The sequence below is a fragment of the Pipistrellus kuhlii genome, unplaced genomic scaffold (assembly GCF_014108245.1).
Source record: "Pipistrellus kuhlii isolate mPipKuh1 unplaced genomic scaffold, mPipKuh1.p scaffold_m20_p_1, whole genome shotgun sequence".
In the NCBI taxonomy this organism is placed as follows: Eukaryota; Metazoa; Chordata; class Mammalia; order Chiroptera; family Vespertilionidae; genus Pipistrellus; species Pipistrellus kuhlii.
The window spans coordinates 162,654,709-162,798,887 of NW_023425404.1; the positions used below are offsets into that span (position 1 = coordinate 162,654,709).

Sequence of the window (144,179 nt, forward strand, 5' to 3'; positions counted from 1 at the left end):
ATCAGACTAAGAAGCTGAATCAGAAATTGCACTGGCCATGGTTGCTTTGCAATACATCAGATTGGCTATGTGGATCTACATTTCCAAGATTTCCTCTCTCTGAATGTATCTATTTAAGATGGGGTTCTCGTGTGAGATCCGGAGAGTGAGATGAAGCAGCAGCCATGATGCAGTTCACACTCCTGTCACTCATCTGCCAGCTCATATCACAGCTCTCCTCAGAGAGTAATAGTGGAACTCAGATGTCATTTGATCTTTGCTTTAACCACACACTGATGAGAACTTCAAATAGTTTCAATATTGATATGTTTAATTAAATATCATTCTGATCTACTTGCCCCCAAAATAAGGATTACAATATAGGTTTTGATATCTTTTTTTAATAAACTCAAATTTTTCCTCCAAGTATAGAGAATTTATGAACATCATCCATGATGGAACTTCTTAAATGGTGGACACACACACACACACACACACAAACAAGCTCATGTTTCAACTTTCTATGATGTGCATCAAATATTTTACAGCAAGTAAGTACTCGGATAATAATAGATGTCTCTTCAAGAAACAGAAGCACACTTCTGAATTTTAAACTGCGAAACCTATAGTATTGACTTCATCATCTGAAAATGAAAATTACTACAAAAAACAGTTCTACTTTGAAAAAACTGATAGGCGGTCAACTATGGCATATGAGACTCAGAGAGAATTATGAATTTAAGAAGTAGCACAATTTTATACTTTATTTTACAAATTATTTAAAATGTACATAATAAAGTTTCTGCTACATTATGTTTAACTCCTCATATTCTTTTTTTTTTTTAATTTGTTCTTTGTACCAGAAAGGAGACATTTTTTCTTTACCTCTGCCTCCAATCAATGAAAACCATGATTACCTTTCTTATCATGATTACCTAGACATTCTATAAATCATCCTTACCTAGTAAATATTAGTGAAGATCTATTCAATAACAACGTCAGAGTTTAAAAATAGACAATCTTTACATACAATATAAAATAGCGACAAGAAACTCTGGTCCATGTTGTTCAGTGGTTAGAGTGCCAGCCCTAAAACTAAAGAGCTATGGGTTCAATTCCCAGTCAAAGGCAGGTGCATGGGTTGCAGTTTTGAGACTCTCTCTCTCTCTCTCTCTCTCTCTCTCTCTCTCTCTCTCTCTCTCTCTCTCTCTCTCTCTCTCTCTCTCTCTCTCTCTCTCTCTCTTCCCCTTCCATTGCACTTTCTCTAAAAATCAATGGAAAAAATATCCTTGGGTGAGGATTAACAACAACAACAAAATAACTACAAGAAAATGTGTTACGCATTCATTTCTATTAACACTAATAAAATAGAAGGTTTGGAAGATTAAAATTTAGAGACTAAGAAATTGCATCGGCTGTGGTGGCTTTTTAATATGTTGTTTTGGTTTTGCTGATCTACATTTTCCAGATTTCCACTCAGAGTGGTTCAATTGAAGATGCACCACAGAACAAGTACTTGTGTGAGATCTGGAGGGCTGAGAGGAAGCAGCAGCCATGCTGCGGTGCACACGTGCTGTCACTTATCTGCCAGCTCACCTCCTGAGCAAGAGACTGCAGCCAGGACCGCAGTGTTCCATGGTTCCCTGCATCCTCCTCCACTTTGTCAGCTTTTGGGCCAGACATTGAGCTCCATGGGAAAGGTTAATGGCTTCTGCTGGACAGCCATACCACCCATATCAGAGGCAGCAGAAGCTGACACAGAGTCAATACACCTTTACGGGGTCCTGCTTGCTTTTGTTTTCTACCACTTCATATACATATTCTCCTCCTCATTTCCTGCCCTGCACACCCAGGCTCCAGCATCAGGCATGACACAACTCCTCACAGAGAATGCCCGAGCAGCTCCTGCCTTAGGTATGGTCACGTTCCTGAGACCAGTGCCTCCTCGTGGTTCAACAGCTCTGATTGAACCAGGTACACTGGCTCCTGAGAAGAGCCTTCCACATGTCTAGCTACTTTAAAGAATCAGTGATAAAACATGTAAAATTTGTGAGTAATTTCAAATTAAATCATTCAAAATTAATTAATATAAATTGCATGTGTTAGAATGCATTTACTTAATGATGGATTAGAATTTATAGAGGAATAAGTGATAAAACCCACAGTTAAGTCGGGTGTCACAAGTAGAAGTGCATGAAAATAGGTATGCTTGCAATATGTTTATTTAAGGATCCAATTTTCACATGAAATGTGTCATTTGTTTTTGTGTTGATGCTAAGTTCTAGATTTATACTTTCTTGATTATAAAGGGCCTTTAACGTCCTTTAAATTATAGGTACACATTTTCTTTACTGAAGGTGCTGAGCATATAATTTATGAACTGAGTCAAGCACAAAAGTGACATAAATTTGTTTTAAAGAAATATGTATTGGTGAATTATGCTAAAAGGTACAGTCATACACAGAAATTACTTTGATAAAGTTTTGTTTTTATTTCCTCATCAAATACTAAATATATAATTTTTAAAAATACATTTTTTATTGATTTCAGAGAAGGAGGGACAGGGAGAGAGAGATAGAAACATCAGTGATGATAGAGAACCGCTGATTAGCTGCCTACTGCACGCCCCCTACAGGGGACCAAGCGAACAACCCAGGCATGTGCCCTGACTGGGAATCAAACCTTGATCTCCCGGTTCATGGGTAGACAGACACTCAATGACTAAGCCATACTGGCCAGGTTAAATCTATAATTTAAGCTGTTGTCAAGCCTAAATGAGAGAAATCTAAAGAGAATCACATATCTCTTTTGGACCCATTTTAAAGAATGTAGCTTTTCTATTGCAATATAATCAGTGGGTTAAGCTACATGAGTGAATTTGAAAATCCATCAACCTAGTAGAATATTTTATAACAAAATAGCTATAAAAAAGTTTCATGAACTGGAAAGCATTACTTTTTTTATTTTAATTTAAACTTCAGGTTTCAAGTTATAAATAGATCATGTGGGAGAGAAAAATGGTTTTGTTAAGTTGTGATAGTAGTAATTGCTAAGAGGAGCAAATTTATTTTATTTTAAAAATAATAATTAAATATTATTTTTCAATATTGATATTAGAATCATGGACTAGCTGTCCTGGTCAGGTGGCTGGGTTGATTGGAGTGTCCCCCATGCACCAAAGGGTTTAATGCCTGGTCAGGACACCTACCTACGTTGCCAGTTTGATCCCTGATCAATGTGTATATGAGAGGCTACCTGTATCACACATTGATATTTCTCTCTCTTTTTCCTTTTCTCTCTTTCAAAATCAATAAAAACATACCCTCAAATGAGGATTAATTTAAAAAGGGACCATGGACTAGCAATGTAATTATACTATAAAATCAAAAAAAAAAAAAAAGAATTGGGACGAAGTTCAATAATATCAATATAAATACATAATTTATTTCTCTAATGTCCAACTTTGGTAAGGACCAACTTAGCTTCTCTGAGTGCAGTCACTTCCTACTTTACCTCTCAAATTTTATTATATCATCCATCCCTTATAAAAAATAAAAAAGTATTCTATTCCTAGTCATTTTCTTTAATTACCTCAACTCTCTTGTTTTCTTTGCTCTAAGTACACAGAGTCAAGCTTTTTGTGATAACTTGAATTGAAATTTTCGAAAACCACATTTCAAACCATGTTTTTGTTAATAACCCTTATTCTTAAGTAATTGTCTGTGAGTAAAAGACTTTTCATCTTACAAAAGAATTTTCGCATCCTCAGGGTACACTTAGTCTCTGAAATTCTAATTCATAGGCTTAGAGTAGGGGTGTCGAACTCAATCAGAGAAGGGGCCAAAATCTAAAATCCAGCCTAAATCGCGGGCCGAATGGTTTACTGAACAGTCATAGACTGTCATTGTGATGGAAACGCAGTGGAGTGCAGTGATGACAGCGCGGTGCGGGCCACATTGCAAGGCCAGGCAGGACGGATTTGGCCCGCGGGCCTTGTGTTTGACACATGTGGCTTAGAGGAACACTAAGTATAAAGCCACCACTGCTTACTGGAATTTTGTGGAATGAATATGAATATGAGGAGCAGTTTAAAAAATTAAAGAGGTAAAGGACAGGAATGTGTCTTTTACAATGCGTGTATTTTCATGTAAAATATAAACAAAATATATTTTTAAGTGTCATACATGATGAGAACAGCCTACTAAATGTCCCAGTTCATAGAGAAGCAACGTATTTTAGGTAACTTTTTCATCTTTAGCTTTGGTCAGTTTTCACTGCCTAAAAATGATAAGAAGTTTTCACAGAATGCCAATACTTGCTTTAGTATCAACTTATTCTTCTCTTTTATATTATTCTCTTATCAGTAGATGACAACTCGGAATGTTCTCACCTGAACTTAGAACAAAACGTGCTGTTAGTGCTTACTCACTTTCACTATTTTCTCCACTCGGTTGTGTTCTGTATCCTAACTCATTTCTATTCCATTTTATGTTCAGGGCGTGACAAATTGCTCTGGGAAAATGTGCATTATCTTAAGAATTACTAAAACATTTAATCAAATATTATTGAACAAAAAGGAAGATGTTAACAATATTTAATGTGACTGACTAATTTCAGCAGACTTGTTCTAGTATGTACATGTAACATTGAGAGTCACATTTCCATATAGATGTAGAGCTGCTTCAGTGGATCATAACAATCACCAATGTAGTCCCTGAATGCTGTTTAAGATGAATTATAATAAATACTCAAAACCACAACAAAAATCTCATCCAGAGATGCATCGGAAACCCTGTCTGCATTTTAGGGTAGTGCTATTTATTTATTTTTTAGCTTTTATGTGTCTTCCTGAATGAAGTCTTTGAGAACACAGATGTGAACCTCCAGGTGGTCCCTATTTCTGTCTTAAAAGAGAGGGTATAATTGCTTTTCGTGTTTCCCTTCCATCACCTCTTATTTTAGCATTTAATGCTTCACTCACTAAAATAACTGCTTGAAGATGGCGTTTATTATTGGAAAGTTATAGATATGCTAAGTGGAGTGTGACAAATGAATTCTATAATTTGAAAAGCTAGCTATCAGGTGGTAAGCAATGACTCTTGCCAGTTTTATTGACTATTAAAGAGACATTTTATAGGACATGCTGCTGCAAACACACTGCTTCCACGTTAAAGCTTGATGTGCTAAATTCGCATTGGGTCTTTTGATATTGTCATTTTAGAGCCAGCTCTTAAATAGGTGAATAAATTAAAAGTTTTGTCTCCCTGGAGAGAACACATTTCCCATTGTTAAATTACATGCATCAATAGCAAATTTGGGCATTTTAGAGATGCCACTTTTGTTATATATGTATTTTTTAATTGGAGAACATAAAGATAAATGTGTTAAAGTTTATTTTTGTAACTTGGTAAGGTTTTCTTTTTATTCACTCTGTAAACAATGATGCCCTTCAACTTTATTGATGAATTTCTCTTTAAAGCAGCTTTCATATTGCAATACAGTTATTGCATATAGTTATGTGGATCCTCATGACAAACCTTAATGAATTTGATAATTTGAGGATATGTGCTAAATTATACAAAAAGTTTGAAATTAGGAATTAAAAAAAATTGTTATTGACTAATTTTGTGTACATCCCTCTCAAAGTCTCAAGTTCTCACAAGTAAGCTGTATGGTTGGGTGAAGGTTGTGTTAGATAAAATACCTGCTTTAATTGCTACTCTGTATAAAAACTCAATTTATTTTTATTACATGAATTTTACTTTCAGAAGTATCTATCTAAAAATATGTGGAGTTTTAATTGGTCATAAATATCTATATATATCTATATATCTATCTATCTGTCTATCTATCTATCTATCTATCTATATATATATATATATATATATATAATTTGATCTAATTACAGTGATGTCACTCCTAGAAAAACATACATTTTATTTACTATATTAAACTGATTCTAAGACACATTTATAAATACATTTTGATATAAAGATGCATATGAAATTGATGATGCCACGGTTTCATTGGGTTTTGAGATCCATATTAGTAGTCTGTAGAGTAATGGTGCAAAAGCATAGTAGGTAAAATGAAATGAGTTTTAAAATTTTTCTTTTAACTTTCAGAATGCTTTATAATTGTGTTCCTATATTCTACATACTGTTTTTCCCCTCATCTATACTAATAAAAGGATAATATGCATATTGGTCACTGTGCCCTCATAGTAACAACTGAACAGCAGACTGCATCGGGCAACCAGGCCAGCAGGGGAGGGCAGTTGGGGGCAACCAGGCCAGTGGGGAGGGGTAGTTGGGGGTGACCAGGATGGCAGGGGGGGCAGTAAGGGGCAAGCAGGCCAGCGGAAAGATACAGTGAGGGGTAACCAGGCCAACAGGAGGGACATTGGGGGAAACGAGGCCAGCGGGGGGACAGTTAACATTGATCAGGCTGGTGGGGGAGCCGGGCAGTCAGGGGCAATGAGGCAGGCAGGCAGTTGAGCATTTAGGAGCCAATGGTCCCGGATTATGCGAGGGATGTCCGACTTCCTGTTTTAGCCTGATCCCTGGCAGTTGGACATTCTCCAATAGGTCCGGGATTGGAGAGGGTGCAGGCTGGGCTGAGGGGACCCCCACCCCTGTGCACGAATTTGGAGCACCAGGCCTGTAGTATATGTATATTATTATTGTTACTACAAATAGGATCAGAAAATGTGTGTTTGAGTATACATGAATATGTTTGCATGCACGTGTATACACCAGTGGATTCTCTTTAGTTGATTTGGATCCTTCTAACAACATAAATCAGACACTTTAAAATGTTTTATATTATTTTCTAACTTTATTTCAAAGGGCACAGTCTTTTCAATTCTTTATATAATGTTTAAAAAACATTTTAATTGGTTTCAGAGAGTAAGAAACAGGGAGTAAGAGATAGAAACATCAATGATGAGAGGGAATCATTGACCAGCTGCCACCTGGACATCCCACACTGGGAATCGAGCCCACAACCTGGGCATGTGCCCTGACCTGGAATCAAACTGTGACCTCTTTGTTCATAGGTTGATGCTCAACCACTAAGCCATACCATTTGGACTCTTTATATGATTTTCATACAGACTGGGCTCTTTATATGGTTTTTAATGATAGCATTAAAACATCTGTTATTTTATTGCAGTTATTTCAGAGGAGAAAGGAGATATACATGTTCAGATTTTCACCTTGAACCAAGTGTTCAACATGAGAAAGATACATAAACACAGCCATTTCCCCCTTTCTTTCCAGCTGAGAGTTGTCCTTGCCACTCTATAACAGTGAAATATATCTAATATCAAACAAGAAGGTCTCATATTCAGAATCTCAAGACAGAATGATTAGCACGCTGCTATTCCACAATGCTAAGTGTCAAGTGCTCGCTTTTGCAGTGTCTGCTCAGGTAAGGGTTTTGCCCAGGTTCTTTTTGGACATGCTATGCAACTGTCTGTTCCTACTTTTGTGCCCCAGTGCCCACGTTCGTTCATCTCACAGCGCTATCACACAGAGATTAATGTAAGAATGTAATCACTCCATTCTTCCCATTATGTCGGGAGGCAATGAAAAGGAAAAGCAGAAAGCCCCATGAGGATAAATTTGCATTTTCTTGCTGAGTAGGTTATGAAAGTAAGGCTCTTGAAACAGTTTCCATTTATGTTCCTATAAATTTGAAAACAGTATAATAAAATAAAACATTAATAATGAACAATTATGTGGCAATTAAGAGAAACCCCGGGATATCTTCCTTTTAAGATGGAAAATTCATCATTTAGAATAAATTTTCATGTGACTTGTGCTGATGCTGCTATTGGTGATGTTATTTCTGAATTGCATAGTATTAACCCATCCTTTATTAAACACAAATAAAAAATGTTGTATCCAAATTACTTCAAGATACAGTATTTCCAGATGAAGGAAAAGAAAAAAAAAATTAACTGAACTGAAAACAGTAACAGATCCTAGAGGAACTAGCTAGGAACTCCAGTTGCTGATTTACTCTAAAATAAATAAGCTGTATTTTAAGGAATATTAGTTTGATATACAGAAAACAAGGAAAGTTCCACTTGGTTCAATCATTCCAAGCTCTTTAAACATATCTAATCAGGCAAGGAGCATGTTGGGATCTTGTCCTTCTGGTTTTGTTGTGTGAATTTTGATTTTCATGTAGCATGAACCTCTATAGCAGACCTGGTATCCAGTGTGCCTGTGTGACCAAAGTGACGTTATAAGCCTGGAGTCTACTGTATGGTTCTAATCCTTACTGTCACAAATCCACATGGCTCAGTAGTTGAATGTCATCGACCTATGAAGCAAGAGATCATGGTTTGATTCTCCCTCACGACATATGCCTGGGTTGCAGACTGCTCCCAGTGGGGTGTGTGTAGGACTCATTTGATGAATGATTCTCATCTTTGATGGTTCTCTCTCTCCCTATTCCTTTCCTCTCTGAAATCAATTTAATATATATATATATATATATATATATATATATATATATATATCCATAAATAGCAAAATCACAGCCACCAGATCAATGGAATAGAATTTAATAAGCATTTACTATGCATATAAGAATATTTATTGAACTAGGAGTTCTCAAGCCAACCACAGAATGAGATTCACAGGTAAATTGTTATAGGACAACCTGTGCAGTGAAAATGCAGAAGCTGTTTACTCTTTATTACAATGATGAATTATAGCATCAGAGTTTCCCTAGGAACAGGGGATTGTTTAAAAGTGCTTACCTCCTGCCAATTTACCTCATGGAGAAAAAGCTCAAGTTGTGTTTATAATTTTCTGAGCATTCATAAACTAATCTGTTTCACTTATGTTTATGAAATAAGCTAGATTTCATTTGCTTACATGGCTGAAATGGTTTGTCTGCTTGGGTAATTTTCAAGTCTCCATGTTGTATTTAATGTTAATGTGACACTGATGCTGGTCTCACTTTTCTGGTTCCCTTTTTGTTTCTCAGTGATAATAGAGCCTTGCTCTGGACCCAGGCCTTCTTTATTTGATCCTGGAGGCCTGACTGTCTCATGCTATCTTTCATCTTAGGCTGCTGCTTTATCTCCTAGTTATTCTTTGGATCGCCGTGATTAATAATACTGCCACTCATCTTACTTTTAGTCTTGCCTGCCAGCCATAATGTCTATTAATCTATTCTGTATTAAACCTGTTGGATGTAAATCAAGCACACACAAAATCATCAAAGATATAAAATCAAAAAGTGACCAAATGGAATTATGAGTTTTATAGTTTAAAGCCCAAGAATTATTTTAGTTCCTAAAATCTCAGTTACAATATTTATATTTATATTTATGAGTTTTTCTCTCATTTGCTTGTCTAAATAAGAAGTCTCGAAATGCTTCTTAGTCAAGTAGTGGTTAGAACTCTTATTTGTTGTATTTAAACAAATCTACTATGCTTGCTGTTGTATAAAAGTATCGTATATTATATTTTTATTGTATAATATGAAAATATTAATTCCAGAACCCCTTTTCAACAGTACTAATATTTTGTCAGAGACTGATAGGTGATGCCAATTTCTCCTCAAAACTATTTTTACATAGCCCGTATACTAGTGATATAATTCTTATGGTAAATCTGCTGCATATATCAACTTCAGCATGTTATGTAACTTTTGTTTTAAACAAATAATAGAAATAGTTTGTGGATAAAATCTACTTTCCTACATTAACAAATGTATCTCCTATATATTAAATTTGGTCTCACAACTATTAATAGAAAAAAAGTCATAAATATAAGATTCAATGATATTGGAATTTTATTTTACATAAATAGATGAGGAAAAAATCTTCAAGCTTTCATCTATTCACTTCTGCATATTTTTGAAATGCATTTATTTAGGATCTATTATTTGGTAATATGGAGCAAAAGAAATCTATAGTCCCAGTGTTTCATTTTTTAATCTTGAACTCTGACAGCAGAACATCTGCTATTTTATTTGTAGCGATAATTAGTTCTGATCTTTTGACCAAAGGTTATCTTATGATTACTTTTGGCTATAAGTAAATATTCATCCTTTGACACCACCTTTCTTATATTTATGGCCCAAAGTTGTTTTACAATTTCTAAGATACAATTTCTACCCATCCTATATAATAAAGAGGTAAAATGCAAATTGACCATCACACTCTCATAAGATGGCTGCCTACAATCAGGCCAGCAGGGGAGTTAGTGAGGGACAACCAAACAACTGAACAGCAGGCTGTGTGGGGTGACCAGGCCAGCTGAGGAATTAGTGAAGTACAACCAAACAACTGAACAACAGGTATTTTTATGAAGTATTCTTTTTAAATTAAATTAGCAAATAGTCACTGTAATATTTTAACAGAAATTTTCTAACAGCACCTCAAAGATTTCAAAAAATATTTTAGATCAAAATGCTTTATTTCAGCCTATTAAATGAAAGATAGCCGTCAGAATATTTCTATAACATAACATTTCACAATAAATATAACATAAATCAAATTTATTGATCTGCTCTTAGATCTTTGAATTAAAATGGGGGAATATATAACCTCACCTCTATTTTCTCAAAGTTGTAAAAATTACAGTGTTTCTCATCATGAGAAACATACTAAATTCCTGTCTCTTTTGTTATAAAATCTGTTTTGTAGCACTTGGGAGGCTACTCTCATTTACATGTTAATTGAAAAGAAAACTGGAAAATTGTTAGTATGATGATAAAAAAAAAAAAAAAAAGAAGCCTGTTCATCCCACCTAAACTTAGGTCTCATTTGTTTATTCCTGTTAGATAGGAAAATGACAAGACCATCCAATTAATTACTCACATGGATTGCAATTTTGTAGCTATATACTGGCAAAAATGAGAAATTTATTAATCAATGAAGATGAAATGAATCATAAGCTCCCCTGCCTGCTACACACAATTTAAAGTTTTGTCTGATATGGGCTGAGATTTTTTTTTAATAGATTGAAGATGCAGAAGCTCATTTATTTAGTCAGATTTTGTTCATTAAATTGTTTTCATCCATCCCTATTGCTATGAAATCAAACTACTCTGGATATAATTGTGTTCAATTTTTAAGAGAGCAGACTTATTACCCCTAAAGAATGGCTAGAATGCTGAAAACAATTTTTGATATGCCTATAAATCCCTTTTTTCTTAGTATAATTGAGAAAATACTATTTATAAGGTAGAAGGAAGAGTATTCATATATTTAATCATATTGAAAGAAATTCTGGTGAAAAGAATGGTAATATTTTTTATCTAATAAATTTGTGTGACTGTGGGTGAGTAGTCTAGCTAATTGTTTGACTAAACAAAAGTACCTATCAATTACTTTACGGTGGGAAAATATATTTGTAAGAGCATACTTATTTCAGGTTGATTGTCCTCTAAGCTCCTGCACACTCTTTGAGATAGACTGACAATTGTTTTCCATGAAAATATATAGGGTTCTGTGCCTGGTTGTAACAATAATTTCAATATTATATCAAAACTAGAGACCCAATGCATGAATTAGTGCATGGGTGGGGTCTGACTGGCCTGGCAGATTCCACCCATGCACAAATTGGGTGGACTGGGGCTAGGCCTGTGGGGAGGAGGAGACAGCAGAGGATGGCTGGCCAGCCCTCCCTGATCAGGGCCCAATCAGGGCTGGGCAGGCCAGGAGAGAGGTGTCACAGGCTATTAGCAGGTGGGCCCTTACCCCAATTGGGGTGAGAGATCTGATTTTGGGGATGGGGCCGGCTGTGGGGAGGGGCTATGGGCTCAGGGCCGGCTTGTCCTGCCCCCAATTGGTATGTGTGTGTGTGCGGGAGCAATCTAAGGTGGAACTGGCTGGGGGGAGGGTCTGTGGGTTGTTCAGGGTGGTGGGGGTTGGGTGTGGGGAGGGGCGGTGGGTAGTGGGATGGCCAGGCACACCTCCAAATGAGGTGTGGGGCCAATCAGGGCCAGCAGGTAGGGGGAGGGCCTGTGAGTGGTTGGCTGGCTGGTTTCACCCCCAATTGGTGTGGGGGGCTGATTGGATTTGGAGCTGGCTGGGCAGAGGGTCAGCGAGCTGATCAGAGTGATAGGGGCCCATCATGGATGGAACAGACAGGGGAGGGGCCACAGACAGTTGGCCGGTCAGCCCTGCTTCTAATTGGGGTGCAGGAGCTGATCTGGAGTGGGGCCAGGCAGGGTGAGGTGCTGCAGGAAGTTGGCTGGCCAGCCCAGCCTCTATTGGAGTAAGGGGGCCCATCAGGGATGGTACCTGCCTGAAGGAGGGCCTGCAGGAGGTTGGTCACTGGCCCTAACCACTGTTGGGCAGGTTTGCTGGCTGCAGTGGGCATCATAGCAATCGGTTATTCTGGAGGTTACAGTGGCTGGTCACTGGCTTTTATATATATATATATATATATATATATATATATATATATATATATATATATATATATATATATATAATTACCAGGTTTACCAGTTAATAATGCAATTTTTTTTCAATAGATGGAGTTACACATATGTTGATATATATATGATTTGATATGTATGCTATTTTGTTGTATTGAAAACAAGCTTTAAAACTTCATATGTCAAATTTACTGAAGGTGTTAACATCATAGATATTTTTACACTTAAAAATGTCAAATTTCTCCGAAACCGAGTTGGCTCAGTGGATAGAGCGTCGGCCTGCGGACTGAAAGGTCCCAGGTTCAATTCCGGTCAAGGGCATGTTGCGGGCAGATCCCCTGTAGGGAGTGTGCAAGAGGCAGCTGATCGATGTTTCTCTCTCATCGATGTTTCTAACTCTCTATCCCTCTCTCTTCATCTCTGTAAAAAATCAATAAAAATATATTTTTTAAAAATGTCAAATTTCATGCCAAAAACAGAGCATTGGTGGGAAGTTATAACTCATTACTTTATTTTGAAGAAAAGTGCTGATGAAGCTTACAGGAAGCATATGATGAACATATTCCGTCTAGAGACACTTGTCAATGCTTGTTTAAATGCTTTAAAAGTGATGATTTCGATGTGAAAGACAAAGAACATCCAGGTCAATTGAAAAGTTTGAAGACTAAAAATTACAAGCATTATTGGATGAAGATGCATGTTAAACTCAAAAACAACTTGCAGAAAGATTAAACATTACTCAGCAAACAATTTCCAATCATTTAAAAGCACTTAGAAATATTTTAAATAAGGAAGGATGGAGTGATAAATTCTGTCAAATGCTTCTGACACTGCCAGTCCAATGAATGCTAAAGGGTTTACATTGGACTTGACAATATAGAGGACATTGTGACTAGTAGAGATTAAAGCCTGATCAGGAGAGAGATTGAGAGAGAGAAAGGAAGCCACCAGCAGGAGCTACAGATTTGTATCTGGTTTGGAAATGCCCAGATGAGGCCCAGCTGTGAAGCAAGGCAGGCTGATACTGGTGCTAGTCTTGGGCCTTTTATTGATAGGTTTGGGGCTCCCTGACCCAACTGCAGCTTGTTTGACAGGTTTTAGGCTAAGAAAAGACAGGCCATTCATATGTAAAAGCCACTGTGCACAGCTTTGGTGGGGCTGTAAATTGGGTGGGGCAGGATCTCAGGGAATCTCCAGGGTGGAGCAGACAGCAATGGCTGTCAGTCAGCCCTGCACTGGGGAGGTCCCAGCACAGATACAAGCTGCAAGTGCCACCATCTGGAAGAAAGCTTCCCCCTCCCCCCACCCCTGAATTCCTGCTCTGATGCCAGACAGTCCAGTTTCTCCCCATATGTGTCTGGGTCCCCCAGAGCCTTGCCTGGCACTAGAATTTAGAGGAAGTGGGAGTTTGTAAATTTAATTTGCAGTGCCAGCCTTTTAAGAGGAGCAGCTGGGTCTCCAGCAACCTGTGTCACTTACCCCCCCCCCCCCCCCCCCAGTCCACAATGGTTTTTACAGTCCATAGTTCTTATTGCCCATAGAGACTTCTTTCCCCAGCTCTAGAACCCAGGGGTGGGACTGGGGCTCCAGAGAAGTGATCTTTCTCCCGATTAAAAAAGAGGCATACCTGGGTGCTGGACCAGCCCATTCTATGCCTCTGTACCTCCCACCAGTCTCAGTGTGGTTTCTTCTTTACTTCTCTAATTGTAGGACTTTCATTCAGCCAGCTTTCCCGTGGTTTTGGATGATAGTTGTTCTGTATTTTAGTTGTAATTTTGATGTGGTTGTGGGAGGCAGCAAGTACAGGCGTTTACCTATGCCGTCATCTTGGTTTCTCCTCTGCTACCATTCTTATTTTAAGGCTTGACTGAAGCAATAACATTTTCCCCTTGACTGACTTTGCATATATGTAATTTTCCTACTTTAATGGATAGAATTTGAGATTAATCCCACGTCTTTTCTTTCTGGCTTTATACAATAAAATTCTCAAGCACTTCACTTTTAGTTCAAAATAAATTCATTTTAGTGATTAAAACAGTTACCCATGTGTAATAATTAATTATATGGGTTAACTCTGATAGGCCATGATACAACCAATCTAGATGTTTGTTTGTTTGTTTGTTTGTTTGTTTATCTGTGAAGCTATTTTTAAGATTAACATTTAAATCCATGGACTTTGAGTAAAGCAGACTACCTTTGATTATAAGGGTGGGCGTCACACCAATCAGTTGAAGTCTTTAACACAAAAGATGATAGTTCTCTGGAGGAAGAAAAACTGGAACTCTTCCTGGGGTCTCCAGCCTACTGGCTTAGCCTGCAGATTTTGGATTTCTCAGCCCCATGATTGTATGAGGAAATAACTAAAACTCTCTCACTATAGATAGATAGATGATAGATAGATAGATAGATGATAGATAGATAGATAAATAGATAAATAGATAGGTAGATAGATAGATGATAGATAATAAACATAAAGATATAGATATATACTTATACACATGTACATACACACACATCCTATGCCCTGTTTCTCTAAAGCAGTGTTTCCCAAACTTCTCTCATAATGAGAATCACCTGGTGGAGTTGTTAAAATACAGATTCCTGAATCCCAACTAAGCAGTGTGCTAAACTAGAATTTTTGGGAGCAAGGTAAAATTGTATATTTAAGCATATAAACTAGAATTTTTGTATACAATTTTACCCGTATGCTCCCTAAAATTCTAGTTTAACACTTCTTAGTTGGGATTCAGGAATCTGTATTTTAACAACTGCACCAGGTGATTCTCATCATGAGAGAAGTTTGGGAAACACTGCTTTAGAGAAAAGTGGCTACAACATAATGAGCAAACTCTGAATTCCATTTTAAGGGAAATTTGCATTCTCTTTCTTCCCTTGCCTGCTCCATTCTGGACACCTGAAATAGGTATAATTGGTTTTCTCTCTAATTTTCCTCACTCTCATGATTTTTTTTTTCCTCACGAGTTCTCCAGCTCGCTAAGCCTGGTGATACTTTCAGTGTTGGAGCAGTGGCCTGCGGATCCCAGTTGACCAGTTCTGTCATGATCTGTCACTGACGTGCCCTAAATTTAGTAAGTAATCAGACTCTATCTCTTGTGGAAAGCTTTGTGAACTTTCAGAAGCTGTCCTCCACTGGGGATCCCTCACCTGTATTTCACTTAAGGGAAGTTAATTTTTAACCTGATGGCCACTTAAAATTCCTCCCCTGTCTCTTCTGATATGCCTCCTTAAAGAGGCATTTAAAAATAGCTTCCTCAGAAAAATCCTCTTTTTTTTTTCTTCTTACTCTTGAGATACAGCTTAAGCATTCTTTGTCCCAACACACTCCAGGAGCTGTCATCATGAATGTGCCTTTTATGACTCTCTCTTCATGCCTCATGACCCCTCCTGGCTCAGGCAGCAGACGAATAGCAAGTTCTTTTTGGACTTTTCGTAAAGCCCCTTTCACTGGACTTGATGTTAAATTAAAAATAATTCTGTCCCTTTTCCCATCGTGAGAAAAGATAATACATCACAAAGATGTGACATTTACCAAAGAAATTCTAATATACAATTTATTAAGATTTTAATTTACATAATTTCTTATCCACAATATGAATAAGCCACTGGTGTCACAAAACATAATTGTTAAATTAAAATGAAGCAACTTGTTTTCCTTTTATAATGTGTTTCTTCTGTGTACCTCAGAATTGTAAATTCTAATTATAATGCTATACCATCTAATTTTAAATATAAATATTTATTTGATCTTTTGTATTCCAAATAAGAATACTGATTACAGAGTACTATTTGTTTTTTTGGTGTGTATGTGTGTGTTTATTTCCACTTTTAAATTTAGTCATTTCTGGGATAACATTATTCCCCTTTTTTTCTTTAGAGTTTAATTATATAATTCAAATCATCGACCATTTTGAGCAAAAGTACATAAATACATAATGAGAATAAACTTACATAATTTAGCAATTGTGCAAGGACCCTGGCAGTTTATGCAGAGGACCTGAAATAGCAGAATGAATGAACTATGATGAGTGATTTCATGGCTATTCAAACTTAGAGAATGAAAGAGCGACTTGGACATAAGGAAGTTTATAGAAAGAATGAATTTTTTGCCCTAGCCAGCTTGGCTCAGTGGATAGAATGTCAGCCTTCACTAAAGGGTCCCTACTTTGATTTCCATCAGGGGCAGATGCCTGGATTGTGGACTCAGTGGGCGTGCAAGAGACAGCCAATCAATGATTCTCTCTCATCATTAAAGTTTCCATCTCTCCCTCTGCCTTCCTCTCTGAAATCCATAAAAATATATACTTTAAAAATGAATGAATTTTTGAGACATTAGTTAGAAATGCAAAATAAATTTCTGTTGAAAACTAAAAATATATTTTTTCTTTTTGAGTGCTAAAATAGATATTTCCTTTCTAATAAGTTTTCATAAAACATTTTTGAAAGGACTTTGTAAGAGGGTATTGTTGGTACCTGCATTCATTTAATTATATCATCTTTATTTCTGTGCTAAGATTATGATGGAAAAAATTCACAACTGGAAGAAATCACTAATATATGTATTATAAGCATGAGCAATTTTTTAAAAACATGTAATTAATACTTCTCGCAGCCTGTGTTTTCATGTAGTAAGATGCCTTGTCCTCTAAATTTACCCAGAAGATAACCTGTTTGTCAAAGAGTAGAAGGACAAGGAATCAATTTCTTTAGTAAAATTGTACAACATAATATATTCAATGTATCATGAATGTGCCTTTTACGACACTCTTTTCAAGTCCTCATGACCCCTCCTGGTTCAGTAAGCAGACTACAGCAGACGAATAGCAAGTTCTCTTTGGACTTTTCATAAAGCCCCTTTTTTATATATAAATAAAATTTGTGTATTGATTTATTTGGCTTAACTTTAAAGCAAAATGTATTTTTAATCTATGCTACCACTGTTATTGTTAAGACATAAACTGACAGTCTACTTTATTTTTCTTCAAAGTAGTCTGTCCCCCCGCCCTCTCTTTTTCTTCCAGATGCTCTTATTTGGTTCTGAAGTTTTACTAAGATATATCTTGCTGTAATTTCTTTTTAAATTTATCATTCTTGGGAATCTCTTGGTTAACAGATTGTGAGACTTGGTGTCATTCAGGACAGGAATAAATCAAATAGAAACTAGAAAAATAATAAAAAAGCTCAACAAAACTAAGAATTTTTTTTTCTTAAAAAGATAAATGAAAGTGGCAAATCTTTAGTAGGCTAAGACTAAAAATAAAAATAAAAAAGGATACATTACAACTAATACAGAAATATAAAAGATCATAAGAGACTACTATAGGCAATTATACACCAACAAATTTGGTAACATCCCTTCTCCCCCCAAAAAACAACAAACAAAGAACAACAACCTCCTAGACACATACAACCTACTAAGATTTGAACAGACCAATAATGAATAGAAAGACTGAAGCAGGACAAAGAAGTCTCCCCAAAACAAAAATTCAGGAACAGGTGGCTTCCCTGGTGAATTCTACCAATACTAATGCCAACCCTTCACAAACTCTTCAAACAAATTCAATAGGAGGGGGAAAAAAAAATTCAAACTCATTTTACAAAGCCAGTTTTACCTTGATACCAAAACCATATAAGGAACTACAAGAAAAGCAAACTATTGGCCAATGTGCCTGATGAATACAAATGCAAAAATCTTCAGGCTGGCCCAATATTCCGGTGCCTTGTGCTTTTCTAATCCCCTGCCTTTGTTCTTTGTGGGTCCTCAGAAGATTAGGGTGTGCAGAGTCCAGTCAGTGCCCCAGAGGAGGGGAAATCCAACGTGCACATGCAGTGCCCCAGAGGACTAATCCCTGCCCTGTCAGCTCCCAGGCACAGGCTAATGGGAAGCCTGACTGTAAGGCAGCAACTGTGAAAAGTCAGGACATCAGATATGCGGTCTAGCTTCTCTGAGGGAGGAGCCGGGGAGCTGGGTGTTTTTGCCTCCTAGCTCTGTGCTAAGCCTGGGGAATAGCCACTGGAAGTAGAAAACCGCCTCCTGGGGGACTCACAATTACAGAGCTCTGTCAGCCCCCAGAGTTGCCTGATTCGGTAGTCAGTCCCTTGGGTGGCAGCCTTCTGACTTGGGGCTCTTTTCATGTGGGCGTGCTCCTATCAGGGAGAAGCTGAAGACTGCTTTATTGCCAGGGAGCGCTCAGAAGAAAAAGCAGGGGAAGTGTCCACAGCCCTTTCAGGCCCTCAAAGGATTTATGTCAGCTCCCAGCTGAGAGCTGATTCGAACCTGGACGCTGTCAGCAGCTGGGAAAGTTTGCAGGCAAACCCCATCCTGCTTGCTCTTTTTTGCACTGGTGGTGGTGGTGAAGAATGTTGTATAAAACTGCCTCTTGGTTTAATGTGGTCCCGGAGTGTTTTGCAAGTGCAGAACCTCATCAGGATGTTATCATCATAACTAGGCAGTTAATGGTTGAATAGGAAGAAAGCAAAGAGGAAGCCAGACATAAGTATGGTCATCTGGGCAGCTTCGCCAGGAAGTTGCAACTTCACACTCCCCTGGGAATCACAGGCACAATCCCTGCAAACCACTGGGAGAAGGAATATGAAGTTGGGGTGACACAAAGGAGGTGCTTGCCTGGGGAAAAGATAATTGCCTAGAGGGGTGGAGCCACTGCAAGCCCATGAAATCCTGAGAAATTCATTGCTTAAACTCCCAGTGAAAATCCCCAGAAAAGATTCATTTCTGTCTTGTTCCTCTTGCTTGCTTGCTTCTGCTTTCTTGTACTTACTTGCTCTGTGGAAGGAGTGCATGGTCCATAGCTCAGGGCCCATGGCCATGAAAACCCCACATACTATGGATTACAGCTGGGAGCACAAGCTCAGCGAGCCAGAGGCTGGACTGACCTGGGTTTTCATATGGAGCTAACACTCTGAGCAGTGGCTTTAGACCTAGCCCTGCTGAAGATAAGAGGGGGCTTTTTTTAATGGGGAAATGGAGGGAAATGGGACCTTGGAAGGGAACCCCTTTAATGTTACCTATCAATAAAGCTTTCTGCAATGCCTCATCCTCCGTGGGGACCGCAGGAAATTCTTGTGGGCACCCCAACAAGCCCACTTCCATCCGTGACAGGTGGGGACACAGGGGCCACCCCATGAAAACAAGGTGATTGGGGAGCCAGTTCCTTGAGTGGCAGTCATAAATGTTGGGGTGCTCAATGTGCAGTCCAAACACTTTTCTCCTCAGGAAGAAGCTGGTGGTTGGGGGGGGGGGGGGGGGGGGGGGGGGGAGAGAAGGTTGTTCTCCTCTGATTGTGAAGTTCTTCATTGGGGGTGAGGATTATGTTACTAGCCTGCCTCAGCTTTTCCTACTTTTTTCAATGTGGGTATGTGGATGTTTATTTTCTGTGTCTATGAGAGAAAAGAAAGTCAGGAGTCTCCTATTCCACTTATTCCACTTTCTTGCTGGCATATCTCTTACCATTTCTTTTGAAAAATGAGTTATATCCAACTCAGCAAATTAAGAGAGAGAAAAAAAAAGAAGAGCAATGTAAGAATTAAAAACATTATTTGAAAACAATTCAGAAAAAAATATGAATTATAAGAAAATTATTAAAATGAATAAAGTATTTTCTCCAAATTTTAATTTAGAATTTTTCAAAACTGTGATAGCATAATTCAAAAATTAATATAAGAGAGAGAAGCCAAACATATACAGGATACACCTACAGGACAACCAAAGAGGAGGATTTTTCCTAGTTAATATTATGACTAATATAGTTACGATAATAAAAAAGTACTGTTATAATTGTGCAGGAATCGTAATTCTTTAGTTCATAGAATCAGGTCATCATTCATTTCTACAGAAAATTCTTATATACAAAGCTGTTATTACAGTGGAATAGTGGAGTATTAAATAAATGTTTTGGGTCCATTTGTTACCCATTTGGAAAAAATATGAATTTTTTTCATTATAACATAAAAATATCAATATATAATGAATTATTCATGTCTGGAAGGCCAATTTAAAAAATCTTAGAAGAAAAACTTTATTAATTCAGCAAATGGAAATATTTATTAAAGATCCCAATATAATTAGGCAAAGAAAAAAAGATTACTTTGAAATAAAAAATGTATGCCTAATAAACACACTATCAAGAGCAAGATGTGACAAGTCAAAAGACTAATGAAGATATTAACAATATACATAATCAAGAAAGGATTTAAATACAGAAACTATAGTCACTACAAATTATTTGAAGGAGCATTCAAATTAACAGTAAATATTAGTAAAATATTGAGCTTATCCTAACCAGTTTGCTTAGTGGATAGAGCATAGGCCTGCAGACTGAAGGGTCCCAGATTCGATTCTGGTCAAGGGCACGTATCTTGGTTGTGGGCATATCCCCAGTAGGAGGTGTGCAAGAGACAGCAAGTCCATGTTTCTCTCTCATCCATGTTTCTAACTCTCTTTCCCTCTCCCTTCCTCTTTGTAAAAAAAAAAAAAAAAAAAAAAAAAAATCAACAAAATATTTTTAAAAAATATTGAGTTTGTTTTAACAAAAAAGAAAAACACAAAATTTTGTGAGACTATACTTACCCTCATCAATAATCTCAGAAATGAAAACTAAGAAACTAAGATCACAATAAAAATTATTTTACACACACTGTGTTGGAAAAAAAAAAAGTGTATGATAACATTTAGTGCAGAAAAGGCTATGCAACAAAGGCAATTTTTGACACCCCTGCTGAATGTTTAAATTCATGCAACAACTTTGGAAAACAATTTCTACTTCACAGTACAATTGAACATGCCTGAATTTATGACACAGCCATTGTATTTCTGGCTGTTCAATGTAAGAAAATATTTCCTGTGCATACCAAGAGTCATGGACATGCATTTTTATGGCAGAATTGTTTGCAAAAGAAAAGAATTCAAAACAAAAAACAAACCCTGACAAACATGTAATAAAACCAGTGCCACACTTAAGTAAATTTTACTACATACAAGAAATAGAATGATAAGTTCTGACAATGGCAAGGTCTAATAACTGGTGCTTTTTTTTTTCTATTGGAGTCACTGCTGACAACATGAGTGAGAGCATTCAAATCACACAAAAATAAATACTGTTCATATAAATATCAAAAAGTGGCCCCCAAAACTCCACATCCCTGTTGTATAGGGATATAAAATTAAAAATTAAGGAAAGATTAACTGAGGGAGAGAGCAAGATGCTTTTGTGGAATAGCACAAATAGATCTTAAAATGTTCAGGGTGGGGCCAAAACAGGTTTATAGTTGTGAGTACATGAAACACCAAGTTTATTTTTTTAAAAATATATTTTATTGATTTTGTACAGAGAGGAAGGAAGAGAGATAGAGAGCTAGAAACATCGATGAGAGAGTCATCGATCAGCTGCCTCTTGCACACCCCCTACTGGGGATATGCCCGCAACCAAGGTACATGCCCTGACCGGAATCTAACCCGGGTCCCTTCAGTCCCCAAGCCGATGCTCTATCCACTGAGCCAAACCGGTCTCGGCCCAAGTTTATTCTTGATTATTATTTAATTATTGTATCATCTTATCTAATAAAGAGGGAATATGCAAATAACAAGATGTCTGCGGTCACAGAGGAGGCTGAGTTATGAGCCTTTAAGAGCAATCAGCAAGGACCTGAGGCTGCATGGCTGGGCCAGGGCAGGGGACCTGAGGCTGCACCCCCCACCTAGTGGGACTTGACAGGGGCCCTCAGGCTGTGCCCACTGTCCATCAGAGCTAGACAGGGGACCTCAGCCATGCCCCCCACCTGGAAGGGCTTAACAGAGGACCTTAGACTGCATCAATCCTGCCCTAGTGCCAGGGCTGGGGGACCTCAGGCTGCACCTCCCACCCTGGCACTGGGTGAGACAGGGGACCTGAGGCTGCGCTCCTCCACCCCCACCCAGCAGGGCTTGAAGGTGGTGGGGCCGGCCAGGTCTGGATCTAGCCCAATGGGGATAGGGCAGTCAGGTTTGGGTCTCACCTGATTTCGAGACACATGTGGGTGGGTGGGGACTTGACTCTGGTTCCAGTAGTGTGCCCCAGACTCTAACAGGAGGAAGATTTTCATATACATTTTACTAATTTTCTTTCATCTTTGACACTTCTACTGGTATTACAGAGAAAGGGCAAAGAGCAATATTAAAATATTTCCCCTGCCGAAACCGGTTTGGCTCAATGGATGGAGCGTCGGCTTGGGGACTGAAGGGTCCCTGGTTCGATTCCGGTCAAGGGCATGCGCGTTGGTTGTGGGCATATCCCCAGTAGGGGGTGTGCAGGAGGCAGCTGATCCATGAGTCTCTCTCATCGATGTTTCTGACTCTCTGTCTCTCTCCCTTCCTCTCTGTACAGAATCAATAAAATATATTAAAAAAATAAATAAATAAAATAAAATATTTTCCCTAATTAATTCCCTTTTAATGTGCACAAATTTCATGCACTGGGCCACTAGTTTTCTATATAAATAACTATAAACCTAATTCTCCCCAACCCTGTATTTTTAAAAATATTGTGTCATATGCTATGAGATAATGCTTGATTTTTATATAGAAATACAGGAGGATAGCTATGTTCTTGCTTGATTATACTTGAGTTTTTTGTTTTATTAATATACTTTAAACTTTAAAGCAATGTTATACATAGTATTTTGCATTTATAATATATTTCAGAAATAATTGAAAGCCGAATGTACAGATATATAAATATGTATATATATCTACACTATACCTGTATGAATAGATACAAACATAAATCCTTAAAATATATCTCCCATCACATAGGGAAATCTACATTTTGCTTATAACCATTTTTCACTTCTTTGCTTATTTTCTATTGAACAAAGTTTGGAGTTGAAATACATTTTACCAGAAAGTCATTAATTTTTCCCCAGAAAACTTGGGGTACAGCTTAGCTGTGCCCTCTATATGCTTATGAACTTGCTTAACCATCCGGTTTGCAGTCTCTAATTCTATTTAATAAAGATAAACCAATTACACATGATTGCTTTGAGGGGCAATGAACATGATTGTTTGTTTGGGGTGTATATGAAATGGCATTACAAAACCTGTACAGATTCTATTTGCTACTTGTTTTCTCACATTGGGACACCTCAGCAATCTGTATTGCTCAGCAAGCTCTAAACTTTTCTGCAGTGCATTTTGAAATTGTATTAACATATTCTGAAGCAAGAACAAAGCTATTCTCCTTTCTATATTAAAAACAAGCATTATCTCATAGCACATGACTTAGTCATTTGCTAAAGTAATGATGACACAATCAAAATATCTCAATGTGCAGGGAGCATTTCCACACAGTGGAATTTTCAAAGTGCAACATGAGCTGCCACCGACAGTTGAAGATTATGATTAATGATAGTGCCTGAGAACTTATTAAAAATGTCAGTTTATCTGTTTCGTATTGGCAGTGTTTCTTTAATAAAAATGTGTAGTTATAGAGTATAAAATCAGGAGAAGTATGTATTTCAGTTTTTCAAAAATATAATCAGTTATATAGAATGTACATTTAAGTATAATATTTAAACAATATATATGTTTTAATGAGCTTAGTGTTTTCTAATTAAATTTTAACCAGAAGAATAAGATCCTATTTTTGATAGGTCTTTCCTGAAATCTCTTCAGACTTAGAATTTATGAAAAACAATATAAATTAGTATTAATTGTTCTAATAATCTAAAGAATATATGTTAAAGACATTAGCCAGATTTTAAAAGGTAGATTTTAAAAGTACTGTAGAATGAAATGATGATTTTGAACATAATGAATATGTTCTTTTACTGATGTAGAACTTTAACACTTTAAAATAATACCATTATATACCATAATACCACTAGAAATGAGCTCATAGGGGGAAGCAATTTCAAAGAGAAAACTCTGAATCTTCTGAAGCAGTCTTTACTACAGTTTTGACTCTAAAAATACATGGTCACTCTGAAAACCCTAAGCAATCATTTTTTAGTGCTCCGGAATAGCTTCATGTCTCCATGTATCCCTTATTGTGTCAGGTAGTATATTTATTTTTCTATATAGATTCTAAATTTTCATGTCAATATTTTATTCAATAAAGTAACTGGATTGATAGATTATTCAGTTTTGCCAATCCAATAAGTACCAATGTTGAAAATATAAAATACTGAAGAATGACAGGATGAGTTTTATGACAGCAAAATTAATGATTAGAACTGTGGTGAAAGAACTTATATAATTATGATGTGGATTAAGGGAAAACAAGAGGCTGAGAGATGGAACATTAACTAGAATATGGATAATATAATTTTTAAAACTAGTGTGTAATTACTTAAAAATTTTTTAATGAATTGTGACATATAAACTTTAAAAAAATTAAATTTGCATAATGCATTTGTGTTTATTCTTAAAATGAGGAAGGCCTATATTCTTGTTTATCTCCCTTATTTTGGAAGGAAATTCAAGATATCTGCTTAGATTGATAATCAATAAATATTGTTATTCTATATTACTCTCTTGCAGAATATAATCTGCCTGAAAAATCAAGAAAAAATTCTAGAAACTCTTTTAAAAACAGTCAAAGGTATGGGAAAAACAATGGTTTCTGGTCTAACAGTTTTTCTTTTTTGTCCATTCTGATAGTGGCAAAACAACTAAAATTAAGACTATTTTCAGCAATAGTGATTTATAAATCATTTAAACTTGTCTGCTTTGCTTCCTATGTAATTAATTTATGCATTCAATAAATATTCCTCATATGGCTCCTATACCCCTGGCAATTATTCTTGGTATTGAAGAATATACTAATCCCTTGTAGAGCTTACATTTGAGAGAAGGTGGGATGGAGATTTTTAAAATCCATGTTTAATGTTTCAAATGGTGATATGCGATCAGAAGAAATAAAGGAGGACAAGGACTCAGACTTGTAGCCAATAGAGATGGACAGGTTAGGAAATGCTTTCTCTGAAACAGTGGAGAAAGACAGGCAATCAGGACTCAGCAACATAGGACTCTGCAGGGGAGGGTCATTTTCATGTTTCCTCTTCCGGGAAATGAGAAGAGCAATTGGTTTATGCAGGGATTGGCTTTAGAGGAACAGGATTGGATAGAGGGATAGTGGTTTGGAGACTAATGTCACATTTAAAGTGAGAGAATATTTATTGAATGTAAAAATTAATTACAGAGGAAGCAGAGCAGACAAGTTTAAATGATTTATAAATCACTGTGGCTGAAAATAGTCTTAATATTTAAACAGAATCCTAGAAAAACAACAAAATGTTTAAGTAGCCTTGCAATTATCTGAGGACTTTACTCCAAGAAGAGTGAAGACATTCTTGGTGTTTTCTCCAAACAGGTAGGACAGAGAGATGGAGTAGAATGAGCAAAGGGAACAGTGGGGAAAGACAGACGATCGGGACTCAGCAACACAGGACTACTCTGCAGGGGAGGGTCATTTTCATGTTTCCTCTTTCAGGAGATGAGAAAAGCAATTGGTTTATTCAGGGATTGGCTTTAGAGAAACAAGATTAGATTGAGGAATAGTGGTTCAGAGACTAATGTCACATTTAAAGGGAGAGATATTTCCTGAGAAGGTTGTGAAAATCCTGAGTCTCTACAAATCCAACAGCATTTTCATATGGACTAGCAGGTGGCAAAGGAGAGATTAGGTTGATTTGTAAATTTGGGCCAGAAAAAATGAGAATAATTACCATTTTATTAAATTTAAATTACTACAAGGAGAACATTTATTGAAGAAAGTCAAATAAAAATAGTTTTATTTTTAGAATATTGTATTTGACTCGCCTCGCCTCATAGGTTAGCCATCCAGACAAGGTCAGTGACAAAACAGAACCAGGGGAGACGGCTAGAGAACAGGTGCTGGGGATGTGAGTTAACTTGGTTAAAGACGGCAGACTGGCTCAAAAACTGAAGAATGAGGCTTGAAGATTCGATTAGCAAAAATGGACATCAATTATTATCTTCTTAAAAACAATTGGGTATCAGCAAGAGTCATGTTAAATGCTGCCAAACGGAATAAGTGTAAAGGAAATGGGACAAGGATCCCAGATAAAATTTGCAAGAGTTTCTTTATAAAAAAAAAAAAAGAACATAAAACTTAGGAGTAGCTAGCTGAAAGAAGATATGAGGTAAAGGTATATTTTTAACATAAGTGGTATTATGATTATATATATATATATATATATATATATATATATATATATATATATAAATGATTAGGTAAAAATTAAATTGTAATACAGTAAAGAAGGGTTAATTGCTGAAGAATTGTTTTCCAGGCAAGAGGAAATGGGATTCAGTGTACAACTGGGAGGTTTTGGCTTCAGGTGGAAGAATGGTTAGTCTTACAACGTGAGTACAAAGAAGTGGGACTATAGAGGCACAAAGCTGGCTTATTGACAGGGATGGAACTTCTCTTACCACTGTTTTATTTCTTATTGATATGTGAAGAGAAGAGTGGGGTTAAAGAGTTGGAAGAACAAGAAATGAGAAAGCCTCAGATGTGTTCTGCAAAATACTGAGTTGCAGGAAGTCAAGTGTGAAGTGTAAGGATTTACCTCCAAACAAACAAAGGTTTCTTCCTAGCCCTAACTGGTTTGGCTCAGTGGATAGAGTGTCAGTCTTCAGCCTCAAGGGTCCCAGGCTCAATTCTGGTCAAGGGCGTGTACCTTGGTTTTGGGCACATCTCCAGTGGGGGGTGTACAGAAGGCAGCCGATTGATGTTTCTCTCGCATCAATGTTTCTGTCTCTCTCTCTCTCTCCCTTTCCCTCTGTGAAAAATCAATAAAATACATTTTTAAAAAAGTTTCTTCCTATACATATTGGAGAAAATAGAAATTATTTTATAATACATAAGAACTTTCTGTTAACTTTTAAATTAAGAAATAATTTTGTATCTATACTTTGATAAATATGAATATTTTACATATGTATAAATAAAAATATTTTTCTTTTTCATTAGCATTTATCCTTCAAATTTTTCATTGATTTTTTTTCAGTTTGAGTGCTTTTATTCCTTATAGTGTTAAAAATATTCTTCCTTAATTATGTGATTGAAAAGACTAATAAGAAGTACAAACAGAAAGTACTTGAATGATATGTCTTCCTGATACATGATTCTTAATTCATCTATTGTCAGTCCACTTTACCATAGGACAGGCATGACAGAGTTACTTTGACTATTCTTGACTGGATATTTCTTTTCTAATATAATAAAAGGAATATTCTGATCCCACATACATTTTAGCCCAATATTAGTATTCACTGTGCTTATCAACATAAAACTACATTTTATTCATTCTTTCTATACTCTCTGAAGCATAATTACAATATTATATTCCCATTTATTCATTAAACTTAATTGAGTGCCTGACATATTACACACTAGAAATCATGCTGGATTCTTTCAAAAACAGATTAACTAAGATAAATCCTAAGATTTAAGGAAAATATAATTCCTTTGTAAAAATTACATAGTACACCAACTAAATAAAGTTAATATTCAGAACAGGGCAGTTTCTTATATAGAAAACATAATGACTCTATGGTGACATACTTCAGATCTTAAGAGAATTGTGTAACTCTAGGTATGACTGTGGCCCAAGAAATCCCTGAATGACTGGGCTCCCCTATGAATAGCAGGAAAGTGACTAATGCGGGAAAGTTACAGTGAATGATAGAGAAGCATGAACCTATGCATCAGTCAAGGGACACTGTCTTTGTATTTTATTAAAAGCAAGCTCTCCAAAAAGCAACACCCACCACACACACACACACACACACACACACACACACACACACCACACACACACTTGTACACAGAGATATATGCATAGGTGTTGTGTTTGCAGCATTCCTAGGTATTGAACTTTTGCCACTTAAAATGTGTTTGTGTTGTCTATCATTTTGAAGTCACCATTATATTTTGATTGTATATACTTATATCTTGTTGAATAATTTTAACTATGTAATGATGCATACTATACCCCTACATATTAGCTATGTATGTGTATGCCTGACCATAAAAGGTGATGCTGGGAAGGGAGTAAGTTTGTGAGCAATTATGCAATTTTTTGACTATATCATTTCGGGCAAGTTTCTTAAACTCTCTCTGCCTGTTTCCACATCCATAGTATAAACACTCTTACATAGTTGCTATGAGTATAAACATTAAGTCCAGTGACTGGAACATAATACACCTTGGGTGATCATTGGCTATTTTTTGTGAATATCAAGTACTTTAGTTTAAACATAACTTTGTTTTCTAACTAGATTAAATTATGAAAATTGTGGCATACATGTATAAAAATGAAAACAACATAACAATCCCAGAGAATTTTTAAACAAGATGACATTTCAAACACTGAAAGTCAATCTCTCTGCCTCCAGGTTAGCATGTACCTCAAATATCTCAGTTCATCTTACTTCTTAAAAATGTGCATTGAAAATCTGAATAAAATTAATATTACTGAATTTTCAATTATGAGGCTGTACTTTTTCAGTCATACCTATTTAATGCATTTTAAGTTTTCTTAAAGACATATGAAACCAAAGAAATTAGTTGGCCTCAATCCCCAAGCCCCCCAACAAACAAACAAAAATAAAACCCCAAACAAGTACATATAATAAAAAGTAAACAATGTTGCTAATTAACAAATTGATCCTTAACTTTTCATTTGATTATGATTTACCTACAACTTACCAAAATACGGAGAAAACTGCAAAGAAAATGCTTAATTTTGTTTCTAAAAAAATAGGTCCCAAATATTGGCTTTTTTTTTTTTTTTTTTAATTTCTTCTTTCAACTTTGGTAAAGGAGCTCAAGAACCCACATTATTCAAGGAAAGAACTCCCTGCAAGGAGGAGAAATAGGCATGGTCTCATCTCCCAAAATAAAGGGCAGTGTGTGCCAACATGGCATCAGAGAATGACTGTGATCACAAGACAGGCCTTGATGAGGGGCGGGCCTGAAGGATCTGGAAACTCTCCAGGATGATTTAGAGAACACAAGAGTGGGCAGAGCCAAGCGCCCCAATGAAAGCATAGCATACAATTAAGGAAAATGAAGCAGGCAGAGCTGAGTTAAAGATTGAGATTAAATGGTGTTTTTGTGAGTTATAATAACTTTTAAAATTTTCATTACATTTGTTGGCGTGACATAGGTTAATAAAATTATATAGGTTTCAAGTGCTCAATTTTTAACATACCATCTGTATATTGCATTGTGTGTTCACTACACAATAAATTTGTAATTTGTATTCATGATCCAAAGAAAACATTTTAGTAAATATTAAAAAAAAAAAAAGATAAACACAAATGCATGGTTTGCTTGAAACTGAATATTTAGTAAATTCTGTCATTTTAAAACATATTTTCTCTTCCATGGATACTTTAAATTTATAAGAAACTTGAACCTTATACACATACAAAATGTGGCTACGTTTTCTCCATTTTTTTCCAAAATATATTTTTATTGATTTTTTAAAGAGAGAAGGAGAGAGATAGTTAGAAACATTGATGAGAGAGAAACATCGATCAGCTGCACTCTGCACACACCCTACTGGGGATGTGCCGGCAACCAAGGTACATGCCCTTGACCGGAATTGAACCTAGGACCCTTCAGTCCACAGGCTGACACTCTATCCACTGAGCCAAACCAGTTTCGGCTCCAATTTTCTTGAGAAAGATTAAATCTAGATCCAATCCATGTGTTTTTTAGGAAACCCTTTAATTTCACCATAGTCTTGCTGAAGTATAGACTTTTACTTCAGTCTGATTTGCTAATCCTATGTAATAAAAGCCTAATATGCTAAGTGTCTGGTCAACCTGTCAGCTGTTCAACCAATCGAAGCGTATTATGCTAATGATGCTAAGGCCACTCAACAGCTTGCTATGATGGGCACTGACCACCACAGAGCAGATGCTCTGACCAGTAGATTAGCTTGCTGCTGGGATCTGGCCAATTGGGACTGAGCAAGACAGACTGGACACACTCTGGAGTCCTCCTATGTTTCCTCCCTGGCTGGCCAACATCCTGTGTTTCTCCCCAGTCCTGATTATGCACTGGAGGGGTCCCTCAGCCTGGCCTGTGCCTTCTTACAATCTGGGACCTCTCAGGGGATGTTGGAGAAGCAGGCCAGGCCAAGGGTCCCCAATGGTTCATGAGTTCATGTACCAAGCCTTTAGTTAATAATAATATTATAGAATTTCATAATACATATGTACATATATTACTTTAACTGTACAATAACCCTGTGGGGAAGGATTATTGTACAGAAATGACAGGTTTCATTTCTATTTATTTTTTTATTATGGTTGATTTTAAACAGGAAATAAACTTAAATATTATTTGGAAATCATAGATATAGGAATTATTAGATCATGTTAAGAATGTGCTCATTTGCCAAAACCGGTTTGGCTTAGTGAATAGAGCATCGGTCTTTGGACTTAAGGGTCCCAGGTTTGATTTTGGTCAAGAGCATGTCCATTGGTTGCCAGCACATCCCCGGTGGAGGGTGTGCAGGAGGCAGCTGGTTGATGTATCTCTCTCATCGATGTTTCTAGCTCTCTATCCCTCTCTTCTCTGTAAAAAAAAAAAATCAATAAAATATATTAAAAAAAAAGAATGTGCTCATTTCATGAATGATATAGCTAGTATTAAGAGAGGCCACCCGGTTTTGGTAGAGTTAGAACAAAAACTTCTAACTGTGGCTTTAATTTCAGAGCACTTTACCCTACACTTTAGCTGTACTGTCTTTTTTTTAATTTTTATTTTTTTTACTGATTTCAGAGAGAGAAAAGGAGAGGGAGAGAGAGGTAGAAGCATCAATGATGAGAAAGAATCTTCAATCAGTTGTTTCCTGAACATCTCCTACTGGGGATCAAGCCCCCAATCCAGGCATGTGCCCTGACCAGGAATGGAACCATGATCTCAGGTTCATGGGTCGGCGTTCAACAATTGATCAATAGACTGGCCAGGCTGTACTGTCTTTTTAAATACGTAGAGCAGCTATCATCTATAATAATTTATAATAACAAAAGGGTAATATGCTAATTAGACCAGACATCTTCTGGACATCATTCTGGACGTCCTTCCTCACGGAGCTGTGGCTGGGGGAAGCCAGCCCAGGTCCCAGGTGCCTGCTGGCAGCCAGAGGAGGGAAGCCCAGGTCCTGGGTGCCGGAGGGAAGCGGTGCTGGCAGCCTGGGGAAGGAAGGCCTACTCTTGCATGAATTTTCATGCATTGGGCCTCTAATTTATAAATAATGTCAGCTGATTTATTCAGCATTAATTCATATTTATGATTGTTTTAGATCAACTATCTTATCTATTTCCAAAAAAATGTAAAACTGAAACTCTGTCAAAGAACACCCAGTTTTTATTCTTATCTTTTTACAAGTGATTTATTTTATGTAACCAAAATAAATTTTCAATTATTATGTGTTACTTGAAATGTTAAGATTAATGGTTTTAACCACTTTGTAGTTTCAAAAGTTTGAGTAGCAGTTCAGACTATAAAACATTCTTTTGGGAAAGCACATACACTCTGGTGACTCAGAGAATAATTTAAACATAAAAATAAAGAAAATAGATGAAGAGATTAAGATGGGGGAAAAAAGCCCTCAAAGAAACAGATAACAGTATGGTGATTATCAGAGGGAGAGCAGGTTGGAGGCAAGTCGAAGGAGGTAAAGAGAGATGGCATATTCCCTGACTGGGATGCTGATGGCAGACCCCAGGTGGAGGCGCCTGCAGGCTTGCTCAACGATAATGTGATGCTGCCTGCTTGCATCCCTTCCCAGTGCTGAGATGACTCCGCCTGCCTGCATTCCCTGGCCAGGAATGTGACACTGCCTACGTGCATCCCTGTCCAGTTTATTAATAAATTTATATATCATTTTATATACATTTTACTCATTTCCTTTCATCTCTGACACTTCTATTATAGAGAAAGGGCAAATAACATTATTAAAATATTTCCTCTAATTAATTCCCTTTTAATGTGCATGAATTTTGTGAACCGGGCCCCTAGTTCGAATATAATGCAAAAGTAGTTTACACAAGCCATGCAATTAGCATCACATCTTTCTCCCTACACCCTTAATATATGCTTATTAGTGACTGATAGACTTAGTACATGCTTATTGTGCACCTACTGTGTGCCAGAGGTGATTCTAGGCACTGTAGATAGCTTAGGGGATGAGATCAGAGATACAACAAGATGCTGACAAAGCAGATCCTTATGGATCTTTGCAGAGAACTTCATTTTTTGTTACTTAAGATAGAGAGCCCCTGCAGGGTGTTGAGCATATCATCGCATCATTGGCTTTAATATAGACAGATGTTGATCACTGTAGTTGCTGCGTTAAAAAGAGACTACAGATGGGCCAATGTTGATGCAGGAAGACAAGTTTGGAAGAGCAATTATGATGCTTACACTGATTTTGCATATAACTTCAATGATTTTCTAGTGTAGAAATGTTAAAGTCAGGCTTAATTTCTTTTCTCTAAGTTATAAAATTGTTCTCTGCATATTCTAATCTCATAGACAACTTGCCACCTTTCTGATCCCTATATGGAGGGAATAATGTATTCATGTTCTGTCAGATAGATGTACATTAAAAACATGCCACAGGATTTTATCTTAGGCAGCATCTATAAAAATTATTATATAATAATGTACTATGTGTTTCTAAATTTAACGATGAGATTGCACCGAGATAATTTCAAATACTTTTAAATATGAATATGTGCATAATAATATATGTGTTTGAAGATTAGTGCATCCAGAATTCAGAGATAATAAAAAAAATTGTCTATCCCATTCTTGCTTTGGAATTTCAGATACCATATTAAGAAGCAGAGATAAAAGGAGAAAGCAAGGAACAACTTGAATGCTGCTAAAGTAAGCCTCTACATTGCAGCAGTTCACAACGGTGTGTTATATATAGAAAGAAGATCAGCCATTGGTTTTAATCCTGCCAAATAAAACTGAACTATTGGAATGGCATGCCACTTGACCTTTCGGGGTTCAGGAGCAGTATTTAACTGGTGTGAAGGAAACACACTTGCAAAGTGTCTTCTTTGACATGACAGATTCTCCTGGAGGTTTACACAATGTTCAAAAGGCAGAAGTCCCTTGTTTCAGAAAGCAAGAGAGACCTTTCTTCCACAGCAAAGAATGACATGAGAAAATTTCACTCTTTTTCTCAACTTATACTCTCAGCGGGCCCTCTGAAGTCAGCTCCAGCAGTGAAACATTCAAAAGCAGCTCACTTTGAGATTGAAATACTTGATGCGCACACAAGAAAGCAGATATGTATTGTGGATAAGGTAAGTTTATTTATTTAAATTTTCTCTTCTCTGCTACAATGATTATAAATCTCTAAAATGCTGACCAGACTACAGTAAAACACATTCCTGGTTTTTTATTTTTAATGAGTAGAATAGACACTTTATATATTGTTTCAGTAGGAGAAATTTACTGCAGTTCTCATCATCAATTTAAATGGTAGCTAATAAATATTAGGTTGACCATTGTCAGGAGGCAAAATTTCCATTGTTTGCCTTCTTGTTGTACACGAGAAAAAACTGCCTCTACATTTTTCTCCTCATGCAATTGAATATTCATATTATCAGAGAGTTGTAATAGTATTTGTAGAAAATAGCAAGCAAAAATCACTGAAATTACTAAAAATTCTATTTAATATATATGATGAAGTCTCTCCATTAAAAATTATTTAGGATTGATGTAATTATTTGTCTTGAAAAACGAACATCTCACTTTTTATAAAAAATTTACTTATTTCAAAACCACAGTTTCTTGCTTTATGTTGCCCAATTATATTCAAGCATGGATGTTTAATATATAAAGATAAAATGTAAATATAAAAATTTATACTTTCTAGTTTATGTAATCTTGTGTACATTGTAGATAACATATGCATATACAATACTTCAAACACTTTTTAGTCTTTCAGAAGTTTGAAAAGATACTAGTAGTTTATTATGAGGAATATAGATATTTTAAATAAAACATTTACTTATTTGTCTTTACTGATGTTTAGTTTTTGCTTTTGTTCTAAAAATAAAATCAAATCACTGATTCCATTCAACTAATCTCTAGTCCTGTTTCTAGATAAGAAGGGAAGAGAAGTACTTGTTTTCTATTTTAATTGCCAAGAAAATAATATATACTTTCTTGTTCAGTAATTATAACTTATGATCAGTTTATTTTGAGGTAATATTAACTTTTATTTATTGATGGAAATAAAAAATAAAGCACTTTTACAAGTTCATATAGGACATAAGTGCAACACAGTATTAAAACCATTTTTATGCAACTCTAAATCATATTCTCTTTATTTAGTACTATTGGGGCCATATATACATGATGCATATATATGTTATATATAAATAATTATAACTTATTAATTTAATACACAGCATAAGCTATTCTGTCATCTCAGTAAATATTTTATATTTTTGCATTTTACAAAAATAAAAATAATATAATCTGGAAGTTGCTGACATCTTTGATTGCTCACCATTGAAAAAGCTTTAAAATAATACATTTAAGTTAAGGGGAATATGGCATTCAATGGGGTAGATGTCAAATTGGTCAAGGATTTACAAAGATCAAGATGCTAAAATGAAATTAGTTCCTGGGTGCTTTCTGATATGTATTTAAACCTTGACCACAAACCCACATTAAATACTAAAAAGCGGATGTGCTCCTAATTATTTTCCTCACAGTTATATCTCATGTTATTGTGATTTCATTTGAAGCTAAGACATGGCATTTTACATTCTAATAATATTTAAATTGGGGGGGGGGGAGCATCCAGAAATCCAGCATTTTTTGGAGATATGTATTTGGCTCAGGAACCTCATATTTGAAATGTAAGATTTCTGGTATTTGCATTTCCAGTAGCAAACTTTTAGGGGAAACTCACTAAGCTGGACAGGGAGTTAGTTTTGAATGCCTCATCAACCTTTATTGGGCATTCAGCACCATATTATGTACAACTTACTACATACAGATCTTTGTCTTGCCAGTAAAATTGGATTTTATTTCATCTTATTTTAATTTTGTAATTTGGTAAATTATCTCATAATGATGGCATGACTTTTAAAAGAAAAAAATCTTAATTATTTTACTTTTTTGTTGTTTCATGATTCTTACTAGATCAAATTTGTAACTATGGGAAAGATTGATTGTGTTTGCTCTTCTAGATATTGTTTTTCTTAGACAAATTAATAGCTATATTAACAGTAAGGTCATGTTAAGAGTCTTTCATTGCATTTAGCTCTATCTACCATACAAAAGAAGTATTGCTTATGACTTAATCCTTATCTTTCAGTAAGTATTGCCTAATAAAGTTGTGAAAGTTACAGGTCATGCACTTTGGAAGTATGCATAGCTGCACCGAATACTTGTCACATCAATCACATTTATCAAGGCTCAGGAAAGTCACTGAGTTGCTAAACCCAGGACCATTATTTAGAATATAGGTTAATAAAAATCTATTTGTAAGTGTACAGTGAAGAGGAGGAACAGTATATTTAACAGGCTTAGCATAGTGCCTTGCACAGAATTGAGAAAATATTTTTTGTAGTTTTAATAATCATTTAGAGAGATAAATTTAATGTATGTAAAAATCTAAGAAAAAAATAAGTGGCGAACCTTGTGATACTGGCACAGAATTTCCATTTGACTTTTTAATAATTATCCATTAACATGATTAGTTAAGATATACATGTTTAGGTATCTTGAATAGGATGTATGTATCTTAGTAATTTATTCTGAGCTCTGCAGAAATTGTGTCTGTATATAAATACTATAAGATCAACCTCAGAATGGACAAAGAATGTACCAAGGATATTCATGGGACCAAACTATTGAGAGAATTCCTGGAATTAAAGAAAATATATGGAATCCTGTTCTGCACACACACACACACCCCAAACAAAACACTTTCTATTGCCTTAAATATCTTCTTCAGCTTGTGCCCCATTTCCCTCACTATTTTCATTGTGTTCATTTCATCTGCCCATCATTTATCTTCTCATTTTATCCTAAGACACACTCCATTCAGGTACCTTCCTCTATTACTTTCCAGGATATGAACTTGCTGAGGCCACCAGAGACAGTGACAAATACCTTGCTAAATCCAAAGGTCAATTCTCATACTATCATATTCAGTTTATGAGCAACATATGAGCATTTGCCCCTGTTAAGTACAAGTACATCCTCTTTAAAACACTTTCGCTATTTGGGTTCCAGGATAATACTACACAGTTTGTTTGTTTTTTAAACCAATATTATTTGCTCCTTTCTTTTCTCTTGCTTCTTCTACTTTATCTAACCTATCTATAATGTGGACTGTCATCAACTCAGTCATCAGAACTTCTCATATTAAATAATCATCTGTGTATCTATCATCTATCATCTGTCATCTATCTATCTATCTATCATCTATTTATCTAATCTATCTACATATCTATCTCTCTGTTTACTAGAAATCTCATATTTTGCATACCCAAAACTCAAAATTTGATCATCTCAAAAAAATTTTTCCACATTTTTTAGGTCAATAAGTGGAATCTAAGTGTTTTAAACACTTAAAGCTAAGTGTTTTCAAATATCTCAAGGCAAACACTTACAGGCAACACAATTTATCTAATCTCACAACACACATACAATCCATCTTCAGGGTTGTGCCTCCACATATATCCAGACACTGAAACATTTTTTTTAATATATTTTATTGATTTTATACAGAGAGGAAGGGAGAGAGATAGATCGATGAGAGAGAGTCATCGATCAGCTGCCTCTTGCACCCCCCCTACTGGGGATATTCCCGCAACCAAAGTATAATACATGCCCTTGACCGGAATCGAACTCGGGACACTTCAGTGCCCAAGCCGACGCTCTATCCATTGAGCCAAACCGGTCCCGGCAGACACTGAAACATTTTAACCGCCTCTCCTGCTAGAACTCCTGATTTTTTTCCTTCTGTGTCAGTCCTCAGTACCTTCAAATATATCCCCTACACTGCAACAGAACAAGCCTGTTAAGTTGTGTCAGATATCATTCACTGCTCAAAACTAGTCAGTGTCCTCGTTTAGGTCTTGACTCAACTGTCACTTTTTTTCTTATGGAGTTTCCTTACTACTTACTTAAAATTTCAAAATCTGGCAATATATTCCATTACCCTTTCTTGCTCTATTTCTTTAATAGCACTTATTTATTTTTCATTTTGTTTATTATTTTGCCTCTTTTTTTTTTTTTTTTTTTTTTTTAATGCCAGCTTCACAAAACCAGGGATTTGGTTTTTATCACTCCTGTATATCCAACATTTAGAACAGTGTTTGGCACAAAGAAAACATTTAACCAATATTTACTAACTAAAACAACTCCTCTTTAAAAGATATGTGGTTTTTATAATGCACTTTTGTTTAACACTGATAGTTTTAAGGTAGAAATGTATAAAACTTAAAAATAAATTTTCCTATTTTCTAAATCAAACTCTCAATGGAATAAATGTAAATATGTTAATAAAAAAAGCATTTAAATCATCCATTCTACTGAATGCCCAATTTCCTCTTGGTTTGCCACAAACAATGATGTATATAATTTAACTTTAAATTAGTGTATAATCTGCTAAACAGTTACATTATAATTACAAAATCTAACATGATTTTCAAAGATGGGGGTATTTAACTAATTTAATTATTTCCCATGAATGATTAAGATATGACTAAACAAGGATAAGGTAGAGAATAGATTTAAAATATATTTTTAAATGCCATTCTTAAATATTTATTGGAACATCAAAAATATATCATAAATATTGATTTTAAAAATTTAACAATGAATTATTTCTAGATGCTAATTGTCCCTGTCTCACTACTATTTTGTAAAATGTAAGAAGCTTATCTTGTGATGAGTCAATGATCCAAGAGCACGGCTGGAACTCTGAAAGCTTGGGTTGATAAACATTTCCAATATCGTCCCATTCTTTTTTCTCTATTTTTCCCCCCAAGGAGCTTGATCACAAGAGCCCTTTTTCTCCTATTATTTAATTTTTTTGTGTGTCAAAACTCTCAAAAGCTTTTCAAAGACTGTTTCAAATAAAATAAGGCACTCAATAAATCGCCCATCCTTCTTAAAGCAAAATGCCAGTTCTTACCAGAATACAGTAGAGACTACATAAAAATTGCACTTTTAATAGTTAGTTAGAAATTTTGAGAATTTTTAACTTTTGACATTACCATTTTTAATATTTCATCTTGGGCAAGCTACTTAGCATATGGATGCTTCCATTGGTTCATTTGTAAAGTGAGAATGACACCTGTTTTAATAAAAGGCTAATATGCAGGCTGGCCAACCACCCATGTTCTCTCCCCCTGGCCAGACTGGTCAGACCCCACACCAGGACACACTCTCTCTCTCTCTCTCTCTCTCTCTCTCCCTCTCTCTCTCTCTCTCTCTCTCTCTCTCTCTCTCTCTCTCTCTATCTCCACACACACACACACACACACACACATACACACACACACACACTGAGTGCCCAGATTATTATGTGTTCAGAAATCATAATAATCTGGCCACTCATTATATATAAATGACATTATTTTCTGTTTCTTCTGTTCTTCTCCTTCATCATCCTGCTCCTTTTTTTTTTTCTTCCACATATCCTCCTCCACCCTTTCTTCCCATCCCCACCCCTCTTTTTCTCTCCTTTCTCTTTCTTATTATGTAGCTCTAGAGGCCCAGTGCATGAAATTCATGCACAGAGGGTGGGGTTGTCCCTCAGCTCAGCCTGCACCTTCTCTAATCTGAGACACCTTAAGCGATGTTCAACTGCCCGTTTAGGACAAATCCAGGTAGGATTAGGCATAAACAGGCAGTCAGACATCCCTCTCACAATCCAGGACTGCTGGCTCCCAACAGCTCACCTGTATATGTCTTCCTGATTGCCCCTAACTGTTTCTGCCTGCCAGTCTGACCACCCCCTAACCACTCCCTGCCAGCATGATTGATATCTAACTGCTCTCCTGCCAACCTGTTTGCCCCTAACTCCCTACCCCTGCAGGACTTTGTTATCCTAATTGCCCTCCCTATAGGCCTGGTCCCCCCAGCTGTCCTCCCCTGTAGGCCTAGTACTCCCCAACTTCTCTCCCCTGCAGGTGTGGTCACCCCTAACTGCACTCCTCTGCTGGCCATCTTGTGATGAGCGTCTTGTGTCCACATGCGGGCAGCCTTCTTTGACCACATGGGAGAGCCATCTTGTGGTTGGAGTGATAGTCAGTTTGCATATTACTCTTTTATTAGATAGGATTAGATAGGATAGAGGCTTGATGCATGGGTGGAGGCCAGCTGGTTTACCCTGAAGGGTGTCTTGGATCAGGGTGGAGTTCCCTTTGGGCATGGGGTGGCCTGGGCTAGGAGCCTATTTTGCAAGCTGGCCATGCCCCCCAGCAATCCAAGTGAAGGCACTGGTATCAGGGATTTATTTATCTTCTATAATTAAAACTTTGTAGCCTTGAGAGTAGCCAGGGAAGGTAGAAAGCTTTCCTTCTTTCATCGCCAGGGGAACTCAAGATTCCCACTCTCTCCAGATCTGTGGCTGCCCCAATTTTGTTGGGATTTTTGTTCTCTAACTGAAACTTTGTAGCCTTGAGTGGAGGCCTGAGCCCTCCAGGGTGTGTGGAAAGCTTGGCTCCCTCCATCATTGGAGGCAACTCAAGCCTTCTGCTCTCTATCTAGCTGCAGCCACCTTGGATGGGTTATTTTTCAAACTAGCTCCTGATTGGCTGGTGGGTGTGTCTTGTGGATGTAGCAGATATTTGGTCAATTTGCATATTCCTCTTTTATTAGATAGAATAATATAGTTGAAAGCTTATAAACGTTAGATTGAGTCATACCAGAATTTATGTCTGACTGCTGTATCTTTCCCCATGGACGTGATCCAATATCTCTGCACTTTAATATTATTTTCTATAAAATGATTTAAGTATTATTATCATTGTCCTTTATAAGGGAGAAATTGTGGTGCAGAGAATTGAAATGAAGAACTTAATGTGTGCTAGAACCAAGCTATGAACCTGCCCAATGCATGTTTTGTGCCTTGCTCTCAACTATTATACACCCACCAAATCCCCATGCTCAGTTTGATTTCATGACTGAGCAGTCTGACTGATGACACAGACATTGTGTTTCAGTATAAAGAAGATTATATATATCAATTTTACTGATTTTTTTACAGAGAGGAAGAGAGTGGGATAGAGAGTTAGAAATATCAATGAGAGAGAATCATCAATCAGCTACCTCTTGCACACCCCCTACTGGAGATGTGCCCGCAACCAAGGTACATGCCCTTGACCAGAATTGAACCTGGGACCTTTCAGTCAGCAAGCCAACACTCTATCCACTGAGCTAAACCGGTTTCAACTAAAGATTTTTAAGGGATCATCTACTTGCCCTTTTATTTGAGACAAAATAAAGTTTTTAAGCATTCTTTCTATTTTTTATATGTTCACATAAAATAACATTAGTTAATAATCAAACCTAGATAATAAAAATGTATTTAAAGTCCATTTAATAATAAATTAAATATAAAATGTGCTATCGAGATTTATATTATTAAATATTACAAAATTGAGATTTTTTTTTTACTGAAAGAGGTTATAAACATAACTATTTTCTATGAAACCAGAGGAGCTCCAACATCCACCCCTCATTTTGGATGTACTTGGGAATAAATATAATAAAATTACCATTTATAAGATAAATTTAACAGATATATGTCACGAGAGGAAATGTGGTACAGTGGTTTATGTTCTGAGTGCAGATATATTTGTGTCTTAATTAGACACAAATAATTATTTCAAAGTAATATGTAAATTTTCAAATTATTATTTTATTATCTTATATTACCAAACTACTCTGACTCTTGATATTCTTTATAAAAACAGGGCAAATATCTGTCTTCCAGGATTAAGTAAGGATTCTATATTTGTAACTAAAATGTAAAATCATGTGTGCACATGGTTAGTTGTGCATAAATGAATGTAATATTTTAGATAGTGCCAACCTATTAGAAATATGATTATTCCACTGAAGTGAAAGAAATGATGGAATTAATGCATCTAATATGACTATAAGATTTAAGCACTTTTTAAAATGTAGTCATGATTAACATTTTTAAAAATGATTCAGAAGCATTTTAGAATTGGAAAGCATAGTCACAGAGGCTATCTTTGTAGTATCAATTTCTATTTTTTAAATTTCTTTATTGATTAAAGTGTTATATCAATTTCTAGCTTTTTATGTCCAACTCTCTTATCCCAAATAACATCAATTTGTTACCAATATCATGATATATCATGAAAGATGCCAATGAAGATATAGCCATTGCATACAATGTAATAGTAGGAAAAAATAAACTCTAGAAAACTGTGCTGCACCAGCATGGCCAGGATCAGCAAGCCTAAGGGGGGAGGTGAAAGATTAAAGACAGACCAGAGAATACAGCTGGGGCTAGGTGGGATCACTGTGCCTGGATAAGGAAATAGTGACCCAGCCTGCAATCGAAGCTTTCTTTCACAGGCAGAGCACAAAAGCAAAACAAGGGAGTGGTCAACAAGGTTACAAAATTCTTGTCACTTTCACCTTGTTTTGGCAGCACTTGCTGCACCTCTACAGCCCATTGGCTCCCTAGGAAGAAACTAGGGAAGACTTAAGGTTAAGCTTAATGATGTTGAGAGGGCTCTGCCCTCCAAGCTGGAACTTGTTTGTGATCAGCCCTAGGTTTACTCCTATAGCTGCTCCCTACTGAAAACAATGCATGGATAACATTTACAAAATCTTAAAAAGTTATTTTAAAAATATATTTTATTAATTTTTTTACAGAGAAGAAGAGAGAGGGATAGAGTTAGAAACATCGATAAGCCGAAACCGGTTTGGCTCAATGGATAGAGCATCGGCTTGGGGACTGAAGGGACCCAGGTTCGATTCCTGTCAAGGGCATGTACCTTGGTTGCGGGCATATCCCCAGTAGGGGGTGTGCAAGAGGCAACTGATCGATGACTCTCTCTCTCATCGATGTTTCTAACTCTCTATCTCTCTCCCTTCCTCTCTGTACAAAACCAATAAAATATATTAAAAAAAAAGAAAAAAAAAAAGAAACATTGATAAGAGAGAAATATCGATTAGCTACTGGGGATGTGCATGCAACCAAGTTACATGTCCTAGACCGGAGGAATCAAACCTTGGACCTTTCAGTCTGCAGGCCAAGGCTCTATCCACTAAGCCAAACCAGTTTCAGCTTAAAAAGCTATTTTTATTTATGCTTAAACTATATAGAAGATGTAATTTCTATCTACTAATGTTAAAAAAAAAATGAAGAAGAACAAGGCAATACTTAGAGAGATGGAGTTAAATTTATTACTCATAGGTCCAGAGGAAAATGTATCTCAAATTCTGGGCCCAACATGCAGGTATTCTCCCTATTTATATGATCCTACCTTCTTTGTCTCCCAAATATGGAGTGTTTCCAGCCCCCTTTTGCAAGTTCTTAAAGAGTCAGTGTGTACTGGGCCTTGCAACCTCAACCAGAGGCCTGGCCTGGCACCAGCACTGATGACCTTGTCTGGGGAATGTTAAACCCACAGAAACCAAAAAGCAGGGTTAAAATTTCAAACAGCAGTTTTCATGCAAGATAGATGCTTCACTAATACAAGAGATATAATGATATTCCACTTAGAAAGTCTACATATATAAATAAGTTTTAGAGGATGCATCTAGAAGAGTTGGATTTTACCAGATTCAGTGGTTCTCAAACTCTCTATTATGAGACTTTAGAATACCACAAAGAAGTATTTATTAATTCATTAGATATTTGTGGAGATATTTCTCTACTGCTCTATTAGGTGTTTGAGATAATGCATTTACTCATACAAATGCAGTTCAGATCTTCATTGATTTTATTCCCTTCTGTGGAAGTCACACAATGTAGATGTAATTTTAGGTGCAAAGATATCTCTATAGTGAGAAAGAAAACAAGGCAATTTTGAGTGGAAAACATAGACAACTTTTTGGTGAAAGGAATATAATACTGCATTATCATTTTGAGTTAAATTAAGTTTAACTAGGACTTCAGTGTTTGGAAATATAATATATTAATAACTTCTATGTGTGAAACTGTTATGAAATTGTCAAAGTAATAGTTGTTTAATGGAGAACAGGTTGCCAGATGGTGAGCAGAGGTTCAATAATAGACAAGAGAAACTGAAATAGACAAATTCTCACAGGTTCTGGAGGAAGTACACGCCCTACCCTGAGGGCCAAACAGGGAGGTCCTGGCAGAGTGCAGACAGAGAGGAGGCAGGCTCTGGGGCACAGGCCTCTTCCAGGGTCCATGAATGGAATGGTTCATATTCCTGTGCTACAGCTGAATTGATCAATTCAAAGAGCAGGATTTTAGTAAACCCCAAAGGGGTCTTCTCTAAAGTGCACACAAGGACAATGGACTGGGAGGTGGGGGGCTGTTGATTACTGTGCTACTGGGAAATTTATTTCAGAAATGTTCATTTACTTGTGACTCTGAGGGCCACTATCTAGGGTGTGTACTAGCCTGAGGGGCTGGTGTCAGTTTAAAGTCACTGTAGGCTGCTAATATTAAGGCAGCAATAGCATGGAGTAGTTTAGCTAAACTCTTTGATAGAAGATGTGAGTGCTGTATAATTATCAAAAAGTTGACAATGAAGGGATTAGTAGTTCTTTTGAGATCTAACAGCTCAAACAGAAAAGACAAATATGGTGCTTACATAATACATTTCTGGGAAATAGTCTTGTTTTGAACTTTTGTTTGATTTTATTTAGAAATTAAAAGCAAATGATATATTTAGCATCTATCTGTGTTCAGTTTGACATTTTACTGGTACTTTTTGGAAGCCTAACAAATAGCTACCAAAATTATTACTTAATTTGTTTCTGTGACCTTCGTGAGTCCTTAACACACTTTTATTGTTCCTCTCATGTACCTTCGTGCTCAAAGTTATTACTGACAAAGTTGTTACTTCCCTGTAACTATTCCTCATAAAATTAGGAGTTAAAAAAGGAGCATAACTTAAGGCAACATAAAGAAACACAAATTCTACCCCTAGACAGTTTGGATGAGTGGATAGAATGTCGGCTTGCTAACTAAAGGGTCCTGTGTTCAATTCCTATCTGGCCTGGGCATGTGCAGGAGACAATCAATCAATGTATTCCTCTCACATTGATATTTCTCTGTCTTTTCTTTCCTCTTCCACTCTCTCTAAAAATCAATGGGAAAAAATCCTCAGGTAAGGATTAAAAAAAAACACAAATTCCATTTTTTTATATTTTAAACTAGAGGCCCAGTGCTTGAATTCATGCACAGGTGGGGTCCGACCAGCCCACCCTGATCTGGGCCGATAGGGGCCAACCAGCCGGGGGGAGGAGCCACAAGAGGCTGGCTGGCTGCACTGTCCCCGTCAAACTGGCTGGTGGGCCACAGTGCACGTCATTGAGATTGGTCATTCCAGTCATTCCAGTCACTTGGCATTTATAAATATATGAATGAAAGACTGCAGAGAGAGGTTTGAGGGGATAATATTGCAGCAGTTGGATACCAATATTTATATCACATTAAGACTTTTAAAAAAATATATTTTTATTGATTTAGAGAGGAAGGGAGAGGGAAAGAAAGATATAAACATCAATGATGAGAGAGAATCATTGTTTGGCTGCCTCTTTCACATCCCTACCAGGGACCAAGCTCACAACCAGGCATATGCCCTTGACCAGAATTGAACCTGGGACCCTTAGGTCTATAGGCCAACTCTTTAATCACTAAGCCAAAGTAGCCAGAGCACATTAAGACTTTTAATGCCCTCACATCTCATGTTTCTGGACACAAATTAAATGTGTTCACTAAGGTCTTAAGTCTGCATTATCAAGAGTATAGGCATAATGAAATATATTTTTGCTAGAATTTGTATAACTGCATCGAATTTCAACACAGACCTAAATTATACATAAATATAAGTGATCTTTGATTCATGTATATTAACATTGCATCTTACTTTCTGCTGTGAAAATTATGCTATTTGAATGACTACATTTCAAGAGCTCAAAGGTTTAGAGGGCAATCTTTGTTTGAAGTTGTCATCCCTAAAATGTTTTCACAATTGATTATGATTACATACAAACTCCAAAAATAGCTTAGAGGGACATCATCCTAGAACACTGTCAATCCTTCATGCTTCCTTTCCTCTCTCTTTTTCTTCTTTCCTGGTTGTTTTTTTCCTTCCTATCCATTGAAGAATACTAATTTTCCAGTCGTTAGGCACAGACACTGTGAGCACCAGGATGAAAAACAAATCAAACCAAACCAAATACAGGGTGGGGCAAAGTAGGTTTACAGTTGTGAGTACACAGAACACAGACTTCATTTTTGTATTATCATTTACCAAGTATTATATTATTTCCAGATGAACCAGTGTAAACCTACTTTTGCCTCATCCTGTATATTCCTTCCCCTTAGATATTCACAGTATTGTGATTGATAATGAGGTGTAAATAGTCCCACACAAGATAGTGTAACACAAACTAAAACAGGTATGAGCAAAGTGGTGCTGAGCCCAGACAGACAATATTCTTTTCTAGTGAAGTAATTGAGGGTGGCTCTAGAAATCTCTTCCAGTTATAAATAGTCCCAGCACACTGAAGGCCCGTCACGGGGATATGTGTAAGAGTAAAAGGTCATCTCCGAAAGTAAAAGTGATCTCTCCTCAATGCCTAACATCCTTAGCCTCTCAGGCTTTGACGGAAGGCACATTGCTAGCGAGACCTCTCTGGAGAATTGAGGAAGGGATGTGAAGATGAGTTCCCTACCCAGTTCAGTCTTTCAAAGGTGCAAACGCATCAGGCTCCATCCCATTAGTATATTATGTTTTATTAGTGGATTTTTATACTGACAATCATCAAATAATTTTCAATCCCTGTTGATCTACTGGGATTCAGCTGAGTAATCTGAGCACAGCAGTCTATAGCCACAGAAAGCCTATGAAAGTCACACTCGTTTATTTCCCTATGAGAAGTTAATTCTTTTCGAGGCAGATTTATTTTGAACTGCCTGTTTCATCTAGATAACATATACTTTGAGGATTGATCTTAGTCTTATATCAAAGAAGCCTATATCTCTGCCTTATAAACTCATCATTCTAACATTATTTTGTGAAAAGAGCAAATCCATTATTACCTGTCTTTTTTTCTTTTTTTCCTTTTCTTATTGCAGTTTAAGTGTTCTCATTCCACACTTTTACTGCCTCCAAAATAAACATTTAATACTGCTTCATGTTTGGGTATTTCTAACTTTGCCATTGTTGGTTATTTGATTTTAAAAAATCAAAGTGTAATATAATTTGTAATTTATTTTAGAAAAACATTTGATGAGTTACTGGCTGACTAATTGAGTCCTTTCATTGTCAACACCGGTCTCTCTGCCATTGAATATAGATTTATTACCTGCTTCTCATAAACTTCACTTAATAAGATTCTGTTATAATCCAAACTTAATTTAATCAGGAGTTTAACACAGAACCCTGAGGCCTTTATTTAGATGACATGCTCCTCATTTTTATAGATGGGCAATTTCAAAAAGCTCTCACTCTAAAATTTTTGATAAATTACTTTTATTTTAAAAGAGATATTTTATGTAGAAAGAATTTTAACTCTTGACATGGTAAGAAAAACATAAACAACAAAACAGCCACAACTGAGCTGTTGATTGCTGAAATAAAATCTGCTTCATTTTAAAATGGGAAGAAAACAAATACTTTTTTATAGTTAAAAAAAATGATTCTCAAATTTACTTATTTGCTTTTATTTTATTTTTAATTGATTTTTAGAGAGAGAGGAAGGAAAAGGGAGAGACAGAAATATCAATGATGAGAGAGAAGAGAGAATCTTTGATTGGCTGCCTTCTACACACCCCCTACTGGGGATCAAGCCTGCAACTCAGGCTTGTGCCCTGACCAGGAATTGAACCAGCACTTCTTGGGGATTGGGTTGATACTCAACCACTGAGCAACACTGGTAGGCTATTTGATTTTATTTTTCAATCAGCATTTCTTGCATTGAAAAATAAAATCAAATAGCCTACCAGTGTACCATATAATTTATTGGTCCATGTATGTCATAGTTCACAAATATAGGAACAATTTGGCTCAAGTACCTAATTTTCAAGCTAACTCTTCTTGGGGCTATACAGTGCTATCATTAATATATATATATATATATATATATATATATATATATATATATACACACTCACATTTTGCCTTTTCTGCACACAAAGACCCATTTCCCCTTTGCCTGATTATGTCTTTTCTACAATAATTACTCGCATATTTTGAATCAGTCCTAAAATGAGTAGACCATGTGTCCAGCTCTAAAATACATGATGTATATGTGATGGAATGAGCAATGTTTTAAGCTATGTCCATGGTGTAGCCTCATGACTATTTATCTACGAGGTTGAAGAGGCCAAGACATGGCAAGTGATTGCAAGATCAAAGTCTCCCCTCCAACTGATAATCACCAGTGGGACTAATTATTTAACGACCTCTAGATAGAGTCCAACCTTAGTTTATCAAACTGCTGACTGTCTAAAATTTCTTCCTGTTTGTACCATATCCAATTAAGCAATAAATCATTTCATTCTATACCCAATATATCTTCTCACTGAACTGTTACTATCCTAGTCACCATCACTTCTACAATGTGGACTGATCTGAATGAGTCTTCAGGGAACACCCACAGTGCGTGTAGGAACACAAAGACATACACTGTAGTTTCTATCCGATGTAATTACAGCCCATCAGGTTCCACAATATCACCAGGTAAAATACCATTTGGAATTCATGAATGCAGGTGAAATGGTTCTGTCATTGCATGATCGTTTTAATTGTCATCGAGAATCTGATTAATTTACAGAAGCCAGATTAGTTCTTTGTAACCCAAGATATGGCACTCCTCTGAAGAAAACCCTCCAACAAGTACAGTTCACTCATATCTCATATTCTAAAAGGTTAGATCTTTGCACCCTCATCTCTCTGGTCATATCTTTAACTACTCTGTCCGTAAGTCACTCCACGGCAGATCCACTGGCCTGCTTGCTATTTCTCAGACACTCTTGGCATGGTGATTCCTTCGAGAAGTGGAGATGAGGAATACAACAAATATTTGCCAAAATAATTTATTTTGCTATAGAGCTTCAGTTTCCAAGAACTATTTCAATTATTCTTCTCTTGTTAGGGCAAAAAATATATTTTAGAAAGAAGAGTGTTTAAATTAGGAGAATTAATAATATTTGATGTTGCCGAAACCAGTTTGGCTCAGTGGATAGCGCATCAGCTGCAGACTGAAGGGTCCCAGGTTAGATTTTGGTCAAGGGCACTTACCTTGATTGAAGGCACATCTCAATAGGAGGTGTGCAGGAGGCAGCTGATCTATGTTTCTTTCTCACCGATGTTTCTAACTCTCTCTCCCTCTCCTTTCCTCTCTGCAAGAAAATCAATAAAATATATTTAAAAATAATAATATTTGATGTTTAAAGAGGTAGATAAAAGTCCTACTTTTGGAGAAAACTGGCTACCCATATTAACTCACTTCCGAAAATAGACTCTCTTGTCTTAGAATGAGCATTTCCTTGCATCACCAGTGAAACAAACTACACATTTTAATATTTTTTAATACATGATAAGTTTGTGTTTGTTTGCTGAAATTCGGTTTAACTGTATCGTGCATTTTTTCAAAAGCAAATATAAAGTATCTTGAATAATTATATAAATGTCAAATATTTGTGAGTCAGAAGTAGTTATAAAATGAAAAGCATGGCGTGTATGTTTCACAGGGGTGCCATTTTTATACATAAAATTTGAATTTTTAAGGGCATTTTTAAAAGTGAAATTTAATCAACCTGTCTCTTAAAATGCCATCATTAGAACAAAAAATAAACAAATTAAACAACAGTGTTAAACTTTACAAAAGCGACGTAAATTTTTGAAAGATGAAAGTCACTCTCCTGAATCTGTTTGCAGCTTTTACAAGGAAATAACCGAGCTACAGTCATGAGCCACTCAAGTGCAGGCATACCTTCTGAGAAATGCATCTGTAGGTGATTCCATACACTGACACAAACCTGCATGGTGTAGCCGACTACACACCTAGGCTATGTGGTATAGCCTATTGCTTCTAGGCTTCCAGCCTGTTCAGCATATTACTGCCAAAATGTAACATTGAAGCATAGTAACCTCCATCTTTTATTAAAGAAAAATAAAAAAAAACCCTGTTGTTTGAAACTCTCTACTATTGTTAGATAGTCCATAGTCCTATAAACTCTGTCACTATAAGGTCTGTCACTTTATGATAGTCTGTTATTCAATAAAATGACTTTGTTTTTAGTTCAAATAATAGAAAAAGATAAATGTTAAGTCTGACCTTGCAAGCTAGCCATCCAATGTAATAGACTAACATAGACTAAAACTGATAATAATTTCCATATTCTTATGCCAAGTACAAACTCATTATGTATTCAAGGTGACAACTGTCTGTAACAATAACTCACACAGAGCCCTTTGTGATATCTGCAAACAAAGAGGATCGAAAAGTATAAATACGGGAGACTTTCTGTATGTGGTGCTCAGAGATTTGGAAAAGACACCTCCCTGTGGGCCGCATACAATAAACGACTACTAATTAATTGGCTTATTAAGATGTCCTGTATCTCATTTGCTGGTTTATGATACAACCACATGAGATTATATTAGGCAGAAGAGAAAAATTATGCAATCTAGAGACTAGGTGGACACAAGATGTACGAGGCATACCATTTTACAACAAACTTTTTAATATGTAGAGAAAATACACTCTAAAATAATGATAAAAAGTATAGTATAGTAAATACACATACCAGTAACAAAGTCACTTGTCATCAAGTATTATGTACTGGTACACAACTGTATGTGCTATACTTTCATTTGCCTAACAGGCTTGTTTACAGCAGCATGATCACAAACACATGACTAATGTGTTGTGCTGTGTCATTAGGAAGGCTACAATGTCACTGGGCGATATGAATTTTTCAGCTCCATTATAATTTTGTGGAGATCATCATCTTATATGCAGATCATTATCAACTGAAATGTTTCTATACAACATTTTTACTTACGTTGTACTTTTACTTTTCTCCCATAAATCGATGATTTTCGATTAGTGTGCCATAGCTGACTTGCGTACCACAAAAATTTTAAAAGCATGCAATACTGACTATTTAGTCAGGGGCATTGACCTTTTCCCTTAGACTGTCAAGTAAAAACATGACAACAGCCAATACAACAGTAGCCATCTGGTGTGAACAAAGCAAAATTATAACAATTTTTTGTCAAATAGTCAAAAAATATGTATTTTGGTGTTCCACAGAACTGTAGTAATTAGTTTGTGTGCCATGAGATGAAAAAGGTTGAAAATTGCTGCTCTACATAATTAAATTTTTAATAGTTTTTCAGCTTTTGATAGCAAAATACTAAAAAACTTGGTAGCTTAAAACAAAGACCATTTACTTATATCATTATTTTGTCATCTTATGATTTAGTTCTCTGCTGAACTCACTCAAGTATGTGCAGTTGCCAAGTAGCTGGGTGACCTTCATCAGAGTGTTAGCTGGGAAGCTAGCTCTGGCTTCTCCACATGGTGCTGATCAAAGGATGATCTGAAAAAGTAGAAATATATGTATGGCCTCTTAGATTTGCAACTTGGACAGTCTCATTTTAACATGTTTGAAATCAAAATACATCAGAAGTCAAAATAAATTTAAAGTCTGAGTAAAAAAGTTGTACCTCTTGATGGGAGAAGCTGCAAAATTCTGTGGCTATTTTTCCAATCATCACAAAAGTATAGTATATTATAGTATGGTATATAATGTATACTTTTATTACTAATAAATAGTACATATTCATATATGCAAAACAGATTGATAGATAATACTGTAATAATTATTTTACTCTTTCTCCCAAATCCTACTAACACTGAACCAATATTACTTATCACACTCATTATTTCCACTATATCTGTGCTTTTACTCAAAGTATAATTCATGGCAATACAATTAAAGATATATATAAATGCTATATTTTCCTTTTAAAACTGAAGAAAAAGTGACTTAGCAAATGTCCTTGTCATTTTTACTGCAAATCATCAAGTACAAACCAATTGTGCTTTAATCCGTAAGTTTACAACAGACTTATCATTTCTTATTCTACAAAAGCCTTTATATTCTAGTCGTCATTAAGCAATTATATCAGTTAAAATAAACCCTAATTTTACAGATTAGAAGAATTAAGAAAGGTCAAACTAGATTTAAAATTTAACACAGAGATTTTCTCCCTCCAGTTTCATCTGCATTTACATTTTAATGAACTATATTAGATATAGAATTTTTCTGGTTAATAAATATCACTTTTTCAACAAAATAAATATAAATTAGTATGGAGTATGCACTGTTAACGAAAAAAAACATTGAAACCTGTAAAGAATTTTTGTGAGTTTATTTGAGCCAGGAAGCAGAACCTCAAGGGATTGAGATAATGGCCGGTTAGACTTCTATATTTATACACTGCAATCAAAGGAAAGGGACTAAGGTAGTTACATGAAATTCATTGGTGATAGAGGTGGGACAGAGCGAAGCGGGAAACCTCTGGGATAGGGTAAAAGGTTAAATGATGGACTTGAGCTTCTTTTACAGAGATGGATACAGGATATTCTAATGTAATTAACAGTTGACAATTAATTTGATAACAATAACAATGAGGGAATGTCTTGAGGCCATTTGTTGTGCCCTGAGGGGTCAGTGGTAAAAAGGAAGTTACAAGTTACCCAGACATCTCACAGATATGTTATCTTAGATGCAGGAAGGCAGATGGGCTCAGTAAAATAGATCAAAGTTGATCTTTGTCAGGTGAATTATCTGGGACATGACTACCTACTATAACCTGTTAGATATTTAATTTTCAAACCATCTTTTGTGGTTATCTTAGGTCTCTGGGTTTGCAAGACTGCCCTGCAGGCCTTCCCTGAGCTTGTCAGGTTAGCATGTGGCTCTTTTCTTTCACAGCACACATACATTTTGTCCTTTTCCTGTTATCATGATGCTAAATAATAATCCATGGATAATAGATCCAATCATTTGTTACTTTCTTCATACTGCAGTTAACTTTCTTATAATAATACCTATGAACATTTTTTGGGGGGGAAATACTGTCATTTGATTACTAGTTTTTTTTTAAACATATTTTTATGATTATTTCTTATTTTCACAGAGGTAATGCTATTTTATTTGAGATAGTCCTTCAGGGTTTATACAGAAACCATTTAATTTAAATATGACTTGGGTTTACTTATTTATTTCAGTAATATAATGCTGCATGTAAACTTTTCTACAAGCAAGCACTATTTTCTTGGTTTCAGAAGTTGCAATAAAAAAGCATAATAAAAGTCATTTGAGAAGTAATTATAAATTTTAATTCCAGTAGGCTTTTATTTTATTCTTAAACATATACTCTTAATTCTGTGTTCTTTGTAAACTCACCCAGACCTAACGAATTCCAATCTAAGTTTCAAAACATATATTCTAAAAATATTTACAAAGAGAATCCACCATGAAAAACTTTTTGTTCTCTAAATCTGAATTAGTTTCTAATTTATAAAGCATTTCTCCTGCCGAAACCGGTTTGGCTCAGTGGTAGAGCATCAGTCTGCGGACTGAGGGGTCCCAGGTTCGATTCCAGTCAGGGGAATGTACGTTGGTTGCGGGCCCATCCCCAGTGGGGGGTGTACAGGAGGCAGCTGGTCAATGTTTCTCTCTCATCAGCGTTTCTAGCTCTCTGTTCCTCTCCCTTCCTCTCTGTAAAAAGTCAATAAAATATATATTAAAAAAAAACCAAAAAACATTTCTCCTTTCTGTATTTTGTTAGGATCTCAAAATCTAATATCAATAAAAATTTAAAAACATTTTAAATACATTAAAATTTTATATATATATATTTATTACTACATCAATAATGTCTGGCCTATATGTCTAAATAAAAGTTATACATCATTTATTGGAAATAAAAGTATATAACCAAAATTTATTTAGATAATATATATTTTTTAAATATATGGTGAATATTTTAAAGAAATTAATTTATATACTAATGATATTCTTTTTGAACTGAAAGGACAATAACCTAATGGATTATCTATAATAATAAAAGCATAATATACAAATTGACCCAATTGCCAAACAGCAGAACATCCATCCAGATGACCATGCTATGACACCCACTGGCGACAGGCCAGCCAAGGCGGGTGCAATGCCATTGGTCAGGGGACCAGCCATTGCCCCATAATCACCCTGCAGAGGGAGGCCCAAGCCACTAGCTGGTGGGGCAATCAATCAATCAATCAATCAGGGGGCTCCATGATCACCCCAGAGGGGAGGTCTAGGCCACTGACCAGCGGGCTGCAGTGGGTGGATGAGGCCTCCTTCTGCAGAGAATGATCAATCTCTTCAAAGAGGGAAGCCCAGGCTACCCAGAGGTGGTGTGACAGTGGTTATCCATCACAGATTTCCCAGACTGGGAGAGGGCACAGACCATGCTAAGGACCACCCCTTGAGTGCATGAATTTTGTGCACTGATCTGTCTGTCTATCTATCTATCTATCTATCTATCTATCTATCTATCATCTATTTATATATCTATCATCTATCTATCTATCTATCATCTATAAATCATTTATCTATCTATCTCTCTATCATCTATCTAATCTATATGCCTAAGTTACCAGTTGACCAGCTAATTGTTTAACCTGCTGACAAGTAGCTATGACACGCACTGACCACAAGGGAGTAGATGCTTAATGTAGGAGCAGAAACCACATGCATGGGAACATGGGATAGACTGATTAATCTCAGCGGAAAAGGGACAAAGGGAGGGTGGGAGGAGATTAACCAAAGATCTTATATGCATACTAGAGACCTAAATTTGTGTATCAGTGGGGTCCCTGGACATGACCTGCACCCTCTCGCAATCCAGGACCCCTTGGGGGATGTCAGAGAAATGGTTTTGTCCTGACCCTCACAGGCCAGGCCAAGGAACCCCACCATTGTCGAAATCTGTGCAACAGGCCTCTAGTTGCTATAAATATAAAGAAACATTTGCTATGATTAAAAAAATCTATAATCTATATCTGAGTGTGTATATGTTTATATGCATATATAATTTTAAATAAACAAATTACTCATTTAAATAATCCATTGTGATATGTAAATAAATATAATTTATATGACATAATTTTCCAGTTTCTTAAATTATAAACAAAATCCAGTTTAAAACATTTAAACCTATTAATACTGATTATTTTGCACATTCGTACTGCGGTATCAATTTTATTCATATTGAAAATCCTTGATATCCTGTAAAATACCATACATATTCTGAGTTTACAAACAAATTTTATAGGTGACTTATTTATATTTTAGTTACAATCTGACAATTACTATTAAAATAATATTTGCTTATTCAGAAAACTCCCTACCATTTTGAATAAAACTTGGGTAGCTACATATCCTATTTACTAATGTAAAATATTCTAATGGAAATTCTCAGGGTTATTTTTCCCATTTTCCTGAATTAATCAATTTTAAAATATGATTCTCTAGCCTAGTTTAGTTCTATTTCCTGTGTCCTCAAAATGAGAAAGCAAAACTCTTGCCAGGTAGAAGCTGTGCACTAGATATTATGAGTGTGTGTGTGTGTGTGTGTGTGTGTGTGTGTATTTTCACACCTCTGCAGCTAATTATTTCTATTCAATTTATCTTATATTTCATTTCTCTCTGTGTCTTCACTGTTGAACACATTCCTTTTCTTCAAAAAGTTTACTGACACGCCGAAACTGGTTTGGCTCAATGGATAGAGCATCGGCCTGTGGACTGAAGGGTCCCGGGTTTGATTCCAGTCAAGGGCATGTACCTTGGTTGTGGGCACATCCCCAGTAGGGGGTGTGCAGGAGGCAGCTGATCAATGATTCTCTCTCATTGATATTTCTAACTCTCTATTACTCTTTCTTCCACTCTGTAAAAAATCAATAGAATATATTAAAAAGTTTACTGACAATTTTTGTATTGCACATTGCCATTTTTCTGTAGAGTGAATTTCACCCGGTGGTTGTTTATTTTTCCTTACCCATTAAATTTCATTTCTTTAAGTAGGGTAAATAGTATTCTGGAGAAATCTGTTCATTTCAAGAAGTTCCTGAGAAAGTTTTAAAAACAGCAATAGTCTACAATTTTATTTTTTTTATGTGTGAAATATTGCAGGACCTGTGTATGGGGGAAATTCAAGTAGAATCTAGCTTGTGAAATAATTTTACTCCATCAACTTAACTATTGGATAAAGGAATGATGATGAACCAAACCTAAAATATGATCAGTTAAAATTTATAAGTACATTTTTGATTCAACTAAGAAGTGTAATTTACTTGTCTACTTAAGAGTGTAAGATGAATTTTTTCTGACGAGAAAAATGTTAATGAGAATTTTAGGATTTCAAATTTCTCCCATCTGCACGATAAATTGTGATTTGCAAAAAATGATAGTTTGTCCTTTCTAAGTGGTTGTAAAACTGGCTAAAAAGAAATACTTATTACGAATAAACTTCCTGATGAAGCTACTGAGATCTGAACTAGTAATCATAAAGTTTATATGCTCTATTAATTGTCATCATTTCCTTTCTTTCTGCTCTAAATACAACTAAAGGCTTGAAAGAGTTGATCAAGCAGTCTTGTGTTTAATTAAGCTTAGTTGTCTAAAGCATTTAGGGTTAATTATTTAATTATTACATTTTTGTCTGCTGTATTTGACTAAAATTGCTCCAGAAAGGGCAGTTTTCAAAGGTTTATTCAAAATCAGCACTTTTCTAACGTGAAAGTCAAATGTAATTAAAAAGAAAATTTAAAACTTCATTAAAATCTTGCAATAAGAACCCTCTTTCACATCTAGGTTTCTTTCAGAAGCACATAATCTTCGTCTTGAAAGCTGGTAAATACAGCAAAAAATACATATGTCAATTAGAAGATTATAATTTAAATTATTCTAGTGTTAAGAAAAGCATATAGCGGAAACTGGTTTGGCTCAGTGGTAGAGCGTTGGCCTGCAAACTGAAAGGTCCCAGGTTCGATTCTGGTCAAGGGCATGTACCTTGGTTGCGGGCACATCCCCTGTGGGGGGTGTGCAAGAGGCAGCTGGTCGATGTTTCTCTCTCATCGACATTTCTAGCTCTCTGTATCTCTCCCTTCCTCTCTGTAAAAAAAATAATAAAATATATTAAAAAAAAAAAGAAAAGAAAAGCATACAGCTTTCCTGAAGAAATCTATTTTTGAAAGAAATTTCACATGAGATTAAGGAATTTTGATCTCTTTTCATTTGATCATCTGTAGTCTTGGTTTTACTTTTCACTTCAAAATAAGTTACTTTAAAATTATTTTCTAATCTTATTGTCATTGTTTACATTAATGCAGATATTCCCATTCACCCCCTTCCACCCTTTCCCACCTCCACTTGGCCCTCCAGTGTGTAAATACAAGATATGTGCCTTCATAAAGTGACAGCTAACACATAGCAAACCCTAACTGAGGAGTTATTGATCATGAATATTATTTGTTTTTCCAAATTAGATGGTCCTTGAAATTAATAATATATAAATATCTGTGACACTAAGGAATTGCATATGGATTTTAGGCATCCCTGTGAGAGGGAACAAAATATGTGTGCTTTGTGAGTAAGAAACAGTGAGATTGAACAATAAACACTGTTAAAACTGCCAGGTTTTATAAATATAATTGAATAATCAAATTAAATATGACCACATCTATAGCTATGTAAATAAATAACCTTCTCTAAAAACTGGTTTTCAAATATGCCCCGGCATCTTCCAGAATAGATTGATGATATAAAAAATTTGAAAATTTTATTCTCAGAGAATCCTTTAGGGTCCTTTTGTTATTTACAACATAACACAAATAAGAATTAATGTAATTATTCAGGATTACATCTTCAAACTTTTTTATTTGGTAAAACACATACATAGAATTAGGAAAAATAAATGGTATAGCACAGTTAATATATAGTTATATTAAGTAGTGACTGAAATATGGTAAAATGTATTCATTGTTATGCTTTTAATATATAATAAAAATTAAATATAATATACTACTGTTAATAACAGCTGTTTGGGTATTAATATTATTATCTCTTGTGCACTTTTTTCGTTATGCACTCCAAAAATAACCTTGAGCAGATCTTAATGTAGCAAAAAATTAAAAATGTATGCAACAGGTTATGCTTGCTTAGAAAAAGAGGAATATTTTTCTTGCATGATCATGAAAATGTCTTTTGATGCAGATTTTGAAGGACAATTAGGTTTTTCATAAACCAATGAAAGGAATCAGAGGTGTAAAGGAATTTTAGCTTTCAAGTTTGATATGAACAAAGTCAGAAAGTCAAAAGGTAATGGAATGGCTTTAAGTGATTTGATAGAACATTTATTCTCATGAATTTTTCAATATAGATAAAGAAAATTTTTAATTTTTTTTAATTTTAATATTAGGGTTAATTCTAACAAATTAGGACCAAATAATTGGTCAAACTCCTATGTACATAAACAATCCAAATGATATATCTAAAATGGATTTTGTGAACCAATAGTAATTTTGGATGGGAGTTTTAACAACACAACTATGGGGCTTAGATAGGACATTTTTCTCATGATATTCTCAAGTAAACATTTCTCTTTTTGTCCATGTACCTTAATTTTAAATCCTTAGGCTTTTCTGTTGTATTCAGAATGGGGCAAAAGTAGGCTTACAGTTGTGAGTATGCAAAACAGTGGTTACTTTTGTATTATTATTTTTTATTCATTATTATATTATTTTCCTTATGAACAACTATAAATCTACTTTTGCCCCATCCTGTATACAGCCTTCATCTTCTATTTGTCTTGAGTACTTATTCATCTTTTAATATGTAATCTCACTTATTTGAAAACCAGAAATTGAATATTATGTACATATAAAATTCAAAATTTATTTTAGAGATATAGATTAGGATGAACTAATATAATAATACCATTAATACTATAATTTAAATTTTAAAAAAATGAAAAATATATAAAAGGCTATTATGCTGTGTCCTTCTGACTGTCTGACCAGTCACTATGATGAACACTGACCACCAGGGGGCAGACACTCAATGCAGGAGCTGCCATCATGTGCACTGGTCATTTACAAAGAAATAGCACTGTGGACCTGGCACCAACAAAGCAACACTCGGCTTCTCCCAAGTGGGACACAGGCCCTGCCACCACACCAGAGCAACACACCACCAAATCACAGCCAATGCTGCCAAGCCCTCATGGCAGAAAATATGGTCCACAGTCCAGCCCAGAAACAGTGGCTGTGGGCTCTGGGTAATGTAGTAATGACCAGTTTCCTCTGCCTAGTGACTAGCCTCCTTGCAGTTTCTTCAGCCCAGGAACACTATTTGCTTTATAGCAAACATTTTACACTTTAACCAAATGTCTATGAAGTGTTTTCCTGTGCCTTATCTCATTTCATCCTCACAGAAGTCCTGGAGTAAGCAGATAGGAGACTTGGTAGAATCCTATTTTCTTTTCATTAGCCAGAAAAGGGAAATTTAGAAAGCTTAGAAACTTGACTCAACTGAAAATGACTTCAGGTTTTCTCACGGTGCAGAATATAGTCAAACACTGCTGCAGTTAAATATTTTACCCTTTGTTATCCCTACATGATCTACAATAATAATCTGCTTCATGTTGATATTTACTGCTGTGTTGTTGACAATTACTTGAAAGAGAAGTTGGGGTGCTTCATTGGGCTGGAAAAAATTTAGCTAAATAAAATAGCAGGTCTCATTAAGCAAGTTTATTCTATATTTATAAAAGGTTAAGTTTACTGGTGCATGCACCATACATATAAAACTTTTGCTGGTGCTAATTGCAAGTGTGTGTTTCAATCTGTAAATGTCAATCATGAATTTGGTTGACACTTCTATTATAGAGAAAGGGTGAATAGGGATATTAAAATATTTCTTCTAACTAATTTCCTTTCAATGTGCTTCAATCTGTGCACCAGAGTGCGCACTCACAACACACACACACACACACACACACACACACACACACACACACACAAACATATACCGTATTTTTCGGACCATAAGACGCACTTTTTTCCCCCCAGAAGTGGGGGGGAAAAGTCCCCGCGTCTTATGGTCCAAATATAGCCTACACATATACTTTTTAAAAAAAGTTTTTTTACTTGCCTGGCTCTGTGTGGTCTCTGTGTGCTTGCCCGGCTCTAAAATGGTTCTAAATGCTGCTGTTTACTTTACAGGGTTGATTACATGTGTTTATGACTGTGATGTTGGGTTTTAATGCACATAAAATATTTTAGGACACTATTTGTTTCAGAATCTTTTTTTCTTCATTTCCCTTCTTTAAAAACTGGTGCGTCTTATGGTCCGGAGCGTCTTATGGTCCGAAAAATACGGTATATGAAGTAATATTTTAAGTTTGTCAAAGCAACAATGACTAAAAGTTAAAATAAACAAAACAAACAGGTTATTTTGTAATAACTTTATACTTCAAACATATTAAATTGTGTTTTCTTATTAAATGTACAGCAAACAGATAAACACCTTTTCCTTATACCAATTCTCTCTATTTTCTTGTCCTTTGCAGATGATGCAAACATCTACCATTCATGATGTTAAACAAAAGTTTCACAAAATATGTAAGTTTTAATTATACATTAGAATTTATATTATAGTCTTATTTTTTATTGAATTGGTTCAAAATTATCTGCATTAGTAAGAAAAAGTTCAGCCCTAACCAGTTTGGATCAATGGATAGAGCATTGGCCTATGGACTGAAGGGTCCCAGGTTCAATTCCAATCAAGTGCATGTACCTTGGTTGCAGACGCATTCCCAGTGGGGGCTGTGCAGGAGACAACTGATTGATGTTTCTAACTCTCTATCCCTCTCCCTTCCTCTCTTAAAAAATCAATAAAATACATATTTTTAAAAAATAATAAGTTCAATATTATGATGGAAAGAGTGTATGGAAACCATATTTTAGCATGGAACTCAGAAATAATATTATGCTAAGTTTCTCTTAACCATCAACATTCTTGCATTTTACTCTCTGTTGCTTTAATCCTCATTATTCTTTTGTGTGTTTTTTCTTGTTGTTATTTTTTACAAAACTTTTCTAGTCAATATTTGAACAATTTTCATCCTAAGATCATTAATCAATACAAAGTATAAAAAGCATTAATCAATACTATTTTTTTTTTAATATTTAAGCAACATTTGTTTATTTCCTGACCCTGGAGTTATAATAAGAATTGTATCCTTGAAAGAAAAAAATAACTGATCAGAAGACCGGTTTTCTGAGGGAAGATGCTCATTACATGTCGTTTATCTCTGGCCTTTGTTCATTTAGGTGTTCTCACTAATATTGATTTCTTGTCTGCCTACTATTTCTCTGACTTCTGCCAGCTTTCCATTTTTAGTTTTATTTAGGAACTTTTTTAACTTGATTTTTCTTGTCTTATGCAATGCCTATCTTAGATTCTTCCAAGATTCATAATTTTTTAGTTCCTCTTTATTATGACTCATTTTTTAGGTTACCCTGGTAACTCCAGCAAAGAGATGGGTGAGAAAATAAAGGAAAAAAATGCAATTACAATGGTTGCTCTTAAGGGAAAACAGAAAGAAAAACACACACAATGGTTTTCATAAAGAAGAGACACCTATTAAACTATATGTGTGTGTGTGTATACATATATATATATATATATATATATATATATATATATATATATATCCAAACACACACACATACACACACAAATATACTACTTTCACTTATTTTCTCTCATCTCATTTAATATTCCAAAAACTGTATACATATACTAATTTAAATCTGTAATGATGTATTCTACCTTGTACATTTAACTGATGAAAAATCAAGATGTTTGCCAAAATAGCCAATGAATTCTAATGGAAAAATTTTACCTGTATTTTAGAAGTTATTTCTTTATGCTTTATCATGTTCAAAATTATTTAAATTTTTATAATCTACACCTCAAAAGAGAAGGATGAATGATGGGATAGTTTGCAGTGATAAAATAGAAGCTAATAAAAATAAAGAATTTTCAAGCAAAGTTGAAATGAATATTCTTTAAGAATTGGGTCTTTACTCTTGTAATCTAAATAATCTGAAATAGAAAATGCAAATTATTGCCATTACACAAAGTTGTATAAAGGTATAATTTCAACCACATAGCTTTTTTTGATTAAAATTTTCTAATTTTAAAAATTTCTATTGATTTTATTATTATAGGTGATTTGCTATCATATCATGGTATTCTGAAAGGTATTCCAATATCATGCATAATCTCAAAAAATAAATGAGCAATTATGAATATGATTATTTATTTAGTAGAGTTAAATATTGTAATATATTTAAAACCACACTTTGAGCCCTGAATTGTATGGCTCAGTTGGTTGGAGCTCCATCTCATACACCAAAAGCACTAAGGTTTGATTCCCAGGTTACAAGTTGGATCTCTGGTTGGGGTATATATGTGAGGCAAGCAATCCATGTTTCTCTCACAGCAATGAACATGTTCTTGGGTGAGAAATTAAAAACAAATAATGCGAATATGTCTAGAAAGTGCTAATTAAATTTCTCTTGTGAGGCTAATCTAAGAATTACTAGTATTTGAACTTACATTAAAAAAAAGGATGACAGTCAGCTAAAGTGTAATTCGTGCATTAACTGTCATAAAAGTTTCTGAAAGAAAAGAAAAATAATTTTGCCTATGGCTTGTGTCTTACCTGTTAGTTGACAACATCATAAAGCATTTCAATGTTTATAATCTATTGGAATACTTGTCTCTGCAGTTCCCAGAAAAAGCCTTGGGAAGAAAGCAAGAGAAAGAACAATGAAATTAGCAGAGTGAATGTAGTTTTAGCCACATGAAGGTATATATAATTTATTGTGACAGTTGAAATGCATATAAAGCCAGGGGAATATAAACAATGGTAAACTTTGAAAGGTTCCAGGAGAGTAACTCAAAACAAAGATAACAGACTAGAAGGATTTATCATACATAGTATATAGTATAGGATAATGAGCATTCTGTAGGCAATTTTAAAGGAGCCTCCTGGGCCAGTCTGCAGAATTTCCTGATCTCTCAACAAAAAAAGCTCCAGAAATGATAAATGCAACCACAGAAAGAAGTGGCAGAATGCTTTTCTTAGAAAAAGGCCTTTGTTGGTAACTCAGCAAGTAGCTAACATTCTCTAATAGTTCATTTGGCAAAAGGAATTATGAACTTTGTCAATAATTTACAGAGAAATGTCATTATAATGCAGTGTTCATAACATGGTTTCTTACTATATCTCATTAATGTTTGCTATTTTGAAATTCAGCTAAAGATGTATAGAATACTATAATTTTGTTTTCTCCAAGTCTTCTTAACTGCTTTAATTATATCGCTTAAATTTTTTTCTTAAGCCAGTTTTTTCTTTATGCATTTAATCTAAATCACAATATAAAACACAGGCACATAATAGTATGCCAGTACTGAAAATGTACTTCCTTTCACTGTGACTACTATAGAATATTGGTCATATTTACATTGCTTTAAACATAATGTCATTGGATATTCAGAGAAGTGTTGAGGATTCTATTTACTTATATGATGTGTGATATATGATTTTTTACAGAATCTTGTGAGATCAAATTGTTAGGAAGGGTCAGCTGTTTTGGTAGTCAAGGTTCATGTAATAAAACTGTCATAACTAATAGCAAGTCCTATAATGCATGAGGTGTGATCCTGTCTGTAAAGTGTTTTGTTCCTCATGGCTCAGCATTTAAACCTGTGCATTGCTGTGCAATGTCAGGGTTACTTTGATAATCTTTTATGACGTTGTAATGTTACCCAAGCCTGATACTATAAAATATTTTGTTTCATAATCCTCAAGCATCAAAATCATTGGGTTAGTAACATTTGAACTTGAACCAATATGTACATTATACATGCTTCGAATATTAGAGCAGATAGTCTATCTATAGCAGATGATTGATTTCCAGTTTATATTTGAGTGTGTGATTGTGTGATGACATTTAAATTTCCAGGTGAGATAGATGACTGGAGAGTGAGAAGAACTGGCTATCATATTTTAAAAAGGAATCTATACATATAAAAGTCCAAGTGAACATTACAATTGAACAACATGAACAAACAGACCAACTATTCGGCCTGTCGCTATGATGCACACTGACCACCAGGGGGCAGACACTCAATGCAGGAGCTTCCCCTTGGTCATCAGTGTACTCCCTCAGCCAACCTCCCATGGACGGCCAACCTCCTGTGGCCCCTGCCCCAGCCAGCCAGCCCCACATCAGCTCCAATCAGTGGGGGAAGGGGACAGCCAGCCAGTCAACCTCCTTCGGCCCCACCCCAGGCCAGCCAGCCCAACCAATTGGCTGGCCAAATTCCTACAGTCCCTCCCCCCTGCTCGCCAGTTCCCCAATTGGCCCCAATTAGGGGGCTGCAGGCCAACTTCCCAAGGTCCCTCCCCCTCTGCCAGCCAGCCCCCAATAGGCCAGGCTGAGGGACCCCATCTGTGTTAGAATTCATGCACTGAGCCTCTAATAGTCTCAATAATATGACTCTAGGAAGTACTAAAACCACTGATACAAAGATCATATTTCAAACTTTAATAAATGTTCAATTTTTTTAAAATAAATTTTTATTTTGGCAGCTACCTTTTCTGATTTAACTTCATTCATTAACAGGATTGTGGGCATGATGTATGATGAGTAATATAAAGAGGCAAGGAAGCCTTTTAAGATGTAGCTTGAAGCAGCAATAGTCTTCTCTCTTCCCTGTGATTTTCTTTCTTAAGGAAATTTTCAGAAAGACACAAAATGCATCACAGTGCAATTTTAAGTAAACAATCTAAAAGCAAGCACGTTAGCTTTTAAAATGTTTTAATGACTTAATTATTGTAAGAAGATGTCATAAAGAAGGTTGTCTGTTTTCACATTTTCTCATTTACCTAGTAAGTGGAAAATATCATTTTTACATTTTATAAAACAGTTTATATTCAAGTTGTTACTCATATCCTATTATAAATTTCTTGAAAACAATCTCATTGCTAAATCCATATGTGCTTAATTGAATAACACTATTTCTATAATTCCAAAAGATAGTAGTGTGCCAATGCCTCATTTTCATGTATGATTTTTTGACTTGTATATAAATTGTTGGCACAACATTAGATTAAGTAAATTACATTCTTTTTGCAAGATAATAATAACTTCACTCTTTATTATAATAAAATATAAGATAAATTCATATTTTAGTTTTTATTTTTAGAGGTGGAGAGAGAGAGAGAGAGAGAGAGAGAGAGAGAGAGAGAGAGAGAGAGAGAGAGGTATTAAATACTTATTTATTCATTCCTTTGTTGCTTATTGTATGTGCCCTGTCCAGGGAAGATTGAACGTGTAACCTCGGAATATTGGGAAAACACTCTTAATAACTGAGCTACCTGGCCAGGGCTCAAGATAAATTTCTAAAATGCAAAAACTGATAAAGAATAAAACATTATCCACCAAATTATTAACATTTTCACCAATGTGGAAATACCTCTGAGTTCCTATATACACAATTTTATATATTTTAATCATATTCTAATAGATTTCCCTATAAACATATTTTCTTGGTGTATTTTATATAAATATGTATTTATCTACATTATAAACATTAGTGGAGATATAGGTCTAGTAATAATTAATGTCGTTTTCTAATACTTTTTTAAATCGAATTTATTTAAACAATACAACAAAATTTAATCAACAATATAGTTGCCGTTGTTTTCTACTACTTGTGCCCAATGCTCAGGAAGCATTTTAATCCCTCTGTTGTAAAATTCTTGTGATTTTGATGCAAAAAATTTGGTCAATGCATTTTTGAGGCATTCTTCATTATTAAATTTTTTTCCAAGAAGAAAGTTTTGCAAAGAACGAAACAAATGGTAATCGGAAGGGGCAATATCAGGAGAATATGCAGGTTGAGGGAGAACTTCCCATTCCAACTGGCGCAGTTTTTCAGCAGTGATTCTTGCAGCATGCGGTCGTGTGTTATCCTGGTGAAGAATTATGCCCTTCTGATTAATCAACGCGGGTTCTTTTTCTCTTAAAGCTTGGGCTAACCTTTCCAATTGGGCACTATACACTGCACTTGTAATGGTTTGGGTAGATGGTAAAAGTTCATAATGAAGAATTCCTTTAAAATTCCACCAAACATACAACATCGCTTTTTTCGCATGCAAGTCAAGTTTTGGCGTGGGCTGCGGAGCCTCATTTTTATCCAACCATTGAGGCCGCCTTTTCAAATTAACATACAGCACCCATTCTTCATCTCAGGTAACAATTTGCTCTAAAAACGGCAAACAGTTTTGACAAGAGAGGAGCGAACTGCAAACTGTGACTCTTTGATTATGGTTGTTGTCGGTCAACTCATGAGGAACTTTTGGACTTTTCAAACTTTTGGACTTTGCCAAGTGCACACAATTGATTGGAAATTGTTTTTTGTGAACAATTTAAAGTTGTCGCAAGCTCTTGTTGGGTAATTTGAGGATTTTGCACCAAAAGAGCTTGAAGAGCTTCTTGATCAAAATTGGACACACGGCCTCGACCACTCTTGTCATCTAACGAAAAATTTCCCTCGCGAAATTTCTCAAACCAACGCTGGCATTTTCTGGCGCTAACTGCATCTTGACCAAGAGCACTACAGATGTTTTTTGCAGCCTCACTTGCTTTTCTTCCTAATTGGAACTTGTAAAGCATGCAGTGCCGAATATGCTCTTCATCTGCCATCTTCTTAGCCCTAGTTTTGCAACAAAAACCAAACCAAACACAAACTTTTTCAAGCAAAACTTGTTAATTGCACTTCACACGTTCTGTAGATACCACGTGTTTGAAGGTTATGTCAATACAAGTCAAGACCAAGTAAGATTTTAAACGAATGTTTAAAAACGACATTAATTATTACTATACCCATAATAATGATCATTTGTATTAATATACACAAATAAATAAGATGCTGGACAACAGTACTGTTCACTGGAAGGTGTTTGGATTTGAAGTATTTTGATTGTAGAAAGAATACTTCTGTATGAAGGAAGAATATAGAAATAGGGGTGAATCTTAGATTTTTGATAAACAGGATTTTAAATGACACAGTTTTATTAATAAAACTTCATATATTTATGAAGCGAAACTTTTCTGAATAGCTTCCACCGATTTTCCTTTCTCTGTTATCCAAAGATGTATACGATTTTCTCCTTTTCTGTCAGGGAAGGGCTTGCTCCATGTGTACAAACAAAAGCAAAGGCAGGAAGTATTAACCAGGTGGCGGGATGGTAGACAGGAGCATAAGGGCATGACAGAATGCCGGTGCACTTTGCATTAGCACTTTGGTTATATTGTTACATTCGTTACTACAGTATTGTTTCACTGTTTCTAAATATTAAAAGCCTGAAAGTCTTAACAAAAGGGCAGGCACATGAGTTCTGTTTCTTTTATCTTAAGAGATAAACATCAAATATTATTATACAAAATTCTGCCTTCATGTACTAAAATACTTGCTGCTGATTTAATACTGTTAAGTCAGTAGTTTTATTTGTTAGAAATGATTCACTTACCACATTACTTCCCTGGCACTAAATGAACCATTTCATTCTCTGTAAACCATTTCTCTGCAGTCTTAAAAATGCCACCCAGATAATTAAGTGATCTAGCTAAGATGGATTCAAGAAAGCCAGTAAGACATGACATGCATGATAGTGTTTATGTATCTGAAAAATGAGACCCGTCTCCACTACGATAGCCAACACCAACAACAAAAGTTTCAGCACCAAAGCAGCGCCCACCATGTATAGTTTTGCTGACCTTGCGAAGAAAATGCATCTGCTAGAGTTTACTCTTACGAAGCACTCAAGCAGGAAAAAGTGCTATAGCACTGTATAATCAGCAACCGCAAAGCAAGGCTTCTGCAGGAAAACAGAGATGGTTCTAAAAGTGGAAAATCTAAAAGCTGTATGAACCCATATTCAAAAAAGTATGGAAACCAGAGCCATAAAGTAACAAGCCAATTTCACAAATAAATTTAGTGAAATATAAGACACAAAGCAAAAAGAACAACAACAAAAAAAAGCACACAGAGTACAACCCCACTTGTCTTTACCTTCACAGACTTATGTTTATAATCAGGTTGTTCATCTAATTGCCCACCACAGTCCTAGGGAACTGCCTGGATCGATCATAATGCCTCTATTGCCATTTACATAGGAGCCATTAACTGTCCAAGTCTCCCAGATCATTCATCATGATACTTCTCCCAATATCACTTCGCACACTACGTATACTTAACTGTCCAAATCTCCATGCTTTCCTGAATGTACTTTATAGCAGGAACTTCTATATCAATTATCACTGAATAGTTTGGTTTTTTTGTGTGTGAGTTTCTTTTTTGTTCCCACCAGGATAAATGCCTACACACACACACACACACACACCCCCACCCACACACACACCTATAGTGTGAGGACATTATGAGGAACTTATATGCCATAAGAAATTTGAACTTGATACTGGAGGTAGTAGGGATAAGGATAGGATACAGAGCAGGCCAGTGTATGAGAAAATGTATCAAACAGGAGACTATTATAGGTATATAAAATTTCAAATATTTGAAATGTGGTTGTGAGATTTCAGATTACCAATGTTATATAATTGGTAATATTTTTAATATTAGTCATTTAGTTAAAAGTCGGAGACATGCACAGTACACAGTAAATATTCCATAAGTATTTTTTAACATTTCAAATAACAATATTGTGACACACTATTTAAGAATTTTAATAAAAATACTTATAATATGGCTACTTATACACATACCTACACAGCCATATACATACACAATTACTTGTTCTTATAAATAAAATATTTCATCTGTTCTGGGGTTAGACAAGTTTATATTAATTTGCCATTTTCCAAACCCAATAGCTTCAAATACAAAACAAAATACCTGAGTGAATATGCTTTCTCATTATCACAATATTTTAAATGCTGATGAATCAAAAAAAAAAAAGTTTTCAGGGCAGGCAAATAAACAGTTCTGATGTTGAAAATCTTCCACGTGAGTCCTCTGGCATAGTGTTTTTAATCCTCACTGAAGGAATTTTTTCCATTGATTTTTAGAGAGAGTGGAAGAAAGAGGGAAAGACAGAGAGAACTATCCACATGAGAGAAACACATTGATTGGTTGCATCCTACACAAGGCCTGACCAGAGCCTAGGGCCAGGGAGCAGCCTGCAACCCAGGTAACTGCCATTTACCTGACTGTAACTAGGGATTGATCATATTGCCTGTATTGCCATTATGTGCACAGGCTGGCTGGGGCAACCCTCATTTTGATGGCACTGGCACACTGCAAGATAATTCATTGTGAAATACATTTTCCTGTTTATTTTCCCAAGAGTTGCTTTCTTTCAGTTTTCACCGATGCTCAGAATTTGGAAAAGAAACTGGAATGTTTTCACAGTGAATCTATTACTGCAGCTTTGTGAGTCAAATCCTAATGAGTCCCACAAAGGTGGCTGGGAGATCTATCAGATATTGAGCTGCCACATTGGCTGTTTAATATACAGTCACAAGTTCTGGGAAGGAGACAGTGTTGATTTTCCATTCATTAGTGATATTTTCTAAAACATGGGAATTATTGAGAGCACGCAGAAAGAAATATGAGTGAGAATAAAACATAAATCAACATTTAAGGATAGAGGATAAAAATAGTTTTATATAGGCCACACAAAACAGAAAATATAAAATGAATAATTGATTTAGATCTATAAATTTTAGTTTTCTAGCCAAAATGTGACAAATGTCTCTGTGACCTGTACATTAATTTATAAAGACTTTTAGATCTATAACAATGAAAACAACTAAATGAACAAATATGTGGGTAAAGACAATGAACAGGCAATTTCTAGAAAAATGCTTATAAATTACAATTAAGAGCATAAAAAAGTAATTTACCAGTGATGCAATAAATTGAATCTAATACTAAATGAAATCTTTTTTTCTACTCATCATTATCAAAAATTAAGTTGTTTATATTGAGTGTTATTGAGGAAAGGGAATGAAAAAGACATCCTAAAGTAAATTAGCAAGGAATTTAGCAATACATATTAGGATTTCAAATGGGCTTATTCCTTTTTTTTTCTAATATATTTTATTGATCTTTTACAGAGAGGAAGGGAGAGGGATAGGGAATTAGAAACATCGATGAGAGAGAATCATTGATCAGCTGCCTCCTGCACACCTCCTACTGGGGATATGCCCTCAACCAAGGTACATGCCTTGACAGGAATCGAACCTTGGGCCTTTCAGTCCACAGGCCAACACTCTATCCACAGAGCCAAACCTGTTTTGGCAGGCTTATTCTTAATAAAGGTGTGTTTAAAATATATATATATATATATATATATATATATATATATATATATATGTATATATATATATATATATATATTCTTATAAATATAATTAAGTTCACAAACATATTATTTTGGTGAATACCATGCACAGTACACAGTAAATATTCCATAAGTATTTTTTAACATTCACCAAATATTGCTAAATAAATAAGCATATATTGCTTTATGATAGAGTAATTAAAATGTGTCCAGAACCAGTAAGGGTTTAATCTTCAATATTTATATGGAACTCATACAACTTAACAAAAGGAAGATAAACAACCCAATCAAAAAATGGGCAAAGGACCTAAATAGACACTGTTTGAAGGAGGACAGAAGGAAGGTCAAGAGACATGAAAAACATGCTCAAAGTCACTAATTATCTGAGAGATGCAAATCAAAACAACAATTCAGGTATCATCTCACACCTGTCAGAATGGCTATCATGAACAAACAACGAGTGCTGGCGAGGATAGGGAGGAAAAGGAACCCTCGTGCACTGCTGGTGGGAATGCAGACTGGTGCAGCCACTGTGGAGAACAGTATGGAGTTTTCTCAAAAAACTAAAAATGGAACTTCCATTTAACCCAGTGATACCACTTCTAAGAATATATTCCAAGAAACTAGAAACACCATTCAGAAAAGGTATATGCACCCCTATGTTCATAGCAGCACAATTTACCATAGCTAATATTTGGAAACAGCCTAAGTGCCCATCAACAGATGAGTGGATTAAAAAACTGTGGTATAGCTACACAATGAAATACTGCACTGCAGTAAAAAATGAGTTCTTACCATTTGCAACAGCATAGATGGAACTGGAGAGCATTATGCTAAGTGAAATAAGCCAGTCAGAGAAAGATAAATACCACATGATCTCACTCATTTGTGGAATATAAGGAACAACATAAACTGCTGAACAAAAACAGATCCAGAGACAGATCAGACCATCAAAACTCAGAGGGAAGATAGGGGAGGATGGGGAAAAGAAGGAGAGATCAACCAAAGGACTTGTATTCATGAATATAAGCCTAACTAATGGACACAGACACCAGGGGGATGAGGACGTGAGTCGGGGGGAGTTACGGGGTTAATGGAGGGATGAGGACACATATGTAATACCTTAATCAATCAATCAATCAATCAAATGTGTCCAGAGAATGTGTAATATAGATCCAAGCAAAAGTATGCTATAATATCTGCATTCTTTTTTAAAAAATATATTTTATTGATTTTTTACAGATAGGAAGAGAGGGATAGAGAGTTAGAAACATCGATGAGAGAGAAACATCGATCAGCTGCCTCTTGCACACCCCCTACTGGGGATGTGCCCGCAACCAAGGTACATGCCCTTGACCGGAATTGAACCCGGGACCTTTCAGTCCGCAGGCAGACGCTCTATCAACTGAGCCAAACTGGTTTCGGCTGCATTATTCTTTTATATGCTTATAAAGCAACGTTTCTTTGCTTAACGTTGTTTTGTATATCTCATCTGTTAGAACCGTAATTAATTTGTCTTTCTCAAAATTGATCCATTAAATGTTCATCTTCTAATAGAAAGAGACTACTGGGTGTAAGATTTGGTACTCTAAATAATAATGTCCCTCCTTCACATTTCCCTTAACACCTCATTTCGCTTATTTCTCCTACATGAATTCTGGAATCTTGAGAAATTGAATTGAGCCATGTAGAAAATTATAGAACATTATTTTATGTTATTATTTTTTCTACTAAGCTCTTGAATTACAGCAAGCTCTGCGTAGCATACTTTTTTGGAACTATATTCTGTTTCTATTTACACTTCATCCCATCTTTCTACACCAGATACAGACAAGCTCAGTTTGTAAATAATAAAGATTGGTCACCAATTTCTTTCTCTATGGTTCATTATAAATATTCCATCACATAAATTAAGTAATGTATATTGTTTAATTATTTTTTTTTTTTTAAATTACAGGTGTCATCTCGCCCGGCTAGTTCAGTCGGTAAAGCATGAGACTCTTAAATTACAGGTGTTATGCAATATTATATTAGTTTCAAGGGTACAACATAGTGATTAGACATTTATATAATTAGACATAAATATATTACTAGAGGCCCAGTGCAAGAAAATTTGTGCATGGAAGGGGTTCTCTCAGCCCAGCCTGCACTCTCTCAGAATCTGGGACCCTTTGGATACTGTCCCTAGGCCTGGCCTGAGATCGGGGTCTATTGGGGTTTTCCTTCCCTCTGGCTTCAGGCAGCTGGCACCCTCTCCCCCTGCCACTGCTTGCCATCTTTGCAGTGCTTCTCTCCTCACCCCCCTGTCAACAGTCGCTTCTCTCTGTGATAATCCTGGGGTGTGATGGCTTGGCTGGCCTGGGCCTCCTTCTGTGCGGTGATCACTGGCCAGCCACACACCTGCCACAACTTCTCTGGTCAGTGCCTGGGCCTTCCTCTCTCCTCGCTCTCTCTTTTTTTCTTCTTTAGTAAGAGTAATGTTTACTGAGTGATACAGAGCTGAGTACTATGAAGGGTTTACCAGGATAGAAATCCACTGCACCTTGCCCCTACCACCCCCAACACCCAGAGACTACAGAACTTAGAAGTCACATACAACGGCCATAATTGCTGAATATCTGTTTGTAGCAAACAAATCATAGTTTGTTTATATTGTATCACATCAAGTGATTATGAAAATCTATTTATATATTGCTTATATAAAATCTTTTTAATTTTTTTGTAAAATAATATTTTTTAAAAAAAAGTATAAAAAACTTGTGCAATTGAAAGCCCTGCCAGGACAGCCAGTCTGTAAACATTCAGAGAGTATGTGGTTTGGAAGGGTGCCCATGCCTCATGCCCATAGCGACTCCAACAGGGGCCGGTGAGGGTGTGCCCTGGCTGCCACTCTGGGCAGGACTAAGCTGGACCATGGTGGGTGGGTACAGCAGACCCTGGCACTGTGCCTTATCCAGCCTTGCATCAGGATCAGGGTCAGGGTCAGGGTCAGGGTCAGGGTTAGCTTTGGTCTCAGTGCTTGGTCCTGGGTTTCTTCCCCTGGTGTGGCTGATCTGAGTTTCACAAAAAGCCCGTCTGATGCTGGCTGTGCTGAGCCTCACTGAAGAGTTTTCATGCAGCAAGGAAGAGCCCTCTTCCTCCTCTGTCTCCTCATCTCTTCCTTCTCCTCCCAGTCCATGGTCACTTCTCCAGCTGCTCCAGCAGTGGGTTGCCTTTTCAGTCGGGGGTCTTAATGCTCTCAGTCCTGACCATGCAGGTGGGGCGATGCTGGCTGAGCATCAGGATGAGCTGCTGCCGCTCCTGCTTCAGCTCCTCCATCTGGGTTCTCAGCTCCACATTCATGAGCTCCAGCCACTCAGAGTCCTGCTACAGAAACTCCATCTGCTCCTTCTTGTTCCGGCATGGGGCTGTCACCACTTTGTTCTTTTCCAGAGCCTTTTTCCTCTTCACTACTTGTAAAATGCCAATCACATAAAATTTTCATGACGATTCAATGTTATATTATCCAGGAATTTAAGTCTTAATATTTAGTGCCCACCCACTCCTTCTCAGCTCTTTATAATATGACTTTAACTCTCTATTCATTAAAAATAAAACAAACTATAATTACCATTCAACATACGCAAAATTGATTTTTTAGGTAGAGAGCAGAAAGAAGAAAGACATTGAAACATCAATTTTGCTGTTCCAGTTATTTATGCATTCAGTGGTTCTCCAGAGCCTGAAGGTTGGGAGGAGGGACCCAGAGGCCAGTCCAATCACAACATGGCTCTGGTTCCCTGGAGCCTGGAGATAGGTCAGGGGTTGGGACCCAGAAGCCAGCAGGCAGTGGGGAGGGACCATGATTCCCAGATTGCAGGGTGGCTCTGGTTCCTCACAGCCTGTGAGCAGAGGGAGGGACCAAGAGGCCAGTCCCATCCTAGCATGGCTCTGGTTCCCACAGATCCCTTCCACCACTGCATTGTGGTGGCCAGGACCCAGGGCTGACTCCCACCATACCAGCTGGGACCCTAGCCTGCTGTTTGGTCAGCCATCTGGTCATTTAGGTTGTGATGGCCTCTGGCTTTTTATATATCAGGATGATCATCCTAATAAGTCTAGTATCCATCTAATATCATTAATAATTATTGCAATATTACTTAGGATATTTTCTAATGATCTATTTTATATCATAATAATTTTTTATAACTGACTCTAACAGCTCTTAGTATTTATCCTTCCTACTACAATAGAATTGGTGATACCAAGAAAGGGTAGAGACTAGGAAGCAAGTTTTATGTAGAGTTTTCAGTGAGCAATGCAAGGTAATCAGGTTATTAATTATTTCTGAAAAAGTCTCTGCCTTTTTTTTATGTCTCTTCTTTCAATAATAATATGAAGCATAGGTTTCATATTACAATAAAAATTATCAATTATCTTATAAATTATATCCTCACTAAGTAACTTCATCTTTATAAATATTGGTCTGTATGTTTTGATTACTAATTGGCTCTATATCTGTATGCCACCATTATGTCAAGAATACAATATTTCAATTCACTTGTCTATTGCCAACTTTTATCATGTCTAAAGTTGGACCTGGGAAAATACAAGTTGTGCATTTAAGTTAAAATATATACTGCTGACCAATTTCCTATAGAAGAAGCAATAATCATAATAAAAATTATAGCCTCAACATGTCCTTAGATTAAAAGAAAATAAGGGCAGGCATCTGGCCTATGTTCTTGAGCAAATCAGACTTATAACATATTTTAGATGATTTAAATCTAATATAATTTATATCATTGCCCTCTTCCTTAATAATTCAAAACTTTAAATCTTTTTGAAGAAGTAAAATATTTAAACCCTTCAAATCTATTTTATGTTATAGGATTTCATTAAATCAGTGAGGACAAAATTTTTTATGTAAAAGCTGTATAATAAAAATGCTTTAGGACATTTTAAAAATGTATTTTTGGATCAATGAAATTCAAATATTTTTTATTCTGCTCTAGAGTATTAGTCTTATAAAAACAAAATATTGAAACTATTGAAACCAAAGTTCCAAAAACAATACTTGACCTATCTATCTAGAATTTATTCTAATGTGTTGCATCCAGTGCTATGACACTATGACAATCCATTTTTACTTTAGTCTATTCCTCTCCTCTCCTCTCCTCTCCTCTCCTCTCCTCTCCTCTCCTCTCCTCTCCTCTCCTCTCCTCTCCTCTCCTCTCCTCTCCTCTCCTCTCCTCTCCTTTCTCTTCCCTTCCCCTCCCCTCCCCTTTCCTCTCCATAATGTTAAGAATAACATACTGATAACATTTTTTTTTAACTTACTAAAGAGTCACAACCAATAGTTTGGAAAATTCTACCTTTTAAAAATAAATATATTTGAATTACATGGATATATTGCATATTTAGAAAGTTATAACATCGTGATATGAGCAATTCTACTTATTAGGGAAAAAAAAGTCTAAAGCTTGGCTAAAATATGGTAAGAGTTATACAAATCAAGTTCAGCATCTTAGATAATTTAAGATCCTGGATGATGCATTAGACCTACTACATAATCATAATTCAGCTGTCAGACAGTTTTCCAAGTTCTATATACTCAACATTATAAATAATCTTCTATTCATGCTACTAAAATCCCTTTTGTAACCTATCTCCTTTAACCTTTATAGTATTTTCCCCTCACCATTCTTCTAGCCTATGCTATCTCACTCCACAAGTACAGAACTTTTCAGATAATGTGTATTTTGTTGTTTTAAAAGATAACTGAGGAAATTAAAAATAACTGAAACTAATCTAAAGGCTGACATAGTTAATAACTCTTACACTAGCATACAGTGCTCAAAGATTACAACTATAAATGCCAAGTGTATTTCATAAGTAGTTTTATAATTTAGCCATATTAAAAGAATTGAAAAGACATGGATTTTCCTGAATGTGTTAGAGCTTCTAAGTTCTAATTATTCATCATCATTGTGGGTTCTGTCAGTATTCACTTATGTGGTTCATAGACATATATATTTTCTTAGAATTATAGATTTAGTTTTACATTGACATTCCCACTATTAAAGAGATCAAATAGCAGTACTGAAAATGATGTCTTACATGAATATTATTGGATTGGTCAGACCATGATAGCTTATGTACATTAATCACAGGTGCTCAATAATTATTTGTTCAATATAACTGGATTCTCACAAGCTTTGTACTTCTTCTAATACTCAAGATGGGAAACTCAATTAAAACTATTGAAGTCTCTCTTGAATTCATTTGCATTATATCTTTTTGAAAATAGATTTTTACTATGACTAATAAGGTAGCTATTTTAAAATATTTTTCAACAAATAATATTAGCATATATTCCAGAAGAGCAAATGGTTATATAAATAATAACAATTACATTAGTAAATAAAAATAATGTGCCTTTATATGCATATTTTATAATTTAAAAAAAGGAAATGCCAGAGTTAAACACTTATCCCTTCTTCATTTGCCATGCTATTACATATCATACGTAAATTTTGTTTACATATAATCCTAAATATCTTTTTACTGGTGCTTATATTTTTTGACTTATGAGTTATTTTATCATTAGTATCTCCATGTATAAATAGCCTTTTTGCAGTAAATTTACAGAGAATTGATTGCAATAGTCTAGTTATGTCACATTATCATCATTCTTAATGAATACTTTAAAAAGTAATGTTTTAAAAACAAAATAATTGTGGAATATTTCTTTGAAAATGCTCTTAATTTATTATTTATCAAGTTTCTTTGCTTAAAAGTGGATCACACAGTCAAGAATTAAATTTTCAATAGACTTTAAAATAACATAGAATTTATTTTAGAAGAAAATTATAATATTCTGGTAATTGTGAACCAACATTTTTATCATGGCAGTATATAATGAAGATTTTTATTTCTTTATCCATTTGATAAAGAAAGATAGGATTCTTTAGTAACCTACTTATTCTTAGTGGTAGTATAAGTAGGAGACATTGAAGTGATTTTTCTACTATGATCAATATGCCTATAATATTAAAAGTCAATAATACATATTATTCAGATAAAGTGCCTTACTCTTATAGAGACAGTAAGATGCCACTTTCACATGCCAGTATTTTAAAATACATTTTACATGAGATCAGTGTCCTCCATTTTTTTTTAAATCCTCACCCCAGGTTGTGTTTACTAATTTTAAAAAGAGAGAGGAAGCCATATAGCTGGTTTGGCTCAGAGGAGAGAGCGTTGGCCATGGACCAGAGGGTTGCAGGTTAGATTCCTGTCAAGGGCAAGTGCCTTGGTTGCAGGTTCCTCCCTGGGCCTGGGCCTGGGCCAGGCTCCTGCAGGAGGCAAGCAATCAAAGTATTTCTCTCACATCGATGCTTCTCTCTGTCTTTCCCTTTCTCTTCCACTGTCCCTAAAAGTCAATGGAAAAATATCCTCCTGGGAGAAGAGAGAGAGAGAGAGAGAGAGAGAGAGAGAGAGAGAGAGAGAGAGAGAGAGAGAGAGAGATATCAGTTCCCTCCCCTGTTCATCTTGACCAGTGATTGAACCCACAACTTAGGTATGTTCCCTTACAGGGAATCAATGGGAACCAAACCCACAATCTTTTTGGTGTTTGGGATGCCATTCCAACCAACTGATCCACCTGGCCATGGCAAGCCTTCCAGTTTTAAATGGAGATGTTTAGGCTTTTTACTGAAGAATAACTTGTACAAAGTGCACAAGTCATACATAGGTCACGTACCTTGGTACATGTTTATAGAATGAATGCATCTACCTGCCCACTCCCTAGGTATAAAAGCAGAAAATTACCACCCCTCAAACTTCTGTCTTGCTTTCTTCTCAGCACCCTGCAAGGGGAACCAATATTTCCATTTCTGACACTGGGTAACCATTTACTGTGCCCTAAAATCTAATCCGTCTTCCAATGAAAATTTCTAAATTTTAAAACTTGTTTTACATTTGTGCTGACAGTTAAATGTTACTTTTCATTTAATAGATCCTAAGTGGTGCCCTTCCCGAATTGGACTGCAGCTAGAACATGGTAAGAACCAACTTTCACTTATGTATTCATTTAACTTGTAATCCCTTTTCTGTCATCAACAGCTAATATTTATCACTTATTAAATGGCAAGCATTGTAGTAAATTCCATAAGTATATCAAATAGGATTCTTCCAACATGCCAGTGCTCAACTTCTATGAATGAGAAATTTTAGTCTCAGAGAAATAATTTTTGTCATTTATTGTCAGTAGAGTATTAGAGGAAGGATCTAAAGAAATACCTTTCTTTCTCTAATGTTTTTATTGATCTAACTAGATGCCCAGTGCACAAATTTGTGCACATTGAAAGAAAATTAATTAGAAAAAATATTTTAATATTGCTAGTCACCCTTTCTCTATAATAGAAGTGTCAACCAAATTCATGATTCACAATGACAGATGGAAACAGACACATGCAATTGCCTCCAGTGAAAGTGTTATATAGACACTGAGTGGCAAGATTATTATGATCTCTGAATGAATAATAATCTGGCTACTCAGTGTATATCCTATATAATAAAAGGCTAATATTCAATTTGTCCCCTTGACCAGGAGTTTGACCAGCAGGCAGGCCAGCCAACTGCCCATGTCCCCTCCCCCTTGCCAGGCTGGCCTGATCCCACTCATGCACAAATTCATGCACTGGGCCTCTAATATATCTATCCATATATCTACCTATCTACCTATATCTATCTATCTATCTATCTATCTATCTATCTATCTATCAATCTATCATCTATCATCTATATATATCTATACACTGAGTGGCCAGATTATTATGTATTTAGAGATTATAATAATCTGGCCACTCAGTGTATAGATAAACTTGCTTAATTAGACCTGTTTTCTAATTTAGCTAAACTTTTCCAGCCCAGTGAAGCACTCCAACTTCTCTTTCAAGTAATTGTGAGCAACACAGCACTAAATATCAACTCGAAGCAGATTATTATTGTAGATCATACAGGGATAACAAAGGGTAAAATATTTAATTGCAGCCATGTTTGACTATATTCTGCACAGTGAGAAAACCTGAAGTCATTTTCAAGTTCCACCATTTCTTCTTTTCAGTTGGGTCAAGTTTCTAAGTTTTCTAAATTTCTGATTTTCTGACGAATGAAAAGAAAGTAGGATTCTACCAAGTCTCTTATCTGCTGACTCCACGACTTCTGTGAGGATCAAATGAGATGAGGCACAGAAAAACACTTCACACACATTTGGTTAAAGTGTAAAATGTTTGCACCTGGCTATAAAACAAGTTGTGTTCCTTGGCTGAAGAAACCCCAGAGAGGCTAGGCTAGGGAGAGAAAGCCAGACATTGCTATGTGATGTCATTACCTGGGCACCCACAGAGACTGTTTCTAGGCTGGGCTGGGCTATGGGCCTCATTTTGTGCCATGGGGTTTCAGTAACATCAGTTTCAATTTGGTGGTGTGTTGCTCTGTGGTGGTGGTGGGGCCTGTGCCCCACCTGAAGGAAGCTGAGTGTTGATTTGTTTGCACCAGTTCTGCATGTGGTTTCTTTGTAAGTGGCCAGTGTGCATTACAATAGCTCCTGCATTTAGCTTTTCCCCCTAGTGGTCAGTACATATCAAAGCAACCAGTTGGACAGTTGGAGGGACACTTAGCATATTAGCCTTTTATATATATATATTATATATATATATATATATATATATATATATATATATAATATATATATATATATATATGCTTCTGCCTTCTATTATGTTCTCAGTAATACAGATTATCTCCTTATCTGTTTTTTTTTCTTCCAGTTTTTGCTATATTAAAGCATGATAAGCGAGGTAAACAGGAGCAGACCAATTAAATCACAGGGAGAATTATTATATCCATTATTAAGCTTTAAGTTTCAATTTCTATTCTCTAGTTTAAAAACTTATAAAATATAAGTTAAAAATGAGTCCTGCTAAGAATCACTGTTACTGAAATTGGATCAACAAGACCCTGGAATTTTTTGTTAAGTAAGGTTGTGGATAGATTGTAAATTTTAGAGGAATACTTAGTCAAAGTCCATAATAACAAGGGGCATCTATTAAGAAATTCCAATCTCTAAATTTTTTAATACAGTGGTGGACTGCACTTCTTTTCTGGTGCTTTTTAAGTATTTGTACTATAATTTTTCACATATGGGCACATAATGACTTCCTTGCATCTCTCTCAGACGTTGCAATTGCTCTCCCTGCTGTGGTAGATATTCTTCCTTTGCCTGAGACTTCTATCTTGAAAACAAAGAAATCCATGTTAGAATCACATGTTCTTGATGGTCTCAAATTCTTCCAAGTTCAAATGTTCAAGATAAATTCTCTTCTGGCTAGAGTTTAAAAGAGACAAGTCATTTTCTTATTTATTTTTGTCTTTGCAGGGCCTAGTATGTGCCAGGCACCTAAATGCCTTTCAGCACATGGATTGTGAAATAACACAAAATGAAATAGGAGTAGTATTTTTTGAAATTGACTCATATAAAGAAGACTCTGAGAATGTCACAGACATCAATGTCAAATGTAATTTCAATTTGAAGGACACCATAAGGGACTGGGGACTATGTATTAGTTCAAACTTCCTGGTAAATGTTATTTTTTTTTCCTTTCCCTGCACATTTATTTACCTAGCTGATGTACCAGTATGTGATCTGAATAAAATACAGCCAAGTGTCCTTAGATATGAATATGATGAAGTATTAAAAAAGGGAAAAAAGTCAATTAACTTAGTAAGATAAGCATACTATGGTTCAAAGAGTTTATTTGTGATAACTCAGAATTTTAAACCTGACTCTCTGCTTACCTATTTATAGGGTCTTTTCTGTAAAGTGGAACTGATAAAGAACCTCACTTATTTTTTTTGTAAGATTTTGTTTATAAAACACTGTTGTTACAATTTGCACATGGTAGATGCTTTAGCAATCATAGTTATAACTATGAACACAGTTATAATATTAAGGGAAAAAGACTTAACAACAAAATTATTCAAGACCTAAATATTTACATATATTAACTGCCAGAATATATTGTATTTGCCAAAATGATTGTACTACAAACAATGATACCATGTGAATTTAGTCTTTTACAGTTTCCCCACACAAAACTCTTCACTAAAACATAAATAAAATTTCAAGCATTGATTTTTATGGGATAAACAACAAACATTTATTGAGTTCACTGGCTCTGTTGAGCTTGGATAGATGGAGTTGGCCTTACTTGGCTAAGCTCAGTCATGCAGCTATAATCAGTTGATGAATTGTTGGGGACTGATTGTTCTAAGATATTCACAACTGCAACCACTGCTATCGTTCTATGCGGTCTCTCATGCTTCAGAAGAGTATTATGAAGTTGTTGTCATGGTAGAAACAGGGGTATAAACAAATAAGCACAAGCACTGAAGGAATTCCAGAGGCCCAAATTTGGAACTGGCATCTGATTCCTTGCCTTGCATTCTGTGTCCTAAAGCAAGTCACCGGTCTAGCCCATATTTAAGGGGTGAGGAAATAGACACCAATTCTTACAGACAGTCCTTGGGTTACATCGCCATCTCTCATTTATAAAAAAAAGTTCCATCATTTTGACACATGTACCATATTTTCCGGCGTGTAAGACGACCCCCTAATTTTACAGTTAAAACAGGTTTAGGCCTATATTCACTGTATAAGACTACCCCCCACTTCTGAGGCAACACCAGTTCTTTTTTTAATAGACCGCCTCTCTGACTCTGGCCAATCTGAGCAGGTTTTTTACTAGAACACAGTGTACATGTTTTAACTGTAAAATTAGGGGGTCGTCTTATACACCTTATAAGCCGGAAAATAGGTACATATGTGCTTTATGTTTTCTATTATTTATTTATCACAAGTAAAGGTCAGGAATTGTTATCTTTCTTTTAAATGTTTTTACTGTTTCATTTCATTACTGCTGTGTATATGCTCCATGTAAGTGATGTAGTTGTTTATGTGGGTGGGTTCTGACTTATGGTGAAAATTGCATTATGTAGCATAGTAGGAATGGATCTCCAACATAACCTGAGGACCTACTGAATTAGGAGGAACTAAGAGTCATATTGAAAGTTGATGGATATAGAAACTGTGAAGAATTGTAGCCATGGTTGCAATAAACCTGTCATACAAACTGGCAACTCAAATGTGTGCTCTCTTCTCACTTGATTAATGTCCTGGAAGTAGAGGGTTGAATTTCTGATTCCTGGAATCATTGGCTTTTGACACTAGAAAGGTGAAGCATCAGGAAAGTTGGCCTATGTCTTCCTATAACTGCTCTAACCATCCACACCCTTTATACAAGAGCCTTGACAAACCCTCAGGCTGGACTCCTATTGAGAGGAAATGCCAAGTCTTAAGGTTCTTAATTGGCTGAAGTGACATAGGCAATAATGGTACGGGCTCACATTAGACATGTTCCCTTGACCCTATATATTCCTCTCTCTTTGGAAAAGGACATAGGCACCGAAACCGGTTTGGCTCAGTGGATAGAGTGTCAGCCTGTGGACTGAAGGGTCCCAGTTTTGATTTTGGTCAAGGGCATGTACCTTGGTTGCAGGCACATCCCCAATGGGAGGGTGTGCAAGAGGCAGCTGTTCAGTGGTTCTTTCTCATCAATATTTCTAACTCTCTGTCCCTCTCTCTTCCTCTCTGTAAAAAAAAAACAAAAAAACAATAATAAAATAAATAAAAAATAAAATAAAATATAAAAAAAGAAGAAAAGGACATAGACCTGGAATACCAAAGACAGGGGTCCCTGATAACTGAGTTTAAGAGTGGTATAATCTATCCTATCTCATAAAGAGGTAATATGCAAATTGATCTTCAACTCAACACACAAGATGGCTGCCCTATGTGGTTAAAGATGGCCACCACAAGATGACCAGCAGGGGAGGGCAGTTGTGGGAGATAAGGCAAGCGGGAGAGGCCAGTGAGGTGTGACCAGGCTGGCAGGGGAGCAATTAAGCATTGATCAGGCTGGCACAGGAGTGGTTAGGGGGGGATCAGGCTGGCAGGCAGGTGAGCAGTTGGGAGCCAACAGTCCTGGATTGTGAGAAGGGTCCCAGATTAGAGAGCATTCAGGCTGGGCTAAAGACACTACTCACCTCTGTGCATGAATTTTGTGCACTGGGTCTCTAGTACATAAAAGCCTCCACAACCATTATGACTTGACAATCAAATGACCAGCTTATAGCTATGATGTGCACTGACCACCAGGGGGCAGATTCTCAATGTAGGAGCTGCCCCATGGTGGTTAGTGCACTCCACAGCCAACCTTCCATGGCTAGCTAACATTCTGCATTCCCTCTCCCCACTCGGCTGGCCCATTCGGCCCTGATCAGGACTGTGCGAGATGACCTCGATTAGCCCTGATTGCTGGCCAGGCCGAGGGACCACACCAGTGCACGGATCCGTGCACCAGGCCTCTAGTTAATGACATGTCTGGATCCTATCAGGTTGTTTTATTCACATATCATATTGATGGAACCACATTTTAAAACATAATGGCAGCACTCTGTTCCTTGAAGTTAGCAAATAATAGATTAAAGAATAGAAACTGATCACTTCCCCAAGGATGTCCATAAGGCCATGTTGGAAAGATGTTTTCAGTACACTTTCAAGGAATAAAAATGTCATCAGATTTTTTTTTGTTATTAACATATCATGTTGTTATATGTGATTGTCACACAGACATTGCTGACCATTTGGATATCAAAGTCTTTACCTTGAAACATGCTTCCTATTGATGTGCAACAAATTACCACAAATTTAGCAGCTTAAAATAACACTAATTTATTAGCTTGAAAACACAATGTGGCTGGATTCTCTGCTTGATAATCTTTGCTGTGTATTTCTTTAACTACTCAGGCCAAATATCTAAGACCAATATCTCACTGAATCCTTTCTTCTCAAGTTAAATCTACTCTGTGTTCAAAATATATCTATGACTGATGAATTTTTAACATTTACACAATTGCCACTTTAATCCAAACATTCACCTCTTGACAAATTCTCAGTTCCTCCTAAATAATCCTTGCTCATTTCCTCCTATTTTTCACACAGTATCCACTGTGGCCTCTCTCCCAGTGCTTTGCAATAACCATTGAAATAATTTTACCCAAATTAATTAATCCTATAAAAAAATCACTTAGAGACAATTAGATGTTTATGTACTGACACCCAAAATTACACTCTAAAAGTACCTTATATATGTTCCTGACTGGTTTTGCTCAGTGGATAGAGCATTAGTCTGTGGATTGAAGAGTCCCAGGTTCGATTCCGGTCTTGGTTGTGGGCACATCCTGGGGAGGGGTGCAGGAGGCAGCTGATTGGTGTTTCTCTCTCATCAATGTTTCAATGTTTCTGGCTCTCTATCCTTCTCCCTTCCTCTCTGTAAAGATTAATTAAAATATATTAAAAACATAAAATAAAAGTACCTTATATCACATTATCTAATGTTACATTTTCTTAGAACACAATAAGATATTAGCTATTGGCAGTCTACTTGTTTAGATAGCATTAGAAAGTTATGGTGCATTTGCAAATTTGCTAGATATATGTTATAAAATGGGTATATTAACATTTTATTTCACTTCAAAATGTACTATACATAACAATTTCTGTGTTAAATTCATCTTAGATTTTGTTGGCTGCTCATAAAATTTATTTATCATTTTGGCTTGAAAATGTATTGAAATAATGTTTCTTATTATTTAAGGTGGGCCTTTTCTGAAGGACTACATAACCATTCAAAGTGTTGCGGCTTCCTCCATCGTCACACTCTATTTTACAGACCTCGGTCGGCAGGTCAGATGGACCACAGTAAGTATTAGTTTAAAATGCAATGCAAATGCCCCACATCATGATGTAAAATATTTGCTGATGTGAAATCTCTCTGCCACATAATTTATAGTGAAACAAAACATTGTACTGAATGGTGTGTTAAATTGTCTGTATTTACTATGAGCAGTGGCTAACATTTCATACTAGAATTGGAACAATGGAAGAAGGAACAACTGAAAGAAGGAAGATAAATTTCTTTTTATATGCTAGTGTATCCAGTGACTGATGGCCTCATTTCTGCTCCCCCAATGCCTTGCCAGTTTAAATGCTATTTATTCGGCTTTCTTTTCAAGAGCCTGGTGATAAAGAAGATCCTTTTGGAAATTGGAAAGAAGGGGGAGAAAATATTCAGTAGAAGTGGTCTAACAGGGGAAGGGCATTTTGGAAAGTAAGCATAAAGTAGTAAGACTTCTTTGGGTGTTGTTTGGCTTCTACCTGGAAGAGAAGCTTTCATGTGGGGGTGATTGTATCCAAATCATTAAAAGAATGAAGACTACACTAATAGACTTGGAGGACTCAGAAACAGAGAAAACACTTGACACCAGTTCACAAGTTTTGTGCTATTTATGAGTAATGGAATACATTCAGTAACAAGAAATACTGTGTGATATTTAGAAACAGAGGCAATGAAATGTTTAATCTAATAAGTACTTTTGACACTGATATGCAAAGAATAATGCAATCATTATATATTTCAGCTAAATAAAGCTTACTTATATTGTTTAGATTATAAAGATTTTTTTTCTGGTTGTATTCTGTTAGATATCTGTGATGTGATGACACTTTTAATAATGTCTATTTAAAATGTCTTTCTTTTTTATTAATACAAGCATTAGCAATCAAGGTTATCCTCTATACTGCTTTGAGTTTTCCCTTTATCTAACAGCAATCAATTTTTAAGTTATTACAAACAAGGTATTTTTACATTATTATTTAATTCTCAAAAAAGAGAAATTCAAGTTTGTATTAATTCATTAGAATACTGTCTCATTCTCTACATTTCTAAAAAATTCTCCTCTAACATATATAATCTTCCTGCACATTATATATGATATATATATATATATATATATATATATATATATATTCACTTTTTTTTGTTAAATAGTTAGTACTTTAGTTTCCAAAGTTTTTTGAACTTTTGCCTATTACTTTGTTGCACTAAAAACTGAGTTTAGAATAGGGGTGTCGAACTCAATCAGAGAAGGGGCCAAAATCTAAAATCCAGCCTAAATCGAGGGCCGAATGGTTTACTGAACAGTCATAAACTGTCATTGTGATGGAAACGCAGCGGAGTGCAGTGATGACAGCGCGGTGCGGGCCACATTGCAAGGCCTGGTGGGACGGATTTGGCCCGAGGGCCTTGTGTTTGACACATGTGGTTTAGAATATTGAATCTTTGTGAAGTGTATTATAATGTTTATAAAACAATCTATTGGTACAGGTATTGGGTAAGCAAAGGGTTTAATACTTAAATGTGGTATCCACAGATGTTTCCTAAAAGAGATTTTGGACAAGAGATTTTGATCTGCAGTGGTTAAAATATTCAGAGTCTTTGTCTATATTTATGATGAAAAGGGAATTCTGTCTACAGAAGTTGTAGACAGAGTAAGTGGCATTAACTGTGAGTTCATTAGAACCCCCAGCTGCACCTTTGGATAAGCACTGAGGAGAAAAATTTCTAAGGTGGAATTCTAAGAAAATGGTACTAGAAAATTATAGCCTATCTGAGAGGAGAGTCATTTAGGTGACAGAGAGAACTCTGGAAATAGACTAGATATTTTTAAATCAATCCTATCGTTCACATAACCTTTTCCTCCAAATGAGTCACTTCTATTAAATGCTAAAAATATGCACACTACTCCCACTTTATATCAACTAAATTATACAATAAAATAAATTCTTTATCACACATAATATTTTTGCTTATTTATAAAATATTAAGATGCATTCCTAGAATAGAAGCATTATCATAGGGAAGTTTTTTTTTTGTTTTGTCTTTGTTTATTAGGGTTTTTACAAACAATCTCTAATTTAGCAAGGTCCAAAATAACACTTCATATTTTTTATCAAGTAAGAGTGTGTTGTTGCAGAATTATGGAGAAAATTATACTTATTGAAAGACTTAGAAGAACCAGTTAATATTATAGACTTCACTATATAAATGCTAATAACTAGACTAGACTAAAGACTTTACAGTTTTCATCACTGTACATTCATTCATATTGCTCTGTGCAATTTATCTATTGCATAGGTTCATATACTGGTATATACCAGCATTTGTCCATGCCCACAGAGGGACTCCTGCATGTCACCTTGTTTGTCACACACTCTCTTCCCTACCCTGGGACAACCACCAATCTACATCTTTATATTTTTGTCACGTGGTGAAAGCTATATTAACAAAATCAGTTTTGTTTTATTTTTTTTAGATTGATGTTTGTTTTTCTATAAGTATAGTGCTTTTGGGACCTATCTGGCTGTTTTAAGTATCAATACTCAGCTCTTTTTTATTTAATAGTATTCAGTTGTATGGATGTAGCAGAGTTCGTTTAACCATTCAGACATTGATAGACATTTGGGTGATTTTCAATATTTTGCTATTACAAATATAGGTATTATATTTCAGTGTATATAGGTATTTCTGTGAAGGTAAGTTTTTATTATCTGGGATATAGTTGTTGAGTTTCAAGAGTACCTTTTCTATTCTAGATACAAATCCTCTATCTGATATGTGGTTTATAAGCATTACCTCTCAGTTTCTAACTTGTCTTTTCATCATGCTAACAAAATTGTGTTGTTGTTGTGCAAAATTTTTTCAACTTCAATGGATTAAGAAACAAATTAATGTTTTTTTTCTTAAGGATCTTGCCTTCCTTGTCATATATAAAATGTTGCCTACTGCTGAATCTGGCAGTTTTGCTCCTATATTTTCTTCCAGTAGTTTAATAGCTTTATATTTTACATTTTAATCAGTTTCTTTTTATCATAAAGGATTACCTAGTTTTTAATTGCCAAAGTTAATATTTTCTTTTAATTAGTCTCATGTGTTTTATAGTATATTTTCTGTTTTGTTTTTTTCCTAGCCCAGTTTTGAATTTATTCTGGTACTTTCTTTTCTTCTAGACTTTCTATTATTTTGGTAGTTATATCTTCTTTTCTAGTAACTCTAGTGGTTACACACATCACTACAATATGAATCTTAAAATATTAAATACTAATATAATTTGCTTTTTAAAAGCTTACTAATGGCAAGAGACTTCATAGACAGTTGAATGACTTTTAACATACTTGAGCTCCTCAGGCTTATCTCCCATTGTTGTGGGATATTGTAATTGTTTATATTATTTAAAGCAACATTATATGGCCAAATTTTATTTAGATTTATCTTTTTCTGACAATTTAGTTTTCTTTTTAATTGTGAGCTTATGTGGAGAAAAATTATTCTTCCTGAAGAACATCTTCAGTGTTTCTTATAGTTCTGCCACTAATGAATTCTCTCAATTCTTGTTCATGTTAAAATGTGTTAATTTAACTTTTATTCTTGGGAAATATTTTTGCAGTAATTTTCATCTTTATTCACAAAACTTCATTATTTTTATTTTTTTATGTCCACTGCTCTGTTAAAAAAGTCTACTATATGTCTTTGAAATTAATGTGTCTGACTTTATAATTTTATTTTGATTGATTATCAGTAGTTTGACTATAGTGCTCACAGTAATGTTTATGTTTATCCTACTTTGGTTTTAGAATGTAGTCCTGAGTCTCTCTCTCTCTCTCTCTCTCTCTCTCTCTCTCTCTATATATATATATATATATATATATATATATATATATATATATATTTAACCTAAAAAATAATTAGGATATTCTTGTTATCTTTGATTCTTTATTATTCTCTTTGTAATCTCCTTCTGGGGTTCATATTATATTTAAATATATCTCGTTTTATAGTTTTCAAATATTTGCTAAAATTCTCAAATGTCTTTTATTTATTTTAAAAAATATATATTTTTATTGATTTCAGAGAGGATGGGAGAGGGAGAGAAAGAAAGAAATATAAATGATGACAGAGAATCACTGACAGGCTGTCTCCTGCACACCCCTGCTAGGGATTGAGCCAGCAACCTAGGCATGTGCTCTTGATCAGAACTGAATCCAGGACCCTTCAGTCCAAAGGACAACGCTCTATCCACTGAGCTTAATTGGCGAGGGCTGTCCTTTATTTCTTTAAACATATAAAAGACAAGTTTCTTTTTCTTAATATATCTCTGATAATTCTGTTAGGTGAATCCTCAGTTGATTTATTTTGAATTTCTGCTCTTCTTGGTTTCATCACAATACCTACACTCCTTATATAACTGCATATTTCAGCCTTAGTGAAGAAAATTTTGTAAAAAAAAAAAAAATTTAAAGATGACATGAGGCAGAGAGTCATGTTATCTTCTTTCAAGGTAATTTATATTCTACTGATGGACCAATGGCACTGTTTTAACCCAATCAATTCTTCAGGCTGAGCTTCAGTCCCTGAAAAGATAGCTCTATTTCATATTTATCTTCACTCCAATGTTTGTCTTTACCAAAATTCTGTAGATTATATAAGGCCACTTCTACCTTTGAAAGATAACAAGCAAGAGCTTTAAATTCTTGCATTCTCAGATACCCTCAGAAGATTTGGTGCTCTTACCAGATTGTGATTAGGCTTCAAGTCCCAGGTCAATCTCTGCACCAAAGATCTGTTTAAAAAGTCTTTTAACTTTCTCATTTTTTTCAATGAGATAGTAACTCTTTGAAGACTAAAAAATACTTTGCTCAGTTTTTATCACTGATCTCATTGGAATGCTTTGTTTGAATAACCTTGAATAAAAGTCTGCATTATATGTTATTCATATAGTGATTAAATTAAACACATAGACAAACAAAAACCTTCTACTATCACAGTAGCTTCAATAACACTCACTGAGTACAATGTGATGTTACTATTGGGAAATACTCTCATAATTTTAGTTTTTAAGTCTCCTATCTTTGGAAAATTAAAGTTGGCATTACTTTATTTTCAACACCTGTGTGAAATGTGCAATTCATTTTGTTCTCCAATATAAATTTCAATTTTAGAAAATAAGTAAATCCAGCAGCTAATAATTAAAAAGTTATTTTTTTCAAAAGAGAATGAAATGCATTAAAGCACAACTTACACACGGGGGTTCTGTTATTGCTTACTTCCTTTGTCAACTTAGACATAACAACTTGCATGTTCCAAAGATCCAAGAAATCATAATTATCAACTTTTGCAGTGGAAAAGTTGAATTTTATGTTAAAAGCAAGACATTAGTTTAATACAGACAACTTTCTATAATGGAGAAACATAGATATAATTAGATATTGGAAATAAATTGTAATTTACAAGTAGAGATCTTCAGCAAAAAAGCAAGTGCATCTGCTTTTTCCAATGATAGAAACTCTATAAAGTTTTGAATTATAATAGAGTTCCTAGTCCTTGTAAATTTATCTGACTTGCTTGGGCTTATACCTGGCATACTTGCTTATTATTTTGGTTTTGGTTTTTCTCTTTTTTAGAGAAAGAAGAGCTTTTCGTGTTTTTTTTTTTTTTCAGAAGTCTATTATTAATTTTTGTCTATTATATTTAGCCCTTCTTTTTATTTATTCTGAAACTATTTTCTGATTATATTTTATGTTTAAAAAAGCATATGTCCTCCTTTTTATTTGCACCAAATAGACTTTTTCTTGAAAGATGCATTGTCCAAAAGTTAGTTCTGGTCATTTTCAAGTGATTCATTCTTGGATATTGTTTTAACCCCATGTTTCATGGGATTAAACATAAAAAGTATTGCATGAACAATATCTTTGATAGAATATCAAGCCTTCTAGGACATATTATTATAAGCTAGCTGTCTCTCTCAATTTATTTTTAGGAGATGACGGAGAGAAGATTGTAATTTAATTTCCTCTGATCTAAAAAAAACTTCACGTTTGTGATGGCATTTTTATTAACCTAATAGGGAGTGATGTTTGGTCCAGGTTGACTGTTGTTCACGACACTTTTCATATCTGATATAGTAACAAGAAGTTTTGCTCAAACTTGTTTTGACTAGATGGTGTTGAAATAAATACTTTAAACTTTTTCTTGTAATAAACAATCACTTTCCTCATTATTCTAGAGTATTAACTAGACTCTATTTAGTAGACATTTAAAAGTGGTAAATATTTTTCTTCATATCTGAATAATCAGGCATGTTTCATACCACAAGTTAATATTGTCTTTCATTAAAAAGGTTGCTTTTATACTGAATTTATAAGAGGTTGCTTTATTTTACATTTTTTTTATTGATTTTAGATAGAGGAGAGAGAAACACCAAGTTGTTGTTTCACTTATTCATGCATTCATTGCTTGATGCTCCCAATTGCCCTGTGGATTGAACCCATTACCTTGGTGTAGCAGGACTATGCTATAACCACTGAGCTATCTTGCTAGGACCCTGGATGTTACATTGTTTTTATCCTCATGTATAGGTCTTTCTTGTCTTCTGAGATGATAAATATTGTTAAAAGGGATAATTATAACTAGAAAAATCAACATATATAAATAGCTACTATATGTGTGTGCATATATATACATAATTATGTGCATGTGCATAAATATAACATATATATATATATATCATATATTGTAACCATATAACTATACAAAATTTTCACCAACTACTGATTAAAAATATAATTTGTACTTAATATTCACAGTTGCATATTTGAGAAAAACATGGTCAAGTTTTCTTCCTTGGAAATTAATAAAAATTGGCAAAGACAAGGTAGGAATGGCAGTGAAATTTATCTTTGCCATGTGTGTCTCCTTTTTCCTCCCCATGAGTGCATACAGGTAAATTACTTTCCCTTCTTTGAAAATTCCAGAGAGTAACTTTAACCTGGCTTTAGCATAGATACCAAACCAAACAATGGACAGTTATTGGATTGAAAAGCTATCAGAAAGCAATTAGCTGCATAACCTTTTGCAGTAAAAGGGTGTTGTTTCCAATAATATTTCCAAATCTTCCGATTGTCTCTCCATAGATGAAATATTTCTCACCACATACACGGTTGCCCTCAGCTCCAGAATCAGAGAGGAACACTTTAAATTACCCACTCAGACTCATAGAATTAAAGTCTAAAATTTTCAAAAGTAAGAATTGTATTATATCAATTTGAATCAAGGTTAATCAATTAAGTTCAACATTACATTGTTATAAAAAGACTAAAAAAAAAAAAAAGGTAAGACAGGCAGGCACAATAACCTATACCATTCAGTGACAGGGACAGTTCCCATGGAAAATGAAGTATGTATGTGTTTGTGAGACATGAAGAAACGTGTCTATAATAGTTTGGTTATTTAAACAAAAACTCCCTGTACTATTTATGAAGAAATCATTACATTAGGTTTAATAATTACTTTTATTTTAAACTGTCTATGTGTCTTTGTCCTCCTTATTTCTTGGCTATTTCTTCCAAGGGAGCATTCTTGTTATTTGCATCACCAATTCATGCAGTAGGCTAAGTCTGTAGATATACCTATGGTCAGAGCAAACCTTCATAACATCTATAAGCATTTATTGTTTAATCTAAATTACTTTCTTGTTTTCAGGTATAATAAGCAAACCTTAATACAATCTATAAAAATGTGTTCTTTAATTTAAATCACCTTCTTACTTTCAGGTATTTTTGGCTGAATACACAGGACCCCTGTTAATATATCTCCTCTTTTATTTGAGGATCCCATGTATATATGACACGAAAGAGAGCTCTAGGAGGTCCCGCCACCTAGTGGTACAGTAAGTAATACATGTGGCACGTATAAATTAAAGCGCTGAGCAAGAATGCAGATATTATTTTCATAAGTGCTGTTTGTACAATCAATTACAGTGCATTCAATTTTAGGGAAATATATTTAGGAACCATGAATAATGTTTATACACCAACTTGCAAATTTACTAGTATAAGCAAGGAAGTCAATATAATTTATAATAGAGGCAGCTTAAATTATTAATACTTATAATTAACAAGAGAAATCCAGAAATATCAAAAAAGTTTAAAATTATAAGTGGAAAGGCCTTGTATAGAGCATAAAATAGAAATATTTCTCTAAAAATATGGACAATATCACATAGGAAATACATAATTACCTAGGTCAAAAACAGGGGGGAGGGAGGATTTTTACAAGTTCCCTTTAGTAAGTAAAAATTCAAAGTAAATTTTTACTTTGAAATAAGACATAAAGGAAAAAATAAAGACTAGGACCGTCATAAAAATAAAATAAGCAGAATTTACAATGATGGCAGTTTGTGGAAATAATTAGTGTCTCTCTCTCTCTCTCTCTCTCTCACTCTCACTCTCACTCTCACTCTTTCTCTTTCTCCATACCAAACGAAAGATAAATATTGTTCAAGATACTACACTGAGATGTAAAAATGTAGGATTAGCAATTTTAACAAAAGAACCTAATTAAATGAAAGCATTCTAAGTGCCTTCAGAAGCAGATTTTAGGTCTTAGGGATACTTGAAGACAGAGAATGACTTGACTGCTGAATTTGTCATCTCAAATCATGCTTTTCCTTGCCTTTAATGTCTGTACTCTAGTCGCACTGACCTCCCTTCCTTGTCCTTATACCTCCCATGTTCCCTTTCACACAAGGCATTTACATATGCCATCCCTATTCCTCCATCCGCATTTCCTCTCTCTTCCTTATCTCTCACTCAAATTTCAAATAGAAGCTTAGTATTTCTTACTCAGGGTAGCCATTAGGATTCCTTCCATGACAAATATTCTACTAAAGTGTTTTTCCTATGTACCTTTTTTTTACTTTAAAATTATATATTCGTGATAATTTGTAGAGTTAAAGTTTTATTATGATATACTTTGATGTTCCTTCTATCTACACTGCTTAACACATTGCCTGATTTACAAGGAATATGCAATAAAAATATTTTGAATGGTAAGGTAGATGAAAGAATTATATACTATTTATTTTACAATGCATTCTTTTAGAGTATAAAAGAGAAAACCTGACATTGATGGGAACTCTGAGATAGCTTTCCTAATAAAGTTGCATTTGAACTTTTTTGTTTTCTGGAAAGATGAGTCAGATTCCAGGGAAGCTGGTCAGGTCAGTATAGAATAGGTTGCTCAGGAGTCTTTGGACAATAACATCAGTCTTTCTTTCTTTTAAGTGAAGAGAATAACTAATTCATTTGGAAAGATTATGAAGTGAAGAGTTCATAAGGAGAAGGCAATTGCACTCAGTTTTTAGACCAAAGATATAACATGTACCAGCTTTATAGCACAGCATGAAAAAGGAACACCCCCCCCCCCACCCCGCCTGATAGTCTCAAAGCAATTGGATGACTGTTGGTTACTATTCTTTAACACAAACACATCATATTTTATAACCTCTCAGTGATAAATGTATTTTTGCAATGTAGTTCAAAATAACAAATATGTTGACTTTCTATGAAATTATTCCAGAGCAGAAACATACACACAAACTGCTTCTGAAATTTAAGAGTCTAGTAGAGCTCTATAAAATAATCACAAGCCTCCTCAGGCAAACTAATTTCAGGATGGATGATATACTTTCTCATGGTTAAAAGGATCAAATTTCAAATGCTATATTTACTTGCCACACAGTCTCATGTTAATTCTCCCAAAATGCTTTGAATCAAATCACAAAGTATTTTTCCAGTAGGTTTAGATCTATGTGTGACTCAAGAGCCACACAATTCTTAGAAGCATCCACACACTATGGCTAAGGTTAAATTTCTTACAGGATCTTTCTGTCCGTCTGCAGGGAAAAGGTGGTCTACAGCTGGATGTCATGGTTATTCTTCAATTCAATCAATAGTATTTAAGACAGAGGCTCCATACTCAACATTACCATGGTCCCTCCCACCAGAGGGATTGAGTAAACCAGCTGCATGTGGTTAAGACCACACCTCCTCACAGCTTCTTGCTGCATCCTCAAGAATGGAAAAGGACACCAGAGAAACCTTTCCTGCACTAAGCATCCATAGTTTGATTGTCTGCCTTAAATGCAAGAGGACATGTCAGATATTTAGATATATTATCTCTGTTTAGTTCACCCACCTCATTAATTCCATATTTTCAGAGCATCCCTCAGACACATCACCATGTATGTAGAATTTCTCCTTAACTAACCCCACACTAAATTTCATGTACATTATCTATTTCAATACACTCTACTGTCCTCTATTTGTTACCTTCTCTAAGTCATCCCCAACTCTTGGAATTCTTCTACAATGACCCAAAAATTCAATGTCCATTATTAGCAAAATCTCTTCTCTCTTCAACTTTTGTCTGATTGTTGCTTTCATATTCCTCTTCAAGAATTCCTGATACACTGCCTCCTTTGAAGCTCTGTTGTGACTTACTTTGTAGATAAGATAAAGTAAAAAAACAAACAAACAAACAAACAAAACAAAAGAAAAAAACAAAAACAAAAAAACACACAAGTTGCATTGTCTCCATAGAAAATGAAATTCAAACTTAATTTATGGCACTTGCTAAAGGACAACCAGACAATGAAGAAGTTACTCTGAATATTATAAAATGTCATATGCATTCTAAGTAGGTTTTGGATATTTTTAAAACTTGCAAATTATCTGCTTCAATTTAGAGTCATTTTGATATATGAGCCTATTTTCAATTATTATATTCATGTATATTCTGGAGGAGGTCTGAACATATAGTAGCCTATGATGGGTATATAATATATTTCTAGTGTCATCAGAAGTAAATTTATAGAATGTTTTAAGAACACTTTCATTTTAAATACGTTTTTAAATTTCTAGAATAAAAGTATTAAAAAAACACTTGTGTTTTGGTTACTGGAAACAATATTTCCTAAAATAAAATATCAGAGTGAACTTAAAAAAAGAAATGCATAAGGTAAGCCATATTTTAAGAAGGGAATTTAACATGTTCATGTTTTTGTTTTTGTTTCTAGCTTGGCCTGCTTCTGTCATTGTATACACTATATTCGATATCTTTTGGAAACCTTATTTGTTCACAAAGTTTCTGCAGGGCATACACCATTGAAAAATTTGATAAAGGTCAGGATTAATATGTTTTACAATTTTAATTGTTATTGAGATATTTTGTGTATTGAATTATTTGCAAAATAATTCAATCATGTTTGTTTTCTTCAAGTCTTATGTTTTTTTGTGTGTGTTTTTTTTTGTGTCTAATAATAAGCATATCTTAAACAATCTATTCTGAAATGCCATTTCCTGGAGGTACCTTCAACTAGTAACAGTATATAGAAATCTTTTATTTTGGAAATACTTAGCATTGAAAAAGAGAAAGAATCTCATATATGAACCCTCCTATAAATATACATTCGTGTGATTAAAATAATGATACTGCACCCATTTTTTTTATGTTTTTGTTCTTCAAATAAAAGGTAAATTCAACAGTTATTGTTAAATAACTATCAAGAAAATAGGAAATTTTCTGAAACATTGAAATGAAAATATACATTAGGTAACATGGTGCAATTCAAATTTCCAATTCAAATTAAATTTTATTTTGCAATTCAAATTTTACTTTCAATATTAATATATCCTTACTAAAATCTTCCTTTTTCCTCCAAATATTTGTTTGCTAAAAATTTGAATAAGGCAGCCATTCCATTGTTGTCATTGTAAAGAAACACTGAATTCTATAATTCTTAGAAACCTCATAAATCATTTAGACTAGCTTCTCTTTTGACAGAGGTATTAAAATGTATTATACAGGGCAAGATCGATGTTATAGCTTAGGACTTCTAAAATTAGCCAATCACTCTTTCTAATCAATCAACATATATTACTACTAATGGTTCAAAAATTCATTCTTTTGTTCATTTACATTTGGGAAATGATTATTGATATATTTTATCTAATGTATAATTTATTATTTTATTAATTCATATTTCTTACTGGATGGACAAAATTATTCTTGCAAAATATACTTACATTTCAAGAATACCTATTTATATTAATAAGGCTTGAGCAAAGAAATGCATTACTTGAATGATATTAAATAGATACTTTTAAAATGCTAATGTACTGGATGAAGAATCATTTCATTTATCCAACTTAGAAAATGTATACCATTTTTTCATGTAAATCTATTGTAGTGTGACATATAAATGTATGGAATGGTTTAAAACAATGGAATACACACACACACATATATATATATTTAAGAAGGGAATTATCCTTCTTAATATATATATATACATATATATATCTATATATATATATATATAATATATATATTAAACCTAAATGTTATTTTGTGTTATTTGTAGGGCTGTACCTTTTATTGGGGATTCACTTCTTGGATTGCCTACTACATTAATCACCCACGGTATACACCACCATGTACGTAGAATTTCTCCTTAATTAACCCCATACTAAATTGCATGTCTACACAGTCACATAAAACTGAAAGAAAGAAATGGAATTGTTAAAACAAATGGTGAGCTTATCAGATAATTCACGTTTTAGTACTTTCGTATATTCCAACTTCCCCATGACATTAGGACACTGTATTAAGTTTTTAGATTGTAAGGGTATCATTCCAAAAAGTCAATTATATGACCCATAGTACCTTTGATTAGAGGGTAGTGATATCCACTGAACCTTTTCTGAATTATGTGTACCATATGACATTCCAAAATATGAGTCCTTACTTAACATCTTCTCTTCCTTTCTAGCATATGGAAACAGGCAAGTCACAGTATCAGCTATTAATTTTCTGGTATGTATGCATGTATGTATGTATGCATTATTATTAGCTAGTCATGCTCTAATTGCAGTATTATTAAAAATGCAAAAGAATATATTTGATTATTTGTTTGATAATGTGACCTATTTCTATATAGAGTGCTAAATGGTATTAAATGAAGTAAATAAAATGACTTTTCATTAAGTCATTAGTTCTCTAAATCTTTTCATCAAAATGTCCTACTCATCTATGAAGGATAATTAGAATTAGTTTAAAGATAGTAAGATTGGGAAAAAAATATACTCAGTAATTCTTATTGTCTGCAAATTTACCAACTTATATAAAAGTGAAAAGTTTTACAAGTTTAACATATGAACATCTACGTTAGCATAATAATTAAAACATAATTATGAAAACATAATCAGCTTTTTAAAAATGATACATGGGTATTTCCTAATTGTCCTCAGTTTAGTGCTTAAGATCATTCTATCTAACTTACCAAGTGATCAACCTGGTAAGTCTAGTACCATTTGGCACCACCGTGCATAATTATTACAATATCATTGACTATATTCCCTATGCTATTTTACATCCTTGCGAGCTTTTGTACCCTTCCCCCTTTTATTGGATTTATTGGAGTGACACTGGTTAACAAAATTATACCGGTTTCAGGTACACAATTCATTTGTCCACTGTATTGTGTGTTCACCACCCCAACTCGTCTCCATCCATCACCATTTATCCTCCATATCCTTTTCACTTTCATCTATCCCTCTCCTCCCAGCACTCATCATGCAGTAATTTATACTGATACTTTCATTGCTAACTATGCTACACCAAGTCTAATGCTCTCTGTGGAGTAAACTGCTTAATAAATTTGAGCAAATGGAAGAATGAATTAATGGTTAAACAAAACAAAAAGGACACATTTGATCTTTATTTAGATGTGTTTTTAGATCACATCTGATTTGTTTTTCTCATCCTTATCCTCCTTATGATTTCATTTTCTATTTGGTCCCTTGAGTGTTCTAACGCCACTTCTTCAAAATAGACTCGCCCAGGCCGAAAACCGACTTCTGCACACAGGCCATGGAGTTTCAATCGCACTGTATGTGCACACCTGCACATGGTATTTTGTGGAAGAGCCACACTCAAGGGGCCAAAGAGCCACATGTATGTAGCTCGCGAGCCACGGTTTGCTGACCACTGGGCTAGGAAACTGCTTGTGAATATTTGGTGTTTATGGATAAGATGAGAGAGGGAAGTAAAGTGTGCCAATGTGAAGTGCTTTCATTCTCAGCACTCTGTTTTAATTTGATGGTGACAATATTTCTGATAATCTATGATTGGTAAACAACAATAAAAAGTTTGTATTTACTTTTTCTTGAAAACAAAAAATCCAAGATTCTCTGTTTTTCAATCATTTGTCATTTTAGTTTCCTCTCAAATCCTGAGGGAGATAATATAAATAATAGCATGCATAGAAATTAAATATTATACCTGAATTTGTTTAGAGTTCCTGTTTTTTTAATATATTTTTTTATAAAACTAGCTTAAGAAATTAATTATGTATATCTAATTCAAATATTATATATTTATTTTATTATAATTGGTTATAATCATACTTAGGTTTTCAGCTAAAACTGAGTTACTCCTAACTAAACTCATTATCTCAATTAAAATCAGCTGGGAATCAAACTGGATTGCTACTGTGTTAATAAATTTAAAAAATGTAAACCAATGTCAAGACTATCTTTAGCAGCATGACTTATTTCTTCATGACATAAAGTGTACACCTGTAACAAGTACAAGCCAGATAATCAACACAACATGATTTATTAGGCAATTTGAACCTACTTAACAAATGGTCAACAATATTTTCAGAATTTCTAACTCCATGTGACATTATTTGGATTCTATTTATTACCACAACTTCTTTTACTGTGATGATGCAAAATTTCCTATTCTTACTCAATTAGAGTAATAAAATACTGAATTTTTAGGGTTAATATATTGCCTGGATAGTTATCTATCTGTAGAATATATATTTTAAGAGGCACAAGTATATCACACTAAAAAAATATTTTGCAGATTTGTGAAGCTGGAAATCATTTCATCAATGTAATATTGGCTCATCCCAACCACACAGGTGAGTGCCTTTTCCTTTTAATCTATTCTACAGTTAATTACATTGTATTTTTTAAAAAGCCTTAAGTAGAAAGACAAACACTATATGGTTTCGCTTATATGTGGAAGAAAACAAACAAAACAAAAACAGATTCACAAAAAACAGGGACTAAGAGATGGTTATCAGAAGGGAGAGAATGGGGTATGAGTAAAAAGGGAAAGGAGAATATATTCTATAATATATTGATGAGTTTACATGAAGACAGATAATTACTAGAATTAGCAGGGTGATCATATTGTAAGGTATACAAATGTCAAACCACTTTATTATACATCTGAGACTAATATAACCAACATAAGATTGTATACTGACTACATGTAATTAAAACACACACACACACACACACACACACACACACACACACTATTTTTGAATGGCAAACAGCAATAGTTGAAAATATTTAAGATATGTCCTAATCTGTAACCTTTAATGCCTAAGTTTTCCAAATATTTGAATTATATCATATGCCCTAACAATGGGTTCTCTAAAACAAAGTTTGTATGGGAATCAGCAGTCAGGAGATGTGTTAAAGAGTGTGTTTGTAAATGGGGAAAAAAAAATCGTTTTGGGGTAGGAAATCATATTTGAGAGCAATATAGTACCAATGAGAGTCTCAGACGAACCTATAGACCATTATAAAGTTGGAATAAAATAACAATGTTCTAAGACTGAGACATCAATGTGATATATTGATCAAATATTGGATATTCACTTTTGCATAACCCATGGGCACAGACAGTAGTGTGGTGAAGGCCTAAAGGAGGAGGGGGGAAGAGGGGATCAGTGGGGAGGATAGAAGAGGGGCATCTGTAATACTTTAAACAATAAAGAGAAATTAAAAAAAAAAAAGGACTAAACAAAAAAGTGAGTGTAATCTTGGGTGAGATTGTTCCTTTCAACCACGCACCCTTCACAGGGAGTGCCAAGGGTTCCCTGTCAGCAATATTCCCTGAAGTGGTGGAGTAACCCTTATGCTTAAAAATTTTAGGTGGTGAGGCACTGTAATGTAAAATAAACCTTCAGACATTAATTTTAAAAGAAGTTTATTATAAGAAGTTTATTATAAACTAGAGGCCCAGTGATCAAATTTATGCATGGAAGGGGTCCAGCAGGTCCAGACCCAATTGGAGCAGATTGAAACCAGGCCTGTCAGGAGGAGGAGATAGCAGAGGTTGGCCAGCCAGCCTGCCCCATCAGGACAGGGTGAGGGTTAGGCCGCCTGGGTGAGGGGCTGTGGGCAATTGGCCAGCAGGCCCTGCCCCTGATTGGTGTGGGGGCAGCCAATCAGGGTGGAGCTGACTGGAGGGAGGGGTTGGGGGCTGACTGGGGGTGGTGGGAATCCATCGGGGGTGGGGCCAGCTGGGGAAAGGGGCTGTGGGAGGTTGGCCAGCTGGCACCCCAGATCAGTGTAAGGTATGACCACAGTGGGCATCATAGCAACTGGTTGTTCTGGTAATTATGGCATTCTGGTCATTGGCTTTCTATATATATAGATGGTTAAGTATAGATTGAGAAAACATATGATGGGAATGAATTAAATTAACAATATCTAAGCTAAGCTATTATTACAATTAACAACAAATATCTACAGTTAAGACAATAACTATATACATGTTTCTATGTCACAGCACACATATTGGTTATTTAATCTATAAACTACATCTGGAAGAAATTTGTATTTGTGGATCCCTGATCACCTGTACCTCCTGAAGTAGTAAATCATACAGTGGAGGTTTTAACACTGATTATCTTGTATACAAATTTCACCTCTGAAATTCAGTTACTATGATTTGAATGGCTTTTTCAATCATATTTCTTTTGATGTACATATGGGTACTACACAAATATGTTTATATAAATGTTACTAAGGTAATCTTAATATTAAATGGCATGCACATTTATTCTTATCTTTAAATGAGCAATGCATGAAATATGCCCAGAACCAAATATGTTTTTTACTTTGCTATTTTAACAATAATTACAATTTTGAAAACATATTGACATTTCATTATGACTTTAGAATTATAACTAAAGAGATTAGTTTATGTGTTTATATGATTAAATCTTGCTATGGAGAATAAATAGTAATATAATTCACATTTACTTTTTACAAATGTCAAGGCTCAAAGTTCAACTTGAAATTATTATAAAACTGTTATCTAAAATGGTTCTTGAAAAAGTTTGAAAAGTGAGATATAACTGACAACAATCAAGTGACAATATACTAAAAATAATGAGAGCTATAAATAACAATCATGATTGCTGAATGGATATGTTATATGGTATTTCTGAATATTAACTATATTGATATTTATTGTAATCATCTTATTATACATTTGTACAATTTTCTCATATAAATGACAACCTTATAAAATTCCTTTTAGATTTTCACTAATTTAATAGAAAAGAACATTTGAGATATTTAATAATCTCAACCAAAATTATCTTCTTTGATACTAAAAGAGAACAGAAAGAGGAAGGTAAATATTAGAATGAATTTATTAATCTCAGCATCCAATGCCACTACAACTATTATGCTATTTAAAGTAAGATTTATATTTTGTTTTATTTAAATTCTTAAAGAAGTAATTATCATGGTTTATTCTGTGATTTTACAGCAACATAACTTAGACATGGTCAGAAAATGACAAGTATTCTATTTGAGTCAAAAGGTCATAACATTTGAAAATGGTTTTCTTCTGAGTAATTTGTGATATAGGTTTCTATAAATACATGATGACATTTTATCTGGTATATAGTTGTTCTAGGGAGTTAGAATTATGTAACAAATATATGTTCAAATTTTTAACATATAGCATAATTGACATTTTACTCTTTTTGATGAAAGGAACTAATGCCTGTTTTCCAAGTCCAACTTACAACCCCTTCACATGGATGTTTTTCCTGGTTTCATGTCCTAACTATACCTATGAGGTATGCTATTATATATTTATGTAATATATTTTTATTTGGTGATATAATAACTATTTACATTTATGTATTTACCTGTGTTGTGGATTAATATATGATAATATATGTTTTATCTATAGATATAATGTAGTCAGAGTTATCTATATTAATAAAAGGGTAATATGCTAATTAGATTGGGTCAAGCAAACATCTTCTGGTCATCTGGTCCTCCTTCTGGACAAAGCCACCGTGGTAGGGGCTGAGGCAGAGGCAGTTAGGGGCAATCAGGCTGGCAGGGGAGGGTGATTAGGGGCAATCAGGCCTGAAGGTAGAGGTGGTTGGGGCAATCAGGCTGGCAGGCAGAGGTGGTTAGGAGTGATCAGGTCAGCAGGCAGAGGGGTTAGGGGCGATCTGGCAGGAAGGCAAACGGGTTAGGGGTGATCAAGCAGGCAGGCAAGAGAGCGGTTAGGACTCAGTGGTCCTGGATTGTGAGAGGGATATCCAACTGCCGGTTTGGGCCTGATCCCTTCCTTAAGGGGTCCCTGATTGGAGAGGGTGCAGGCTAGACTGAAAGATACTTCCCCCTGCATGAATTTTGTGTACCAAGCCTCTAGTAAAAGATGATATGATTTAAATTCATGTATATACATAGAAAATTGGAACATTTCAACCACAATTTTCCCTGGGAAAAAAAGAATATTTGCGCATATATTTAAATAAAATTTTACAGTCTTCATGTACAATGTATGGAGATGTTTTAAGATTTTATTTTTGTGAGAGTTTTTGGAACAATGTCTTCCATTTTCTTATGAATATGATGCTGTTTTAAAGAATTTCTTACGATCTAATTATATTTAACACAAATTATTTTAGGAAAATTTATTTCTATCTATACTTTTTTAAATGTGTTTGAAGTTTCAGATTACCTATTTAACGTTACAATTGAACAAATTAGTCGGTAACTCATAGATAAATGTCAATTTATGTTTTAATCTAACAGATTGGATCATGGATTAGTTTCACAGTAATGACACAAACACTGCCAGGTAAGACCTAGCATTATTGACAATTGAAGTGAATGTATTTTTAGAAGTGATTTCTGAGAAGAAGTTACTATATGGTACTAAAAGTTTAACATGTTTGCAAAAGGATTTTATGCCTTTATTTTTATTTCAGATTTCTAAGCATGTATTAGAAGAAATATTTATAATATCCATAACACCCATTTTTTATGTCACTGCAAACATTTTTTTTAATAATATGGTTTGTCATATGTATTGTATGTATGTGTGCAGATGTATATTACATGCATATTAAAATTATATTAATAATTCAGAGAAAAATAAATTTTATGTTGTAATATTTTTGGTAATGTGATATAAAAATATGGGTTTATTTTTATCTGTGCTATGTACTTTTTCTACTTATGAAACCACGCAATAAATATTGATTGAATATATATAAACTAGGCAATTAATGTGAGTAAATAAAATTGATAGAAAACTATGAAACATTTGAGAAATATTTAAAGAGTAATATGTGATAGTTTTTTAAATAATATAACTTGCTATATCCATCACAAAAATAAGAAAGGGTAATTATTTGTTTTTTCTTCTAGTTGGAATTTTCACACTTCTGATGAGTATCCAAATGTCTTTGTGGGCACAAAAGAAACATAAAATTTATCTGAAGAAATTTAATTCTTATATGCATAGAAAATCAGCAATGATCCCATTCATACTGTAAGAAAAAAAAAATTGGTCTAATCTCTTATGTAGGAAAAATATAATTTGGACTCCATTAATGATGGTTGACTATTAAGTTATAAAAATTCACAAATAACAGTATTTTTACTAAATAAAAATATAAAATTGTATAATCTAGCTAAATTTAGAGTAATAAAGTTGAGGCAATTTAAAAACATAAATTAAAGACATAAGTAATGAAAAATGGCATCCAATATATTTGTAAGGAATTGATCCTTGGGCAATAATTTATTTCATTAAATATTCCATAATACTTTTGCCTTAAAACAATTAGAATATCTGAATCCTAAAGTAAATATTTAAAATTGTGACATTTAAGTCACTTGAATTTTACACATTATTTTGATAGCAGTTAATTTTTTCTTATTGTCAAAATGTTATTGACAAGTATATAATGTCTTATATTATTTCAATTTGTTGTGAAAAGTTTACCTATATTAAAAGTGAAATACTTCTAATTAGTCATGTATTTTATTTATTTATAATTTATACATTGTATCCTATCATCCTAAAATTATAACAATTAAAGTATCTTCTAGACATCATTTAACTAAATCCTATATAATAAAACCCTAATATGCAAATCAACTAAATGGTGAAACCACCATCAAAACAACCAGTTGCTATGACATACATTGACCACCAGGGGGCAGATGCTCAATGCAGGAGCTTCCCTCTGGTGGTCAGAGTTCTCCCACAGTGGGAATGCTGCTCAAATTTATAAATATGTACATTTCAAATGAAGAAGAGAGTATATGAGATGAAGAAGAGAGTGCACTGGAGATTTGTTTGAGATGTACAGTGAAAGATTTTTGCTTTACTTATACATTTTTAAATTCTTATGCCCTCTCAAGCCTTGTGTGTGTGTGTGTGTGTGTGTGTGTGTGAATATGCACATGTATTTTTGACAAGGAAATGACTGATATTGTGAAAAATTAGAACACATTTGTTAAATATTTAAAAGAAATTCTCAGTGTCACCATTTTAAAATTAAGGTTCTGTAGACTAGTTAATTTCTAGAAGCTTTCCAATTCTTAGATATACACTATAGATAGAGATATATAATAACAAATATTTTAATTAAATATTATGTTACACTAGGGGCCTGATGCATGAAAATCCATGCAAGAGTAGGCCTTCCTTCTCCTGGTGCCAGCACTGGCTTTCCTCTGGTTCCCAGCACTCAGGCTTCCCTCCTCCAGCTGCTGGCAGGCACTCAGGTCCCGGGCTACTTCCCTCCTCTGGCCACCCTCAGGCACCCAGGATGGCTTCCCTCAGGCCACCCACAGAAACCTGGACCCATGCTGGCTTCCCTCCAGCCCTGACTTCATCAGGAAGGATGTCCGAAAGACATCCAGTCTAATTAGCATATTACCCTTTTATTATTATAGATAGATATGTATTTGACAAAACATACTTGGTAAAGATAAATCGATATACATTCTGTAATTATTACTGAAATATGTAGTTAATTATTAAAAAAAATAAAAATAGTCCTTTAAAAGCATTATCATTCCCAAGTATATAATATTAAAATATTACAGGGGAAGACAGCAAACTAACTCGAACTCCTTCATATCCATTCAGTAAAATAGCATGGGATCATGCAAATCTAATGGAAGTACTAAAGCATTAAACCACATGCATCTAATACATCTGTGTAATTAACTCCCTGTGATAAATATCCTTTAGTAAAAAGACAGAATAGTGTTTGTTTTCTAAACTGAATCTTGATTGATGCCAAACTCGGAAGTTCTCACATCATTGTGGACTAGACGATCTTTGATGCAGCAAGGATGGATGTGTTACCTTTACACTTCCAAACAAAGGCTGAGGATAATTTTAAACAGGAGTGCAAAAATACAATTACAAATTACAGCTTCTATCTTTAATTCTCTTACAGTAGGAATTATTATGATCCCTGGCAAGACAGAGCTTTGCACCTTCCATTTGGAGTTTGTTAAAAATATTTGTCAATAATGTACATATTTAAATTTTTCATTCATAAGTAAACATACATGATTCAATAAATTAACATCAGAGTGTTATGACTATTACTATATTTTTGATTACATATAATATTAAAAATAAATCTTATAGTTCACTTAATCTAATCAATACTCTAATAGCTTTTTAAATAATTGCCTAGAATAATATTTTTCCTAGCCCCAAATAAAACTTTTTATTGTTTGTAAAACACTATTTCTTTATCTCACACATATTTCTTTACATATTTCTATTTTATTTTTTCAAAAAAATTATATATATATATATTTTTTTTAAATTGATTTCAGAGAGGAAGAGAGAGGAAGAGAGAGATAAAAACATCAATGATGAGAGAAAATCTTTGGTTGGCTGCCTCTTGCATGGCCCCTACTGGAGCCCACAATTTGGGCATGTGCATGTGACGAGAATCAAACCCAGGACCCTCCAGTTTGCAGGCTGATGCTCTATCCACTGAGCAAAACTGGTTAGGGTTCACATTTCTTTTTAAAAGTAGCTGGAGAAGGGAAAACTATCAAAAGAAAAATTGAAGATGAATCAGCTGCCATGCCACCCTATATTATCACAGAATACTGTTTCTCTTCCCACCCCTTCCATCCTTTCTACCTCAAGCTGATGCTTTAAAGGTGTTTTTGATTGTTTGCAAGTGTTTTCTAAAAATTGTTTGGTGAAGGTTGAATAAAAATAGACCTGTAGTACATTTGTGTTTTAATAAAGTTGTGTGAAAATAAAAGTTATTCTCTGACTCACTTGCAGACACACACAGCAATTTTAAGCAATGTGATTTTTTTGAGGAGACAACAGAAATTTCATAACATGCCCGGCCTGTGTGGTTCAGTGGTTGAGTGTCTACCCATGAACCAACTGGTCACTGTTCAATTCCTGGTTGGGGCACATGCCCTGGTTGTGGGTGTGACTGGCCAGTAGGGGCATGCAAAGATTAAAGAATGTCTCAGAAAGATTGAAGAAGGAAGCCACAGACTAAAGAGTTAATGGAACCAAAGTTTATCGGGAGAAGCCAGTCCGAGAAAAGGCTCCAGGAGCAGGCTCCAGGAGCAGGCCAGTGTCCGGAACTTACAGTCGGGAATAGTCTAGTGTCCAAGTTCATTAAGTCGAACAGTCCATGTGTGGGGCCCACATGGCCATAAGCCAGGGGGGCACACGGGATGTGCCTCCCCCACCACAGGAACGCGGGAGTCTATTGTGTGCTGCACCGAGGGAGGAGGGAAGGGAGCCCTTGCTATTTCTGTGTGTATGTTTGCCTTACTGCCTTGCGATTGGTAATCCGCACACTGTCTATTTTAGCAATACCCATACATTTTAAAGTTCATGCCTCTCTCGCACCCTTCCTTCCCACCCCAGTTGGAGTGTCTTAGTAACTCCACCTCTCTGGGTTCCTGGTTTCACTTCCTCCTCCCTTGGTCTCATTAGCATCAACTAATTTTTAAATAAGTAAAACATTTTTATTTTTAAAAAGTGTATGCTCAATCATACTTCTCTATAAAAATGTTATGCCCATTACCTAAGCTGAATCTAATCATAAAGTTCAATGTCACAGTTGAATATTTTGTACTTTGACCTTTAATCTTCCAGTAATTAAAGTTATTTTCAAGGTCTTTAAATTTAACTATTAGTCAATACATGTTAAATTTTATCAGTCCACGTATTTCAATTATAACGTTTGTGCTTTTAAAATAAACTAAAATGACCTGTGAATCAATAAGAACGGTTTCATCTATTTTTTTTTATAATAAAAAAAAATAAAACCTTTTTGGTTGCTCCCAGATATTAGAGGTGATTATAGCAAATGTTACTTTATAAGTACAATTAAAGGCATTTATACAGTTTTTGCGTAATGATAATAATTAAAAGCCATTTATTTTAAAGGCTGCTTAAAAGTTAATTTTCACACAGGTGCATATCTAAACCTGCAATTAGCCTTCCTTCAGAGGAGGTTTGGTGGTGGAAATGTACAAAAGCATTCCCAGAGGCAGAAGTTCCCTGCTGAAGTGAGATTTTGTTTTTTAACTGTAGTTTGAAAAGTTGCTTAAAACATGAGGAAAACATTGCTCAAAATAATTTATAAGCACTAAACCTAGATTATTAAACTAAGTGAAATAAGTCAGACAAAGACAAAATACTGCATGATTTCACTGAGATGTGGGATGTAAAAAATACAAAAAACAAACAACCAAATGAAACAAAACAGAAACAGATTTACAGAAGGAAAAGAGAAGATATGCTGTAATCATTGTTATCTCTTACTTTTGTAATTATTTTTCCTAGTACTTTTTATTATGTTTATACTAACGACCCAGTGCACAAAATTCATGCATGGCTAGGGTCCCTAGGCCTGGATGGATATCATCCTAGGAGGATGATAGCAAGCTACTGGTACAGGGATTCATGCAAAGGGCAACTACTATTTAATAAGTACTGTTCTTAGATCAACTCAAGAAGCTAGAGGAAACAATGGGTTGCTTGCCTCATTAGCATAAGACACTAAAGTGTATTTCTTGTGCAACTGTATTGATTCAAGTCTACAAGCCCAGATTCTGCTCAAACTCGTTTATCTGGTATCTGAAATGAAAACATCTGAGTAGCTGGTAGCTGTAATTGACCTTTGGCCTTTAATAGCCAGATACTTCTGAGATGGAATCACTGATACTCATTACGTCTCACTCAACCCATTACCCTGATCAATGCAGTATTGTTTCTATGGTTCATTTACCAGACTTTTTTGAAACTGAATTCATACCATGTTTGAGCTAGAAAAGACTTTACAAATGGTGAGATTAAATTAACAGGGAATTAAGTGTCTTCTATTTTATTCATTCTTCTGAAACTGGACTCTTCTATTTTTAACTTAAATGTTATATGAGGATAATTAGAAATATGCCCTATTAGCTCTATTCTAGACTACTCAGACCTATCTGCTAGATGAACATACTTTAAGTGCTGGGTTTTGTGGCTTTAAAATACTTTAAAGGAGAAAACCATCCAAACAACAAAATCAATCAAGCAGCCAACAGAAACTTGTATGGGCTTTTACAAAAGGCATAAAATAAAAATCAGTTGGTGCCCTGGCGCAGACCTTTGAAAAGCTTGATTCCATGACAACCCTAAGAAGAGGTTCTTATGGCTGTCCTGTGTCACGGGTCACAGGTTGCTATTGGCAGCAGAATGAAAAATTCTGGCTTACAATATCCATGTGTCACAATGTTATTTATTGATTTTAGCAAAAGGCAGGGTTCTGCTGTCATTTCTCTTAAATAATATCCAATACTTTCCTGCATGTGATATGAAAATTGTCTTTAGATGCTAATTTAAAAACCTTTCATCCAAAAATAAAATAATTTTAGATCTAAGTTACCATAGACAAATTAAACATGTTATTTATTTATTATTATTATAGGAAATGAGAGAAAAACAGAAAAAAAGTTATATTTTCAATCTTAATGTCATAGCAACAATAATTTTGCTATTAATGATTATTTTGGTTCATGGTTGCATTTTTTAATCTACTAGTTTCTGTAGATCTTTTCTATTCCACTAGAAAAAAAATCATATGCACAATTGTGCATACAATCTCAGTGGGTTTAAGGATGCAAAAATACATCCATCTATATCAGTGAATCGCAGATTGAAAAATACCTGCCTGAATTAAATTCACAGATGAAAATATCATTATTTACTTAGGAAGAGGATGACATTCACTTTAAATACCTATGATTGAACCTCACGGTAATTGAACAATCAACAGCTACAGTTGATTGATAGGGCTTTAAAATTTTAATAATTCCACGTCTCAGGGAGGAAAATGCCAAATCCTCTTAGCCAGCCACTATTCAAAGTCAATAAATAGTGATGTAAATATTCAATATTATTTTAAGTCTTTTGCATTTTCAAGAATGGATTTTATGATTTTTGAAATACAATTCTGTCAGAGAAGTCAGATTACTCAAAATTTACATTAGGAATATTTGGAGACGAATATATTTATAGTTTTGAGTGGCAAAAATAATGTGTGTGGATGTAAGCCAACCAGCAACCTATTCTGAGCAATTTGGTTATGGTATAAGGAAGGAATGGCTGGCTGTAAGTAGTGCCTGTTGTGATTCTAACAGACAACAGCAGCGACAGAATGCAAAGTCTTAATGAAGGGACAGCCAAAGCTGCCTGTAGATACAACTACAAATGTTTTGGGAAAATCACAGTAATTTGTTTTCTTCTAAAGGAAACCAAATAAATCTGAGGTTCCATTGCCTAAAAGAAGTGAAGTCCATAAAGTGTGAATTTAAAAAAAAAAATTCTTCAGGCTCTTTGTAATTTGAGTTTCATTTATTATTTCTATTTTTCATTCCGTAAGTGCTTTTTTATTAGCATGGAGCAAAGGGAATAAATCCTCACATTTGTTTGACAAGCTAAAGTTCAGTCCTATGAGCATCCATCAATTTGAATTCCATGTACCTAATTTTCCCTTGCCATTTTACCATTAGAGGCCTGGTGCATGAAATTTGTACATGGAGCAGGGGGGAAGCGGGAGGAGGGTGTCCCTCAGCCCAGCCTGCACCCTCTCCAATCTTGGATCTTTTGGGGGATGTCTGACTTCCAGTTTAGGCCCGATCCCTATGGAACATCCCTCTCACAATCCAAGATCACTGGTTCCTAACCACTCACCTGACTGCCTGTCTGATCACCTCTAACTGCCTCTGCTTGTCAGCCTGATCGCCCCCTAACCACTCCCCTGCTGGCCTGATTGTCCCCAACTGCCTTCCCCCACTGGCCTGATCACCCCCTAATTGCTTGCTCCCCCACACTGGCCTGATCTTGCCCTTAACAGCCTTTGCCTTGGCCCCCACCACTATGACTTTTTCCAGAAGGAAGTTAAATATCTGGAAGATGTCTGATTGACCTGGTCTAATTAGCATATTACCCTTTTATTAGTATAGATAAATGAAGAGGGCGTTTCTTTCTAGGCAAAGAAATTCTTAAAGCTTGCTCTTATCTTATAGTATTCATGCCAAAAACATTTACAATAAAATATTAATAAAAATTATAGAAGCATTTCTTTTATTGTACACTAGATGACCAGTGCATGGAATTTGTGCTCTGGGGTGTGTGTGTGGGGGGTGTCCCTCAGCCCAGCTTGCTCTCTCTCACAGTCTGAGAGCCCTTAGGGGATGTCTTACTGATGGCATAGGCCCGTTCCCCATGGCCTCCTTCTGCAGGAGGTGACTGGGCTGATCAGGTGAAGGCACCATCCCCATCACCCCGCTGCTGCTGCTGCCACTGTTGGCTACCTCAGCTGCCAAGGTGCTTTCATCAACTCAGACTCCGATGGTCTTAGGTGACCCTGCTAGCGGTTCCCAACCTGTGGGTCATGATCCACAGGTTGAGAACCACTGCTGTAGAGCATAAACCATCAGAAAACACAGATATTTATATTATGATTCATAACAGTAGCAAAATTACAATTATGAAGTAGCAACAAAAATAATTTTATAGTCGGGGGTCACAACATGGGGAACTGAATTAAAGTGTAGAGGCATTAAAAAGATTGAAAACCACTGCCTTAAGGTGTCCTGGCTAATTTGCATATATATATATATTATATTTCCCCCTCTACTAATAGGTTTTTACATTGGATTTTAAGGCAATAAAAAGGCATAAAACTTCCTGTTTTACAGAAAACATAAGTATATATTGTACAATTGCTAAGCCTTACTGATATAACTATCCAAACTTAGCCTGTGCTGGGAAAACATGTATATCCAACATCTCCAGCTATGGTATTATAAAATCATCATTGTTTTACACAGTTGATGTACAATATTAATAAAACAAACAAAAAATACCCTTCATTGATATTAGATTATGTAAAATATAAAATTACAAAATAACTTTATAAAGTAGACTAAAATATTTTTATTTTAAATATTTATTAAACTTAAATAGAAAGTAAGTGGCTTTAGAGAGGTTTCTTAAAATTTTCTGCAGGACTGTGGTTTCTTTTTGACAAGAAAGGAGAAATGTAAACTAGGACACTTTCTGCATAAAAATATCCTTACTGACTGGGGAAGCCACAACTGAAAATTATGTGTTATTTTGTTTTAATTATATAATGTAGGTCTCTTAAGCCCTTATTAAAAAAAAAAAAAAAACTTCACTTATTGATAGTTACCAACTAAAGGAATGGCATTAGTTTTGTATAATTTATACCCTTTTGTTTATTATTTAAATGTCAACAATTAGATGAAAAGCGTTTGTAAACTTGGAAACATGATGATTATAACACTATCATAATAGTATCTTCATTTTTTTTTCTTACATAATTTTCTAACTTCATAATACAATGGTGCTTATTTTCTCTGGCACCTTTTTATAATAGCCATTCCAAAATACCTTATATATATTTAACATTATTTACATACAAAAATTTACTCATGTTTAAGGTGTTAACCAATACCACATTGAAAATTTCTAATTCAGGTTATTATCACATGATAGATTTCTTAATTATTATCTCTCCCTAGTCAGTTTTCAATTTGCCAGTTCCTTCATGTTCCAAACTATCCAACATATAAGATTCACATCAAAGTTCTTTTTCCTGAACCACAGTATAGAATTAAGTGCTTCTACTTTGGAAAAGGCAGATCAGAATTTAACCCAATCAATACATCAATTATCTACATTTCAGATTTCTGGTTTGCAATATGAACTAATTGCCTTTATATCATTAGAGTTTATTAAATATTAAATAAGTTGATATATGTAAAATAGTTAATAAGACATTTAACATTGATAATGCATTTAGTAGAAGTTACTATCAGAATATTTCTGCAGGACTGTGGTTTCTTTAGCACTCAAATATTAAACTAAAATCAAATTCTAAAGGCTATACATCCAAATTTTAACTAATTACTATTTTGCTCAAGCACTGATACTCCCAAAATATTAAACTCTGTGTCATTTTTTGGGGTAGATCTCAAAAATATGGTTTAGTGCATCCATCATTTAACATGATCAACATTTTAGCTTATCTTTATAAAACTAAAAACATTTTGCTTTAAACTTTAGTGACTGTGTCAATCAAAGGTAATTTCTTTTTCATCTGTTGTTCTGCACAATTTTATCCATAATGCATATTAATGTGGTAGACCTATATTAAGTAACATGCCATAGGACAAAGAAAAATTTTCTTTCACATGGATGTTTATATTATAGAATGAAATTTTCTGGTTCAGGAGAGATATTTAGAGAATGATGAGGAAGCAAAGAGTGTTAACCTACTCAGTTACAATAAATTAATTATCCAGTGGAGCAACTAATGTAGGCCTAAATCTATTATATGCAAAGTCAAACAATTTTATGTATTTGTCACCTACTATATTAAATTTTATTTTAAATGCCACTACCTGAATGCTTCATCTCTGAGAGCATTATAAGCTACTTAATAGCAAGAATACTTTCATATTTCACAAATTTTATATTTCTTCCCAGACTAGAGTCTTTAAAGAATAAATAAGAAAAATAAATACTGGGCTTATGGAAATACTCAGTTATCAGAAAAACGTGTTAATTCTCCCAAAAATCATTGTATACATTTTATATATTCATACTTTATTTTCTGCTCTCTCGGGAGAAAGATGATTACTTCCCACCCATTGTTGGGTGACTGGCAATGCCTCATAAGGGAGAAGTAGACTTCTACACACTATTGAAGAAGGCATGACCATCTTTGACCACTTGTGTTAACCAAAAGAAATAAAGGAAAGTGATCTGTGTTATTTTGTAGCAGAAACTTCAAGAGCCTTCCCTTAGTTTCACCATGCACTTTTTCCTCTGCTTCACAAATGAGATAGAAATTCCATTTTTTTAATGTGGTTCCAGAATAAATAACAAACAGACCATGGCCAAAGCATTGAATATGGTATAGGCATGTGGGTGAGATTTGGGGATTGTTGTAGACTGAATGTTTGTATATCCCCACCCTCAAAATTAATATGCTAAAATGGAATCCCCAATGTGATAGTATTTGGAAATGGACATTTGGGAGATAATTAAGTCATGAAAGTAGAACCTCCATGAATGGAGTTAGTGCCTATATAAAAAAGAAGCTGGAGAGTTAGTCTGCATGAGGAACAGACTTTCATAAGACCCCAGATCTACCAACACCTTGATCTTAGACTTCACTGCCTCTAGACCCATGAAAGATAAATGTTTCCTGTTCAAGCTAGCCTGACAATGTGTTATTGAAGCCTGAACTCAGGCAGAGATTGGTATCAAGAGAGTTACTGCTATAAACAATAATCCAAAATATGAAAGCAGCTTTAGAAGTGACTATTTAGTAGAGGCTGGAAGAGTGGTGGAATATAAGGGGGAAAAACACACTGATAGTTCTGTGAAGGGAATTTGAAAAGTGATTCAAGTTAAGTCTCAAAGGAAAAAAAAGAGCTCTAGGGGTGCTTCAATCTTTCTAGAGGATATGTAAGTAATCCAGAACAGAATGTTGGTAGACTTATGTAATGGAGTCTTCTTAGGTCTTAGATGTAAATGAGGAGCATGCTACTAAAAAGGAAGGTGAAGCTTGTTACAATGAACTTGGGTGAATTGTGTCAGAGTTCCAGTGTTTTGTGGAAGGTAGAACTTGTGAGCCATAAAATTGGATATTTAACTCAAGAGATTTCTAAACAGAAGTGTTGCAGAAACAGCTTGGTTTCTCCTGTCTGCTTATAAGAGAATGTGATAAAAGAGCAGTAACTTGGAGGCAGACTTATTAAGCAGAAATGAACAAGAACTTAAATTTGGGAATTCTCAGCCTGTCCATATTGGAAAAATGAGAAAGCATGTTCATGAGACAAATTAAGAGTGGGGCTAAGCAATCATGTGATAATATCAGTGTGTGAACCAGGGAATTACTAGTAGTCAGTACCCTTGCAGGAAAACAGCCAGTTCAAATTGAATACAAAGGAAATCAAAAGGAATGAAGGGAGGTTATCAGACTATTTGGATTACACAGGACAGGACCATAATGTTATTTGGCTGTATATGCATCCTATTCTTCTAGAAAAGGAAAGAATGACACCCTCTTCTGCCAGGGTTCTTGTTCCAGCATTAAAAAGGGTTCAGCAATATGGAGAAAGGCTGTGCATAGATTAAATAAGTCCAGAGACAAAAGATAATTTTGAGAGGCATTGAAGGTCAGAGGAGCTTTAGCTAAAGGAGGTAAAGTTATCCTTGTCTCAGGACCCTTGCTTTTTATTAACACAATTTGTCCTAAGGCAAGGTGGAGATAAAACACTTCAAAGGGTAGGGTACAGAAATATTGTCAGATTGGGGAATAGCCTAGGGCTCTTCGGGTGTTTGGACAACAGGAGGCAATAACAGGTAGACTGAGATGCCCTGAGCTGTCTGGCAGCAAACAATCATCCTATTCAGGTTTGGAAGAAGTGCCTTTCAGCCGTTCCAACAGGTGAGTTCCCAAGTTTGATGAAACTCTTGTAATTATGACATGCTGGAATTGGCATTCAGCACTCTTCCCCCTCCCTAAAACAATTCAGAGATTTCAGAAATCATCAGGACTACCTCCTTAGTTTCAAAAGGAGCCATTCCCTGGCTTTCAGCAGACCTCTGCCCACAGCTGGAGAGGACCCTACCCTGTTCAACAGAAGCAAAGAACCCTCTCCCAGCCACATGGCAGAAGCAAAAACCACAACCCTAGTGGGATTGGAGGGCAAAGTGCAAAGCCAAAGAGGATTTTAAAGTATTAAAATACATTCTAAGCCACACAAATAGGGCATCTCATTTAATCCTTAAAATTTTCCGTTATATATAATTTCTTTTATTTTCTGAGAAATAAGATTCCTTACAGAGAAGTACAAAGAAGGGCTCTAAAAATTTACAGCTGCCTATTTTTATTTAGATTTAGGTGGTTATTATTATTCAGGAACTATCCAGAAATAAAAGTTTCTTTAATTTTTTTTCATTTCTTAATTTCAATTTTAACATATTCCTGTAAATTTTCATGAAAATCATCACTTTATTTAAGTCTTTAAAAGTGTTTAAAAATAAAAATGAGGATATATAGCAGCTGTAAAATTGATTTAAATTAAATCATCGTGAAATATGCTTTTTTGGTAAGCATTGTGCAAGAACATATTTGCTGCAAATTGAAAAACAAACCTTTACAGAGATAGGCATATTTCAGCCAACATTTTACATAGTTGGTTTTTATGTATTCTATTTAATTCAAATGCAGGTTACAGGATTAGTTGTTCAGTCCACTAAATTAACTCTCTTGAAAACTAGAAAACAAAGCAGGTGTTATTTCTTAATGGAGCACTGTGAGCCTATTTCTGTAATGAGCTTTCTGCATTTTATCAAAGTTGTCTACTACAAAAACCTTCAAGAGAACCACCCATTTTAAATTGGTTCTTAATGTGAGGACCTCTGAGTACTCAGCTTATGAAAAGACAGTTTTAAATTCCATGACATTTCTGTTGAAGCAGCAGGGTCAGTCAAACATGTTTATTACCAATGGAAAAAAACTCATTATATTTCATGATTAATTTTAGTAACAATCCTTAAAGGCATGGAATGGTCCAAATAGAGTGCATGGAAATTTCTCATTCAACTGATTTTGAGGACAGGAATAAATATTGCAAAGAATTTTCATAGACAGTTTTAAAAATAAATTTATTTTATGTTGAAGACTTCTTACTACAGGTATATTAGCATTTGGTAATATTTGGATTATTCCACCACTAGTTTTGTACAACAAAGACGCAATTAACAGAGAAAAAAACTATTAATTTTAAAGTTATGTCAGCATTCTAAATCTGGACAATTTTAACTTCAGTTCTTACCCTTTTACCTCTAACCAGAGGCCCAGTGCACAAAATATGAGCACAGGAAGGTTCCCTAGGTTTGGCTGGCGATTAGGGCTGATTTGTGGGGTGACTGGTGGGTCGATTAGGGGGCCCCCACTGGCACCCGCCTTGGCTGGCCTGGGACCTGCAGGCTGGGGGTAACGCCTGCCCTGAGCATCTGCCCCCTGGTGGTCAGTGTGCTTCATAGCAACTAGTCGTTCTGCTCTTCAGTTTGATTTGCATATTAGTCTTTTATTATGTAGGATAAGTGTTGTAAAAGTAGTAATGTGAGTGAAAAGGGTTCATATTTAACCTCCAGGAGAAATGGTACGTAGTGAGTCAAAGGAAAATAGCTAATATTTGGTAGTGCCAAAGGGGAAGCAGTGTCCACATAAGAGAGATAAAAGGCAAAAAGAGTAAAAGGAACTTGTAGAGAAGAGGTTTAGGCTGAGGGGATGCTTAGATAAATTTGAGTGACAAAGTAGTCATGTTTAGTAGAGATATGGATAATTCAGAAATGTTGGAAGAAAGGACTGCATAAAGATATGACCAGAGACATTTTGAGGCCTCATATTCTAAGATTGTAGACCAACTCTATGGATAGGTACCTATTGAGGAGATAGAATAAGACTAGGCAAGTCAGGGACAGGCCCATGGGGTGGGAGGGGGCGGGGGCTGGTGGGAAGTGGAGCATTGCAGATGCAGGCAGAATGCAGCTTGCTGACTGTGACCTACTCCAAGAACAAATAAACTAAGGGACAAACAAAAAGACTTAGAATTGAATCTAGCACTAGGTGGGAACAGTGACGTCATCTAGGACCTGAAGTAGCAGTCCTCAAGGTCCTCTTGCTGGTAGGAACTAGAGCTTTATTGTAAAATGGATGTTGCTAAGACAGAATTCTTTGAAACAGGAGCTAGCAAAGTACATATCTACCCTTAGACAAAGAAGATAATGTCTTCACATTATAATACATAAAGGGTTGGTTAAAAGTAACATCATATTTCTTGGGATATATTCTCAGAAATGGGATCACTGGGTCAAATGGGAGTTCCATTTTTAATTTTTTTGACGAAACTCTAAACTTTCCCACAGAGACTACACCAGTCTGCATTCCCACCAGCAGTGTTCTAGGATTTCCTTTTCTCCACATCCTCACCATCACTTGTTGCTTGTTGATTTGTTGATGATAGTTATAATATTAGATGTGAGATGGTATCTAATTGTCATTTTGATTTGCATCTCTTGGATTGTTAGTGAATTAGCATTTTTTCATATTCCTCTTGGCCTTCTGTATGTCCACTTTTGTGAAGTGTCTATTTAGGTCACTTGCCCATTTTTAAAATTGGATTGTTTATCTTCCTTTTGTTAATTTGTATGAGTTCCCTATAAATGGAACTCAGAAACCCCAATCAGAAAGAATATATATGCCCCTATATTCACCACAGCACAACTTACAATAACTAAGATTAGGAACTAGCTTAAGTGCCCATCAGCAGATGAATGGATTAAGATATGTGGTGCACAATGGAATACTATGCAGCTGTAAAAAAAGAAAGCACTCTTACCATATGCAACAGCATGGATGGACTTAGAGAGTATTATGTTAAGCGAAATAAGCCAGTAGAGAAAGATGAGAATCACATGCTTTCATTCATTTGTGGTATACAATAAGAAACATAAACTGATGAACAAAAATAGATCCATAGACATAGAAGCATCAAACAGACTGTTCAAACTTCAGAGGGAAGGTCAGGGAGGGTGGGCAGGGGGGTAGAGATTAACCAATGAACTTGTATGCATATAAGCATAACCAATGGACATAGATAACAGGGGAGCGAAGGCCTGAACTGGGGGATGGGAGTAGGCTGGGAGAGGTCAATGGAGGATAAGGGAGACATATGTAATGTTTTCAACAATAATTCAACAATATTTTTTTTAAAGAGAGGGAAAAATAAAAAATAAATAATTAGAAGTAGCTTCAGGAAAAACAGTGAAGGGTAAAAAAAAGAACAAAAGATGGTGTATACTGTACATACATAGAGCAAGTATTATAAAGTATGTTGGGTGATGGATGAGTAGGGGTGTCTATTAAGTCTCCCTCTACTGGTGAATTCTATAATATATAAAACAAGGCAGGAGTTTTCTACAGTATGGGCATTAAGGGTATAAGATATGCAGAAGGTAAAACAATTAAGAGGTAAAAAGTGTCTGAATGTGGTGAGCAGTTGAGATGAGGATGGAAATTTTACAGGATAGAGAATTAACTCTTGATAAAGGGGAGGAGATAAAAAATAAAACTATAATTATATAGATAAATTTTATATTATATTTATATGTTCTTGCTAATTTTAGTTAAAAAATGAAGTCAGAAGGAAGTAACTAGAGTAATAAGAGGAAGAAATTTAAATAGAAAAATAAGTTTTGAGTTTTTGAAGCAAGAAAATGAGACAAAGAAACTATTAGTGTAAAGATCAGTATGATTACATTAATTAAAAAAACAACAACACAGAAATTTAAAAAATAGAGGCAAAAGGATCAGCAAGAAGCCAGTAAAATTCCAAGGGAAAAGCATTAGTATCATTGAAAGTGAGAAACAGTGAGTGAATGAGCCTTCACTAGTATATTAGTGACCAACATTTAGTAATAGCCTTTAGTGACCAAATAGTTATGAGAAATAAGTGAGGGTTTATTATTTTTTTTTGTATGAATACAAAGAAACATGTCAATAAATGTAAATAATAAAAACAAGAAAACTTATTCTAGAGGCAGATGTTCATATCCATATGCTTATTTCGGAGATGTCAGAAGTTAACAGGAAAAATACTAACGCCAAATTAGGTGCAGTAATTGTACAAAAAAAGGAGATCAAAAGCAGGAATATGCATTTGAGTATCATCTCTGAGTGATGATAAGTGAGATGGTAAAAGGACAGAACTATAAACACTGAACTTTGGAGGATAATCAGATTTTTATAATAAGTAGATTTTTAGGAAAAAAATCAACTTAAATAATTCATAACAATTATATGTCAGTATTCTTGGAGGAAATAGGTAAGGTAGCAACAATTTGTAAAATAAATTGATAATGCTTTGTGGTATGCTGAAAAATTCTGAAAATTCAGTTGTTAGATTAGACATTTTGAAAAAAAAATCTCTTTAGCATTTGAAATATATCTAGAAGTATCTGTTACATACAGGGATGGGCAAAAGTAAGTTCATAGTTATTTGTATGGAGTTGGTCCGAAGGTTGTGGGTTATTGTTAAGCTGATTAACATAGTTGTTTGTATGGAAAAATACAATAATCCTATATAATAAAAAGCTAATATATTAATTGGACCAAGAGCAGAATGACCATCCAGATGCCCTTCTGGATGAAGCCAGGGCTGCGAGGGCGAAGACCCTTGCATGAATTACATGCATTGGGACTCTAGTTAATAAATCTATACTAATAAAAGGGTAAAATGCTAATTAGACCACATGACTGGACATCTTCTGGACGTCCGACTTTCTTCTGGACAGTTAGGGGGGTGACCAGGCCGTCAGGAGGGCAGTTGGGGGGCAACCAGGCAGACATGCAGATGCACGGTTAGGAGCTTGCCATCCTGGATTTCAAGAGGGATCCCTGATTGGAGAGGGTGCAGGCTGGGCTGAGGGATCCCCCTACCCTGGGCACAAATTTCACGCACTGGGCCTCTAGTAATAATCTAAGAGTAAACTCTGTGTTTCACATACTCATACTGTAAACCTACTTTATTTACTCCTGTATTCAACCTATATATAATCTCTTTGGAACTATGCATTTGTAAAACAGATGTGATGGCAGATGGTAGTAAACAATGCATTTTTAAAATAACTGATTATCAACTCTTGCCAAATGCCAGTGGTAATAAAGGAATCCATATTATCTTGGACTACAGGAATTAAATATTCAGTGATAACAAAGACAGCTATTTTAGATTACCTGAATGTCGCTCAGTTGTTGGTGTAATGTTAAATAATAACAACTTGGTCTAAACTTAACTCTGCTTTTACATCGCCATTTTTTAACTAGTAAGGTATTTATTGTATTCCACAAAATCCAGATAAATCATTAATCAGTTTTGTTATACCTTGATTATTTGGAAAGCAGGATGACAGTCAGAAAAAAGAAGTAAAATCTGCCCAGTGTAAGGTAAAATTTATTGCTGTAATTTATAAAAGAGTCCCTTTGATGTCATAAACTGCAAGGAAAAAAAGCATGAGCAGTTTATTATAAAAACATAAGAATAGTGAGATGAGATTGCAGCCTTTATAGTGTTCCACACTTTATATTGGATAATTCATTCTCGCCCCACTGTAGAAAATAGTAAATTGATTTTGATTTCACATGTAGCTGTCCCATTAATTTTCAAAGCTTTAACTTATAAAGATCAAAGCAGTTGAATTTGCTGACATCAGCTTTACCAGTTTATCACTCCCTAATGCGAAAAATGTACTATTATCAAGAAACACATCTGCAAGTCCAATTATTGTCAAAAAATATTGTGACATATAAACTATCTATGTGGCACAGTATCCATTTCACTAAAACTGTTAACAAAATAGTTCAAAACTCAGAAAATGAGAGCCTTTCCCATTAATGATACTATTATTAACTTTATAGCTTTTTTTTATTGATGGGGGTTTTTGTATTTTCTATCATAACATGTGCATTTTCACTAGCTGTGTGTCACTTTTGTCTACTGACAAAAGCTATTTTGGAGATATTAGTTGAGATTCAAACCACTAAGTCATCTATTTTACAATAAAGTAATTTTCTATTTGATTTTGATGCATTTGTTTGGGTCAGAAAATGTGCCCAATGTATATGAAATTTAAAAATAGTTAAGTCATTTTGGTATTAAAATGGACCTATATATGAAACTAAATAAGTAAATAAATAAAATTCACTTAATTTATTAAATCTATAATAAGAGGCATGTGCTCTAACATACTGGAGGTGTTACTTTACATGTCTCTCAGGTTTTCTTCATCTAAACTTATGAAACATGGGGTTCAGGCTGCAGACTTTGCTTCCCATGGGTACTTGTCCTCATGAAATTTGAAAAATAAACTCTTGGACAAAACAGCTTCATTGGTTTTAAAAAAATGGAGAAGTTTGTTGGAAGCAGATACAAACTCTACTTGGGCAGGGTGTCTCCAAAAGGGACCCCATGGAGAGGGACCCCACAATAGGAACAGCCTGCTCTCTGTCTCTAACCTAATTTATTTAATAATTTATTATAATAATAAAAGCATAATATGCAAATAGACTGAATGGCTGAACAAAGACTGTGAGGGCCTAGGAAGCCAGGGCTGTGAAGTCCTACTCTTGCATGATTTTCATGCATTGGGCCTCTAGTAGGAAAATAAAAATTTCCTGCTCCATACGCCTTTATCTCTGGTTTATAAATGCTGTCGTTCTTTGTCTGAACATGACCCTTACTTATTGGTCCCTTTCCTTAATTTTGGACCCCCTTGTTTTCCTCTTTGGCCATTCTGCTCCCTGGTATCAGTTTCTTAGCTTAAAGTCGATGTGGTGCCTTCCCATCCCCCTTTTTTCTCTCCCTTTATATTCCTGGTTGAAGTTGCTTTTGCTCTCCTTGGTTTTTGGTCTACGGTTGTTTTAATTGCTCAGGCCAAAAATGTTTCCATCTGCTGGACCCCCTCTTCCTGTGGCATTTCTCTATCCTATGTATAAGTAAGATAAACACCCTGGCATCTTCAAGGCTCCATCTAAGCATTCCTCTCCCAGGTTCCCTCATCATTCCCTAAACCAGTGGTCGGCGAATCATGGCTCAGGAGCCACATGCGGCTCTTTGGCTCCCTGAGGGTGGCTCTTCCACAAAATACCATGGCCTGTGCGAACCTATTTTGAAGAAGTAGCATTAGAAGAAGTTTAATTAAAAAAAATTTGCTCTTAAAAGAAATTTTAATCATTGTACTGTTGATATTTGGCTCTATTGACTAATGAGTTTGCCTACCACTTCCATAAACCTTCCTAGTTAAGCTAGCTAACTAGCTAATCTTTTCACTTATATTCAAGGGAAAGTAAAATGCACTTAGCACTTAACAACTATTATTATCATTTCATGTAAAGTCAGAAAAATACTCAGTACCTTTAGGACATAATAAAAGTGTTTTTCATCCCAGTTTTATTTATTTATACTTATATAAAAGTCTCACTATTGAAACTGAGAGGACATGGTATATTCTTCCATTTATTCATGTCTTCTATCTTTTTTTCAGTGTCTCGAAATTTTCTGAGTATAGGTCTTTTATCTCCTTGGTTAAGCTCATGGATTGGTAGAATCAACATTATTAAAATGTCCATACTACCAAAAAAAATCTATAAATTCAATGCAATCCCCATTAAAATAACAATGCCATACTTCAGAGACCTAGAACAATCTCTCCAAAAATTGATCTGGAATAAAAAGTAAAAAAAAGATCCCCAATAGCTGCAGCAATCTTGAGGACGAAGAACAATGTTGAAGGGATCACAATACCAGATATCAAGCTATACTACAAAGCCACTGGTCTCAAAACTGCCTGGTACTGGCGTAAAAATAGACATATAGACCAGTAAAGCAGAACAGAAAACCCAGAAATTTACACAAGTCATTGTGCTCAATTAGTATTTGACAAAGAAGGAAAGACCATACAATGGAGCTGAGATAGTCTCTTCATTAAATGGTGTTGGGAAAACTGAACAGATACTTGCAAAAAAATGAAATTAGACCACCAACTTACACTATACACAAAAATAAACTCAAAATGGATAAAGGACTTAAATGTAAAAAGGGGAAACCATAAAAATCTTAGAAGAAGCCATAGGCGCCAAAATAGCAGACATTTGTCCTAGCAATATCTTTACTGGTATAGCCCCCAGGGCAATTGAAAATAAGGAGAAAATAAACAAATGGAACTACATCAAAATAAAAAGCTTCTGCACAGTGAAATAAATCATTAACAAAATAACAAGAAAGTCCACTGCATGGGAGAACATATTTGCCAATGTTATCTCCAATAAGTGTTTAATCTCCAAAATTTAAAGGGTACTCATACAACTTAACAAAATGAAGATAAACAATCCAATCAAAAAAATGGGCAAAGGACATAAATAGACACTTTTTGAAGGAGGACATTCAGAAAGCCATGAGACATATGAAAACATGCTCAAAGTCACTAAAATCATCTGAGAGATGCAAATCAAAATGACAATGAGATACCATTTCATACCTGTTAGAATGGCTATCATCCACAAATCAACAAATGACAAGTGCTGGAGAGGATGAGGAGAAAAGGATCCCTGGTGTACTGCTGGAGGGAATGCAAACTGGGGTAGTCACTGTGGAGAGCAGTATAGAGTTTCCTCAAAAACTAAAAATGGAACTCCCACTTGACCCAGTGATCCCACTTCTAGGAATATAATCCAAGAAAACAGAAATACCAATCAGAAAGGATATATTATGTACCCCTATGTTCTTGGCAGCACAATTTACAATAGCTCAGATTTGGAAACAGTCTAAGTGCCCATCAGCAGATAAGTGGATTAAAAAACTGTGGTACATCTACACAGTGGAATATTACGCTGTGGTAAAAAAGGAGGAATTCTTACTAGTTGATCTCACTCATTTGTGGAATATAATGAACAACATAAACTGATGAACAAAAATAGATCCAGAGACAGAGAAGCATGGATCAGATCATCAAATCTCAGAGGGAAGTTAAGGAGGGTGGGGATAATGGGGAGAGATCAACCAAAGGACATGTATGCATGCATATAAGCCTAACCAATGGACACAGATGCCAGGGGGGGTGAGGGCATGAATGGGGGTGGGAGGAAAATTAGGGGGATAAGGACACATTAGTAATACCTTAATCAGTAAAGAAAAATATAATAAAATGAAAAAATAATAAATGTATGCATTTTTAATATTTTTCTTATTTTTGCATATTATCCTTATCCATTTGGAATGCATTTTTTTTCATCAAACAATTGGATAAAGATATAGTGTCCATGAAATAAATCCTCATGTCATTAACATTTATCACAATATGAATCATGCTTTTTTCTTCCTTTGTTTATAAAAAAAAAGATTGAATGCAGTATAAATGAATTAATAGTGTGTAAACAACAATGGTATTTGTCACATATATTCTAAATAGTGGCAGATCATTTATCTTCATGATACCAAAACAGGAGAAACAAATAAATTATAGATATCAGAGTCATTAGTTATACTATAATAATATGCATCATTAGAGAGAAATTAAAAAAATAACATGATTTGGATGATTTATTTGTATTGAAAAGGAAGATCTTATCTGAGCAGATTGCTTGACAAAACTAAGCATGAACTAACAATAATATATAAGGGATGTTTTATGTTAATTAATCCACATTCAAACACTTGTCTGCTTCTGAAAGTAATAACTCAACCAAGAATTTGCAGTAATTTGAATTGCAGAACAAGGCCATTGGATGGAACATACTTACTTATTTAGAATTTTCCAAACAAAACAATGCAAAGCTCTACTTGAAGTCAACTGTGAAAAGAGCCCATGTAGCACTATATTGAATTATTAGCCACTCAGCTGAAAAAAAACTTTTGTGTATTATAGTTATTGAGGTTCTTCTTACACAAATGTTATGAAAGAAAATAAAAGTATCAATATTGTAAGCATATGGATATCTGCATCTATTGCATCAGTGTTGTCTCTGTGATGTCAGTCTGTCTTTATTGTTATATTTATTCATGTGTGCTTTCAATATTGCTATTGGATGACATTACCATATTGGGAGGAAAATGGTATTCTCATTTATCCTTCACTCATATAATGAGAACTTGAGAAAAGAAATGGCTAAATAACAAGCAGCGGCCAAAAAGCAGAGAGCAACACCAGGAGAAAATAACTTCAAGTAATAGTGTGACCACACAGTCATCTCAACTCCATATTTCTACTTCTATTAAATTTTAAAAATCATTCTTTGGAAGAGTTGCTTTCTTTGGATTAGGAAAATATTGCAAAACATACAGTGACATCCTTCTGAAAAGGAAAATAAAAAAAATATCTCCCTAAGTTTAGATTTTTTTCCCCTTGTTCTTGCTCACTTCTTAATGAAATCTGAACTGAAATATTTTCAGTGCCGAGAAGGAATGCAATTGGACATATTATGACTATTTTTAATTACATAAATATTGAAATGAAAAAAAATTGTGATATGTGACAAATGATCAACTGATTACCAGATCTGCAATATATCATCAAGAAGAAAAAAAACAAAACAATGTGCTATATAAATATAGACATGGAAGCATGCATGACTACGTTCTATGTATCTAAAGCAAACACTCCACCCAAGTATTCCTTTCTTTACCAATATAAAATTACTACATAGCTTACTATTTTATAGCTATTATTATAAATTAACTTATACTCTATAATTACTTAGACATGAATGGTACATGATTATTAAATTATTTTAAACATTAAATGAAACAAACCCACAGTTATGAATACAAAGCTTATATTTGAATATACTTTTACACAAATACCATTTTATAGAAATTTAAAAAATATAGAGGGTGTCCTCAAAACATATACACACTTTTAACAACTGATAACTCACTTAATTTTCACTCTTTTTCAGGTTTATCTGATTTAAAACCTGACTAAGGTCTGAACAACATAAAAGAAAAAGTTATCCTAAAGTGCCACTAGGCTTTTTTAAATGGAGAGGTATAAAAGATGTTTATGGTACAAAACTGACAGTAGTTGATGGATTGAGGACACACAATTACTGAATGAAATGATTCTTGATGTTTTCAATTCCATTGCTTCACGTTATCAGCAGTGCTTGGACCAAAGTAGTCATCTGTTTGAAAACAGGGATTGAAAAAATATTATTCATTTCTATAGAGTCTTTTTAAATTTTGAAAATGAACTGTATGTTAATAAGCTCTGCCTTTATAATCATTCAAAAACACATTTCTCTAGGACACTGTATATTGAGGTATCAAAAACAGCTAGAGAAATCTGATGTAATCACTACCAAAGCATCTGAAAATGGATGCATGCCATATCTAACTGTGAATTTGGATAATTTTACTCAGTGAAGGGAGGAATTGTTTTTAAAGAATAACAATATTTATTACCTAAAAATGTAAATCATTGCATATTCTAATAGGATAAGGGACAATGGAGTCTAAGGGTTAAAGTAACTTCTAAACAATAACAAGTCACATAGGGATGCTCATCCCATTGTCATGCACTTGGAAAGTTTTTAAAGCCAGTCTACAACATACATTATTTATTATTGTTGCTATTGGTGAACTTGGTGAGTAAATATATGTATTCCATCCTTAACTTTTTCTTGGCTGTGCAAAAATAATACTTAAAGTATAAAATATTTACAAGTTAAGGCTGCCACAGTCCACAGCATAAAATAAACTGCAAAATACTTTTCTGTCCCTGAACACCTACTTTTTATGTCCATAAAAATTCATTGTTTATTGTATCTTAGCAATTTTTATGTATATGCTGTTAACTTTGGCAAAATTATATATTAGGGAAGAATAATAAAAAGAAATTCATTTTTAGAAATATCTAAACTACAAATCCATTTTTATTTATTTTTAAAAAGGAAAGAGTTTATAAGTAAATCTGTGTAATCAACTCAGCAGTATAGCAGAATTTAATATAGTTACTTCATATAGTATTTGTACCATGAAATTACAGTTTTGGATACGTTTAATACCTCCCAGGATAAAATGTGGGGTGAATAACTCTTAAAGAACACAACCATCTCTGCATTTTGAAATGGCAACTTGATGAAACACACACACACACACACACACACACATATATATATATATATATATATATATATATATATATATATATATATATATTAGTTCCTGAACTTATTCTATCTCATTAAATTTTCAAATTTAGTGATAATTATATATGTTTTTCCAAGTATACTTCTCTTTTTATCCTTACCTGACATATTTTTATTGCTTTTTGAGAGCTAGAGAGAGATGTGTGTGAGAGAGAAACATCAATTGGTTGCCTACCACAGGTTACCAGACTAGAGATTGAACCTGCAACCTAGGTATCTGCCTTGACTAGGAATTAAGCCCACAACCTTTTGGTGTATGGGATGATGCTGTAACCAACTGAGCCACGTGACCAGGGCCCCAGGTACACTTTTGTACTACAATTGAGCAGATGACTCTGGTGCCCTACGCTCCATTTCCATCCTGTGCTCCCATTCTTCAAGCAGAAAATAAGCAATTCTGCAAGTAACTTAAGATGTCTTACAGGTATTAAGCTTACATAAACCACAACCACCTTGAAAATGGACCTTAGCTTTTACTTCTTGTCTCTTTCCTTTTCCCCATTCTATCTACCTTGTTTCCTGAAGTTGCCTTCCAAATAAAATACTAGAAAACAAGTCCTTGTCTTAGGTTCCTTTTTATAGGAAATCCAAAAGAAAATACTTGTCTCCCTAAAGAAACTAACATATCAACAGATTTAAGGCTTAGTTCAATATTATTTAAACCAGGTCCGCAGAGAGAAAAAACATGAAGCAAGAGAATTTCCCTACAGAAACTCCAAAAGCTCAGAAATTTGAGGCACTGAGTTTATTTCAGCTGGTTTTCCTGGTTAGGCAGAAAAACAAAACAAAACAAAATGAAACACCCACAAAACAAATTAGGTAGACTGGCTAAAATCTGACTAAGAATTTGTTTGACTCACCTTCATTCCATTGTCTCCCATCCTATTTGCCCAGAAGGTTCTCTAAATCACTCCCCCACCCCCACCCCCAGCACACATGCAAACGCAATCTCACATTACCTGAGCTATTACAGGTTTCTGGAATTATTGAATCAAGAGAATCAATGGCTCCTAGGCAAGCTGCAAGTGGAAATGCTACTTAAAAGTAGAAAGACTAAAAGAAAATACATACCAAACATATGTTTAGGTAGTCATTTGAGAATAATGGTAGCCAGGCTTTTACCGGCTAGGAAAGAGTTTGAAAGATTCCTTTCTACTCTTGGAGGAAGTGGCCAAAGCAAGAAAAAAGATAGGCAGATTCCAATAATTGGCCATCTGCATCAACCACAAAAGAAGGCCTTCTCCTTGGCAACCATACTCTATGGACATAAAATTTCCAATCAACCTTTTACTCTGTCTAAAAATAATTAATGCTCAGACAAAGATAACCACATATTCTAAAAAAGCTTTCAACTAAACATTGAAAAAAATAATTTAAAACTCAAGACATAAACAACTTAGGGAGAATAAAAAAGTAGAACTTCAATAAAACTCTTCTAATTTCATAAATAAATCAGAAAACACACACACACACACACACACACACATCCTACTTAAATAATACAAAGGCAAAATGAAAAAATAAAAATAAAAAAAGTAAGTTTATATATATAGGCTCTGGTTAATTGGTTTCCCCTAATGTTAGGCAGGCCTTGAGGTATACCTCAAGGATTTAAAACATAAGAGAAAATTTGAAAATAATAGAAGTGTTAAAATATTCAATTGCAGAGAACTCACAGACAATACACTAAAAAGATATAGAACTTCTGGTTTCTGGTATTACAGGCAAGAAGCTTGGAAATCACCAGTCCATTATAACCCGTAAAAAGCTGAGCAGATTGAAAAACACTCTTCCTAAATCCATAAGAGAAGTGAAAGGACTAAAGAGAATAAAATGGGGCAGAGAAAGACTTATTGTGCTTAGCAGACATCTTGCAGAAAGCTTGCAGCCTTAAGCAAAGCACAGCTCGGATAACCAGAAGACACCTGGCACTGGAGGAACCAAGGATGGACCAGACCCTTAATCCAGCAGAGCGGCGTGCAGCCAGCAAGGATTAATAAAAACCTCTCTCTCCCTGCTCTATTGGCTGACGCCTTTCTCAGTCTCAGCCCACCTGCACCAGGTGGTTGGAATAAAATATTTTTTTATACTTTATGGCCTCATGTCACAGGTGTGTGGCCCGGCCCACTCCAAACCTTTCAGGAAGGACACAGGGCAAATAGATATTGTCAACAAGTCACTCCCTTTGTTCAGGCCATTTTTCTTCAGGGAAGTTTTTTATTTCATTAAAAGCCCAAGTTTCGAGATGTTCAATAACTTGATTGGTCATAAAAATTAAATTAAAAAGCACATTTCTCTTCATTTCATCTTTTAGGCAGGAGAAATTAAAAATGATTAATGACCCTGAGTAATATTGGATTCCAATTAAAGGTTACAATAGAAGAGGAGAAGAAACTGAAATAAAAAATACTCTGATATTTCACTTTTCCCTTTCAATGTAAGTGAAAAAAGAGGGGAAAAAAAAATTAAAACAGACTTTAAACACACTTTTATCTCATCCTACACATAAAGGTTGTATCCATTTTGTAAGAGAAATAACATTTAGAAATTGCATTCAGTCTCCACAACAGTTATGTGGAAATCTCTGGCTTAAAAATATATGCATTTACTTATTTTTCCTGTGTGTAAAATAAGTCCAAGGGTATGCAACCTGGAATTGGTGTGCAATGCTCTCTGCAATTTATTGCCCATCCTTAGATTGTGACTACAACCTCAAAGTAATAACTTGTTCTGCACAAAATTGTCTGTGAGCTCTAATCATTTTATCTATATTCATATCTGATAAAGGGGGGAAAAATGGGGAGGGATAGTCTAAAAGATTAGCTACCAGTTGGTTCGTGACACTTTAAAGAGTTTTTTCAGAAAAATCAACCACTTTATATTTGCAAGGAAAATTCTCAAAACCATTTTACTCATTTGCAGTTTTCAGAGGCATGCATAGTCAGATCATAAGTATTATGAAATAAATGGTGTTCCTCAAAATTCATATGTAGAAGTCCTAATTTCCAGAACCTACGAATGTTTCTGTAATTGAAGGTAGGGCCTCTGAGGAGGTAATTAAGGCTAAGTAAGACTGGTATATTTACAAGAAATATAAAAGTGACATCAGGGATTCATGTGAATGGAGAAAAGGCCATGTGAAGACACTGAGGAGGCAACTGTCTGCACAGGAGAGTCCTTGAGAGAAACCAAACGTGCTGAAGTCTTGGTATTGCATTTCTAGCCTCCAGAATTCTGAAAAGAATAAAGTTCTGTTGTTTAAACTACCTAGTTTGTGGTATTTTACTATGATGGCCCTAGCACACTAATACAACCCATAATATTTTTAAAAAAATTTTTTCATTTCACATTAATTTTATAATGAAAGAGATGTTGAAGAGATCTCCCAACTCCATTTTTTTTCTGTTTGTTCTTCTCAATTTAGAAGTTTGAAACTGTGCCCATAGTAGGATACTAGACAATAAAAAGAAATAAATACATACATATCTATTTACAGTTACTCACACTTAGTCTCAATCATTTACCTCAAGTTTCACAGGAATTTCTCTGTGCTATGCTTTTACATGCCATGCCTCTAAAGCCCACATTTAGTAAAACTTGTCAACTTTAAGGTACACAGATCAAATTTCCGTTTCCTTTCCTGGATATAGAAAAATTTTATGTTTATTTAACTTGTAAATGGAAACAAATATTATGTAATACTTGTGTAAATGTATAATTATATATAAGTACTGATTAATTACTGTTTAATGGTAGTTAGAGTGAGCATTTACCATCTATCGTTATTTTAACAATACTAATAATCAGTGTGAGATTTAATTAGAAGGAGGTAACGTGGCATATTGATAAGGGAAACACTTGAGTAGCAGTGAAAACAAAAGCCTAGATCTTGATTAGAGGAGGTAGTAGCACTGGTCTCACCATGGTGAGGGCAGAGGAATTGGGGTGCAAATAACTCAGTCATTAACAGGATAATCTTCAGTGGAGTACAGTACATTACTACTGACAACCTGGCCAGGACCTGTGCTTTGAACCCTTCCGGAAAGCCTGGGAACTTTGTTAGCTTGCTTATTGTTTCTTTTGGTCTCCTTTTAGAAAATGCCTTCCAATTTTTGTGTGTTTTTTTTTAAATTTTTTTTGTTACATTTTAACTCATTTTATTTTATTTTATTTTATTTTATTTTTTTACAGCTGAAATGAATCTTTTATTTGATTTATTTTTTCATTTTTTTATTAAATAATTATATGTGTACATATCTTACCATTCCCCGCCCTCCCCATTCATGCCCTCACTCCCCAGAGTTTTGTGTCCATGGGTTGTACTTATATGCATGTACATATACAAGTCCTTCGGTTGATCTCTTATCTCTCCAGATCTCCTTCCCCGCTATAATTTGACAGTCTGCTTGTTGCTTTACTGTCTCTATATCTATCTTTTGGTTCATCAGTTTATAATGTTCTTTATTATCCATAAATGAGTGAGGTCCTGTGGTGTTTCTCTTTCATTCACTGGCTTATTTCACTCAGCATGATGTTCTCCAATTCCATCCAGGTTGCTGCAAATGATGCCTTCCAGTTTAAAATACCTTGGTTGAATTTTAGTACCTGGAACTAATTATGTTGATAAATAAAAAAGGTAAACAGGACTAGTTTCAAACAAACTTTTCAGAAAAGTAGAAATATGGTTAGTTTTGGAAGCATGTATATGCAAGTTAGCATTAGGGGATGGATTCACAACAGCTAAGGCATTGCTTAAATTTTCATCTGTTCTAAAGTTTTACAGGTAAAGGATTCCCTATACCAATGTATAGGTAAATGTATATTGAAGGCCAGGGAATTCATTTCATAGAATGAAAATTTGCTGTTATATATTATGATTATAATTATAAAGTTTATAAGAATGAATGAGCTGGTTGATTACTTAGGACTGCTATGAAAAATGTAAAGTATAAAATTTCAACTTTATAATTTTTGATTCCTGTTATCAAAGGAGATTAAAAAAATAATCTCTAGACCTCTTGAAAGAATCATTTTTTTGCAGCTATAAACAAATATCAGGGAAAATAATATTGCTGTTCTATAAAGTACTAAATACTAATAAAGTTATAGCAGAGAAACTTATGCTAGATATATTGTATGTACTTATCCAGAAACTAGTTGGAATCACTGGGAATCAAACCAATGGTTTGTTCAGTTATTTGAAAGCAACTATTGGCTGATTCATGATATAAATAAATAATCCAGTACCAAGATATATCTATAATAATAAAAGCATAATATACTAATTAGACCAGATGTTCTTCCTGCTGAAGCTGCGAGGGAAGCCCAACCCAAGTCCTAGGTGCCGGAGGAAGGAAGGCTTATTCTTTTTTAAAAAAATGTATATATATTTTTTTAAATTAATTTCAGAGAGGAAGGAAAAGGGAGAGAGAGAAACATCAATGATGAGAGAGAATCATGGATCGGCCGCCTCTTGCACAGCCCACACTGGAGATTGAGCCTGCAACCTTGGCATGCACACTTGACTAGAGTTAAACCTGGGACCCTTGAATCCGTAGGCCCATGCTCTATTCACTGAGCTGCACCATCCAGGGCAGAAAGGCCTACTCTTGCACAAATTTCATGCATCGGGCCTCTTCTATAGGTAGAAAAAATATCCTATGTGAGCCATTCATTATTCCTTAATTACCTTTCTGGAGAGGTACCAAAAATATTCCTTCACCAAGTAAAGGAAAACAGCCTTGGTAAGGAAAACAACAACCCAGAAATGCTCTGTACTGACTATCTTCAGTAAACTAGGGGTATTTTGGGGGGATTCTGCCTTTGAATTGGAAGCCTCAAATGTATGGGAAAGCCAGATAGAAGTACTTAGCAACCCAATGCAAGATGCTAGGCCTGGCATACTGGGTAGTAGGGTTAGAAGTGGTAAGCAAACTAATTCACCCTCAAAGCCCTCTGGTAGTAGTTGGTTCTTTATTACATTCCAAGGACCAGCTTATAAAGGTCTTAGAAGATCTATGTAACTAGGGAAAAATAAAAGTAGAGAACAATGTCAGTTTTATCCTAGCTTTTTCTGGCTTGCTCAGGGGTTCAAATAAAATTTTTATGCAAGAGCTTGGTTATCTAAGCTTTCTTTCACTACAGTCAATCTGACACTTAGGGTTGCAAAGAAAATCTTCCCAGAAAGTATAAACAATTCCAATCTTTTTTTTTTCTTCCTTTTTTCTTTTTTTTGCCAAAGCACATTTATTTTCCATGACTTGTACCATTCCAATTCTGCTTTATCAAACACTATGAATAACCACCTTAATTTTTAATTTTTAAAAAGAAAATTTAAGGTCTTTAAACCTTTTCTCTCTCTATTTATTAAGGTATTGCATATATGTCCTTATCCAATCTTTTAATATATTGTAGTACCTGACACCTCACATTACTGAGGATATAGCAATTTTTCCTCTTTGGGGTAGATTCTTATTCTGGCAAAGTATTTGTCTTTTTTGACACCACGACTGAAGTGCAAGTTGGTATCAAAAAAGCATGGGATGGGAGGGGAGGAAAGAAGTTATACAACCAAGTGTTTTCTTATGATTTTTTTTCATAATATCCATTATTAATTTGATTTTGACTGAGTTAATTGATAATTGAACATCATTACTAATGAAGAATAAGAATAGCAGGCTGGGAAGAACCCAAATTAATCACAATCTATCAAACCATATTTTGTTTATTTTCCTTTAGAAATTTACAAAATGTAAGTTTACTGCTCCAAGCATAGTATTTCTACAAAAATATTCTCATTCTATTAGAATAATGAGCGCCACTGGAAGCTTAACTTCACACTGAGTAATTAACATAGTAAATGAATCATTAATACATTATGAACACAGGTTTATTTTATCTTCCTGGGCACCATCAATTCAATAAGTTGTTTTATAATTTATTCACTATACATTTCTTATTTCCTACTGTTTGGTTTTGGCCTAAATCATTGGATTTTATATCAGTCATAGAATTTATATTATACTATGATCATTAAAGTTCAATTTAATTAGAATTCACCAAATTGCCTTTGGAGTTGCTGATTTAGAGACTTCAAATATATTCAAACACTCATTTTTGAAGAAAAAGCAATATGAAGTTTAAATGCTGACTATCTGTTATATAAAATATGTTTCTCATATTTAATTCTTTTTAAATGTCACCTAAATACTTCAAAAGATAAATCTCACAAATGTCTAATTCTCTTTTCTACCCATCTATGCACTAAATAATTCTAACATTAGCCAGCTATAAACAATGGAATATAAAAAAATATATTTTATTTTCATCTTATTCTATTCAACTATAAAATATTAATTATAAATATAATTTAAAATGTCTCCTGACCATTTGTGTGTCCTCTTGGAGAAGTGTCTATTCAGGTCCTCTATCCATTTTTTTAATTAAATATATTTTATTGATTTTTTACACAGAGGAAGAAAGAGGGACAGAGCTAGAAATATCGATGAGAGAGAAACATCGACCAGCTGCCTCCTGCAACCCCCCCCTACTGGGGATGTGCCTGCAACCAATGTATTATACATGCCCTTGACCTGAATCAAACCTGAGACCCTTCAGTCTGCAGACTGACGCTCTATCCACTGAGCCAAACTGGTTTCGGCCCTCTATCCATTTTTAATTGGATTATTTGTCTTCCTTTTGTTGAGTTGTATGGGTAGTTTATACATCTATATCTCCCATGCAGTGGGTTCCTTTTTTATTTTTATGCTGGTTTCTTTTGTTGTGGAATACTTTTTAACATAAGTAATCATCAGAGTGATGCAAATTGAAATGACATTGAGGTACCACCTCATACCTGCCAGAATGGCTGCCATCAATAAATCAACAAACAACAAGTGCTGGCAAGGAACCCTAGTACACTGCTGGTGGGAGTACAGACTAGTACAGCCACCATAGAAAACAGCATGAAGTTTCCTCAAAAAATTAAAAATGAAACTGCCTTTTGATCCAGATTCATATGTGGAATCTAATGAACACAATAAATGGGTAAATAAAATAGAACCAGAGACATGGAACATGGAACAGACTAATTAATCTCAGAGAGCTTTGTCCAAGAACACAGACAATAGGGTGTTAAATACCTAGAGCTGATTAAGAATTGGGTCTAAGGGAGGTATTGGGGAAACATCTGTAATACTCTCAACAATAAAGATTTAAAAAACAAATTTAAAGCATGGATTTCAAAATATAATACAAAATGTTTTACATATGTTGATTCATAATATCCATCAAAATATTAAGTATTAAGTGAAATGTGGAAAAATACATCCATTCTTAGATTGAAATAATGTTCTATCAGTGCAATGCAACTCAAACAGATGAAGGAGATTCTGAAATAGTTCAGAATATTCTTAGATTTTCTCCTAGTATCAAGAATTTCATTAAGAAAAAGCAAAGCACACAGTATATACATAAATGAACTGTGTCTCTCAATATTTATTGCAGGTGGCTGCTGTTGCTGTTTTGCATTATGCTAAAATTATATTCCCTCTGAAAGAAGTTTTTAGGGCTAGAATAGTCAGGTTTAAGGAGTTTTAGGAATTAGGGGACCCATGGGGGAAAACTGCAGGGCTGCAAACCTGAGTGGCTGGGAGCTGCCAGAAGGCATACATTCACAGATTAAAAGGAGGGGAAGACACTCATTCACAGAATAAAGGGGAAAGCCACAAAGAATAGAAAAACAAAAGGAAGAAAAGAAGGGGGATCTTATGTGGGGTTTGGTCTCTGAAGCTGCTGGGCTCTATAGTGGCCAATCAGAGGGGTTAACAGGACACCAAGAGCTGCAGCCTTAGGAAACCTTAGGAAAAGGGGACTCAGTGGGTCTCTCTCCCCCTTCCCACGTGGAAGTCTATGCTTGTTTCCCAGTAAATTTTCACCTTTTCTTATACCACGTTTTGTCTGTGGCTTCATTCTTCAAATCCACCTGGACAAGGACCTGGGAAATCCCGTTTGCATCCTGTCCAGAGGAAAACAATGGATTCCAGTTTAATTTCTGCATTTCACCTCTATCCAGTATACATTTTTACTTTGTTATTAAAATATTATAGACCCAGTGCATAAAATTTGTGTACTTGGGGGTGGGGGGAGGGGACCATCAGCCAGGTCTGCTCCTTCTTGCAGTCCAGGAGCCCTTGGGGAATGTCCAACTGAAGGGTTAGGCCCGCTTCCCATAATATTCATGTAGGTTAAATGAATGAAAGGTGCTGAAATTCAGGACTGATCAACGACTTCAGGAAACTATTGCAGAACAAGACATTTGATTTTAGATTTGTCAGTCTAAACCTACTGCTATCTGATTCTAGAAGTATCGGCCCTAAGTTAAGAGCATTTTTTGCCCAGCCAACATGGCTCAAGTGTTTGAGCATCAACCTATGAACCAAGAGGTCATGGTTCACTTCTAGGTCAGTGCACATTCCCAGGGTTGAAGAAACATTTTTGCTCAAGTGACTGTATTTTTTTCTGTAGAATCGCACACATTACGTTTTGGCTTATTAGGTAAAAAGTCATTAACATTACTAAAGTACTTCTGTTTGCAAGTAATGTTTTGAATATGATTTTGGTTCCTTAAAACACTATTTGGTTATAATCACACCACGTTACAATTCTAAAATCTGTATGTAAACATCTGTTTTTTACTGGAATATAAATGACATTTTTGTGCTGCAAAGTGCCATGCAAATGAGCTTTATGCTATCAAAGTCTAAAGCTTATACAAATATTACATTAAGAGTTAAGCTTAAGTAACATAAAGTAAAGTCTGGAGTTTGAAAATAAATTAAGTGCTATATTTTTATTTGTTAATAAAAAATTACTTGTAGAAAAAGTTACCGGTACAGTTTAAAAATTGTAAATGATCAGGAGCTTTTTCTCATATTTAACTTCCTTTAGCTCCAACAACACACTCTAAATATATGTAAACATTTGGTTTCTCAGCTAAATTTCAAAAGTCTTTCCCAAGTTTTTAATGAGCTACATATTTGATTAAGAACTTTAAATATTTTGATGAAAATGCCAATTCTAATAACACTATTTTTATTGCTTTTTAACATAAAAATATAGTATCAAATGATGGCAATATTTTTTCACAATTTAGTTCTTTTTGGAAGCTCTTGATATAGAAAATATTCTCTAGTAAATGAAAAATTATTTACAGACTAATATAAATAACTTTTCAATTTATTAACACTTTCAACAAAATGCAAAAAACACACACACAGTGATATGCATCTGCTAAACATTTAGTTTAATCAATTAAATTGGTAAATGAAAATATTAAAATAATTTAATCCCAAATTTTTGTAGATATCAGCAATTATAATACAACTAGAGGCCTTGTGCACAAAATTTGTGCATGGGGGCAGGTTGGGGGGGTTGTCTCTCAGCCAAGCCTGCACCCTCTCCAATATGGGATCCCTAAAGGGATATCCAACTGTCTGTAAACTGGGCTTAAATGGGCAGTTAGACATCCCTCTCACGATCTAGGACTGCTGGCTCCCAAGTGCTCTCTTGCCTGCATTCCTGATTGCCCCTAACTGCTTCTGCCTACCAGCCTGATCACCCCCTAACCACTCCCATGACAGCCTGATTGATGTCTAAATGCTCCCTTGCCAGTCTGTTTGTCTCAACTTCCCTCGTCTGCCTGCCTGATCACCCCTAACTGCCCTCTCCTGCAGGGTTGATTGCCTCCCAACTGCCCTCCCTTGCAGGCCTGGTCCCTCCCTATTGCCCAACCCTGCTGGCCATCTTGTGTCCACATGGGGGCAGGATCTTTGACTACATGGGGGCAGCCATATTGTGTGTTGGAGTGATGGTCAATCTGCATATTACTCTTTTTTTAGATAGGATTTTAATTATTGAAGATTACTCTATAAATAGCCCAGCACAATTGCAAAGAAGTGATTTAACTATTCATTTTCTTTTTTATTTTGTTTAAATCTTTATCGTTAAAAGTATTATATCTGTCCCCTTTTCCTCCACTGTCCTCTTCTAGCCTCCTTCACTATCTCATAAATGAAACCAAAATGTGGGGTGTTGAGTCTGAGTTCATTTGTTGTCTTGAGAAATGGAAGAATGAAGTCATGGACAAAAACTGTTAGCAGAACTGAAGTTTATTGAGAACATCCATATAAATTAAAGTCTGTTGGTCCATTTGCAGAGCCCCACATGACTATACACCACATGAGGGCAGTGCAGCCCATCTCCTACCATAAGAGCACCCAGTGCAGCTGGAGAGGAGGCGTACATTCACTTTTCTATATATCTGCTTGTTAGTTCTTCATTGGTCCTTTCAAAGAATTTTGGCTTAGCAACATCCTTGGGATTGGTTTTTATACCTTATTATCTTGTGATTGATTATCTGCAAGCAGCCTGTCATAGCAATATCCACACATTTTAAAGTTTAGGCCTCTCCTTGCACCCTTCCTTCCCCATCCAGTTGGGTTATCTTAGTAACTCCCTAGAGTTGGGTTCTTGGGTTTAAGTTTCCCTTTCTATGGTCCTCCCCTATCCACCTAGCTTCCCTCTGTCTCCTCATAACTATTCACTTAAAAAAGTTTTTCATTTAATCAATTCATTATTATAATTCACTGCCAAGTAAGTGCTACTTTGTCAGTTTATAAAAAAGGCTTTTCTTTTTACAATTAAATTGGAATTGGAAGCCAATTCTAGGAGGTCATAATTACATGAGTTCCATCAAAAGGTTGATGCGACTTGGGGCTCAACTATGGCTGAGATACATATGCAGTTTACCTGTTGGAAAGAGCTAAACAGCACTTCCCCCAAACCTGAATAGGATAATATTGTAGTTTGCTGCCAGACAGCACAGGGCATTTTATTGCCTCCTGTTGGCCAAACACCTGGACAGCTGCAGATTATTCCCCAAACTGACAATGCTTCTGTAACCTTACCCTTTGAAGTGTATATCTCCACCTTGCCTTAGGACAAATTGTGTTAAACAAATAGCACAGGGTCCTTAGACAAGTAGGTAGCCTTCAGTTCCTTTAGCTGAAGATCCTCTTTCTCCAATGCCTTTCAAAATTATCTTTCATCTTTGGACTCTTTCTTGAATCTACACATCAGCCCCTTTCTCTAGAATGCTGAACCCTTTGTAAATCTGGGACACAAGAATTCCGGCAGTGATGTTTGTTAATAAAATTTTATCACACATACAATGCAAAGTAAAGATGTGTTATAGAATTATACACTTGAAATCTTTATAATTTTGTTTCTTTTTCTAAAGAAACTCAGAAATATCAACATGAAAAATGTATAAACTGCCCTCGCTGGTTTGGCTCAGTGAATCCTAGGTTTGATTCCAGTCAAGGGCACTTACCTGGGTTGGAGGCTAGATCCCTGGCCTTAGTCAGGGAGTATGCATTGATAGGTTTCTCTCACATCATTGTCTCTTTCTCTTCTTTCCACTCTCTCTAAAAAATATTTAATAAATGGAAAAATATCCTCAGGTGAGGATAACATACACACAAAAAGTAGAAACCTATAGAGAATTTTTATTAGTTTATTTGAGTCAAAGTGATACCAATTGCCAGAAAAAAAAAAATCTCAGTGGATTGAGAAAATACTCGGGGGAATAGCAGTTTTACAGTTTATTTTATATATTAGAATCAAAAGAGATGACATGAGGGAGTTGCCTGAAATCCATTGGTGGTAAATGATGGAGGGGTGGGAGAAAGCAAGTGAGGGAATCTCTGAGATTAAGAGATTAAAAGAGAGATACATGCCTCTTTTACATTGGTGGGTATAGGTTAGTTAACAATGAACACTTACAGCACATAGAGTTGGTATTAGGGGAACAAGATAATAATGAGAAGGCTCTGTGGTCTCCTGCTCTGGGGCAGTGGGTATACCCTGAAGGGTCTAGAAAAAAACAGCTTCTATGAAGTTCCAAAGATATGTTATCATAAATACAAAAAGACAGTAGACAGGCTCACTTGAAGTAAAGATTTACCTTTGTCAAGGAAGCTACAGGCCTAGCCCCTCTGACTAGTTTTTAGTTAGGTATTGTCATGTTCAGACCATCCTAAGTGGTTAGTTTTTATTACTGAGTTATAGAGCCTTTCAGGCAGGTCTTCCCTGAGCTTATCAGGTTTAGTATGTGGCCCCTTTGGCACCCACAGAAATAAATACAAAATAAGATATCAGAGGCTTCTTTGTATTTTTATTGTAATAAATAAATGGGTTTTATGAAAAAAAACAAAACAAAACAAACTAGTGTCCGGATGCATGGATTCAAGTACATTGAAAGGAAATTAATTACAAGAAATATTTTAATATTGCTATTCACATCTTGCCAATGAAAAGAAAACAGGATTCTACTGAGTCTGCTGTCTATCTACTCTAGTACTTCTGTGAAGATCAAATGAAATGAGGCACAGGGAAATGCTTCACAAACATTTGGTTAAAATGTTTGCACCTGGCTATAAAGCAAGTCAGATTCCTGGGCTGAAGAAACTCCAAGGGGGCTACTTTCTAGGGAGAGGAAGCTGCGCATTGTTATATGACATCATTACCCAGCACCCACAACTACCATTTCCAGGCTGAGCTGGGCTGTGGGCTGCATTTTGTGCCATGATGTCTTGGCAGCATTGGCTATGATTTGCTGGGGTGTTGCTCTGAGGTAGTGACAGGGCCTGTGTCTCACTTGGGGGAAGCTGAGCTTTGGTTTGTCTTGCCAGTTCCCTGGTGCCATTTATTTTTTAATGGGCAGTGAGCATCTGCCTCCTGGTGGTCAGTGTGTGTCATAGCTACTAGTTAGCCATATATATATATATTTAAATATGAACTATAAAAATGCAACAAGCCTTAGTTAATATAATTACCAAATATGTTTCTTAGTGATTTACAGTGCAAATGATAGTGGTGAAAAGAAAAGAAAAGGTTAAATTAAAACTAAAAACATTGGATAGTAGAGAGGAAAAGAATAGCAGAGATCAAAGAATTTTAACTTAGTGATTGTAACTCTATCAGATTTATTCAAATGTAGAACATTTAATGCTGACAAAAAAAAAACCCTAGGGTACTGAATAAGTGTTATATGCAAGTCATATTAGGAAAATAGAGAAAACAAGATTGAAAATAAAGGCAAATTGCATAATAGACTGAGAGTGGGCATTCTCCAAATGTTGGCTATGAGTAATCAAGTATCCTCAATTCACAAGGGCAACTTTTATTTAAAACAATATTTAAATGAAAAACATAGACACTATCAGATGCTGCCATCAGTGCAGATCCGAAAAAAATGAAAACTATTTTTATCACTGACATTTTATTATTTAAAACTGGCATTGCATTGTTGGCTGAAACTTTTAGTTGGCTAAAATTGTTGAAACCAACTTAATTTAACTTGTATTCTTTCAATTTCCACTAAGCTTCCTGAAGTAACTTTAGCCAACTAAATTCATTTGAATGGTGTCAGATGAGATAATGCTACCATTCTGCAGGGTAAACAAGAGCAGTACAGATCATTCAAGTGAATTTGGATATTCCAGTCTTTGGTGCCACAGAACAAAAACCCCAGTGGTGTAGTAGAATTAATAAAATATTGAGTCTCTTTGGGCAAAATGAAAATGGTATAAATTAACTGTTCAAATCAGCTAACCCAGTGGTCAGCAAACTCATTAGTCAACAGAGCCAAATATCAACAGTATAAGGATTGAAATTTCTTTTGAGAGCCAAATTTTTTAAACTTAAACTTCTTCTAATGCCACTTCTTCAAAACAGACTCGCACAGGCCATAGTATTTTGTGGAAGAGCCACACTCAAGGGGCCAAAGAACCGCATGTGGCTCTCGAGCCGCAGTTTGCAGACAACTGAGCTAACCCATGCAAACAGCTCTTTTAGGTGTTGCTGATACAGTCTTGAACAACAAAAAGGAAGTCCAGTTCCTGCCTTACCATGCTTATAAGGGAAAGATAGAAATAAAACCAACAAATAAATATATGATGTGGTTTTAAGAAGGTATACCTGCTCAGTAGAAGTTATAAAAGTGAAGAAAAGGATTTTCTTAAGAAAATATAGGCTATTTTGTATACAGTGGTGTAGGATATATTTTTCAGAAAAGTGATACTTTAGCAGGAGACTAAAAGAAGGAAGAAAATATGTTATGGGGACACTTCTAGTGTCCCAGTCAGAAGGCAAATCAATATGCATTTCTCATAAGGAGCCTCCTAAACGTCTTCTAAAAGCAGCAAAAGGTGGGACTGGATTTATTCTAAAAACAATTAGGTAGGTGTGCCATGTGATTCCTCCTCCACCGAAGTATAAATTAGGAGCAGGACTGTTTGATATTATCTGAACATTCATTGTTCCTGAAACTTGTCCCATTCTCCTGAACACCTTGCTGCTGCCATGAAAATTATTGGAATTGCAAAATCAGTACTAATAGTCAGTAGCTCTAAGGATCATTAGAAAAAATATGGATTTTACAGAAGATAGACTAAATCATTAGTGAGTTCTATTTGGAAGTGTGGTCTTTTGAAACAAAGATAATTATGTGTCACATTCGACTTACTGCTAACTATATTCAGGCATATGGCATTTGGGG

The 144,179-nt window shown here is 35.0% G+C and overlaps 1 protein-coding gene across 1 annotated transcript; it reads left to right on the forward strand.

Annotated features, from left to right (window-relative positions):
* Positions 1-33,382: 33,382 nt before the first annotated feature.
* TECRL (trans-2,3-enoyl-CoA reductase like) lies at positions 33,383-105,132 on the forward strand. The gene is made up of 12 exons (XM_036423017.2): positions 33,383-33,772; positions 60,332-60,383; positions 78,210-78,254; positions 84,973-85,076; positions 92,823-92,938; positions 96,128-96,233; positions 97,475-97,547; positions 97,883-97,926; positions 99,985-100,042; positions 102,930-103,015; positions 103,992-104,037; positions 104,610-105,132. The coding sequence occupies exons 1-12, from the start codon at positions 33,557-33,559 to the stop codon at positions 104,735-104,737; spliced, it is 1,074 nt and encodes a 357-aa protein (XP_036278910.1). The 5' UTR covers positions 33,383-33,556; the 3' UTR covers positions 104,738-105,132.
* The last annotated feature ends 39,047 nt before the right edge of the window (positions 105,133-144,179 follow it).

What these genes read in the sequence shown, in the direction of transcription:
- TECRL (XM_036423017.2), top strand. Translation starts at nt 33,557, where the DNA reads ATGTTCAAAAGGCAGAAGTCCCTTGTTTCAGAAAGCAAGAGAGACCTT. An exon ending in ACAAAAGTTTCACAAAATAT is followed by an intron (nt 60,384 to 78,209) that starts GTAAGTTTTAAT and finishes TTCATTTAATAG; the next exon opens with ATCCTAAGTGGTGCCCTTCC. An exon ending in CCCACGGTATACACCACCAT is followed by an intron (nt 97,548 to 97,882) that starts GTACGTAGAATT and finishes CTTCCTTTCTAG; the next exon opens with CATATGGAAACAGGCAAGTC.